Source organism: Psittacula echo (genome assembly GCF_963264785.1).
Source record: "Psittacula echo genome assembly, chromosome: 2".
NCBI lineage: Eukaryota > Metazoa > Chordata > Aves > Psittaciformes > Psittacidae > Psittacula > Psittacula echo.
This window is the reverse complement of record NC_137737.1, coordinates 25,227,268-25,329,464: the sequence shown is the minus strand read 5'-3', so window position 1 is coordinate 25,329,464 and position 102,197 is coordinate 25,227,268. Positions and strand designations below refer to the sequence as shown.

General features: G+C 41.9%; 2 protein-coding genes across 2 annotated transcripts; both read right to left on the bottom strand.

Moving 5' to 3' along the window:
• Positions 1 to 15,437: 15,437 nt before the first annotated feature.
• CMTM7 (CKLF like MARVEL transmembrane domain containing 7) lies at positions 15,438 to 36,297 on the bottom strand (the record flags this gene model as incomplete). Its single annotated transcript, XM_080609597.1, has 4 exons — positions 15,438 to 15,539; positions 16,553 to 16,651; positions 19,427 to 19,600; positions 36,136 to 36,297. 4 exons carry the CDS (start codon positions 36,295 to 36,297, stop codon positions 15,438 to 15,440), a joined length of 537 nt encoding a protein of 178 aa, XP_080465723.1.
• Positions 36,298 to 40,012: 3,715 nt separating this feature from the next.
• On the bottom strand, positions 40,013 to 84,197 carry CMTM8 (CKLF like MARVEL transmembrane domain containing 8; the record flags this gene model as incomplete). Its single annotated transcript, XM_080610348.1, has 4 exons — positions 40,013 to 40,358; positions 43,092 to 43,208; positions 48,721 to 48,894; positions 84,027 to 84,197. 4 exons carry the CDS (start codon positions 84,195 to 84,197, stop codon positions 40,275 to 40,277), a joined length of 546 nt encoding a protein of 181 aa, XP_080466474.1. The 3' UTR covers positions 40,013 to 40,274.
• Positions 84,198 to 102,197: the final 18,000 nt, after the last annotated feature.

Sequence of the window (102,197 nt, the reverse complement as noted above, 5' to 3'; positions counted from 1 at the left end):
GTGCAGCCTCACCTGAGTAAACTGGGTAGATTAGAACTGGTGATACGAAACTTGCCATAATGTCTCTGCTGTGATTTGCAGTGATCTGGGGATTGTGTCTATATCTACAATTAACATTCTAAGACGGTGGTGTTTTTCCTATTTTTTTTTTTTTGTTACTGACCAGGATTCTACTGAATTTGTTTCCACATCAAAATGTCTCCAGTCTCTAAATCTTGATCTATAATTAAAAGCTGTAAATACAGTATGAATAATACTGTGCTGCTGATATTTATTAAGCAGTGCAGCACAATGACAGGACTTTTATCTTGAGGTAATCTTTCCCATGTTTTTTCTCAGCTTGAAAAGCTGCGAATAGAGCTCTGGGTTGTGGTTGCCTTTCTGTAGACTCTTCCTCTCCTGAGTGCTTTGTTACCTCAGGAGGGGTTACCTTTATTACCTGGGTCTGTTCCTGAATTGGAGATACTGGTACTGTAAGGGATCTGTAGAGTCACCTCTCTGCCTTGGCCTCCCTATCTATGATATCTCTGCTGATACTTCAGGGAGAAATTGAAATACAAAGCAAGTTATTTTTATCTAAAGGTGCCACAAGGAGCCGGTGTCAGAAGAAGTGACTCTCAGATCTCCTGACCCCTATAATCTGACTATTAGGCCCTTTGAAACAAATACTGCCAACCTTTGCAGAATGGTTTGCTGGATTCTCCTGCTACATATATGCTGGCATCCCTCGCATGTTTTGGGTTATTAGAGTGAGGGGAGTTTGGCATGTGTTTTGTTTTCATTTTTAGCTGTTCAAGCAGGTAGTCTACACCCATTCTCTCACCAACTGGCTGATCCATGAGATTTGAGGATCAGATTCCTTCTCTGACTGAAAAGGATGCAAGTGTCTCTATTGTCTAATGAAAACAACAAACACCAGTCTTTGAGAAACTGATTAGTTGTTTTCCTTTATGGCACAGGAGCTTACAGACAGGAAGAGTCCTGCTATTCTTTACAACAATACATATTGCTCCACTCCAGATATAGCCTGTCACATAGTAGTTAAATACTACAAGGAAGTCACATATTGGTTACAGGTTTAAGGAAATTGCAATATTGTGGTTTACAAACTAGTTGGTTAACAAAGCAGTTTCTACACAGTGGTACTATTAATTTTAGGCTTTTAAGTACAAAGTGATTCTTAAGTTCTTCATGATCTGTTTCAAAATAGTTGTGAAGCAGATTTGCCAATGTGTATGCTGCTCTCTGCTTCTTCTGAGGTCATTTTTTTAACTGCATTATCAGCTTCCTAAGATAAAGTGGCAAGCGTGTGTCCCTCCTCGCTCTTCTGCCCTCCCAGCTAGGTCGGGGAGAGACTTCCTTGCTGCAGTGGCTGAGCAGACGGGTCTCCTGCAGTATTGCCATGTCCCTTTTGATGCATCTGGTGTCAGATCCAGGCTTTGAGCATCTGTCTTGTAATTGGCCTGATCCCAGAAAACGGTGTTGGAGCTGGATTAAACATGAGGAGCTCTGTGCATGTTGTACTGTGGATGGCTCTTACCTCTCCTGTGCTCTGTCAGCAAAGTGGTCTGTTTCTCAGCCTGCTTTATTTTAATTGCTTATGTTAAGGTAGCTGGTTTTGGCCCAAGTGGATTAGGGATTGCTCAGGAGAGTGGTGGGAGCTCTGGCAGAAGTGCTGTTACAAGCAGCTGTCCAATTTTCTTCTTCTGTTTGCAAAGTAAACATCTCTGTACAATCTTAACTGGTAGCAAAACCTGTGGAAAGAAGCAACTGGCCCAGTACATCTGTGTGGGGATTGACTTCTACAACACTGGGCCTGGCAGTGGTGGTGTAAGCTTGCTCAGACACATTAAGAGCTTTCTTCTTTTCCAGCTGAGCCCATACAAAAGTATTCAAAGGCTCTGCAGCCACTTTCAGGCTTTGTTTTCAGTGCCTCAAAAATCGGCGAAGAAGTTTCTCCAGGACATGTGAGGACTTGTTAAGTGGCTGGACTGTGAGTTTCTGCTCTGAAAATCTGCACAGGTATTGTGCAGATTGTGAATGTTAAATTTTGTGCGTGGCATTTAGCCCACATGAAAATCACAACGCTACCTGAGTCCTTTGAGTTCTGAACATGTGCAGGAGTTGTGCCTTAGTGCTTGCACTCCATGCCTAAAAATAGCAGGGAAGGTCTGTGGTCTGTTACAATTGAGTTCTACCTTTGTACCCGCTAACTTGAAAAAGCCGTGAGTTTCTCATGCATTTCTCAGAGCTGTGCACAAGATGTTTTTGCATAATGGCCACCATGGTGATCCTTGTTCACATTTGTACAATAAAAATACCAAGCTTTCTAAGCTGAAGGGAAAGATGTAAAATTTTTTGAGAGGTCATATCAAATTGTAATGAATCAAGATGCTGGAAGTGCCTTTAAGATGGAAATTCATCTTTGTTTTAGTCTATTGCTGTAAACTTAAGCAGTTCTCTAGATATTAAATTTTATGCTGTTCAGAACTATCACTTTTATTACCTTAGAGAATTTAAGTGACTTTTTAATGATGATGAAATCAGGATGATAATGTAGTGGGTTTATATATATATAAAATAAAAATTTTATACAGTTGTTGCCTTGAATTTCCATAAAAATAACTTCAAAATGTGTAAGTATTTTTCCATTCTAAACCTTTTTAAATGTATTGCACTTTTTGTGATCTTGAGAACTTTCTAAAATATTTTATTATGATTTTTTTTAAATAAAATATTGGTAAATAACTTATGTTCCTCATTTTTGCTGCTGTGATTTGATGTTACATGTAGTTCTTCCAGAGCCGTAGGAAATAACATCATTCTTTGTTCCTGGTTTGGAGGAAGGAGCTTGCATTGTGTTTGCCTGTTACTGGGGAAGAGGGTCCGACTTGCAAAGGTGGATATTCTCACTGGAAGTTTCCAGGAGGAAAGATCTGATAAGGTGGTATTCCCTTTTACCACAGGGTCCAACCAAACTAGTTTGCAATAGCCTTTACACCTATCATGGTCTGTAGGTGACTCTGGAAGCATTATTTGAGTGCTGCTTTCCTATTGTCTTGGTTACATGGAGCTGAAAAAAATAAAGTGGCAGACTTGTTAAAGGAAGGAGCACAAACCAGGAAAAGGTGTGAAAGGCAAATAATTTCTGCTGGCGTAGAAAAATGCAGGTGACCAGCTTACTTGGTTGAGGGGGAGCTGCTGATACTTCGTAAAATGTTTGTCTGTGTGTCAGTGGTAGGGGGAGAGGAAAAGAAAATAAACCTGCTTGCTTGCTGGCAGGGTAGCTTTTTTGTTTCATAATCCTACACATTGCTTATTACCTGGTGGTCATCTTGTAAACAGAAGGAGAGTGGCACTTCCTTCATTGTTGGCACTGAAATTGGAGTGCCATGGTATATTTTTCTTTATATCGTAACATTAAAGGTGAAATTGTCTCTTTGAAGTTACCTGAGATGAGTATTAACCACAAGGATTCCTAAGGGGAAAAGGGAATGCTCACAGCATGAGAAATTAACTCAGAAGTCCTAAGAAAGATTAGTAACAATTTACTGATTTGGAGCATGACCACACAGTTCAAGCTGTGTTACTGCTCAGGTCGTGACAACTCCTTCCTCAGGAACATAACTTGAGTTAGCATACTGTAACTGATCAGAACAGTGCAGCAGGGCAGAAGGTAGGCTGGTGGTCTGCAGCTTTCCCTTGTGAATGCACAGGCACCACGTGGTTGCTGCTATCTGTGCATCTGTTGTTCACCACAGGTCTGTTTCCTTGTTTTCAGGAGGGTTTTCTCCTTACCGGCCACCGTGCTGTCCTGCAGGAACCGAGCAATGTTAACTACTTGGCGGGGTTTGGTGCTTGACCTCTCTTTGGATTCAGAATAGCTATTCTTTGTATGCTAAAGGAAGCACAAGAAAGGCCAGCGATGGCTTTTGCATTCTGCTCCCACCGTTCACACGGTGCACTCTGAACAGAAATATGCTGAGAAGCTGCAGGAGAGAAGTTTGCCCACAAGAGGGCAAAGATGGTCCTGTGATTGAAATTACTTGGCCTAGAGGACTTCACCCTTTTCCTGCTTGCATTTTCAGTGGAGTTGAAGCCCCTTTGCCCTTTTTTGTCAATGTGGCTATAAATTAAACTGTGCATTTTAGTGATACTGTTTCCAGTCTCAGATTATTTCTGAAAATGTAATCTGAGGGGTTTTGGTAATACAGTCAGATGAATATTATCTCAAGGAGATACTTTATCTGATCAGTTTAAAAGGGTTTTATTCCTTTTGTTCTGTAACCTGTCAAGGGATGGTTTTAAGAATTCAAGTCAAGCTTCAGCTGCATGACTGCACCTGCACCTATAAAACTGCACTGCAGCTTTGGAGATATCTGTGGTCTGTGCTGTGCTGTGGTTTTCAGTGGAGGGTCTATGGATCATGTGTGGGAGAACAGAGGAATAGGGAGTACCTCAGCATTTCTTGGACTCTCAGGAACACAACTGAGAGAAGCTTATTATTAAAAATGCAGATTATGTATGCTGGAAAAAAAATTAGGGTCCACAAGCAGCACTGCTGGCAGAGATAGCTGTAAAGCATGCCACACAGGGCTTCTTGCCATTCCTGTCCTTTGCAGGCACCCCAGCAAAACTTGCTTTGACCAGCCTGTGTGTCCTGATCACTCATTCAGTTTGTTTCTCACGATCTATTATCTCATGTCTGAATATCAGAACAGCACTGAGAAAATAAACCAGACTTGGCTGTTTTGAAGTTGGCAAGTCCTGAGGTGAGAGTCAGGGCTATGCAAGGAGGCGACAGCGTAAGCACATTCTTCTGACTCCTGGGCAGCCTGGTGATGAAGACAACTATCCTGTTGGGTGTCTGTTGCTAGATGTGTGGCACAACAGCATGTAGTTTTCTGCAGTGCCAAGTCTGGGGTGTACTTCAGAACTCCCTCTTTAGTCCTTATTTGTACATACTGAAAGCATAATATTGGAAAGACAAAGCCATGACAACTTTTTGACTGCCATATGCCCTACCCTTGCATAGATAGTGGTGGAATGTTGCTCAAAATAATGCTGTCTGCACTATGGCCTCCTTTTAATAGCCTCCTTTGCACCAGCAGTCACTCTACCAAAAATACCAGTGCAGACATTATTCCAAAATCCCTGTTCATGTTGAGCTGTGGGTAAGGAAGGAACAGTTACTTAATTGTTCTGTGGTCTCTGCACACCACTTATCAAAGAGGTGGAGCTGCTGACCTGGTGTGAGCAACAAGGCACTCTCAGAAAGGATGACAGGCCCTCATCACTTGTATGTTAACTTCATTGTTAACACCATTTTCACTCGCCTATGCCTGTTTGCTCTGTTTCAAAGGGTGCAGAGCAGTGGTTATTGATACTTTGTTAAAGCTCCGCTTCCCATTCCTGTCCCTCAAATCTAAACTGAACCTCCCTGTCAGTGCAATCCATAGACAGAGCTTTAGCCAAAGCTCTTGTAGCTGCTAGGTTCTTCAACATCTGGGATAAAGTGTCTATGAAGGTCTATATTAGGAGGTACAATACAGCTCCAGAAACAACTGTCTCATTCACATAAGCCTGTTTTCTGCCTCAAAGTCCTCTTGCTCAGAATTGCTTGTTTTATGAATGAACATTTGTTGTCCTTGACTTGATGCAGGTCTTTTTTTTTTTTTCAATTGTAAATGCTTGTTTCTGGCAATTGTGCTTCTTATTTGAGGGTAACAAGGACATAATTATTCAGCTCTCATGCATCACAAACTGCTGAGCATGAGGTATTAATGGAGCGCTTTGCTGCCACCATAGCTTAATAGCTACAGCTGCAGCATTGTGTTCTTGTTTGGCTCAGGTTCATGAAAAAGAGGGATGCAGATAATTAAGTTTTATGTTGAGTGATTTACAGATGTAGAAATAACAGCAAACTGTGCTAGATGGACAAAGCACTTCGATTTAAAAGGCGTTATTATACCAGCAGAGCTGTGATTCGTACTTGTGGTGGTACAAAGCCACCAGCATTGGTACATCTCATACAACCCCCAGTAATCTCAAGAAAAGCAAGTTGTGTTACTGTAATTGTGTGTGCTGGCAGGGCTGTAATGGGGGAAGGGGAGAAAATCATACCCTGCCCTCACAGCTAGCTAGCAGATGTAATAAAAGGAAGCTCCAAAGGGATGATTTTGGCTGGCTACAGGCTCTGTAGTTATACACAACACCTAGGCTGGTTTCCTCCCAGCCACCCACCTATCCCATTACTCTGTTAAATACTGAGAGACAAGTGCTGGAATTGAGAGGTGGGTTGTTGCCCCAGCTCCACATGGGAGAGGAAAAGGGGCATCTCTTCAGCCCTACCCTGAGATATTCCAGCTGGGAGGCCAACACAGACTAGCTGATAGAGGAAGAGGCACATCTAGAGGGTGAATCAGAGCTGAAGGGTAACTCCTGCACTCTTGAGTCACTGCTGCTGTGATTCACTCCTGCTCTCCTCTTTCTCTGAACACACAAGGGAGAAAGGCTGGATATTAAGGTTAGTCCCATGCAAATAATCTCCAAGACTCACTGTGCTTTTCCCAGGGAGAATGGTATTTACTCTCTTTGGGCTGTAAAAATAGGTGCAGGATGAGTGCTGTCTCCAGTTTCCTCATCTGTCCCTGTATGCCTAAGGGTTAGGTGCCTCTCAGTCTACACTTGTGTTGGGTTTCTTTCCCAAGGTTTCTAGTATTGCTACAATTCCTCTTATGGCAAGAGGGCTGCTTGCACAAGTGCAAACATGTAAGAAAAGTGGTTCAGACATACTTAATTTAGCAATGACTCTACATTAGTAGTAGTCATTAGGCTTGGGGATATTCACCCTTTTGGGGAGAAATGCCCCACCACTCTGCTTGGCTTACCACGTCATCCACACACACCAGCTCCACTTCAAAAGTTGGCATATTCTTCCTGTCTTTCTGGTAGCCACAGAAAAATGCAGGTGTTTCCTTCACCACCACACATTACTTTTTTTCTACACATATGCACACATGCAAAGCAAAAAGCACTTAGTCTATTCCTTGCTTCTTGTGCTGTTCCGTCTTTTCCCCAGGTACTTGGTTTGCTGTGCAGCTGCCTGTCCACCTTTGCATGGTCCAGCCTGTGGGCACACCTCTCTGGTGTCATAGACAAGAGAGGCTCTGAAAGTGGTGCACATGTCTCTGTACACCAGGCAGGGCTGAAATCATTTTAGGGCCGGTCAGAGTAACCTGGGGGCTTTGTGGCAGTATGTTGGCACTGGGACATCTGTGCCTTCTGGTGTCACTTCACCCCGCTGCCTGAATTTCCTGTCACAGTGGAGAGCAGGGCTGCTGCTCTTCTACTAATGATTCAGAGGTTGCAGTTTATTCCTTTCAAATGGTTGCTGTGTGCATTGCTGTTACTCAGGTTAGGTATAAAGAAGTTCTGTCTGTGAGGATGGTGAGGTGCTGGCAAGGGTTCTCCAAAGAAGTGGTAAATGCTCCATTCCTGGCAAGTGTTCAAGGCTAGGCTGACAGAGCCCTTGTGTGACATGGTTTAGTGTGAGGTGTCCCTGCCCATGGCAGGAGGGTTGGAACTATATGATCTTAAGGTCCAACTCTTAACAATTCTATGACTGTATGATTCTAGGTCTGTAAACATCTGAAGAGTGTGAAATCTAATCTGAAGAGATGAAATCTACAACATCTGGAGCATTTGGAATTTAGGTCAGTTCAAGCCAGGATCCACAAAAATGCAGTTTAATTGAAGTAATTTTATCTGTGTCCTATCTTCTGCTTCAAGGGCTGAGGGAGCTGGCAGACATCATTGCTAGGCCACTCTCAATCATCTTTGAAAGGTTATGGCAATCAATCAGATGTGCCTGAGAACTGGAAGAAAGCAAATTGTCACCCCGGTCTTCAAAAAAAAAGGAGGACCCTGCGAACACCAGGCCAGGCAGCCTCACCTCAGTCCCTGGAAAGGTGATGGAACAGCTCATCTTGGAGACCATGTGGAAGCCAATAGGGTGATCAGGAGTAGTCAGCATGGATTCACCAAAGGGAAATCATGATTTATCAACTTGATTGCTTTTTAAAATAGGACAACTAGCTGGGGGTAGAGCAGCAGGTGTTGTCTACCTAGACTTCAGTAAGGCTTTCGATACTGTCTCCCATGACATCCTCACAGGAAAGCATTAGAAGTGTGGGCTGGATGAGTGGACAGTGAGGTAGATTGAGAGGTGGCTGCATTGCAAGTCTCATAGGGTTGTGGTCAGTGGCACAGAGTTTTGTTGGAAGCCTGTAATTAGTGGTGTCCCCCATGGGTTGATACCGGGTCCACTATTGTTTATCCTATTCATCAGTGACTTGGATGAAGGGACAGAGTGGCTCCTCAGTAAGTGTGCTGACGATATAAAACTGGGAGGAGTGGCTGATACCCCAGAGCTCTGTCCTGTCATTCAGAAGTATCTGGACAGGCTGGAGAGATGGGCAAAGAACCTTTTGAAATTCCATGAAGGGAAGTGCAGGGTCCTGCACCTGTGGAGCAATAACCCCCTGCACCAGTACAGGCTGGGGGCTGACCCGCTGGAATGCAGCTCTGCAGAGAGAGACCTGGGAGTTCTGGTGAGCAGCAAGTTGTCCATGAGCCAGAAATGTGCCCTTGTGGCCAAGGCCAATGGTATACTGGGCTGCATCAAGAAAAGCACTGCCAGCGGGACACAAGGGAGGTGATCCTCCCGCTCTACTCTGCCTTGGTGAGGCCTTACATGGAGGACTATGTCCAGTTCTGGGATCCCCAGTGCAAGAGAAACATGGAGCTCCTGCTGCAAATCCAGCAAAGGGCTACTGAAACGATTAAGAGTCTGAAGCATCTCTCCTATGAGGAAAGGCTGAAGGAGCTGGGCCTGTTCAGCCAGAGTAATGTATTCTAGGTGACATTGCTTGAACAGGGAGGTTGGACTAGATGACCCCTGAATTACTCTGTCCAACCTCAAGCATTCTGTGAAAAGCTCTGGCCTTCACAGCTGGCTCAAACATAAGACATACTCTGCTCAAACACAAAGAGCAAACCTGAGAGCCCATTACCACTTACCCAGTGACAAAACTGGTTTTGAAAATATTTCTCTTGTGCACCTTTTGGGAAAGCTGCAGTTCAGCAACATGCAAAACACAGGTGCTGGTGGAGATCATGTCGTGTTCAGGAGGCGTTATGAGAACACCAACCTGGGGAACAGCACAGTTAGCTGCTTGCTCAGGAGACATCGGGTAGCACTGCTACTCTGCACTGGCCCCTTGATTTTAGCTTCTTCATCAGCACTTTATTTTTTAGCTCTACCTTCCTTATTGCCCACCATCATCAATCCAAAAGGCAAGGTCCCTCACAGCCTCCTTGTTATGAGCCTTCCCTCTCATACTACTAACTGCTCCAGCATGTAACAAGCAGCCACAATACCATGCTTTTGGCAATTCGACACTGTCTTGTCAAAACCAAGCTTTCACAGTGCTAAGCCAGAACAACGTCGAAGATTTTGATATCTAAATTCTCCTCTCCTCTGTAAAACTGGAAGCTTGTCTTGGCAGCCACCTCACCCTTGAGGCAGGAAAGTCCTGTCGTGCTGCAACTCCTTTTATTTCTTCTTCTTCTTTTTCTTTTTTTCCTGACTTCCAAGCTTCCAACCTGTGTGATGTGCTGCTTCTGGGCATGGCCAGAAAGGTCCAATTTCACTGTCCAAGCAGCTCAGACAGAAGTTTGGCAGAGGGCAAAAAGCAGACATATTTTTTTTGCCATGTGCCCCAAAGCAGAGGGGCTAGTCCAGGCAGGAGATGAAAGCTTGTTTGACACTTAATAAACTGGCAAGTCATGAACTCAGTAAACCAGTGCAGATATGAGATAATAAGAGGATAAAGGTACTTCATCAGTTGTTTATATATATACATTTTATGTAAGCTCCTGGCTGGTGGGAACCACTGTACGTGTGTTATCCCTAGTAATAATACTTCTCATACTGCTCAGGAGAAACCAGAGTGCTGGCCCAGAGGACCAGCCAAGGCTGACAAACTCCAGGCTCAGGGATAGGCAGAACAGAAACAAACTCGAGCAGTCAGCTGTGGGCAACCAGTGACCTCCAGAAGGGACAGGTGTAGGACAGGCCAACAGCACTTACTGCTTTTCCTCTTATTCAGCTCTCTATGTGCTGGAAAAAAGGAATCATCCTTCTCCAGGAGAGGAAGATTACAAGCACCAGTGTGACTTTCTGACCTGCTTCCATGTAGCAGGTTTAAACATGAGCTGCCTGTTCTCAGCAGGACAGCCTCGCAAGAGTGCAGCCCTGTACATCTGAAAGGTAATCCAAAGGTGTGGTGCCTGCACCTGCACTCCAGTCCAAACACTGAAACAGCCTGAACAGGAGAGTGGCCTAAAAATACCCTACAGCTTTGTGGTGAGGGCTCTCCTGCCACGTGGGTGTATATCTCCACTGACAGAAAGAACAGGATGTGGGCCCTTTGCAGACCCTTTCTCTGGTACCCACTTCTTCCCATCTCACACAACCAGCAGCACCTCATGGTTGCCAGCCCTATGCCAAGTTCATTAGCAGGGCCCAAAGATACCTAACTCCAGCTTTCCTTGGCTTTCAGATGACAGTCTAAAAGCAGATCTGTACTTTTGCCCCAGCTGAAGGGATGGCCAGCACACAGCCTCTCATGCTCAGCAGCAGTGTTTTGCCTCATGCTGTCTCTAAGAACAGTGGAGCTCTGAGCAATTTGAAGTTAAATGGGGCAGAACATGTGGAAACTTGATGCTGTGTTCCACAGCACTCAGGTCAGGTTTAGTGCATTCACCTGCAGCTTTAGTAGCAGAAGAAAATCCCAGATACAAGGCATGAAATGCACACAGCAGGCCAGCAGAAGAGAGACTTTTCTATCACTCCAGGCAGGTCTGCCCTTTAAGTACCAACACTGACAGAAAAACACTGACAGAAACTGTTGATACCTGCCAGCATTTCTCATAAGCTTTCTACTAACTTTTGCACCTGCTTTCTTGTATTCTGCTCTTTTTTGTTCTAATAAGTTCCTAGTCCTCTTCCTTGGAGCATCACCCAACACCCCAGCTCCTCCCACTCTTTCATTAGAGGTTACCATTATCCAAGTGTCCTGCTATCTCCTCTATACCTGTAAGAGACTGATCTGAAATGAGACTCCACTGTCCATTGTCCCAAAGATCGGTATGAGAAGCTAAGATGGAATTCCACCAATCCATTGTCTCAAAGAATTGGTGTGAGGAATTGAAATGGGGCTTGTTTGCGTCTTAATTTCACTCTTGGGATCATGAATGAAATAGGGTACAGCACCAGGGTTTTCTCCTGTCAGACCCTGACAATACCGCACAGTGATTTGTTCCCAAAGTCTTTCAGGAGCAAAGAACCCATTCACACAATGCAAAACACAACTATTTCAGAGCAACAAAGTGTGCAAGCTGTCACCTAGCCTGCAGTGCCTTCATCCAGAACTGTCGTTCTCAAGCTTTTCAAAACTACCCTTCCTCTTTTAAAAAAGTTTAATTTCCCCTTCTCATCTTCCCAGTTTCTACCCAACAAAAACACTATTCACTCTCTAACTTACCTCAAGCCCCCAGAGTGAAAACATAAGGATTTTGTTGCTGTTGCTGTTCAGTATGAAACAGTTTGCACCACCTATTTTCTTTCTCCCAACATTTAGATTTTGATTTTCAGTAAAACTGAACCCAAAACTCTACCTGTGTTGGCTCAAAGGGCATGCTACACTCATCTTGGAGCTGAAGAGGATGGAAGACCTTTGGGTGGGATAGTCAAGAGATTAACACATCAAAACACAAAGGCAAGGCAACAGTTTTTTGGTGGCTCCTGCCTCTCATCCTACAGTTACAGGATGTATTCTGACACTCCTTAGAAAGTCACTGCTCTAGTAGAGGAAGGACAAAAATGAGCAAGAGAACAATGTGATTCTCAAAGCTGTCACACCATCCCAATTGCAAACATAGTTTATTTCTGAAAGAGCTGGAATCCCTTATTTGACAAAGCTGCAGACAGACGGAACTTTCAGAGAAAGACTGGCACTGAAGGAAACTTAACTTTTGCTGGCAGAGCTACAGTAGTGATGTGCCAAAGTCTGTGCCAGATGGAGCTGCCATTCAAAGACCCCTGGCAGAGCTGGTGATACCAGCAAAACCTATGCTTTTCTTGGTAGGCTTGTTTCACAAGGAGGCTTTGCAAGGAAGCAAGGAAGTTTTGGCAGCAGAGATGTCAGTTTTCCAGCCTGAAAGCATTCAGCATTAAGAGCATCTGGTGCGTCTATGGACCCCCAGCCCTGTCTGTCATAACAGCTAAAGCTGCAGGCATACCTTAGGCCTATCAATAGGCACAACCCCCAAAAGGGAACTTACTTACCTTGATTCAGTATAAACAAGTGCACTTGCAGCAAAACATATTCTTTGGAGGATCACAGAGCACAGTTCAAAGACTGGTTATCAGACAGCATGAAATTCCCCCTAATTTTTTTTCCCCACTTGGTGACAAGTGCCAGAGTGATGTGGGAGGCTGAAAAAGAGGTGCTAGTGTAGTGCCAGGAGAGGGGGCATGATTCCAGACTGTTCTTCAGAGCAAGTTCAGGCTCCAGCTCCAGTCCTTAGCAGGCACTTCTCCACACTGCCACAGCAGCTCTGAGGTCTCAGCTGCATTCACACTGTGTGTGGAAAAACACTGGTTTCCCAAGGATTGCTAAGAGGGGTTAAAGCTTGTAGGAAGATGCCTACTGTCTATCTGAGGTGATACCTCAGGAGGTGAAGGAGAAATAGAGCACTTTCCTCTGGGGGAATAGAGGAGGTTCTATCCTTAAATATTTACCATGTCAGTTCAAATTAAAGCCAGAGCACTGGTTTCTAAAAACTTTAGTTAAGTCAAGTTAGTCTTGGCAGGAGAACTGGTGCTCAAGCACCCCTGTTGCAAAAAAAATACATCTAGAGATGTATGTGTGTGTACCTTCTGCAGGTATTGTCACTCAAAGTACTCAAAATTAAGTCCTTGGTCATGTACATCCTTTGGACCAGTCCTGTGCTGGCAGGGGAAGGAAGCCTGAACTATCACTGACTGCTGACAGCGGATTGCTAGCTGAAAAGGACGTCTCTTCTCTTAAGCCAGAACACCTATGAGGCATGCTCAATTCAGGTCAATTAGAAGAAAAAAGTAAATAATTTCTGATCAAACACAAAATACATCATCCGAAGGGATGGGGCAGAAAAGCAGGCCAAAGTTGGACATTTTAAAGGAATAAAAAATAGTCAATATGAAATCAATAACATAATAAGTGCCTGTTATGTGGTTTTATTTGAATAATCCTCTATATTAATGTCAAAGCAGTTTATCTTGGAATGAATATATGTTTTCATCCACAAACAGCAGACTTCTGTGCTTTCAAATTGTTTCCTGCTCTGTGTTGCTGTAAATAGGGCACTTACTTATGAAAAGGAACAGCAAGAAGAACCACAGCAACTATGCACTGTGAAGAGGGGGATCTCTACCCTTCCGGGTTATCTACTCAGTTACTACTGAGTTACTTACTCAAATTTTTTGACACTTCACCAGTTGGCCAGTTTTGAGGTTTTTTGTCAAAGAGTAAAGAAAAAAATCAAAGTAAAGACATATACATATTAGGATGACAGAAAAAAAAATCAGGTGGCAACAAACAGCAATGAGGCACAAAAAGCATTTTCTGAGAGGACCATTAAATTGCACAGAATTTCCGACAAATAGGAAAAAGCAGTGTAGGGCAGAAAATGCTTTTTTCCTACAGACTGAACCTGGTAAATTGTATGAATCCTACTTTTTGCAGAAACCTGCTGCACCATCATGCAGTTGTCCTGTCAGAAGAGACCGACTTATAAGTACAACTTCTACTTCACAGCTAGACATGAAAGGCAAAACACAAAGGAGGAGGAGCCTGTGCTTCCCTTTTTCCTGCAAAGAATTTCCAGGTCACCAGAGATGGACTGCAGAAGGAGAGAAAGACAAAGGTGCCAAGAAGGCATTATCTCAGCCTTGAAGTTCCATGTAACTTCAAGGTCCAATACCAGGTTGGACCAAACTGTTCTACCTGTCCAGGCTCTGGGCAGTCTCCAAAAGCACGGATCCCAGTAGAGGCAGCGGAAGGGACAAACCATGTGTAAGAGAGAGAAAGAAGCACATTGCTCCACTCACAATGGGCTTTTCATAAACACTGTTAGACTCCAAAGAGAATAATTTATAGGAGATGCACAGATATTTTCTACAGAAGAGGTCTTTCAAATACCCATTTACAAATGAGTATTTGTGAAAACAAAAAAAAAAGATCCCACAAAACATTAAACACATATTCCTGGGTATGTATTTTTCTGTATTTTGCAGAGGGAAGTTTGTAAGAATAATCTTTGATTGTTAATAACCTGTAAAAATTCATGGGGAAAAAACCTGATTTCATCATGTCCTACTGGGGTAGGAGGGACTGTTTGCAGTGATGTATTCAAGTTGCAGTTCATAATTTCTGATGCTGGCTGATGTTAGAAAAAGTCCACAGTTCTCATAGAAAGAGGTAACAAAGACTTGAGTCAGCTTATCCAGGCACAGATCAGTTTGTAACAGTTCCTTTGTTAAACAAATCATCCTTGGAAGTTAAGAATCAGGTAGGAATTTGCAGGATTTCTCTTCTATAAACAGATGGAGGAAATCACAAGCATTTTTTCCATCCCTCTGAAAGGAGAATGAAATGACTCTCCAGATGAGTTTTAAATGCACTTATTGCAAATAGCTAGAAGTGACCACAGCCCAGCTTGTGAGACAGAAATTGTCTTTCTATGTAAAGCTCATAAAAAGTGTGTTTCTCCATTATAAACTTCTTCGAGGGGGGGGTGAAGCAGAGAGAGCAAAAAGACTTTGGTTCACAACATTCTTTTGCATAGGTATTCAGGTAGGTCTTCAAAAGCTACTGGCTGTTCAGGCTAGTAACAAAATACCTATGCTCTTTCCTCAGTAGTGGCCGCTCCTCTTTGGTATCCTGTTTCATAAGGCAGATGTCTTACAGCGATGAAGAAGTCATACAGATGCATCTTTGAAAAGGAAGACAGTGTCACTTGTGTTGCCACAAACAAATTAATCTACTTGATTAAAGAACACACAGGAAACCTTTTGGTAGGGGGTGGGAGAGGGAGAAGAGGAAGCACTGATACATTCACCACTTGCTAGAAGCAAGTTATTCTGCCCTTGTAATTAGTTAACAGCTGTCAGTAGTTGTGATAATATGTCTGTGTTGACAGAAAATATGGCATTATTACTTTGTGAGTAATTTTGAGTTACAAGCAACAGAATGTTAATAAATCCTTCCAGGTAGACACAGCCCTGTGTCAGAAAGAATAAATACTCATTTTGGGAAGCATTCTTGCAGTTACAAAGTGTGATACTTACTGGTTGACTGCGTGATGCACGAAACCTTGTAGGAAGACCATATGCTTAAAACACAAAGGATGGTAGCTAGGAACCCGAAAGTCTGGAGGAGAAAACAAACAAACCACAAATACATTAGATGACACATATTCCATGAATGTATGGACATTCCTCTGTATCCAGCTATGTACTTTATAATGTTAACAGTCTCAAAAATGTTATTTTTTTACTCCATTCTGCCAATATAATAAAAATATAAGGGTTTCTGTACTGTAATAAGCAGTTATGTCTTATCAAAACAACAACAGAGAGATGGAGGGTATTATACAAGGGGGGAGAAAAAGCTGGGCAGCAGCAGTCTCTCCTTGTAGACTTCTCACTAGGGTTCTGCAATAAAGAAAAGACATTTTCTCACAACTTTGATTACAGTTCTTTTACTGCTCCATTCAAACGAGTCTTTCCCTGCCATCTGCCAAGTAAACAAGTCAGGTGAAACAAGTCTTCTAGTCCGTTCATATCATCAGGACTAAGTTTCTGAAAGCAATTCTTTATTCTGGGGGAGCTGTATTTCAGGTCCTGCTGCTGTGAAAATGCTGCTGTGAAAATACTGCTGCCCACACTCAGAAGTCATGCCTCTCTCTCTAAAGCCAACAGAGGCAGAGAGTATCTTTCAGTAAGTCAGCCCAGAACCCCAGAGGCTTTTAGCTCAGGAGAAATGATCTTGAACAAGGCTCTGTTCAGGAGCAGGAGGGGTCAGAAGCTGAAGACTGGGGTGAAATCCTTTCAGTAACTTCAAGCTGCTGCAACAGCCATTTGTCAAAACTGAATTGTTTTAATTCTTTCCCTGAACACATTAGTTCCTGTGAGTTAAAGCAAAGGGCCTTTAGCTTCAACTCTCTGACACGGCAAATACCCACTTTAGTGCTGAGTCTGGAGTCTCACAACAACATGTTTTTGTTGGCATTGCACTACAGAGCATTCACTGAAATGAGCTAGAAGGTAGTTCATCCAAACAAGACACAAGCGAGGCAAGTTTGTAAGAAAATTATATAACAAGTAATAGATTTCTGATATCCTACTTAATATATATGGCAACCAAAAAAGTGTCAGTCTTACCGCTCCAGCCACAAGTCCAGTCAAATTGTAACTCTTGGATGCTGCTACAATTGATGCAATGAGAAGCAGAATTGTACCGATTAGATAATGAAGAAACTCCTGTAAAGACAAGCACAGCCTGCATGAGAAGGGAAGCTGATTAGGAAAGCATTTTGATATGCCTAAGAATGAAAACAAGTTGGCAGAAGTTACTCAAACCCAGAGGACAAAACATCAGTCAAAAGAAGAAAAAGGGAAAAGGAGTGAGAGAGGGAGTGGAGAGAGACACACACCTTGTGAGTGGATTTTGTACCATACTGAATTCTGTTCAAAAAAGATCAATCTTCAGGTCTACTAATGTCACTGGAATAGATCTACTTACTGGTATGGATGCAATCCTTTCAACATGGTACATTACTGAGGGTGAAGCACCAAGTACACACCTTGAGACAGCTCTGGAGGAAGGCAGAAGCCTTAAGGGCATATTTCTCTAGCTTATATGAAATGGCAATAAATAGCTAAAGTGGAAAACCAAATGCTCCTACTTCTGATAACCTTAGAAAGTAAGCAGTGGATCTACTGCTGGATTTACTAGCAGCTTACATCAACCAAGACTGGAAGCAGAAGAGAAGCCATGAGAAGCACAACTACACAGACACTCATAACCAACACCCAGGCTCCTAAGTCTGCAAGGGTGGCTGCAGTAAAACATGATGCCATGGGCTTTCCTGAGAGACCACTGAGGCACCACGTGTAAGCCCCTCTCTAGTGTGACAAGTATCAGTCCAGGAGTCAATTTTACCTTGTTACAAGCAAGGATTATAACAATCTTTGGATTTAGATTATGAATCCTCACAAAGCTTATGGCAACTAATATGGGTGTTCGCAAACTGAACACGGGTTGTTTCTTTTGCATGGTGGGGTGAGCAGGAGTGCTTCCTTTATCTGCATTGCACTACCAGCATAAGCCAAGCAAATGCCATGTATAAGGGAGAGGAGAGACTCTGTCCCTAAACAAATGAGAGAGAAAACAGTTCCAAAAGGAAATTGTCCAAGGAAATCCCAGTCTGTCATACCACAGCACAATTTCCCTCTGCTCAGGTGTTTATAAACAACTGAGGACGATCTTTGCCATAAATTAGGCTCTGAGACTGCAACTTACTTTCTTCATTTGTGACTTTGTTTCAGGTAATCAAGATCTCAACTCTTACTTTTGCTAGAATAAATTATTTTTGTAAGGAGGATTCTCCACCATGTAGCAGGCAATTTAGGCATGCCATTGCCTCCTTAGAGACACTAAATAACACACTGTATTTTAGAGGAATCTGAGGGATGGGCAAAGGTGCAAAAGAACCCTCAAAGGCAAAATTAGGGAGAGAACCAGCCCCTGGTACGACTGGGAGAGTGCCGCTCTGTAGAAATACTTCCCAGTTTTAAAAGCTGTCAGTGATGAACAACCTTTTGAACAACTGCAACTTTAACTACTGCAGATAACACTCTTGACTGTAATGTGGAGACCCGGTCAGGAAACTCGGCCAAACACTAGCTGTAACTTCCCAGAGGCTCTTACAGGTCTTCCTATCCTGTTCTAAAGATACTTATATATGTGACTGAAAGGGAGGTTGGTTGTAAAAGAAAAGCAGTGCTCAAGCATCACATTCCATAAATCTATCTGAAGCTGAGTAGCCCAAAACTGCAGTGCCTCAAACTCACTAGTGACACTGGAACATTTAGGAATGATTGAACACACAACAAGAAACAAAAGCAGCCTTTGCACAGTCCTGTTACAACGCACACATTAAATGATGCTTTCCAAAGCTGTCATTCATCGCTGATTTCAATCCCTGCATCTGTATTATCTCTAAATAAAGAAGTACTTTCTAGAGACAGATAGTGGTGGTACACATTCAAGAAAATAAGAAGGGATGCAAGTATAACCATATTCTTCAGCTAAAAAGAAAAAGAAAATTAATATTTCCCTCTGGGTAGCAGTGGATGGACAGACAAACAGTTCTCTTAGATTTGTAAACAGCTTACACAGCTTCCATTAAACACCACGCAACCACCTCCTGGATTTCAAAACCCCTCTATATCTCTCCAGTTGGCTTTCTCCATCCCTTTGGTCCTTCCTCTGTGGAACTGACATGTTATTATGCACGTAAGGGAGACATGTTCTATGGGGTTATTAAAATCTGTTATCCCACACCAGGATGCAGGACTCTTCTGTTAGCTGACCTGACTCAAAGCTACTGATTAAGTTCAGGTCTCACATTTTCTGTGCTGCTTGTTAGTTCTCTACTAAGATATGAGAGATGGATGTGCAGGAGAAATGCGGGAATGAGGTAGGAACATCCTGCAGGATAGCCCAGGAATACCCAGGCTATGGAAATCAGGCTGAGGCTCCTATTTCTTGCGATTGCTTAGGTTACCTAAAACCATATCAAAAAGAGACACACTTGACTTAAATAGCACTCACAGACTTTATTTTGGGACAGGATGTAGTACATGAATTCTAATGCTACGATTTAGTTGACTCTACCAATCTCTTAGCTACTATAAATAATCTGAGCTAGGACCCATCTGCTGAAGGCTTGATAATCAGTAGCTTCTTTTCAATTGTCTCAGAATAATACTATGCCTTTCCTGCAGTAAATCTGTATTGATATCTGTGTAAAGGAGGGTAGGATCAGATCCAAATCAGCTTAAAAAAATAACAATTGCAGCATGTGCTCAACTGAATATTAATAACAAAATCAATAAAAGGATTTGCATAAAAGACAAAGAATGATGTGGAAGACAGCCTATCATTGTGTTATAGCACAAGAAAATGGACTAAGTAATCAAACCATCAACCCATAAGAGAGGCAAGGAACCCAGACCATCTAAGTGGCTTACCGCAAGTGGCCAGCTAACGCAAGTGAGCTTCCTGTAGATTCTGAAGATATGGATAACGTAGAAGAACAAAATCATAACCAAGTCACACATGGTCACAATCTGAAAGTAGCTGTACACGCTGTAATCTGTCCATGGAGAATTATTCACACTGATAAATCCAACCACCAGTGAGATCTGAAAGACAAAATGCACATTAAAGATTTTTACAATGGTGCCTCAGAGGGCCATGAAGATGATTTTAAATGCAATAAAATGGCACTTAGAAAGAGAGGACAAATATCTAATGTAAATTGGAAGGTCCCAACAAAATGGAGAACAAAGTAAGGAGCATGGTAATAATGTTTTAAAAATTGCTGTTAAAATGAGCTATAACAACTAATAAGAGTGGGGAAAGAGCCAACTGCTAGAATGAAAGCAGCAGTTTAAGTCTGAAGAATCCAACCTGAAGAAGTCTCAGAGAAGCAGCATTGAATGCCTGCAGTCGTATCAATGGCTGAAGCATCTAAACCTCATGGACTTTCAGAAGGAAATCACTGAAAACAGTGAAAATAAAAGTGCCCATGACCACAGGCACCTTTACTACCAGTTAGCGAGATTACTCACATGCAAATTCAGAGGACTTGGATGCAACTAAATTAACAGTTTTACCCTTCCTTTTCTACAACCTACTGAGAAGGAGAATAAGCAGACTATAAAGTAGTATGAGGGCAAATAACATAAACATTTGGAGGAACTGATTAATTCATCCCAATCCCCCCCCAATACAATAGCTATAAAGTTTTGATACTTTAGCACTGTCACAAAAAAACATACAGCATTATTGTGTATCTTCTTTCTGTTTCAGGCTTGCAAAGGACAGAAGCTATTTTATTTCTCTTTTTAATCTAAAGCTACTTGTTTGTTTTACTGATCTTGCTGCTTCTCCAGCCTGGCTAGCCAGGGTGATAAAAATAAATCGACCCAGCATATACCCAAATATTTTCTTACTACAGACTCTGTCAGTGCTTTCAGCCACTGTAATTTTTAGTTCATCCAAAGCCAGCCAGAAGCAATAATGATTCACATTATAACTAATTCGGTAAGACATTAAAAAACTGTCTGAGGAAGCTGGTACTTCAAGATTACACCATCCTGTCCTGCATACTCATATTTCAAACTCCTAATCAACTACATCCATTATTGGAATAATTTCCTTAAGATTAAAAGGGAAAAAAACCCAAACCCAACACTCAAACAACATAGCCTAGATTTTCCATGTTGTAATGTTAACTAAGTTTCCCTTGCTCAGTTCTATGTGGACAGGCCAAACATACGCAACCTCAAGGTCAACCGAAAGCTCTATACACATGTAAAAATTTTGCAAGAAGAAATAAGAAGATACAAGGTACCAAAGTAGTCAGTGAAGAATCTGCTCAGCTACTAGAACAAGGTAGAAAGGTAGATCTGAACAAACATGCTTTCCGTTTCAGATGTACTTTACAATTAATTCCAAAACCAATTAGTAAAGAACATCCCTTCTTTGATTCTATATGTGCTTCAACACACAAGTAGGAAGAAATCACTGCATGGCAACAGATGGTACGTCTTTCACAGATTTCCTTTCTTGGCATAAATTTCACAACATGAGATTGATGTGCAATTTCTAAAGAGGGCTCTCTGATCAGAGGCACATAATGCTGTTTCACAGGACCATATCAACAACTTTATATAAAGCTACACCATGTTTGCCACACTATATTGCCTGCATGGCTAGCAGGTACAGTCTGAGTTTAAAACTCACCTGTACAAATGTAGGAATGCTAACAAATGTAGAAAGTAGAGCCACATAGTATTATTTGTCCTTTAAAAGTGACAAATACCAAAGTTCCTTCACCGGATATTGGTTTATCATGATATACTGGGTGATGATTGTGGGATTTTTCCCCCTAGAATTCCCAGAATGCTCCCAGAGAACTTGAAAGATTAAATGATTAATATGTAACTGTCTGGGATACAGTTCAACATATATCTTAGAAGTCAGTTTTTAGCACACACAGAGATAGGAGAGAAATGAACGGCAAATCACTAAAATGATCAAATATTATGAGTGTTCTTTATGTATCCATGCTCAGGGGAGCAGGTTAATACGTCTTGAAAATAAAAACTAGAGGCACACAAAAATCAGGGCACTGCCATTTCCATTTCAATACAGTATTTCACAGACTGTGAGAGCAGCAGACATGCATCCCATAGCCAGCAAGCCAGTCAGACCAGAAGTACAGGTCAACCGATGGTCAGTCTCATTAGAATATTTGAATGTGCTCCATAAAATATATCCAGGCTTCAGGCCTGCATTACAAAAAGGGTGAGGGGCACACTGCAGGACACTACTATCTACGTGTTTTCTCATTTCTGAAAAGCAAAACAAGCATCAATCATCTCCAGGGAGGGATTTTTGATTTAAATGAAGTATTTACTCTGTTTCACAGAAATCAGTTGGCTTAAACTAATCCCCTTCTTGACTTCCCATTGGACCAGATATTTGAAGTGAGTCATGAATTGTGGTTAAGGATGCTGAAACTATGGCACAGTGAAGCCAACGTGAGCTAAAGGCAGTCAGCAATTGCCAGGAAGTACTCAAGACCTTACCAGATGGAACAGGCATCATAACGGGAAGAGGGTAATAGCCTTCATTTCTTCTCTATTTTGAGCTGGGGGCAAGGCAACCACATCCTCTGCAACATGCCTGTGGAAAATGTTGGCTCTTGAATAGCACTGACATAAGCTCTCAAGCCTAAACTCCATTCTGTTTTGTAGTGAGCACAGCTCTATCAAAAATGAAACATAATTTACTCTTTTTTATAATCTATAAACTTGCTGAGCATGCAAGACCATCCTCCAGGTCATTAATGTGCCAGTAAATATGGAAGAGCCTTGGCCAAGCCAGCAAATTCAAAGCAGCTCCAAGGAAGGGCCAAGCAGAAGTGCATGCCCACCAGTCAAGAGATTACAGATACAACTGTCCACACTAGTGCCCTGAGGGTAACGAAGGAACCATAACACAAGAAAGGACTTGTTTTGCTCTCTGTGTGCCCACAGGCCAGCTGGCACCACTAAGCATTTTCTGACCATGTGGTAGAGAGCTGTAGTTTGTCAGACAGCAGAACAATTTTATAACTCGGGAATCAATTTGTGCAAGTGCTTTGTATTATCTTTTTTCTACTGTCCTGCTCTAATGGATGCAATAAATAACACTCTGGCTTTATTGCCAATACTTAATTCTTTTGCAGCATTTGGAGAGAGCTAAGTGATCCTCAGACACAGCTACCTGCACAAACATAAATCCAGCATGATCTCCAATATTGACAAGAACCTACTCTAAAGGAAAGCCTAATGCTCTGAGCATCACAGACACATTTCCACAGACAAACGCCAACACAACAAGGGAGTAATTGAATGTCATCGGCTCTTAAATTCTGACCCCAGTTTTGTAACCATCTTACTGTTTGAACTTCAATGAATCATGGATTTTGCTGCTTCAGCATTCCCATTTGCCAAATGACAACTAATAAAGACTTCACATGCATTGCATAAAATTTTTCACCTTCAAAACACTTCACCTTCAAAACACATATGTAAAATAAGGCAAAGATGTTGAGCACCGCTAATATACATCTAGGTCAAGGTGACTGTTTTCCTTCATAGTGTGAACTAACACAGTAGGAAAAGGTTAGTCTTTGAGGGCTGCCTTTTCATTGATTTGTTGCCATTACACTACACAAGACAAACAACGAGAGCCCTGGCTCAGTGTAAAAATGGGAATTGCTATTTATTTCCTAATAACTGTCACTTATTTATTTACAATAGGCTTTATTATCATGTGCCACAAAACCCCCACAATGCATAAGATATTGCAATAATCTTTAATGCTAAGGATACTTTACAATTCACGCTCTTGACCATTCTTGACTGTTCTGTACCACACATCATCACTCACCCATATCCAGCTGTTCTTTCACATCTCTATTAATAACTACGAAGTAAGGGTGACCGTTTCCCACTGTGCCTGTACAACACCCCATACAGTGGAGATGTACTGGGTGTAGTTGGGATAGACTTAACTGCCTTCACAGCTGCTCCCATGTCACTGTGCTTTGCATTTGTGGTTAAAACAACATTGATAACACATCAATCTTTTGGCTGCTGCTGAGCGGCGCTTGCACAGCACCGAGGCTTTCTTTCTCCTCTCTTCCTCATCTCAAAGCAAGTAGGCTTGCAAGTGGGTGAGAAGCTGGGAAGGGACACAGCCAGGACAGCAGTCTCCAACTGACCAAAGGGATATTCCAGACTATATGATGTCATGTTCACTGATAAAAGCTCAAGAAAAGGAGAAATGTTCAAAGCTATGACATTTTTCTTCCCAAGTGATCATTACACATGCTGAGATCCTGCTTTCCATGAAGTGGCAACACTTGCCTGCCACTGGGGAGAGTGAATGAATTCCTCTTTTTGTCTTACTGGCACATGCAGCTTTTGCTTTCCTCACAAAATTGTCATTATCTCAATCCATGGGTCTATTTTGCCTTCCTTCTATTTCCTCTCCATCCTTCAGGAGAAGAGAGTGAGTGAGAGGCTCGGTGTGTTTGCCTACTGACTGGGGTTTAACCCACTGTGGGTAGCTCAGTCCTTGCCTGGGACTTCCAGCTGCTGCAGTAGTAAAAGGAACAATATCACAAATCTTCATTGCACAAAGGAACTGAACATGGTATTTGCAAATCCCATGATCATATACTGAACTGACAGGCTGAAACTGCTGTCTGATTGTGTAACTATTAACTATGGATAATCATTTTCTTTTTCTGTATGGAAAAAAAGATGTGAAATGCCAGCTAAACAGCAAGGACGAAAGATAATGTCGATAAGAAGCAAAATGGCTTCGAGGTGCCCTGTTCCAGAGAAACACTGTAACTCTTACCTCAAAGCTTCACCATAATACTGTGACACACACATCAGCATGTATAATCTACCCAGGGCTGCATTATCTTTTCATTGAATTATTTTATCATGCAGTGTAAAACCACATTCTTGCTTTTCTCAGAATATTTTTTCTTTCTTGACTGCACTCCCCTCTGCTACACTCTGATAAGAAGCTGTATTGTGACTTTTTGTCTCCAGTGCCTCCTTTCTGCTCTTTATTCCCCTTTCCTCTTCTTTCCCCGCAAAATAAAAGTCAAAGTTTCCAGCTTGTGACACCAGCCAAGATAGTAAGTAGAATTTTCCACTTGCTTTTCCTAAGCAAGCCTATCAGGATAACCATGCCCTGGAGAAATGTCACTGACTGCAGCTGTACATGTCTGAATATTACACCTCAACACAGTGAAGCAACACACATACATTATTAAGTACATATTTCTGGACAGAATAGAACTTTTTTGTTTAACAGCTTCCCAAAACAGAAAGATGAGTGAAGCGCAGACCAAGGCTAATTTAAGCAACAGCATTGACTGCTGCTGTAATTGAGATTTCCTTCTTCCAGGGTGGCATTGGAAAAGTCAGCTATAACAGCCAAACCCCTTTTAGAAAAAGAAGATAAAAACCCCAGCCCATTTAAAACTTCACTAATGACAGGTTGAATCAGCTGCCTCTGAGTGCATGGCTCAGTGAAGCAGTCAGATTTTGGTTGCACAATAATCTCTCAGCCCCTGCGTCTCGGCAAACTTCCTTCTTGTCTGGCTGCTCAGCTAAAATACGGAGGCTGCCTCGTGATTTCTCTTGTGCATCACTGTCCACAGGGCATTTATTGAAGATAAAAATGGTGGGAGGGTGACAAAAGGCAAAATAATCTTATTCAGACCCTCTATGACTCAGATAAGAGGACAATTCTAAGCACAAGCAAGTGGTATTCTTTATCTACTAATAAGAAATTGTCTGTCTGCTCAGGCACAGTCCTCAGTCAGAGGTAAAAACGTATGTGGGGTAATCACAGAGCCAGCAGATGAATGACATTATTGAAGAGCCCTTGTTATAGGGTGTTAGCATGGTCATTGAAAAGGCAATTCTTTGTATTGATAAGGTACAATTAAGTCCTGCCTACCTATACAGTGTATGTGGTATTTCAGTCCCACCACTGCCATCTTAACTACCGTGCCACCTCAATCTCACAGCTGCCTGAAAGATGCACTGAAAGGCACCATACAATCCTCTGTGTCATTAACTGAAAGCAAAGATTTTACAGTCACATGGCAAAGAGTACACTATATTCTCATCAGTTAGTGAATTCATAAAAAAACCCCACTTAAATCAACTTAAATTTAAAACATTTCAACTCTAAAAGCATTATCAGTTTTTCTTATCTACATAAAAGATGCAACACTCAAAATACTGCAGCAACCTAAGTGATAATTAAGTAATATTGCACAAGTGCCATAGCCATGTCACAAACAATTCCCAAAACACATGAAAATCATTGCAAAACAATATTAATGGCATCGCTGACTATTAGCATGTCTGCAAAGGACAGGAACAGAATTCTAAATGCAGCAAATGCCCTAGCAGGGTTTTAACTCTGGCAAACACAGCTGCTTTCTGGTTTGGAGGCATGTGGCCAGCAGGTCAAGAGAGGTGATCCTCTCCCTCTACTTGACCCTGGTGAGGCCACATCTGGAATGCTTTGTCCAGTTCTGGGCTCCTCAGTACAAGGAATACAAGAAGCTACTGGAGAGGATCCACTGAAAGGCAACAAAGATGATGAGGGGTCTGGAGCATTTCCCTTATGAAGAGAGATTGCAGGAGCTGGGCCTGTTTAATCTTGAGAAGAACAGACTGAGACGGGATCTCATTAATACACATAAGTATCTCAAGGGTGGGTGCCAGAAGGATGGTGCCAGGCTCTTTTTACTGGTGCCCAGTGACAGAACAAGAAGCAATGGCCATAAACTAACACATGGGAAGTTTCACCTCAACATGAGAAGGAACTTCTTTATACTGAGGGTGGCAGAGCCCTGGAACAGGCTGCCCAGGGGAGTTGTGGTCTCCCTCTCTGGAGACATTCAACACCCACCTGAACACATTCCTGTGTAATCTCGTCTGGGTGGCCCTGCCTTGGCAGGGGGGTTGGATCAGATGATCTCCAGGGGTCCTTTCCAACCCTTGTGATTCTGTAACTCTCAAACAGAGGCCTATGTCCTTCTAGACACCTGCAATGACTGGAGGTGCACTTCTAGACAAACCCAGGAGACCCCTGTACTTTGCAAGCACATTCAGAAATTCAGAAATTGCACAATAAGCTGTAATTGTTAACTTCTCTCCTCTGCAAGGCAGATCTTCCACCATCTAGATCCTCTTGGAGAGCCATGTTAACAGTTCTTTTGGTCTGGTAAACCCAAAAGTCATGCAGAATGACAGAAGACAGTCCATAGTGTGAGTAGGTTTGTGTAAACAGAGAAAGACTGCCTCAAGCACACAACGTGCTTCTGAGGCAAGAAAAAGACCAAGAGGAGAACCATTGGCCAACAAAAGTGGGTTTGGAAGAACCTAAAAATTAAGAGGTCTTAACTGCCTTAAGGAACGGCAAAATAGTGGCTTTTGATGGCAGACAGGAATCCAAAAATGATGTACAGGAATATACATGCTCATGGAAGTACAAAGACACCTAAGGTATGTAAACATTGCTTGAGAACTTTGTTCTTCAAGAACTTCTTCTATGTTCTTCTATTGCAAAAGCAGCAATACAGCTCACCAGACCTGGGTCTGGAGAGGGAGCCCTCCTTGGGACAGGTAGATGGCCCCCTCACCAACCGTACTTCCTTTAAGTTAGCTGGGACAAAGAGCTTGTAGGAGCAAGGCACCTCTAAAACCACTACTCTGAACAGTTCTCAGATACATTGTTTGGGTTGTCAGTATTGTTTGGCTTTCAAACAGTCAGAAAAGCCCCATATTATCAGTAATATACAATATAGAAAGAGCTTAATCCCTAATTGCAAACTATAGAACAAACTATTTTGTACATAAAGTTCATGGTTGCCTAAATATGGATTTACCAACCATGCATGGCAATACCACCTACAGAGAAGGAGCCCACATTGGCTGCCCAGCCAAGCCTGGCTCAGACTGGCTGACTGCTTGAGCCCAGGGTAAACAGTGCTTATTATTAACAAACATCCACCAACTTTGCACAGCAAGCTGCAAAGTTTACCCCTTGACATGGACATCCAATACATATCTAACATATACATATCTACATATCTAACAGCATACAGGTACTTAAAACTGAAATACGAACATATAACACAAACCAGCGCCTCATGGCAATGATCATTCCAGCAACCTATCGATCTAGATGCACAAGAAATTAAACGCATATGCAATCTCATCTGCCTGAAAACTGTTACTGATATGGAATACCCATAAACCTCCCAGTGCCTATGGCTGCTAACCCTCAGCAGGCAATCTGCTCATCACTTGCCCTTACAGATGCCGCTCACAACACAACCTGTTCTCACTGTCTGAGGCATTTATTGCTTGACTGATTTAAATCTACAGTTAACACCTGCCATAGCTCTCCATGCCCCAGAGAACACCACACTAACATCTGGCAGTCGCAGACAGCAGTTGAAAAGTTCGTATCTGTCATCTCCAGCAAAGGCTTTGTTAGCCATGGCAAGGGAGCATGATCTCCTTGAATCAAAGGAGGACCTGTTTATATCACTGAAGACCATGTTGGTAGCTGCGCTGGCACATCATAATGATTATCAGGTAAAAACAGGTGTGAGTTCCCGAAAATGCTAACATCACAACAATTTTCAGAGCAACAGGCATAATCACAACCTGGCTGCTGGATCAGATTGGCCCTTAGCACACAAAAGAATGACCTTTTCTAAGTGCAAACACTTGATGCTTGGTGATGTGCCAGAGAAGTGAAGGGCGATGAATGAGGGGGGGAAATGAGAACAGATAAGATTCCCCAATGTCACCGTTGCAGCTGACAGCTTTCAGGGTCTGCCTGGAGACTGGCAGGGCTCTTAAACACACTGGAACAGCACTCCTGTGTGTACCAGGAAGCTTGACTCAAGCAATCTACAAAAGGCTCAATTAGCCAGCAGGTGACAAGCAGCAACTGGGGACTGCATTTTTCCCAAATGGATAAGGCAGCTCTTGAAGTGGTCTTTCCAGAGTGTGATTACAGACTTACAGGGAAGTATGCAAAGTTGTTCTGTAGTTCTGTAGCTGCTGGTGGTTGTCTTAGGCTAAGAGCACAATTCTCTCCCAGCAGTCAGTACTTCTTTCTTGAACTCACTAATGGCTTTTTTTTAATATAAAAAACAACAAACCACCAAAACCATTCTAAGACAATTCCCCCTTGAAGCAGCTTCTCAATCTTGTCATCATCACACTTCCATTTTCCTTATGTGAAGCTGTTATCAGGAGAGGAAGCCATAAGTGCTGCAGCTGCTGCTATTGTTGCAAGAAGAGCAGCTACATTTGCTTTGGCATTGAAAACTGCAGTCACCTAGTTTTGACCAGTCAGACACATCTTTACTCACTAATACATTTGTCACTTTAGAGCATCACAGTGCCGAGAGTTGCTTCAGTCATGATGATCCCTTAAGGATCCAAGTTTGCAAAAGAGAGGAAGCTCACAGGTGGGAGAAAGGAAATCACAGCAGTTTTAGAGTTTGATTTCTGTGTACAGCAAGTAGAAATTTCTGACTGCTGTATACTTTACACCTCACCACGAAATAGGAGGACAAGGCCACAGCGTACATGACGTGACAATGGCACAAAGGAGACAACCCAGCCACAGTACTGACTGAATACCTCACATGGACTCCCCAGGGAAGGGAATGGAGGAAACACTTACTCATAGTAAGCAAATACTAGTTTTGGGGGACAATACCCAGTAATGCAGAGCATTATGTAACTGAGCCTCATGGTCAGGTATACTTCCCTCAATGAGGTATGGCCATGGCTTTACAGGATCATGATGAGACACAGCAAATTATTCCAGCACCTACACTCCCGGAACCCAGTGAAGGTTGCTTGGCAAGATGCTCTTTAACACTTACAGGCTTTGAGCAGATGGAGACCACATTTGGCATGAATGAGTCCCCTGGTTTCTGTTTCTCTGTGGCAGGAGAGTTTCAAAGGGACACAATCTCCAAGGACAGTGAAGACATGGAATACCCTGCACTTGCCCAACTTAAAGAAAAGTCACACAGCAGTAAGAATCATGCTTTTCACCATATCTTATTGTCCATGGACACCATGTACACTTGATTAAGATTTTAAATGGCATTTGCAAATTTAACTTCCTGTAAAACAAATGTGTCAGGAAACCACTGCCAATACTTCACTCTGCTCTTTCAAGCATGTCAAACACATCTCAGGTGATGTGGTAAATTTCTAGGCTTCATTTCTATTTATTTATTTTTTTTGTTTCAGAAAATGTATTTGCTGACCCTGGTTAGTAACCTTCTCCATACAGCCGCCTCTGAACAAAGAGCACCACAATGCACTCAGGTTGCTAATGAATGAAAATATTGCAACAAATTCTAATGGATGGGTGAAATGAGCAAGGAAAGGTAGCTCCAACTCCGTGCTTTTAGGAAGCCTCTTTTAGCATACAAATAAAGCCTTCACTGACACATTCAGACCAGATTCTTTGGTGTTTAACAACGAATATAATTGTCTTTTCACAAAATGTACTGGAGTTGATTTTTTTTTTTGCATTCTAGAGCAGTTTCAATGTCAGAAAAATTACTAGTTTCTTTTTTTGCTGAAAGAGATAGAAATGAACAGATGGTACAAAACCTTCCCTTGCCCAAGAGAAAAAGGACTACATTCTCAGCTTGTGGTTTGAAGCACATGGAACCACTTCAGTCTTATGTAGTTCCTGCCCTTACATGCCAGACACTTGCTCTTGCTGACAGTGGTCTCTATGGCTGCGCTGTTCTCTAAAAACTCTTATGGAAAAAGAAAGCTGAAGGAAAGCTGAAGTAAAACTACATCAGTTCCCTGGTTTGGTTTACTGTGTAACTTTGTGAACAGCTGCATCAGTGCAGCTCAGAATGGCTGCATGGAGGCAAGACAGAAAGGGAAAATTCATTAAACTGATCAAGTTTTGCTTGTGGAGTTTTGTCTCATCAAATAAACTGTGTTAACCTACCACCAAGTGCTCCCTGGTTAACACACAAAGAACACACTGTCTGCTCCCAGCTCTTAAGCAATTACTTGGGCAGAAACTGTAAAATGGCCACCCAGAGCATGCAAAAAACACAACTGGCCAAGCCAGCCTTTCGTGTGATCTCAGCATGGAAGTAACAGGACTTCCCAAACTTGTTGGTTTTAATTACCACTCTTGGACATTCCTCACTCAAGTGCTCCTTGTTACTCTCAAGACACCTAAGGCTTAGATAATTTTTTCTCTCTTTGCTCAGCATGTCGAGTAAGGTTCTTTTACTGCAGCTTCTAGTAGAATAAAAAAAATAATTGGCAGCTACAACATACAGCTCTGACTTTGGCTTGAAAATAACTTCACTGCTAAAAAACATGTCCCATTTCTTAATGCTTTGCCAGTAGTCTATCACATAGTTGCAAACTGAAGACACCTGCATATTCTTGGGGTGGTTTTTGTCAATTATTGTTTTCTTTGCAAATATAAAATGCCTCCTGCATGCCTCAAGATAAGACTTTCTGTATAATATGTCATGACACCACTGATAGTTCTTAGGACATTATTTTTTATGTTTTCTGCTATCAGCCAGATGAAAAGTCAAGCAGAACACAAAACTTTCTGAATCTAAGCTTTGTAGGACAGCATCCAGCAACTTTCACCACACTTGCTACTTTGGCCATTATTTTCCATTGGAAGAACTATAGACAGAGTGATAGTAGGGGAAAGTTGAGAGTGAAGTCTGCACAGCACCCAGACAGGCTTACAGTTTCAGCACCTCTCCATATCACCAGAATCCCTCTCTTCTGACTGAGCAGCATTATTACTATACAGGCAAAATCATGCGCTACTGACGTGCTGCTGCAAAGTATGAGACATTTTACTTCAATCACCTCCACAGACAGAAAGGTGTTTCAGGCTCAAGACCAAGTTAGAGGATCTGAGTAGTTCTCAAATCATTCCAAGCACCATTGGCTTTTGTGAATTTTCTTTTCTTGTACCAATGGTTTTGATTAGTTATTGTTTTCTTCCACTAACACATTTTGCTTTCTTTTCATATTTTACCTTCCTCTGAATACAGCTCTCCAGCAAATTTGTCTGTTGTCATGCAACACCTCATCCAATCCAGAAATTGATTGTGGCTCCAGCAAATCTAACTACTAGCATTTTCTAGTTTTCAGTTTTAGATGTATTAATATTCTCTTGAATACTATTATTCACCTGTATGTCAGTATGCAAATAATAGAGAGAGGTTTCAGCACACTTCAAAGTTACTCAGAATTACAGACTGTCTAGTTGACCATTCACTTGTGAAATATGTAATGGCTTTTGTCAAGACATGCTTAGGAAATTACATAGATACTCAGCAGAAAAGCTTTGACTATTACCTTAGCATTTTTAACAAGTTACAATGATGTTGTTAAGTCAACTTTTATTGAGTTTATCCTTTATTACCTTGCAATTGTTTGTGTATTTTTTTTTCTTCAGCCTTTAGAAGATAATTTTGATTTTCTTCTTTTTAGTCTGGTGAATCTGCTCTTTCCTGGTTCACTCAGAGCTGAGAGAATCAGCATTGGTTTTAGATTCAACCACCCTGCATTCTGAGGCTGTACTTACTGTGCCAGAACTATTGTCTGCTCAGTAACAACAGAGTCACTGTGGGAACAATCACCTTCAGTCTGAACAGTGGTCCAAGTTAGCTTGGCCCAAACTGAAGGAGAAAGAAAGGCAAAAAAGGCAAGAAAGACCAAGAACAGTTTGAGAAGCTCAAGAGACCTACACAAGCATGTGCTGTGCTGTGCTGACTCTCCTTCTACATACGAGCTGTCAACACTTCTTCTATCTTTTCAGTCTGTATTGGTCACACTCTTGCAAATCTCTGCATTGAACCCTCTGGACAGGTGATACAATCACAGCTATTCCTACCAGCCAGCTTTCTAAGATGGTGGGATACCTCTTCAGTGCCAAAACATCGGCTGTACTGAAAGCAGGACCTAGTCCAGTACACTGTCTGTGGCATCCTCCAGACTGCAGCTGTAAAAATGCAAAAGGTATGTAAGGGCTCCACAAGGAATTCTGCTGATCAGACTTGCTTCAACCTATGAACACTGCCACTTGAGCCACCCTGGTGACAATACAAATGCAAATTCATACTGCTGTCTCTTAAGGGCACATGATACCCCAAAAGGCTACAAGGAACCCATCTACTGAGAAGTTGCCAAGGTAAGTAACATACGTTCCTAGAAAGTCTTACAATAAAACTAACCAGCAGTAGCATGGACACAGAGCAAACGTGTTTCAAAGAGATCAGCATGGTTAGGTGGCATACTGAAGATGATCACATATGTTGATTTTGCCAAGCTGGCTAAAATTATTTACTTCTCTGGTATAAGTGTATTGTGCACAGTGACACAGATCCACTCACACATTTAGTACACTGCTGCTATAGAACCAAGGTGGCCACAACAGGATCCTGGCATGTATCCCTGTGATTATGAGACCTTAGCAAAGCTGCAAATACAAAAAAATAAGGTGGGGTGGGAGGGGGAGAGGGAGAAAATAAGGTGGGGAGAAAAAAAAAAAGAAAGACAAGTCAAAAGCTACATTAATCACGATCAAGCTAAACCACATGAAGTGGGTTAGATGTTGAAGATACTTCACAACTTCCTGTTAAAACCAGTGGGTCAATTTAGACCAGAGTTTAAAAATGGAGCTCCTACTAACATTAGTAATACAGCTTTCAAACTGTCTTACTACAATGTAAAATACACAAGTCACAGAACTACGCTTTCTCCTCCATTTCATCTTCAAAATATTTACAGAGCACTCCAAAGCATTAGAAACCCATGCACTCAGTGCATAAAGTGCATGTTTGCAAGGTTAAAGAAATTCTAAAAAAAAACCCAACAAAAACCAACCAACCAGCCAAACAAAAACCCAGGAATTAGTGCAGGCTTACAGGCAAGAAACATGTTTTACTTCCAAATTTCATTCTATGCCAGACACCACAGCACCCAGGATTTGAAGAGAAAGCATTGGTAACATTTGGATATTAGCAACAATTCAGTAATCACCAGATCACAGCACCATCTCTTCATCTTGTCCAGGACTGCTGAATTTCAGTCCTTATGTTATCATCTTTCACACAGAAAAACAGCTGTATCTTCCATTTCCTTTGTGTGATTTCCATAACATATTGTTGACATCTATTAGAATTATTTCATGCACATACACATACAATGATTTTTTTTTAGCTTGCACACACTGCAAACAGCCCTTAATATTACAGTAAATGATGAAATGCTTCTTTCTTGTTCTCTCTCACATCCTTCAACTTGGTCAAAGGGATTGAGGAAGAAAGAGAAAATGGAAGCAGTAATGCTCCCTTTTCAAAACCATGGCCATTCAGAGGCCCAGTATGCAGTTTAATGTGATGTCCGTCTAACTCAAAACATTTTACTGCTGTCCCCTGCCAGCATAATGGTTATCCTTCTTAGCAAGACTGCAGTGCCACCAGCCACATTAACACTAATGCAGGAATGTTTATAGATTTACCATAAAGAGTTATTTTCAAAGAAAGATACAGCAAACACTTCTTACTAGAAGAACTGAATGCTAATACAAATGGACCCATGGATACAGTGGAAATACTGCCTGAGAAGAGATACAGGAGAGATGTGAAAATATGTATCTCTACATATTTTACTGGGTGCAGGAGTTAATCTGTAACTAAACTATACTGATTACTTCTACCCACTGCAGCACAAACGTTTAGTTTTCTTAGGAAATTATTTCAGAAAAGGACGTTATTGTGATACCATATTAAAAGAAGTTAGTTTGCCAAAAGTTCCTTAGATACCTGAGGTAATTCCTAATGATATTATTTACATGCAAGCTGGAAAGCAGAAAAACGTAGGAAGGTGAAGCTGAAAGAGTCCTAAGGAGAACTAATTTACATTATTTTAACTCCTATTAAAATTACCACAGAAAGCTGCTAGCTTAAATTCTGATTAATTTTATATTACTTTATGTAAAGTATGTGAAGCATTACACAGATTTACATACAGTACAGAAAAAATATTTATAGACACACATTCTATATGCGCACCAAAACCTGAAATTTCAGCACAATTATGCATGCTTGTGCTAGCTGTGTCAGAGGTCATAGCTGTAGTGACACCACAGTAGGCTGGAGAGCAGAGAAGACTAGATATTTCTAGCCCATGAAAAGAACTGTTCGTTCCACAGTGGTGAAAGCAAAAGGTAAATAGACTTATACCTCATCAGCAAAGCACAAGTCTACCCTTTTAGGACTATGTGTTCATTTGCATGCTTAAAAGAATGTAATTTGTCTCTTAAAAAGATACTCCAGGCTCATTTCTAAGGGCAGCTGATGGCTGTTAATAAATTGGAAGAAACTGGGTGGCTTTTAAAGAGAAACTTTATCTGATATTGCTCCACAGTAACCTATCAGAATGATTCCTAACTTCTAATGTCAATTTAGGAGTCTGGATGCTAATAAGTTACACAAGTTTAAAAAAATGACTGGACAAATAAAGGCAGATGGGAAAACCAGGTTTTGGGCAACAACTCCAGCATAAAACGTCATCAAAGTACAAGTTTTTGCAGGATGAGAACGTATGTGAGGAGGTATCACTATACATTGTCTTACATGCTCTTTCCTAGCCATTATTCACTGTCATGATTGTAATTAAACTGACAAATCATTTTGTAGACAATTTGTGCCATAAAAATGAGGAAGAGCTTATCCGTATCTTAATCCTCTTTGCATTTGGATGGAGCAAAATCTCCTGCATTGAGTCAAGTTAAGGCATCAGCTTGAGTCCTGGCAACCCTCTACTATCCATTTCTTTGGAATTTCTGCTTTTCAGCTATACGTCTCCCACACCCCTCCCTGGGTCGCTATCTGGGGGTCTCTGACAGACAGGGCATGGAGCCAGCTGAACTAGTGGTGCCCACCTCAGCCTAACACCTCAGCCATGGTGCCCACCCTTACCTGACCACTGCGGGTGCTGGCACTGGCACTTGGCCTCACTTCCTTTCAAAAGCTCACCCATGCTAGGGAATGCGGTGTTCCACTGGAGCACGATGTGCCTTCGCATCATGGTGTTACCATTAATGGCAAAAAGTTGTTAATACTCATCATCGCTACCAGCTACCATTATCAAGGTAATGCCGCCTGGTGCTTCGAACAACTGGCGTCGCTCTGGGCTCACATGGGTTTGAAAGGGCGTGTTGCTGCCTTGGGAAGACGCAAAGGCGGCTTCTGACAGACTGTAACGCTTCGTTTTGCCAGAGGAGCCTGGATTTCCTTCCTTCCCGCGAGCAGCGAGAGGCAAAAACTGCCGCGGCCGACGCAGCAACGAACAGCGACCCCAGCTTCCCCCGACGGGCATCCCCACAGCCACAGCCACAGCCACAGCCACCGCCACCGCCACAAGGAACGCCCAGCGCGGAACAGCACGACGCCCGCGCACGCCGAGGGTCCCAACGGCCCGAACGGTCCCAACGGCCGTCCCCCGTCCCGCTCGTCCCTTACCATCTGGGCCACCTTCAGTATGCCGGCGCAGGAGCGGAAATAGGCGCCGTCCATGAGCTCCGCGTCCGAGCCCGCTGAGGAGGAGGCGACGGTGGAGCCCGGCGGGGCAGAGGGCCCAGCGCTGCTCACCCCGGTTCGGATCACTCGCGCCCCGTGAGACATTGCTTCCTCCCCCTCTCCCCTCGCCGCTGCCAGGGAGACAGGACACGATGGGCCGGCGAGGGGCGGGCGGCGGGGCTGGCGGGGGCCGGGCGGAGGGCAGCACCTCCCCGCGCTCCTTGCCTGGCGCGGCCGCGGGGCAGGGGCCACGGGAGACCGCGGGGAGGAAGCCGCCTCAGCCGCAGAAGCGGGGCCCGGGGCGCAGCCTAGCGGCTGGGAGCAGGAGCTCCGCTCGCACGGGCGAGGGGCAGCCCCGGCACTCCCCACCCTGCACCTTTCCGGGTCATCCCCGTTTGCAGCTGAGTGACATGAAAACAGAGGCCGGAGAGAACGTTTGCAAGCAGGGAGAAGGAGGGCTCGCTGTACATCGTGTAGGTGAGGGAGGGGAGCTCCTCAGCGAACCAACCACTACAGTAGCTTTACTCGAACGGTGGAAGACCCCGTCGGAGTGTCAAAGTTTGTCGCCGATGTTGTCGGAGGGGAGTTGCTCCGGTGCTTCACTGTGGAGGTACAGCTCCAAACGGCCTCTGCCCACATTGCGTTTATTCTCACCAACAAAAAAAGTCTCAAACCGTCTGATTCATGATCTCGTAAAAAAAGCCAAAACATTCGCATTAAATGGGCAGCAATAGGCAAACTGTAACGATTGTCCCAATGGCTCAGCCCCAGTGTTTGAACTAAATCACACAGAGATACTAACAAAACTCAGGAAGGAAGCTATACATTTCCTCAAGTTTAAAAATAATTTGCTTTGCTTTTTTACAAGTGAGGCAATAGTGGGCCTCTGAGCTGGGCATGTGCTGCTGTTATACTTAATAGAGTAATAACCCAGCTTCTGCTGCTCTGGTCTGCAGTTAGGATGCACATTCTGTTCGTATTTAGCATTTCAAAGCTCCTTCAGCAAATTACATTGGCTTATGAGGGAAGACATAATTTCAGGTGATCTCCAACACAAATAATGGACTAGCATAAGTATTACATGAGCAAGCCAGGGTTTGCCAGCGTGGGTAATGGTATGTAATCAACGAAGCAGAACATAGTTTTGGGTTTCTATGAACCCTGCTAGTAGTTGCAATAAAAGATATTACACATCCCACCAAATCTTAGGTCATGTCATTAGATAATCAAAGCTACAACACTTGCAATCTCCAGAACACTAAAATGCTAGCTGCTGAGAAAGAGGGGTTTGGTTTGTTCTTCTTACAGTTCAAATTCAGAAGCATGCACACTTACAGGATTTTTTTGCAAGCCCTGTAGAGGAAGATTCTAGTAACTTCTGTACTTTCTATTAAGAAATACATTTTTCTTACAAACTGATTCAGCTTTTCTAGTTCTTAACTTCTGTTGAAAGTACGCGTACAACTGAGGCCCTGCTCATCTGAGTTCTGTGCAGTGAAACAGAAATACCTTTAAAGTAATACAAGTAGAGCAGCAGTCATTTGCTACCCAGAAGTCTTCTGTAAACTACTGGCACAAAGTCAGTCTAAACCATGGCTGAAGTTGAAGTTTTATTACAGTTCTCCTGCTATTTACTTCATGCTTAGTGCATCACATATGATAATAAAAGGTACTGACAACTCCTTAAAAAATGAAATGTGATGGCCGTAAGTTGACATCAAGTATCTGACTTCGATTTTTCAGAGACCATTTGTCTGAAACAAGTTATTTATAATGTCAAATCCCTTCTCTTTACAAATTGATTAGCATTTTGTTTATTCTTATAAATATCTGTATTAAGAATTTCACTAATGATTTCATCACTTACTAGTTATTCTTTTTAATAAGGTTTCTTTCAATCTTACAAACACTAAGCAATGCTTTCAGGCACAAATCTTGTTTTGTTACAAGATAAACCACAGCTAGCTTATCTTCTTTATCAATATTAGAATATACAAATGCATAAGTCATAGCTTGCAAGTCAGTATTTAAGACTAATGCACTGAAGAAACAGATAACCTTTTTGGTGCTTATGAGTTTCTTCAGGCCTGAAATAGGAGGAGCAAACTTCAGAAGTAATTTTCAGCTTGTACAGATTCCTCCAATTTTAACTAGATATTGAACAGTTGAAAAACAGCCAGTTGGTACCTGGGCAACAGATGAGAAGTGAGAGAGATGAGAAAGAGCACAGAAAGTAAGATAATTATCTTTCTAAAAGCAAAGAGCAAGGCAGGTAAGTAGGTAAGTTATGATTTGCAAAAACAAAACCAGCACATCTTGGCCAGAGGATGAGCACTGAAGACTCAGAGAGGAGGTAGATATTTTGTCAGAATAATTCCTTATCTGGTAATAATGTGGGTTTGTCCTTCATTAATGGGTTTATTCCGACACAGTTTCCATGACAGTTCTTGGTAAACTGGATGAAATATATTACTCCCTTTTAGCTCTACTCCCTTTTACTACCTTTATCCACAAATGTCATCTGGGTTGTGACTTTAGACCAGACCATCACAGTTACCACAAATCATGAAACATTTGTGCAAACATAGTCACATTCTTTGGACTTAAAATAGGTACATCAAACATAATTTAAAAAATTTTTATTACTACTAAAGCATTATTCCTGATGAGATTTTAATTCCAGCTGTATTTCTAGTCACATTTTATCAGTTGACATTTGGATCATTTTTATGCCTTTGATTTTTTTTCCAGCAATGGAAAAGAGCATACCGGATTTTAATGACACGTTTTATCTGTGTAGATAATATGCATAGTTGGTAGCCCTTCTTCTTTCTCACAGCTGAATAATTTTAGCAGCAGCAGACAGCCTGACCTTTGTTGTGCGGGCCAGATGCAATGTGCAGACAAATATAGGTTTTTAAACAATATCTTGGCTTCTCTTACACTGAAATCCTGTGACTCTGACAGATAATCAGGAACAAACCAATGTGATCGAGTACAGAATTAGCTGGCTGTTGGTAAGTCTTCTTTGCTACAGGGCACACACATAGGTAAGTGCACACCATTTAGTTACAGGGAGGAATAAAGAAGTTCTTTTAAGGAGTACGATTTCTCTGCTACCACATATAACCGTCCAACTAAGTTTTGGAAGACTGGAAAGAGTCCAAATCTTCTTAATCCAGGAATAAAAGATTTACCAACAGTTTTACATGAGGATTACATACTATAGGATTTAGAAGATCAGATTTTAATTAGGACAGATTAATGGCCTAATCTGAGGAGAAAAGAAATGAAAGACAGTCCCCTGAGAAACAAAATGTGTTACCTTTTGTAGGTGTTTCGTCATATTCTCAGTAGGTTAAACAATGAGCACCAAGGGGCTGTTGTCTAGACTTAAGCCTTGGAGCCTGCTGGATTTGAGAAACCTGTTAAGATAATGTGTTTCAGGCACAATATTCCTTCAGCAAGCTTCAGGCCTACAATAACAGGTTCCAAAAGCAATCTCATGACTGTGAGAAGCTGTTAGAATTTGCAAACTGAGGGGTTCTCATCAGAATTCTCAGTAGCATATATTTCACTACGAAAAAGAATTTTAAAAAGCCTTCTACTCCCAGGTTACAAAACATGCACAGTTGGGTCATTTATTTATTTATTTTAAAAGTTTTGGGTGTTTTTTTCTGCACAGTGTCACTTTTTATACATAATAACAAGACAGTATCCATCTTAGTTTCAATCTGTAGCATTCCATATCAAAAGTGTATCTGGAACATTTAAAAAGTTACATTTACAAAATTGGCACATTCTTCCAGTAAGATTTATTAAAGGTTTAATAACAACATCTATACAATGTCTAGCAAAATATGGTGTTAATTTTAGAAGAAGCAGTAAGAAATTTTACTATGCAGTACAGTGTTAGATGTCTGTAAAGATGGTATTGTACTATAAATAATCATTTAATCTCAAAGAATATAGTGTCAATTCTAACAAAAATGTTCAAAAAGACCTCATCCCTCTTCCAAGCTTTTGTCAAGAGTATAATCCTCAGGATATTTTATACTACAGAATTCTTTGTAACAAAATAGTTACTGCAAAGTTCGTGATTGCCAAGATATAAAGCTAAAATATGTATTTCCAGCATAGCAGGAGGTAACCACAAAGGCAAAGAACTGTAGAGAGAAGGGAAAAAAAATACATATTAGGAAAAAATATATATATTTGAGAGCACTGTCATTTCTATTAAAAAAAAAGAAAAAAAGAAAAAAAGAAATAGATATAGATTTGGAAAAAGGAGAACAACAGGCTCAGTAAAATGGCACTTTTCCACCTTCTGGTACTTGTGTGGCCATCACAGTCATACTATGTAATCAAGATTATATTATGCACAGAAATATGGGCCTAGAAGCAGTCAGAACATGGCATATTTCAATTCATATCTCCACATTATACTGCCTCAATATGGATCTTATAGATCAGACTCCCACCAATCCTAAACTTGATGCTTTTAGCATCACTTGCTGGTAAAGACTGATGGTTAGTCCATGGGACAGTATGAGCTCAAGCTAATACTCCTGCACTGCTGCTATGTTCCAGGAATTGCCTACAGCCCACCTGTACCTCAGTATGGCACACTGTGAGTCAAAATAGGTTGGTTTCCTGCGGAAAACTTGGATTCAAATGCAGGCCCAGACATGTTCTCAAACAGCAGTACCAATTAGGTTACCAATCCCACAGGTCCTCTACTGGTGACTAAAGTATTCCTCAGTGCAAGCACCAGTGACAGCAATCACTTGAGATATTACTACTTTGTCAGAAATTGGTTACAGGATAAGCCTTCTGTAGCAGGCTAGATTTATTTTATGTTTAAAGACTAAAACTACACAGTATTGGTGGCAGCATATGCGCAAAGTCACCAAAGAACAGCTGTGAACTATTTCAGTGGTACTGATAAAGCCCAGTTCAGTGCCAGTGGTTAAGTTCCTGTTAATCACTGCATGTTGTTCAAAATAGACCATGTTCAAAATGGTCTTATGATAAGCCCAGAATATTTTGTGCTGGTAACTGAACCAAATAAAGCTGACACTGCAAACAGACTTAATGCTACTGTTCTTAGAGGTGAGAAATAATAGGAAGAGAGAGAAAAGCATAAGTTACAAGAAGGAACATTTCAAGAAGGTATTAAGCAGGGAGGAAATCACAGTGAGAGTAATAAAACATGGCAACAGAGGCTCAGAGGCACGGTGAAAGAGCCATCCTTGGAAATACTCAAAACTCAAGTGGACAAAGCTGCAATAACCTGAGTTAGCCCTGCTTTAAAGGAGGGAAAGTTGGATCAGAAAACCTCCAGAGCTTTCTTCTAGCCTAAAAATATTTTATGATCCTACCAGTGTCTCTTGCTAATATACCATTATTGGCCTGGGTGGGCACTTCAGCTCTGAGAGCAGGGCACCCCTAAGCATGCATACAGGCAGCAAATCTAAGCCCTCCAACAGCAGGCTCTTGGTGAATCTTGTTTAATGTAAATTTAATCTGTGGCACCAAAACCTGTAGATGATGATGTGAAATCTTATTACAATAGAGATTTGTAGCAGTCATCTTCTCCAATAATTTTATTTTTTACGAAATAAAAGCTCCATCTAAAATCTTTAACAGAATGACTATTGAGGATAGAGGATTTGCTAAATTTTCACATATGTCTAACCATGAAACTCTTAATGGGTTCAGAAAGCAGGAATCTGCATTTAATAGTTTATTTAGACAGTGCATCAGATAAGCACTATTAGGAGGTATTAGAAGAGATTCCAAGCATCCCCTGAGACACTGAGCATCCATGCATTTTGCATAAAACCTAAATCAGCATGGAAGCTTATCTAGCAGCAAACAAGTTCCTGTCAACAGCAGTGGCTGAGTCACAGACCAATAGTTACAAACTGCCAATGGGAGAAGACCCTGAACACCTCTGAGATGGCAGGGACATAGTTCCCAAGAAAACAACACAGCAGGTGTTCTTCAAGTCTCTGTGTTCATGGCCACATATAATAAGCTTCAGAGAGAAAGGATTTGTGAATAGTCCAGAGAGGACAACTGTAGAAGCATGGACAATCAGCAAAGTAGCTGTAATTCAGAATTACTGTTTACAATCGAATCTGATCACTGTTGCCACAACATGCAAGAAGTTCTTTTACAACTCCCTTAACTTGGCTAGAGAATATGTTCCCCTACTCAACAAGTGACAAGGATTTTTGTTTTTTTTTCCACTCCCTTTGACTGACTGCTTTGGATTTCCAAATCTAAGTAGTAAGACTAATTAATGATTTACATCCACACTGGGAAGTTACATGATTTTTCAGGCATTGCTCACCCAACTCATAAGAAAGACTATCAAAGGATGAGGCAGTAACAGGAAGATCACTGTAGAAACAGCAATACTACTTTGGGACCTTCCCAAAGGCACTGTATATATGGCTTAGCCCACAAAAGCTGAGTGCATCTTATCCACATGCATGCAGAGTTAGCTGAGCCAGTTTAAAATGCTTTTGAAGTTGTCCAAGTGCACTTAAGTGACTTGGTGCTTATACAGTCTGTTTCATCTACTCTGACGTGCAGGCTGTAACCTCTGTCAGAGAGCTAGTAACAAAAGGGAGCAAGGGAGGGGAAAAGCAGTATGATCATAAAAACATTACAGCCTTTTATGATCTGTCATGTCCTGGTGGAATTTCTAGTCACAGCCAAAAACCATGAACTAAATTATAGCTACCTAGAAGTTTTGTGTGTGAGCTTCTGTATCAGTCTGCAGATTTTCCAAATCCAGAACACACACATTTCAACCCACATTTCCAGTGAGCATCTTTTGATACAACTTTACTGGATATAGAATTGATTTAAATAAAAAATGAACTCACTGAAGAAGCTGCCCAGCTGTTGTAATTGTGACTGTCCAGTTCTTTGGTAACTGAAGATGCATCTACAATGGCAGCAATGAGATACAAAACAAAGGCACTTCCGTTAAAACACAGACCCTGTTGAAAAAAACAAATGACATAATTAATAGGCACATGCATTTGATACCATTTCCTATTCCAACATTATAAAATTCTCCCCTAAAATATAATGCACACATGTAGTATACACAAGAAATGTGATTCTTAACTATTTTTACCTTCCTCCAAGTTCTTATCTGTAAGATTAAAAATTAACTGCTTATCTTGAGGATCCGTAAACATTAAGGCACCCTTCAGACAAACAGTTCTCTCCATCACATTAAATCCAAAAAAGTTTTAAAGCTGGTGTGCTTTGATTTTCCAAAAGTGAAAATAAGGACACAGTTTGGTTATCACAATCTAAGTGTTGGGCAGTAAGAATATGACCTTACATGAGAAACAGAAGTGCAATTTGTTTACATTTCTAATCTACGCAAAGATACATTGCAGGAATCAGTAACTTATGGTGTGAAGAATATTTGTAAAGCTTCCAAATCTTTCTTTTTTCCACTCTGAAGGAGATAAAGAGGGTATAATTTTTTTCCAGTCATATTCTCACACATTTCAGTACCTTTCCCTTCTGCCTGATTTAGAGGGGAGAAGGAATCAGGTAAATCCAAGAACAGTCTGAAGGGACTACATGGGTCAGCAAAACCCATCCATGGCAGATGATGCATCTTCTCTTCCAAGGAGCAGTTAATGTTGCAGGGTACCTATGTTGATTACTAAGAAAGAAGCAAAGCCGAGAATGTTGATCTCAGATAACAGTACAGACAACAAACAAAACCAGTTTGTTCTGGTTTTGCATGTCAGAGAGAACAGGAAAGGAAGGGAGAATTGAAGCCTAAGAAGATGAAAGACAGATAAGAAGGTATGAGGTTTTTTTTAAAGTATGTTATTTTAATACCTTTTCCTTTACTCACTACTTGGCCATGGCTAAAGGAAGTTCATTCTTACAAAAAAAACCCAAATCCCCTAAAACTCCACCTTGCTGTTTGTCTAACACATATGAATTTGGCCATAAAATATACTTTTAGCTAACTGGAACCATGTTTAAATGGAATACTTGTGACACACTTTGCACCTAGTTACAACTGCAGGAATTGGTAACTCAATTACATCAGGTCCTAGTGATGTACGTGATCTGCTCCCTTCAGCTTTTGGCCCCATGTATGCACTCCTATGTATATATATGTGTGTGTATATATATATACACACACACATATATATATATGGTGTATATATATATATGTAGTATATGTACATATATGAGTGTCACACATATATCATAACCTTTAACTGTTTCCTTGGCTGTCTCTAAATGTTACCATACTAATTCAGCTCCACTTATTAACTTCCATGGTGTGATGCAGTGGGTGCTAGGAATATATGCCAATTATTCACTATTGACTTCACTAGTCACCAATTCTTGTTAGAATGTTAAAAAAAGCCCGAGAAGTTCAGAAGGGGGCAGTTCCCACAGTGCCCCAAAGCATTGATCAACAGCTTGAAGTGTTTGGTATGGAAGCACCTCACATCCATCTCCAGGACATTTGGTTTTGGCAGAGTTTACTTCAGACTTTGTGGAGTGTGGCGCACTGCTGCACACTCCTGTGACACACAGGGCTCAAACCTTTCTGAAGGGAAGCTATTCCACAAACATGCTTCCGTAACTGCAAGCCCCTCCAGGGAGCAGCATGCTGACTGTCATCTTTTCACACATCAGTCTTCAGGTCACAACTGGCTATGTGAGATTCCCCATGCAAAAAGCCTTCTTACAGTTTTCAGAGCAGGCTGAAGGACATGCCTGTCACTCTGTGGCAACTTCAGGGCATTTGGAAAAGAGCCACTTACCCTCCTTCTCAGGGAAGCACTCTGATGGAGTCCAAGGCTTGGCACTTGAGATTTGATTCACACATTTATAAATGAGGGGGTTTATCTCACCTGTATCAGTTGATCTAATAAAGGTACTATCTCTATCCACAGATCTGGCCTCTTGTTTTATCTGGGCACTGCAGTAATAAACTGTCAATTTTAGGATAAGATACCAGCAATTGGCAGGTTCAGGTGAATTTCTGTAAAGCACTGATTTTCAAACTCCTAATTTGGTTGCTTAGAGTATTTGTTGTTGTGGGTTTTCAGATTTCCCATTCCAAAAAGACTCAAATACCCTGGAAAGCTACAAATTCATGGAATCATAGAATAGTTAGGGCTGGAAAGGACCTTAAGATCATCTAGTTCCAACCCCCCTGCCATGGGCAGGGACACCTCACACTAAACCATGTCATCCAAGACTCTGTCCAACCTGGCCCTGAACACTGCCAGGGATGGAGCATTCACAAACTCCCTGGGCAACCCATTCCAGTGCCTCATCACCCTCTCAGTAAAGGACTTCCTCCTTATATCAAATCTAAACTTCCTCTGTTTAAGTTTTAACCCATTACTCCTTGTCCTGTCACTACAGTCCTTAATGAAGAGTCCCTCCCCAGCATCCTTATAGGCCCCCTTCAGATACTGGAAGGCTGCTCTGAGGTCTCCACGCAGCCTTCTCTTCTCCAGGCTGAACAGCCCCAACTTTCTCAGCCTGTCTTCATACAGGAGGTGCTCCAGTCCCCTGATCATCCTCGTGGCCCTCCTCTGGACTTGTTCCAACAGTTCCATGTCCTTCTTATGTTGAGGACACCAGAACTGTACACAATACTCCAAGGGAGGTCTCACAAGAGCAGAGCAGAAGGGCAGGATGACCTCCTTCGACCTGCTGGTCACACTCCTCTTGATGCAGCCCAGGATACGGTTCTGGGCTACGGGCGCACATTGCCGGCTCATGTTAAGTTTCTCACAGACCAACACCCCCAAGTCCTTCTCTGCAGGGCTGCTCTGAATCTCTTCTCTGCCCAACCTGTAGCTGTGCCTGGGATTGCTCTGACTCAGGTGTAGGACCTTGCACTTGGCATGGTTAAACTTCATAAGGTTGGCATCAGCCCACCTCACAAGCATGTCAAGGTCCCTCTGGATGGCATCCCTTCCTTCTGGCGTATCAACCGAACCACACAGCTTGGTGTCATCGGCAAACTTGCTGAGGGCGCACTCAATCCCACTGTCCATGTCACCGACAAAGATGTTGAACAAGACCGGTCCCAACACCGATCCCTGAGGGACACCACTTGTTACTGGTTTCCAACTGGACATCGAGCCAGAGACCACAACTCTTTGCGTGCGGCCATCCAGCCAGTTCTTTATCCACCAAGTGGTCCACCCATCAAATTGATGTCTCTCCAATTTAGAGACAAGGATGTCATGTGGGACAGTGTCAAATGTTTTTGACAAGTCCAGGTAGTTGATGTCAACTGCTCTGCCCCTGTAAATTCCTGCAATATCTTGTCATATAGAAGAGGAAAAAAAGGACATAATTTTTGAGAAGTGCTGCTCTGGGAAATAACACCTTTGGGGAAGATGGAATGCAGTGCAAGCTGATTGGGCCTTTACTGCCAATATATTACTCAAACCAAATGGTTCATGCTAAATTACCATCTGCTTCTTAAGTTCAAGTTTACCAGATTTTAAAAGGTTGCATTGATTGTTTTAGCAAAGAACACGCACTATTAAGGAGAGTCAGTTTTGAAGCACATCCTTTGGGTTAATTTGCAGTAAAAGTAACTGCATCTTAAGCAATCTGGTAATGTGCTTAAGCTGCAAAAAGTGAATTTATGACAGAGAAGTCCAGATGTAATTTCGGATACTACATACAATAGGCATCGTTTGAACTAACTGTTGCCTAAGGAGTCAGAGCAATAAGCAGCAGAGACTGAAATCCAGGATATTTCAGAGAATGGGAGAACATGGACATAATCTCACTCACTCAGGTGTATATCATGCTGTCTTGACTGAAGACATTAACAACATCTCTTTGAAAAGAGACCCAGCCTTTCTCTTGGCCAGCCAGGAGTGGCAGAGGTCAAATTCAAAGGCTGTTCCCAACAGCCTTTAAATTTTACCTTAGGGGAAAACAAGCTGGAATGCAAGCCTCTTTTATTTATTTTGCATTTATTTTCTCTTCATATTACCCTTTTCTGTAAAGGGAGATTACCTTTTGGACCGACACTTACGTGAGCTTATCTACAGTATGTCTGGAACTCAGAGCAAGAAATACACTCAATATGAGGTAGAAACAAATCAAATACTCCAGCTTGTCTACTACATAGATCAGGGGCAACTTACTGATGTGCAGCTGCTGTCTGAAACAGTTAGTGTTAAACTGATGAAATAGGGGCAATGACTAAAACTGTATCCAAGTGGATACAAAGATGTTTTCTTTTTGAATGTACTTTACTTACATTTAATGCAATGGGGAAAAAACAATCAACCCACACCTTCAAATGTACCCAGACACATAACTGCTGTAATTGAAATAATCCAACATTTCTATAGCAGTGTTATAGCCTTAATGGCAATTGCTGGTCATGAAACTTGAAAACAGAGAAGCTATCTGAACATAAGCTTGGTTGTTCTTATTAGTAATTGCTATAGCTGGCTATTTATTACAGCAGCAAATGGGAAGACTAAAAGAAAAGACTATTCCATTTTGGTCATGTACAAAATACAGTCGATAACAAGCTGTTTGCAATACAACAGTCAAATATTACCAAAAATAACAGAATTCTAGTCAATAATCTTTAGCTAATAGCAAAAAAAAAAAAAAAAAAAAAAGGCAAAGAAAACAGATAACAGCATCTCACTGTATCAGGCAAATGCACAGCTAAAATTTATAGTAATTTTTGGATGAGTCCCAAACAGCCAGTTGGCTGAGATGACAATGACTTTTAGGATCTATTACCCTGAACACCAGCCTATTATGAAAATCATGTAAAAATATACCATTGAGAGGTACAGATAGCCAGGTTTGATCCATCTACAAAAACTGGATCTGAATTTTAAATGCATGGGAAATTTTTCTGTAATTACATTAGCTGTTTATCTGACTTGCATTAAGTTGAGCTCAAAGCAAAGGATTATGTAACACATCATACATTTATATATATAACACTAATTTTCAGCACCATTTTCACAGTAGACCATATATGGATTCTCAGACTGTTGCCACCTCTGAACCACCTTTGCTTTTACTGTTTTAAAAGCCAGGGTCCCACTTCCAATTCATGGTGTTGATTCAAATAGGGATTTCTGCTGTTTAAAACATATGGCCAGGTCTGTTAGCTCAGAGGCAGGAACAGACTTATTCTTCATGGGATGTAATCACTACAGGGATAAAAAAAAGCCACTGTGCATAAGTATCAGTCACACATACATCATTAAAAATCAAGTAACTGCACCAACTACTGAAAAAAACAGTGAAACATCATAGGAAAAGTGTTCTAAAAGTGTCTGGGTAGTATGAAGGTTAAACACTGCAAGTATGCAGCCACACAGTAATTAGGGAAAATTCTGTAAAAAGCACAAGTACAGTTGGTTAACTACACCCATAGAATGCATTAATATTTTAGTCTCTTCACAACGAAGCAAACCTGAAACAACAAAGAAGGGGTGTATTTACCACTGTGGTCCATGGCACCTGGGGGATCCTGGTGTAGGTCATTGTCATGTAGATGATCAGAAAGAAGACTGTGAGAACCCAGTAAAATACAGCTACAAACATCACCCAGCCGAAGGCCGGATACAGAAAGTATTCTGTTCCAGCAATCAAGGTCCACACCAGAAGCCCCAGTACCTGCAAAAGTTATGGAGAAGAAAGGAAACTGTTACAGTCTTGGACGTCGTACATTTGTTCTAGGTCAAGGAACAACACCACTGCCATTCACATAATTATTTGATGACCTGGGATGCTACACTGGGAGAATACTAATTCACAGAAAAGAAAACCATATAAAACTGAATTTGCTGTGGCAGGGTGTCGCAAAGTGAAAGGCAGAATGAGGTGTCCCAGTGTTGATTTAGCTCACCTTTAACTGCAATGGAGCCATACTTGCAATGGTTTTACAGCTAGTTCTCAAAAGGATTGCTTATTATAGCCTACTAGCTTACGTGCATAAAGTTAAATACTAGTATTTTGCAGTCAGTGAAGTCACTTTAGAAACAGAAGCCTATGAAGGACTACTGGGCTCTTCAGGTCCCATCTGCCACAGTCACAGGTAACTGGCGTAGCTGGGATCTCGTTCAAAATGGTTCATGCCTGCTCTGTGGACTGACAGGGACCACAGACACAAAACAACTCCTAGGACCTACTATAGTTCTAGGAGACTAGGACTATTTACTACTGTTATAGTAGTAAATATTATACTAGGACCTAGTATCAACAAAATATAAACAGCTACCACTACTGTAACATGCTGCTGGACCACAGCAGGTCAGGTTTGAAATGTCATTATATTTCACAGTTTAAAACACCTCCAAATGAACTGATCCTAAGTAGTAGACAAGAACTCACACTTGAGCTAAGGAAGCGCTCTGTGGAAAAAAAGCTCCCTTTCTGATTCTGAATCTGGCAATCTGTTCATATCTGAGGCAAAGAAACACATGAAGTAGGTATTTTAAACATAATCTCTCCTGTTTTTTCTAGTGTTAGGTGATCTTCAATGTATTAAGAGGCATGAGGAGCAAATAAAACAGAGGTCATACCACAGGAAGAAAAGCTCTGCATTTTGCAAGTTGTCCAGCAGGGAGAAAAATCATAATTATACAAAGAAAGGGATATTTTTATACCTTAAAAACAATAACAGTTCATCCTTCAGATTTCCATCCAAACTTAATTCAGCCCTCAATTTGTTGTCTTGTGTTCACAGTATACTCCTGTACATTATTTATGCATTCATTCACATCCACACTATGCATACATAAAAACGATGCACAATTGTCTGTTCCACTCTTTCTTTGGTCTTGTAATAGGGAAGGCACATAATGGTCTTTTTAAGGGCATTCTTTTCCATCATTTTCACCAACTCAGCAATTCCTTTTTAAAGAAAGCCCTAGAAATTGTTCTGAGTGGGATAAAATCCGCAGCATACCAGCGGAGGGCAGCATTGCCTCACAAGAACATTTCAGTGTTGCAAAATCACAGAATTGGGTCAGTTTGAAATACATGCTACTATTTCATCATCATCATGGCTTGACTTCGCGAACTAAGACTTGGGAAGGGCTTTACCCATGCTTACTACAAGAGCGCTGATGACTAAAAAGGCCAAACCGGGATAGGCAAATCCAGTTGCAAAAAACACAGTGAAAGGTCTCCTTGGGTGGTATAGGCGGGGCGTGATTCTTTCTATGTTGTCTTTTCTCCTCGAGACTAATTCTGTGTGTGTTCTCAAAGCAGACAACAGCTTTATGTACGATGTGTCTCCAAGTCTCCTGATTGGAGGCCAAGGTGGACCACTGGTGGTAGTCAATATGGCCAAGGCTGAGGTATTGTTTCAGGGAGTCCTTATATCTCTTCTTTGGGGCACTTCTCTTTGCCAGTGGCGAGTTCACCGTAAAACACAATCTTAGGAAGGCGGTGATCCTCCATCCTAGAGACGTGCCCTGCCCAGCGCAGCTGCGATTTCAGCAATATGGCCTCGATACTGGTGACCCCTGTCTGTTCAAGGACAGTAACATTTGACACATAGTCCAATGGATGTTCAGAATTGTACAGAGGCAGCTCTGATGAAAGCATTTGAGGAATCGCAGGTGATGGCAGTAGATAACCCATGATTCAGACCCATATAAAAGAGTAGACAGTACAATGGCTCTATAGACACTAATCTTTGTACTTTTCTTCAGGTGTTTATTGCACCAGACTCTTTTATGGAGTTTTCCAAAGGCTCTATATGCCTTTGCTATCTATCCCTTTGTTGATCATGGCATCCAAGGAAATAATGCTTCCCAGATAGCTGAACTGCTGACCTGACTTAAGCTCTGACTCGCCAAAGGTAATGTGGGGATGATGGTAATCTTCTTATGGTGCAGGTTGGTAGAGAACTACTGTTTTCTTTAAGCTGACTTCCAGACCAAAAAGCTTAGCCGCCTCCGCAAAGCAAGATGTTAAGCGCTGCAGAGCTGCTTCTGTGTGGGCAACAAGGGCGGCAACATCAGCAAAAAGCAGTTCACGGACAAGGTGATTTAGGGTCTTAGTGTGGGCCTTCAGTCGCCTTAGACTGAATAGGCTCCCATCGGTACGATATCGAATATAAATGCCGTTTTGTTCACTGAGGTCTACCGTAGCCCTTTGGAGCATCATGCTGAAGAAGATTGTGAATAAAGTTGGTGTGAGAACACAACCTTGTTTCACACCATTGGTTATTGGGAAGGGCTCAGAGAGTGCATCATCATATCTCACTTGGCCGCACTGACCCTCATGTAACAGAATAATCATTTTGAGGAACTTCAGGGGACAACCTAATCGTTCCAAGATCAGCCACAGGCCTTTTCTGCTCACAGTGTCAAAAGCTTTGGTGAGGTCAATGAAAGCTATATAGAGCCCCCTATTCTGTTCTCTACACTTCTCTTGCAGTTGTCTGAGAACAAATACTATGTCTGTGGTACTTCTATTAGCTCTGAAACCACATTTACTTTCAGGTAGAAGCTCTTCTGCGATAGCGGGTACTAGTCTGTTCAAGAGTACTCTTGCAAGGATTTTTCCAGCAATGGAGAGCAGAGTTATACCTTGGTAGCTTGAGCAGTCTGACTTTACACCTTTTTTCTTATACAGAGTGATGATGATTGCGTCACAAAAATATGATGGTAGTTTACCTTGTTCCCAACAGTGCACAACTAGCTCATGTAATTTAGCATGAAGTGCTTGGCCTCCATGATTCCAGATTTCAGGTGGGATTCCGTTGACGCCAGCTGCCTTGCCAGTTTTCACCTGCTGTATAGCCTTAAGAGTCTCTCCCATGGTAGGGGCTATATCCAATTCGTTTTTCACCGGATGTTGTAAAATGTGTGGATGCCTACGCCTTGGACTACACGGTTAGCACTAAAGAGTGTTTGAAAATGTTCAATTGTATGTACTATTTAATGCAAAGTTATCAGTTCAGCAATGCTCCCTATAGTTAATTTTAGTTCTGGTTCCAACAACATTTACTAATAGCAGCAATTCAGTTAATAATGCCCCAAATGGCATGAACTCCCCATGATTATATTAAAACCCAACTCAATTTTAGTCTAACAACTGAGGATGAAACAACCTTGATAGACTAATAAAATCAGCTAACAAAACACCATTTTCTTAGGATACAAAGTTGCTTTCCATTGTGCCCATCTACTTTAATCCAAGTTTAAATTCATTATCCAGAAATTATACCAATGAATAATTGTCTCACACTTGATTGATAAGTAGTAATTAAAGACAGATTTATCCTAGATCTGAGTATCGACTAAAATACCATGAACAGAAACTTTGAAGATGACACAAAGAAAACAAAGAAATTAACCATCATTAAGCACCATAACCTACTGACAACAGGGTTGGGTTTTAGAAAGCTTTTGAAAATAGAAGTAGACTTCTCATAAAAAAAGCACAAGACTGAAAAATGCTCAATACTAAATACAACACCAATAAGATTGATAAGAACACCTCAGAGATTATGTAATGGATTAATTCTGGAAACAGTAAAAACTTTCCAAGCAGCAAATTATTAAATCTTAAAAAGGGAAAATTTGAGGTTACATGAGACCACTAATCTTATATTACCACACAGTGAAGCTAGCAAGGCAGTAACTAGATGACTGGTACTCTCACTGGTCGCTGTTTTTTTCCAGTTAATATTCTAAACTGGTGTTACCACCCCTCTTTCAAGATCATTTTAATACTGAAGCGGCTGTACACCTCACACTTATTCCAAAGAATTGCTTTTGCATGTTTTTAGCTAGACTGTATCAATGGCAGAACAACTCATCTAAGCAACTGTGATGCATCAGAGATGTTACATATTTATATTCCTAACCAGTTCCTGGGTTCATATGCATCATAACTTTGATGGCTTGCATATTACAGTGCATCTGACATATTCAGTTACATCCAGATACTCTTACTGCATTATTACTGGAGCTGACAGGCTGAAATAATATTTCAGATTTCTTGATTAGACCTGAAAAGGTCAGATCAGCTCACAGTCAACAATTCACTGTGTGTAGTTAAACGATATGGCAAATCGTTTTATTGCATATATAAGCATATACAATAAATTGATTTAAAGCTCATGCATCTACAAAATAGCTAAGGAGCCAAAGGAACACAGACACCTAGGCAAGTCTCTCGTGATAAGCTTGTAGTCTTGGCATATTAAATACTGAGATAGCTTCTGCAGTGTTAAAAGCCTGTCTCATAATATTCTCACTGTCCCTTACACATTTGCTGTTCAACAAACTGGGTGACACTTGTGCATCTCCTGAGCCAAGAATGCTGCCTTTCCTGCTGATTTGATAACAAACCTCCCCACTGGGAATAACTGGACTATATTTAAATGCTATTTCCATGACCATCTAGTATACAGAGTCTGGCAACTGAGTGACAGGTATACGATACTGTAAAGCAAAGACCAGCAACTGCAATACCTGGGGAGTGCTCACAGTGATTCAGCGTGCACAGCGTATACACAGCTACCTTCACTGCTTCAGATCAGCTGAAAGACAAGGGAGAAAGCCCCACGCAGTAAGTGGGAAAGGCCTATATCTCTTTATAACCAGGTACACTACAGTGCATTAGTAATAGCTAAGTACTTAATTTATGAGCATGTCAGAATACTGGGCTTATTTAGAATTACAGGATCATACTATGATCCTGGCAAAATGAGCTTGAGTAGGGGAGGAAAAGGAGTCAAAAAGACTGAAGAAAATAATACATGTGGTAGCTGATAAGAGGGGATGCTGGGTCCTCAGACTGTAAGGGTTCCAGCAACTGAGTCTAGTTTTTCAAGTCAGATGGGAGCCAGGGATTTCACTCCGTACATACTAAAGGCCAGCAGTTTTCCCTTGTTTACTGCAGTCTATGATTTCAACTCGGACATCTATTTTGTGATCATCTGGCAGCTCCTGCTTCATCAGGTACCTCCACTACTAGAATGCATTAATATGTGAAATGTGCTAATGCATACTTCAGCAGTTGGCAGATACCATAAAAAGGAAATAACTTTGTAGCAAAGTCCAATAATATTGAGCGTGCAGGTTTAAAATTAGACGCTTAATTGCACATTCCAACCCTTAAATAAGCACCATAATTTTTCCATGGTGCTGAGAACTTCAGAAGTATCAGACTATTTAGTCATTTAAAAACCAATAAAGGCTTTGTTGCCTAGTAGATGTGACATATCTTGTCTTCTGTCACTGGTACAAGTCAGCAGGTATGAAAGCAGCTGTGAGCTTGAATATGTGCTTCCAGTTTTTCTGTTTGAAGCAGCTTAAAAACTGCAGAACTGAATTTGTACTTGCAAACTGTATTTAAAAAGCCTACGATGTAGTGACTCCTCTCCAGTGACACTGGTGTTACACATTCTGCCGCTTTCATCTTGACTGGTTAACTCAGCAGCACAATTCCTTTCAAAGGGGAAAAAGAGTCTCATTGTAGCAGAACTGACAGGGAGGAAACTCCAAGGCTCATCTAGTTTCATGAAATAAACAAATAAATGAATAAATAAAACAGACAACAACCCCCCCCAACTATTTGGCATGTTTGCCTGAAGCTTTTCCTATTCTTTATCCTAGAGACGCTTCCTAGGACCATTTCAGTTCTCTCTATGCATAAGTATTACAGGATTTATACAGTGGCTGCTGGCACAGATGGAAATTATGGTAGAAGGAGACTAGAAGAGTTGTGCATTTACAGCAACAATTGTCTCCTTTATTCAAGACACCTAAACATGGACAGAATCCAGCAAGTAGAAAGCAAAACATCTTGCATCTCCTTCCCAAGAAAGGAGATTTACAACTGGAAGAAAGACCATTCTAAATTATTGCACAGTATTATTTCACATTAAATCACAAGTTAGGAGCTACCTCAGCAGCAGCACATGCAGCCTGTGAATGTCTCAACCTCAATCCTTTTCTTCCCTTGGCTATTTTCTGCAGGCAGAAAGAAAACCAGGGAGTCAGGGAGTGCAGGAACATCTCTCATGCTTGCTCCCTAGTTTCTTATCTCACCTTCCATGGCCCTTTGGAAGACATGTTGGAGATGCTTTTCATCAGGCACTAAGGGGGTAAGCAAGGATTCCTAAGGGCAGCCAGACCAGCAGTTCAGCACTATAGCAGCTCCACTTATTTGATGTTGATTAGTCAACACCCCTTGGGTGTTTGTAAGCTTTTGGTAAGATTAGCAAACATTCTTTCAAACCTTTCATGATATGGATCACACCAAAACACAGGATCTTATACTGTGAATCAAAAAAACAAAGAAAAAAAAGAGGGAAAAAAGGACATGCTCCTTCTACTGCTTCTGTAAGACATGTCCAGGACAACCAGTAGTAAGAACAGGCAGATTTAACTGTTTTATATTTGACAGATACAGCATTATTTGCTTTTTCTTCCAGCTATGTCAAAATGGAGAGTTTGCACTGCACTTAAATAATGTCTTTACATAGAGCTTTTGTTCTCTAATACCCGACCTATGAAGTGACATACAATGATTCCACCTTTTGCCACTAGAGGGAGCACAATCACTGCTTTTTTTATTAGAAAAAGCTTTAGGAAGGGGGCAGTTGCCGCTTCAGACGCCAGCAGAAACATCAAAGAGGTGATTTGCACACAGTGCCAAACCCCTGCAAATTAAAAGGGAATGCTCAAAAGAAGCGAGATATATATAGAAATCTTTCAGAAGGGTTATACTAAGTTCGAGTGCTCGCACAAAGCAACTGTGATAGGTTCACTTCCAACCTGGGTACTACAGCAACACCAAATGTAGGTTTATCCACAAACTGCTCAAAATAAGGAACATTTATTTGTTCTACCTAAAAAATAAAATTAAAAAAATCCATACCATTTAGAAAATTGTATTTTAATGCCCATGGAGGAAAAATAAGGTGAAAGCCTACAAGTACCGGATAAATCAATCAAATATCAATCCAGACTAAAATACTTAAACCTTGTTTGTTCTGCCATCAGACAAAAGGTGCTAAACATGTTTTAAACCTTAGTTTTTAAAACTGGAAGGATTCAAACTTAAATAAAATTTCTATTAACAGTGAGTAAGGATGCAAAGGTGAGGAAATCCAAAATGACCTTTCAGCTACACTTTTTAGGTATACAAGATCCTTGCTTAAGTGTCTATGTCCTCTGCTCGAGGACCACATTAATGTTACGCTGTAATAACGTAATCATTCCACTGCCTTAGCCTACTGCTTCTCTTTTCCAGTCTCTTTTTTAACACTTTCTTAACATGAAGCCTTACAATGAGTTGACATCAGGCAGTTACTACTGTTCCCCTCCTCATTACTGACAACGCGGTACACCGCTTTTCCTCCCTAAACATTTGGTATCAGAAGCAGTTGGAAGCATTTACTTTGCTAAGAGCTCCTAGGTGGAGGAAAGATTTGTGATTCATCTGGGCTGTCTTCTGCTGAGTCAGTTTCACATAAGAGAACTTGTGATCTACACAGAAACACAGAATGGTTTGGATTGGAAGGAACTTTAAAGCTCATCTAATTCCAACCCCCTGCCATGGGCAGGAACACCTTCCACTAGATCAGGTTGCTCCAAGTCCCATCCAACCTGATCTTGAATACTGGCAGGGATAAGGCAGCCACAGCTTCTCTGAACAGTTTCAATATCTCACCACCCTCACAGTAAAGAATTTCTTTCTGACATCTAATCTAAATCTCCCCTCTGTCAGTTTAAAGCCATTTCTCCCTGTCCTGCCACTACAGGCCCCTGTAAAAAGTCCATCTCCAGATTTCTTGCAGGCTCTGTTTAGGTATTGGAAGCTGCTCTAAGGTCTCCCCTGAGCCTTCTTTTCTCCAGGCTGAACAAGCCCAGCTCTCTCAGCCTGTCTCCATAGCAGAAGTGCTCCAGCTTTCATAGCCCTCATCTTCATGGCCGTCCTCTGGACTTGAGGGAAAAAACAAATTCCTTTGATTTAGAATCATGGAATCATAGAATAGTTCAGGTTGGAAAGGACCTCAAGATCATCTAGTTCCATCTCCCCCTGCCATGGGCAGGGACACTAAACTATGCCACCCAAGGCCTCATCCAACCTGGCTTTGAACACCGCCAAGGATGGAGCACTCACAACCTCCCTGGGCAACCCATTCCAGTGCCTCACCACACTCTCAGTAAAGAATTTCTTCCTTATATCCAATCTAAACTTCCCCTGTTTAAGTTTGAACCCGTTACCCCTTGTCCTGTCACTACAGTCCCTAGTGAAGAGTCCCGCCCCAGCATCCTTATAGGCCCCCTTCAGATACTGGAAGGCTGCTATGAGGTCTCCACGCAGCCTTCTCTTCTCCAGGATGAACAACCCCAGCTTTCTCAGCCTATCTTCATATGGGAAGTGCTCCAGTCCCCTGATCATCCTCATGGCCCTCCTCTGGACTTGTTCCAACAGTTCTATGTCCTTCTTATGTTGAGGACACCAGAACTGTACACAATACTCCAAGTGAGGTCTCACAAGAGCAGAGTAGAGGGGCAGGATCACCTCCTTCGACCTGCTGGTCACGCTCTTCTTGATGCAGCCCAGGATACGGTTGGCTTTCTGGGCTGCGAGCACAAACTGCCAGCTCATGCTCATTTTCTCATCGACCAACACCCCCAAGTCCTTCTCCACAGGGCTGCTCTGAATCTCTTCTCTGCTCAACCTGTAGCTGTGCCTGGGATTGCTCCCACCCAGGTGTAGGACCTTGCACTTGGCATGGTTAAACTTCATAAGGTTGGCATCAGCCCACCTCACAAGCGTGTCAAGGTCCCTCTGGATGGCATCCCTTCCCTCTGGCGTATCAACCGAACCACACAGCTTGGTGTCATTGGCAAACTTGCTGAGGGCGCGCTCAATCCCACTGTCCATGTCACCGACAAAGATGTAGAACAAGACCGGTCCCAGCACCGATCCCTGAGGGACACCACTCATTACCGGTCTCCAGCCAGACATTGAGCCATTGACCACAACTCTTTGCATGCAGCCATCCAGCCAGTTCTTTACCCACCGAGTGGTCCACCCATCAAATTGATGTCTCTCCAATTTAGAGACAAGGATGTTGTGTGGGACAGTGTTGAATGCTTTGCACAAGTCCAGGTAGATGACATCAACTGCTCTGCCCCTGACCATCAGTTCTGTAGCCCCATCATAGAAAGCCACCAAATTGGTCAGGCAGGATTTCACCTTAGTGAAGCCATGCTGGCTGTCACCAACCACCTCCTTGTTTTTCATGTGCCTTAGCATGTCTTCCAGGAGAATCTGCTCCAAGATTTTGCCAGGCACAGAGGTGAGACTGACTGGTCTGTAATTCCCCGGGTCATTCATTTTCCCCTTCTTGAAAATGGGGGTTATATTTCCCTTCTTCCAGTCATTGGGAACTTCACCTGACTGCCATGACTTTTCAAATATGATGGCCAGTGGCTTAGCAACTTCATTCGCCAGCTCCTTCAGGACTCGCAGATGGATTTCGTCAGGTCCCATGGACTTGTGTATGTTTAGGTTTTTAAGATGGTCTTGAACCAGATCCTCTCCTACAGTGGGCCTAGGGTCTTCATTCTCACAGTCCCTGCATCTGCCCTCCAGGACTTGGGTGGTGCGGTCAGAGCCTTTGCCAGTGAAGACCGAGGCAAAGAAGTCATTAAGAACCTCAGCCTTCTCCAAATCCAGGGCAGCCAGTTCTTCCAATACTTTCCAGAGGGGGCCTACGTTGTCCCTAGTCTGTCTTTTATTCGCTACGTACCTATAGAATCCCTTCCTGTTATCCTTAACATCCCTAGCCAAGTTCAATTCTAACTGGGCCTCAGCTTTCCTAACCTGGCCCCTAGCTTCCCAGACAGCATCCCTGTATTCTTCCCAGGCCGCCTGTCCCTGCTTCCACCTTCTATAAGCCTCTTTTTTCCTTTGAATTTTCCTCAGCAGCTCCTTATCCATCCAAGGAGGTCTCCTGGCCCTCCTGCTGCACTTCCTTCTAGTTGGGATGCAACACTCCTGAGCTTGGAGCAGGTGTAGCATTTCTGTATGTTTTGGCAATTTGTACACCAAATAAAAGGAAAGGCTGGTGTTTTTGCTGAGACTTTTCAGGGCTTTGCCTTTCTATCAAAATTAAATAATCCACAGGGCTCACAGAAACATGTCAGTGGTCATGATAAACATACCAATGCAGTATTACATCACTTACACAGTACAAATCTTGGTGTCAAGCAGAGCAGCAGCTACAGATCTCAAGTCTCTCCTACCTTTGAAAACACTTCTATTTGTAATAAAACTGTGCAAAATCCACTCTTCTACATTCATAGTATTTCTAAAAATTGTCTGAATACCTTTTGAATTATTTTCAACAACCAGTTCCGGTGTTGAAACTTCCCACAAGTCTTCAAAGTTTATCATGTTCTTACTTCCGTGGAAGCACCAGCAAGTATCCCTCACTACAGACCAAATGTGAGGGCTTGGAATACTGGCAATACAAACCATCACTTGAGAGGTCTCACCCAGAGAGTTGTTTTTTAGAACAGATTTCCTAAGAAAGAAAACTACTGGGAACAGCGTATGTCAAAAATATGCTCCAGAAATACATCTTCACTATAGACTGAACTCACTCCAAGAGTCTAGTCCAAACCCTATTACAAGCCACACAGAAAAACCACCTGACCCAGGCTCGAAATGAGTCAAGGTCCAACTGGCAGACCATTCAACAGGGACCACGCCTGTTCTCAAGTGAGAATTCACACCAAGCCCTTCAACAGCTGACAGACCTCTGGTGCCTTTCCCACAGCTCCACAGAGCAGATAAGTCCTCCCACATCTACCCTGGCTTCCCAAGAAAGACTCTTCTCAAGAAAGAGTCCAAGAGCACCTTCGCCTAAAAAAAAACGGGCATTGAACCAGTCCTGCTGTTCAGACAGTGACGCTCATTATCCAGGTCAGCCATGCAGTGAGGATGTACTGGCCTCAGCACACACAAATAAGGGTGTCAGTGTGCACTTACGAAAGGATTCACACTGAGAGGCAGAGCCAGCTTTCAAGAGTGCCCAAGAAACTATAATGTCTCATTGGGAAGAGCAGACGGAGGTGGTTAAGCGATGGGCATGCAAGTGGGAAACTTTCTGGTCAGAATGGGTACTGCAACACTGCAGTGCTGCCTAGGCATAAAGCAAATAGTCCTTGAGCAAAATGCAGTAGCGCACCCCAATTTCATGTTATAATGAGTCTACCACCTACTAAAATGAATAAATCACAAATGTACTCCTCCAGCCTCCACTGACCAAGCTGCAGCTCATGCATGAGGAGCCTTCTGTGATACGGTGCGCTGGCTCACTTCAACTGACAGCTAAGAAAAGTAATTCGGGGTGGGAGAGAGTAAGGAAACTGTACTGTCCATCCCAGCAGCATATTACAATGCTCAAAGGTTGCTTCACCTGAGAAAAATGCATGGAATGTGTGAGACCAGAGCTAACCCCAGTAAAACAGATCAAAAGATAAATTAAATAAAAACCCAACAGATGTTTTCTGGAAAACACAGGCTGTACCATCTCCCATTAAAATTGTGAAATCACTACAAAAGAATTTCTTTCTTACAGTTTCTCAGGCAGTATTGTCCAAAAAAAATAACCAGAGGTAGGGTGGTGGATAATCAGGAGGTAAATAAATAAAACCAGGTTTGGGTTGTGAATTTTGTTCCATGTAATCAAAAATGTCACAATTGAAGATTAGAAACTGTTAGGAAAGGAGTAAAATACTAAAAACCTCCACCAAACAGAACATATCACAAAGCTTTATAAATCAGTGGTGTACCCACACACTGAGTATGTTACGTTCATTCCTCTCTCCCATTTCTAAAATTATTTGGTTGGATTATGCAAGGCTCAGAGAATGGCTCCTGCAAGAAAAGAATGTTAAAAGTTGGAGAAAAGTCCAATTTTCTATTGAAAACTTAAGGAGGTCATGACAGAAGTTTGCAGAATGGTGGGTGGTATGGAGAAGGGAACAAAAGACTGGATTAGGATTTACAAGCAGCACCCAGCTAAATTTTCAGGCAGAAAATAGAAAAAAAAACCCAGAAGTGAGTGGTATTAAAAAAAAATTCAAAAGAATAAAAACCACAATACATAACCAAATTCTAGAATCCATTGCCACAGGAAACATCATACACATTCCTGGAAGACAGGCTGGCCTTGTCTGCATATATTATGTATATACACATAGCCAAGATGTAACCTTCAGCTCTGGAAATTCCTAACCATGCAGTTTGCTAGGAGCTAGAAAACTACAGCAGAGAAGAATAGTGCTGTATGTGGTTGCTGTTACACTCCTTCCTAAGTTTGAAGCATTAGTCATTATCAGAGACTGAATATTGGACTAAATAGACCACTGACAAGACCCATTACAACCACCATTACTAACTTCTGATTTTAATCTGCCTTACTTTCCTGCAAGAGACTCTGGCAACCAAGTACTGGAAGCTGCAAAAGTGTTAATAGAATAGGATGAGATGACTACATGCCACATCAATACACCATTTGTTTCTAAAGTAGGATTACAAGGAATAAACTCAAACAATGGTGAAGAAACTGGTTTGAATTATATAATCATAAAATCTATCTTCTTGGCAGAGCAGTGGTTGATCATTAAGAGGTCATTAAAATGTGTACAAAGCATAAAGATTGGTCCTTGTCCCAGGGCACTTTCCACATTAAATACTTTAAAGGTTTGAGGGCTGGATGCAGGAGCACACTACTGTTTACTGATGCCTGTAACTTCTAACTTAAGGCTTGCATTTTGCCTGAGGATCTGAACACGCAGAGACATTTATATAGGTTATTGTGTACTATGCATATACTAACTTGTGTACCCTTGCTAACATAGCGCTACCCATCATTTTATCTACACAGACATCAACTCATCTTTGCCCACAATGCTTTATTATATGATGAAAGTATCTTTATGCAGAATACAGTGTGATGGGCATGTCCCAGGTCAGTCAGGAGAAAGACGGGCCACCACCAGCCTCATAGGTGCTGTACTCACTGGGAATGCACTAGGGTTACTACTATCAACAGCTCCATCATGGTCACTGTTTAATGTAAAAATAAAGAAGGATGGTGCAAAATGCCACTGAAGACAAACAGCCTGACCTAAAAAGCACTCACTCACCTCTTCAGAAGGGCAGTTGGAAGGCAATGACCTCCACAGTGCTTACCTCTATAAACATGACCTCTGCAAGGAGACCACTTGGCCTCTTATCTAACAATCATGAAGGATGTGAAGATTTGCTGCTGCTCCCTTTTCCTTCTATTTCAGGAAGGTCTGGCTGAGGTAAGGATTACTTCCACTACCTAACATTTCCCAAGAAAAAACACCTTGCTATTGTGCAGCAATGCTGTTGATTTCAAATTCACCGTCTCCACAGTTTCCTGACAGTTGGGAGAAGTGATATTGCTACAGCAAACATCATGATATCACAGAGCTGGGAATTACTGCTTTGCTCCTCAGCAGCAGAGAACGAAAATGTAAAGCAATAGCATTTTAGACCCAAACCCAAAATAATCTGCCTGAAAAGGCAGATTATTGAGCTACTTTCTGAGGACGTTTTCACTTAATACTGTTTTCAAGTATAAATTCTAAAGTAGGCAATTACAAAGAAATTAAGTCACACAGAGACACACATCGAACTGGATAGCTATGTCTTTGTTTCCTAGTTGCTTTTGCGCAGCCTCTAGGGGTGTTTTTTGGGGGAAAAAACCTGAAGATTCACTACAAACACTTTCAGATTTAAAACTAGCTAGTTATAAATCATTTAGGTAGGTGAAACTACATGGTTAAATATTTTTGCATTTAACATTCAAATATTAATGCATTTTGGAGCTTTGAGTAGAAGTTATCGCTGATTTCTTTAAGAAGTCACATTCACAAATTGGTCCTCTGAACAGTCCTGTCCCTGTACAGGCAGTAGAGAAGCAAAAATACATCTTATATGACCCACATGAGACAGAGGGTAATTCATTGAGTTGATTTGTGATGAGTCTTATCATCAAATTAATACAATGCCATATGATTTAGATTGATTTAAATGTAAAGTATCTTCATACTACAAAATTATGTGTAGATTTGAGAGCTCATATTAGTAGGGAACATCAACTACTTGGTGGGAAGACTTAAAAGGAAAACCATACTGGCAGGCTTTTTGAATTCTTATTTTGAGACTTGAAGCTGAGATCTGGAGAAAGGAAGTTTCCTCACATTTAACAAGAATTTCAATTGATGAATTTCATACCTCTTCTCAAGGCAGAAAGAGTTTCAAGAGTGCAGTTTAACTGTGGGATATGATCTGGATCCTTCCACTCCAATAAGGAACTGCTGGGTATGCTCAAGTGGAAGAGGAGAGTTTATAGGTCATGGAAGGAGGGGCTGGCCACTCGGGAGGAATATAAGGCTGCTGCTAGAGGATGTAGGAAGGCAGCTAGGATGGCTAAGGCCTCCTTAGAATTAAATCTGGCAAGAGGGGTCAAGGACAACAGAAAGAGCTTTTTCAAATACATAGCTGATAAAACTAACACCAGAGGCAAGGTTGGCCCACTGGTGAATGGGATGGGTGCCCTGGTGACAGAAGATACAGAGATGGCAGAGTTATTGAATGCCTTCTTTGTCTCTGTCTACTCTGCCGGAGGCAGTCCTGAAGAGCCCTGTACTCCTGAGACCTCAGATGAAGTCAGGTCAATGGAACAGTTTGCCTTAGTCGATGAGGAATGGGTTAGGGACCAGTTGAGCAATCTGGACATCCATAAATCCATGGGTCCAGATGGGATGCACCCGCGGGTGCTGAGGGAACTGGCAGAAGTCATTGCTAGACCACTCTCCATCATCTTTACCAAGTCTTGGGAAATGGGAGAGGTGCCTGAGGACTGGAGGAAAGCAAATGTCATTCCAGTCTTCAAAAAGGGCAAGAAGGAGGACCCGGGTAACTATAGACCGGTCAGCCTCACCTCCATCCCTGGGAAAGTGATGGAACACCTTATCCTTGATGCCATCTTAAGGCATGTCAAGGATAAGAGGGTTATGAGGGGCAGTCAACATGGCTTTACCAAGGGGAAGTCATGCTTGACCAACCTCATAGCCTTTTATGAGGAAATAACATTGTGGATGGATGATGGCAGAGCGGTGGACGTGGTCTACCTTGACTTCAGCAAAGCATTTGACACAGTCTCCCACAGCATCCTCATAGCTAAATTGAGGAAGTGTGGCCTGGATGATCAGGTAGTGAGATGGACTGCGAACTGGCTGAAGGACAGAAGCCAGAGAGTTGTAGTCTATGGGGCGGAGTCTAGTTGGAGGCCTGTATCTAGTGGAGTGCCTCAAGGGTCAGTACTGGGACCAGTATTATTTAATATATTCATCAATGATTTAGATGAGGGAATTGAGTGTACTGTCAGCAAGTTTGCTGATGACACTAAGCTGGGAGGAGTGGCTGACACGCCAGAAGGGTGTGCTGCCATCCAGCGAGACCTGGACAGGCTGGAGAGTTGGGCAGGGAGAAACTTGATGAAATATAACAAGGGAAAGTGTAGAGTCCTGCATCTGGGCAGGAACAACCCCAGGTTCCAATATAGGTTGGGGAACGACCTGTTAGAGAGTAGTGTAGGGGAGAGGGACCTGGGGGTCCTAGTGGATGGCAGGATGACCATGAGCCAACACTGTGCCCTTGTGGCCAAGAAGGCCAATGGCATCCTGGGGTGTATTAGAAGGGGGATGGTCAGTAGGTCGAGAGAGGTCCTCCTTCCCCTCTACTCTGCCCTGGTGAGACCGCATCTGGAATATTGTGTCCAGTTCTGGGCCCCTCAGTTCAAGAAGGACAGGGAACTGCTGGAGAGAGTCCAGCGCAGGGCGACAAAGATGATTAAGGGAGTGGAGCATCTCCCTTATGAGGAAAGGCTGAGGGAGCTGGGTCTCTATAGTTTGGAGAAGAGGAGACTGCAGGGGGACCTTATTAGTGTATATAAATATATAAAGAGGGAGTGTCATGAGGATGGAGCCAGGCTCTTCTCAATGGCAAACAATGATAGGACAAGGGGTAATGGGTATAAACTGGAACACAAGAGGTTCCACTTAAACTTGAGAAGAAACTTCTTCTCAGTGAGGGTGACAGAACACTGGAACAGGCTGCCCAGGGAGGTTGTGGAGTCTCCTTCTCTGGAGACATTCAAAATCCGCCTGGACACATTCCTATGTAACCTTATCTAGGTGTTCCTGCTCTGGCAGGGGGATTGGACTAGATGATCTTTTGAGGTCCCTTCCAATCTCTAACATACTGTGATACTGTGATACTGTGATACTCTAAGTGTTTTTGGGAGGCATTCCTTGGCTGGAGGAGATGGCAAGCTTAACATACTACCATGTGGCTGGTTCACAAACACACAGTTTTTCTAAGAACTGCTGCAGGCTTTCAAGCTCAGTAATAGAGGTGTATTTCTGGAGGTGAAGATACAGTATAGCACTTGTGCTCTGAATACAATCTCTTTTTACTTTTACTTATTGAAGCTGTAAAAGCTCAGAAGTAGATTTTGAGTTCAAAAGATACAGGGTCATATGTGTGTGTCTATATGTGTCTTCCCCAATGTGGCTATTTATTATTATTTTTATTACTACAACTACCACTCTTTCTTAATGGAACACGATGGTAGGAAGGGTATGCTCAATAAACCCATATTAAGTGAAGTGTTCTTCTACCCTGATCTTGCCTCTTCTATCTACCTATAAAACTTTCCTTTGTAAGAAGTTTTATAACACTCTATCTTACTTTATCCTATCTTTCCTGAAGGGATGCAGCTCCTGAAGGTAGAAAAATACCAGTCTCTCAATAAATGGCAATGATTTGTGTAAGTTACTTTTAACATTTGGTGCATGTGTCCATATCCACCCACAAAGTCATTCTGCCATTATTTGTACATTAATAAAGTGAACTATTTGTAAAAGAGAATTCCTAACAATAGCTACTTCTCAATTATGACTGATTATTTATGTACTCCACTTTGTTTAAATGGTGTCTACGTTCTTCAAGAGAACAATGCTGTATACAGCTGCTTTATTAATGTCACTGCCTCTGTTGCTATTTTTACATCTCCATCTTCCTGTTAGGCCATGTAAATAGAGATGCCTATAATTAGCGGACACACAGCATTGTTTCACAAATCTTAGCAGTTACATTAAAATAGAAAGCTAATTACTTCTTTGGGAATAAACTGTATTTTGCCCTATACTTAAGATACACAATCGTAAAGCCAGACACAATGCAATGGAGAAATCAGAGTACCTGCTAAAAAAATTATTGCTGCATTCGACAGTTATTTAAACATGAGGAAAATGTTAACTGTTTATTCAAAAAAAATATTTTTTTTAGAAAGAAAGTATCTTTTCATTTCCAGTTGAACACCACAGAAACTGGTGTTACTCAATACTGATTTTTTTCCTTCTCTCTGTGGGACAAAATCCTCTGGTCACCAGAAGTTGAAACAGTTCCCCTTGCCTGACAAACAGAAGACATGAGAAAAAAAGTGTGCATCCAGATCTGTTGCTGTCTGCCTATTTAGAAGCTTACTGTACCACTTGATTATATCTATATTGAGTTCCAAATACAAAAGTCCAACCCAAAGAACAATTATTGATATTTTTAGATAAGATTAAGACTTTTGCAAAGGCTGATCCACAAGTTATAGAAGTACTTAGCTGAAAAAATCTTTTTTCCTTCTGTGGTAAAATTGTTTTATTTCCTGAATACATTTTGCATTAACAACATAGAAGAACAGCATGCCTATAAATATATAACATTTGCATATGCTTTTTTGTGTTCACAGACTTCACAATCAGGAAGGAACATTTTTGCCTTGTGAGCAATGGTATAAAGACTTCATCCTACAACATGCTTTTTGGAAAGAGGTGACATCTTGGCATAGCCATTGCAATGATAAGATTCCTCTTGTCTCTAAATAAGCTGCCATAATGCCTACTCCTCCCATTGTTGAAAAACCTCAGCCTCGCTTCTCATCTGGATTTGTCTTGAAGTCAGTTTCCAGGCATGTTATTTTCTTAAATCTCCATCTATCACTGATACATCAAAGATAACTGTACTAGGAGCTGTATTTAAAATTGTTGACAACTCAAATAAGCATAACATTGCTTTTGCCAACAAGCTATGCTTCACACCCCACACCTCCCTGCTTTTTTTCTTGTCCTCCTTCACCTCTTTTTTTCTTTTCATGGTAGTAGCAAAAAGAGTTTACTTTGAAGAAATCAGGAACAGGGCTAATCCAGAATTGAGTTTTCAACAGAGACCTATTCAAGAGTTGTTACCGCTGTCCAACAGTTACTGTTTGCAGAGAAGTTTAGGGTACAAAAGCAACTTTAAGATGAATAATTATACAGAAGTGAAAATATTAATGCCAGAAGAAAAAAAAAATTAATTGGACAAACACGTAAAAAGACACTGTAATGCTTTTAGAGAAGCCCTTGTTACCCTGCTCCACAACTTGATTTTTAAGGTTCTGAAGAAAAACAAAATGGCCACAAGCCTGAATACTTCCCACAGCCTGTCTGCTCTCCATAATAAATAATCCAGTGGTGCACGCAGCAGAAGAGAACAAAGTAAAAAGCTCTGTCAGATACCTGACACTTTAAATTCAAGGTACCAAAGTCATAAATTAAGTATATATGCCTGTGTGTGAGGCAGGGTATTACGTTCTCCAACTGCTTCAATGGGCCTTGTGTAAACAAAACACAGAACAACAGGCTGCAAGGGAAAAAAAAAGTCTCCATTCAAGAAGAAAAAAAATTCAGGGTCTGAAGATTTTGGTTTATTCAGATTTAAATAAGAGAGCAGAAATGATTTAATGTCCCTCAAACATCTGCTCTGCTTTTCTGCTAGAGGTTGTTGCTTTGCAAGGACGACTGCATACAAAGCTGCTCCTGAATTATCACACTCTGTCCAGTGTACCGAGGTAAACAATCACTGGTTTGAGGTATCACATACACTAACCTGTGAACTGCAGTGAACAGCGAGGCGTGGAGACCTTTGCAGCTGTCTGCATTTAAGAGCTACCAGACTGAAACCAGAACTTCTGTATTTGCCTCCCGTAATACATAAGCACAGAAAAGTCAAAAAACAAGCAGGAACAAGTCCTGCTTATTTGCTTCTCTCACTGTCCCCACAATACAGCTAACAGATTTTGAGTTTTCAAACATTCTAACTTCCATTTCTTTCTCTAAATCTGTTTTTCCAACAGATGTCAGAACTGCTGCAAACTACAAGGATTGCTATAGATTAGTGGATCTCCCATGCCTGAAAGTGTTTAAAGCAATTACATCTCATAGTAGAAAGGTATTCCCCGTGCATTCTCCTTCTAGCTACTCTGCAGGCATAGCACTTTGCTCTGAGAGACGAACATGTTGTTAGACTGAAAACTGGTACAACCCCCAAACATACCTAGCAAAGCGCACCTGCAGTCCTAACACAGCTTAGAATTTTGCCTTAAAATTGAGGCAAATTTCCTCAGCATAAGATCAAAATATTGGTGTAAAGTATAAGCACTGCTTGCTTCCCATTCCATCCAACCTCCCCCATCCCCTGCATTACAGAAGCTGAGAAAGCAGATCAGGACACCGGCTCTGTCACAGAGCATGACCTCATGCACAGGCACAGACTGACTTGTGAGAATAACAGACAAGGCCATGAACCACTGGCAGATGAGTAAGGCAGATAAGTACAGGGCAGTCACTTTGTCAGCCTTCAGCACCAAGATTTGCAACTGCTTATCAGTCAACTGCCTCTGCAGAGCCCAGGTCACAGTGCATCATGGTTTAAGGTGAAGGGAATTATGACTGGGTCAGCAGCTGGTTCAGTGGAGGTGGTCACATCCTGACCTGGCAAGCAGCTGGCAGTCCCAATAGCCAAAAAATGCAGCAACTCACTTTGTCAAAAGCTATCTGCATCTGACCTGCGATTTATTAGCAGTAAGTGTTGCAGCCGAAGTTATAAGGAGGAGAGCTCTAGGTAAGGTAATAAAAGGCAAGGTGCTGAGTGGGTACAGGCTGAGGGTGCTCTCTGGGCCAGCAGCAGGCTCCCTTCCCACCCAAGTGGTACTTCTGTAAAAACCCAAACCTTTTCCTGTAGTTCTGTTTATATTCTACCATCCCAATATATACAATCAACTAAATTGTATTTACTTATCTAACTGCCACACCTTTTCCCCTTTCTCCTTCCTCAGATTTGTATCACAGTTTTCTTCTGCCCAGTATTTTCTTCCCTAGAATAACAATAATGCAGATACAATAATGAGGTGTTACCAGCCTTTGTTCGAATACTCTTTGTTGAGTACTTCAGCTATTTACCTCCCACTCAGAAGTTCCTGTTTTCCCACTGAGAGGGGCAGGGAAAGGCCTGAACCTGTACAGTGATATGGCAGCTTTTTGTTTAAAAGGTCTGTGTGCAGTCAGAGATAGACAGTACATTTACACCCCACCCCACCCCCCAAGCACAATATTACTAGCTTCGAAGCAAAGAGGGAAAATTTTTAGAGAATTAAAAAGAGATTTGACAGCAAAAGTAGGATTTTTGCAGGTACTCTTCTTTTCAAGCTACCAACTGTGGCAGTATCTAAATGCTCAATCCACACACATTGAAATCTCAGCCCACTATCATGAAGTGCACACAAACCCAGAGGCATGTAATGTAATCTCCTACTGTCAACAATATTACAGGTCTTAGCAAATAGAACCAAGAAAGCAGAGAAGAGTTAGGCCACTGAAAGGCATCCCCAACTGGGAGCTTTGCTAGTTCACACAAAGGGAAAAGGAAAAACACAGCATGCATAGGGATTTGCCTTTGATACAGAAGTTGTATGTCATGTGATAAGGCAGAAAACCTATGAGGGACACACACTGGACTGAAGAAACACGTTTATATTGAAATTTGTGATGTTAAGCTGTTTTGACACCTAGGATTTAACAGTATCATGAGGTAATGGTGATGTGCATGTAACAAAATGACCAAAGATTCATCACAAAGTAAGATATCTCCATGTACTATGAGATACATGACTACAGGGAGCTTTAAAGGAATATGGAAATCAGACATTTGGGTTATAAAAGGGCATGTCTGAGGAATGGATTTGCTCAGCTTCCCCTTTTATCATCTATCAGCTACTCTGTTCAAACCAAAGAAACTGTGCATATTAAACAGTTAAATAAACTGGTAACAGACAGGGCTTTGAGCGGGGAATTTTGGTAACAAGTGGGTTAATTGTGCCTTTCATTTTACCCAGAGTCAGTGTTTGCACAGTAGGCCAACTCAAAACAGATAAAAAGTGTTAATTAGGCTCCTCCTGATCTCAACCTAATTTGACAGCAAGTACTCTGCACAGGGGTATTGGGACTTGGGGGTATTGGTCAATGAGAAAATGAACATGAGCCGGCAGCGTGTGCTCACAGCCCAGAAAACCAACCGTACCCTGGGCTGCATCAAAAAGAGCGTGACCAGCAGGTCGAAGGAGGTGATCCTGCCCCTCTACTCTGCTCTTGTGAGACCTCACTTGGAGTATTGTGTGCAGTTCTGGTGTCCTCAACATAAAAAGGACATGGAACTGTTGGAACAAGGGCCACGAGGATGATCAGGGGACTGGAGCACCTCCCGTATGAAGACAGGCTGAGAAAATTGGGGCTGTTCAGTCTGGAGAAGAGAAGGCTGCGTGGAGACCTCATAGCAGCCTTCCAGTATCTGAAGGGGGCCTATAAGGATGCTGGGGAGGGACTCTTCATCAGGGACTGTAGTGACAGGACAAGGGGTAACGGGTTCAAACTTAAACAGGGGAAGTTTAGATTGGATATAAGGAAGAACTTCTTTACTGTGAGTGTGGTGAGGCACTGGAATGTGTTGCCCAGGGAGGTTGTGAGTGCTCTATCCTTGGCGGTGTTCAAAGCCAGGTTGCATGAGGCCTTGGGTGGCATAGTTTAGTGTCAGCTGTCCCTGCCCATGGCAGGGGGATTGGAACTAGATGATCTTAAGGTCCTTTCCAACCCTAACTATTCTATGATTCTAAGATTTCTTATTAAACTAATCCATGGAGCTGGCAAAAGAAACAAGTGGGGAAAGTTTCTGGGCATACACTTTTCTTCAGCGCTGAAAGGAAGGAACAACGGAACTGCCCCTTTACCAAATGCTAACAAGTGGATAGGAAATGACTATCGGAAAGGAGCTGATGATCTTTAAGAGCCCACCAAACAATGGAAGCACGGATTAGCCATACAGCCTTCCGGGTAGGTAAGCTTTCATGTTCAGGTTCATGTTCATTGCATGTGCAGGTACATTGGGATGACTTAAATCAATGGGAAATTTGCAACAGGTTTTAACAGCATCACAAACTTATTCATTATAACATTATAGCATTCATTATAACCTCTTCAAAACAACATTGTTTTTGTACATTAGATCTTAATCTGATTTCGTTCCCATCAACTCATCTGTTCTCTATTTGCATCTCTTCTCAGGGTCATCTTGTTTGTGTACACTGCCTAATCTTACAGAAACAGAAATGACCACAAGTCAAAATAAAGTGTTCTTCTAAAATGCGCTTCTTTACCATGTTTTCTAACTGAGAACTAAACTGAAAAGGCATTTTGAAATAAAGCTCAGGTTTGTAAGTGAAAAATACTTCAGCATAGTTTGGGGAGGGTTGCTTTGGGTGTTTTTTTTTTTTTTAATTTTTTTTTTTTCTGAGGCTAGCATTACACTGTCCAGCTTAATAAGAAAATTAAAAAATAGATCTAACCAAGCTTCGAGAATTCCATCTTTTTTATTGGTGTGTACTCAGTTTAATTTTAACTTGGGCTGGTAAAACACTTTCTAAGAGACCCCATCTCACCTTTAATACATTATCTTGATTTACTTACTTCAGGCAAACATTTGCTAGGTAGTTCTCAGTTACTGCATAAAGAGAATGTCAAGTTCTTTATACAAGTGTCTGGTCATGTCTCATGATTGCCAATGTCTAGAAAGAAATACCAAGCTTGAACAAAATGTTTGGAAACCTTACTTTCCTACCCTTTGTGCTGAGAAAATAAAAAGGGAAAATTCTTTGGATATACGGAATTGAACAATGAAGATGTAATCAGTAACATAAGAAGTTGTTTATCATTATTCCACTCTTGATAAGTCTCATCATTCAATTATAGTTCTATAGGCCTGAGTCATATGTTTGAGACTGGTTTTGTACATCCTCAGATGAAAGTCACAATTCAAACACAAAACACCACAGAGAAGTCATCTCTTCAAGTAGATTATTACTTTCCTCTTACACACTGCCTTGTAAAGTTAAGTCCCATCAATGTAAGAATCTATTCAAGAGAGTAAAATAAGAATTGTGGTTTTCCAAAACTAAACATAGTAGTTTCCCAATGACAATTGTTTTTCTGTTCAGTACTAATTCCATTTTACTTTAATTTGATTATCCAGACTCATTCCTATGCATTAAGGGAAGAAAAAAGTACATTAATAATGTATTTATTTGTACTGTGCTACATGTTAGTAACAGCACAGGGAAGGAGAAATATTTTAATCTTGCAGGTCAACTGGCAATCCACAGTAGTAAATAACTGCTGTAACTGTATTGCACAGTCCAATGAGTTTGGCTTATGTACACAGCAAGGTTTTCAAATATCAATAATAAACCCAACAGAGATCCTGCTTTTCCATGCATCCCAAACTTCTTATACTGAAGAACTTTTCAGCCTTTTTCTAAAATCTTTCATTGAGGTTATCACAAGATTGTGGTAGGTCTGACAAAACCCAAGTCTGTCCAGTCTGCTCTATGCCTATGGCTCAACCAAAAGCATTTGTTTATTTAAAGAAAAGCACATTCCACAATGCAAGAACCAAACACAGTATTCCCCAATAACCTCCTAAATCACTGTATCAGTATTTCTAATACTGTTCTAAAATACTACAGTATTTTTCATAGTTTTGTCCACCTAAAGCTTTATGAAACCATTAAAGATGAATGCCTCACACTGAGCAGAGCCTGTTTTTTCAGTTGCCTCACACCTCCTCTCCTAAGAGCCCATTATGCCAAATTCTTATAGTAGGAGCTGCATCTTTCTACGTTGACTATCTATGTCAAATCTGAAGAAGAGCAGACTGGATAAAGATCATGCAAAGCAGGCCTCTGCAAGTTGCCCTGAGCAAGAAGGCTTGAAGGAATGAAGGGATAAATCCCCGCCCCCCTCCCCCCCCCCGAATGACAAAAAACCCCATCCAACAAAACAAATCCACAACTTGGAAGATTTGGACAAAGAGGCAGAAGAGTGGACAAGAGAGAAACAGGCATAAATACATGTTGATATCCTTTCAGTTAAGTATGCAACACCACCAGAAATAAGTACTTCACGCATCTTAATTCTTCATTAGTTATGAATACATTATAATCTGTAATTATATGACCACAGACTTTTCCATTCTCCACAACACCTGCATGCAGCAACAGAAGGGAGAGCCTTCTTCAGAACTAATGCCTTCCACTGTTTCGCTTTCTCTTTGTTTACTTGTGTGGCATGCAGACTTGCTCCCTGCCAGCAACTCAGAGCTTTATATCTGCTTGGGCTCTTTAAAAGTACTTTGTTACCTGAATTAGCTTGCAGGTCATTAGTAGACTATTAAACGCTTTTCTGAGATAAACAAGTATGGTATCCCAATTTTACAGCCAGTGCACTAAAATTAAGGTCAAGAGTACTTCTTGCCAGATTTCACTAGAAAACTTTTCTCCTTCCATAGCACGCAATATGGCACTGCATTTTGCCTCTTCAGAACTTAGCTCCTACTGACTACAGCCACAACTGCTATTTCTTTTGCATCTCAGATCCAAAATTAGGGGTCCAGAAAACAAGGACAAAAGCAAGCACACTGAAGCTTACTTGCCTTTATCTAGCATCCCATGGTGCAAGCGTAAGATGAAAGCCAAATTTTCCAAGGAAGCAATTAGCCAGGAGACCATCCTTTCTTTTTGAATAATCCCTTTCCTTACTCACAACATGCTTTCCTCCCTGTATGCTGTATGTACAGTATCCTGGTTACTCCCAGAGAAACTCTCCTGTGCAATGACTATGACAGAAGTTTCTTCACAAAAATAGCATGACCAAGCAAGTTTTGACTGGCTTCCAGTGTCTGCACACAATCCAGTATGAAACTGCCAGGGTAAGCATCAATTTTGGTATTTTAATGGGCAAGGCCTTCAACTATACTATTTTTTTAATGGTCTCATCAGTCCCTGTTACACACACAAACTCTCTGAAACATGATGTTACTGGTAGCAGGGTACCACATGGTTTAGAAATTAAACTAAACCCAAATCATAGAACCATAGAATAGTTAGGGTTGGAAAGGACCTCAAGATCATCTAGTTCCAAACCCCCTGCCACAGGCAGGGACACCTCACACTAAACCATGTCACCCAAGGCTCTGTCCAACCTGGCCTTGAACACCGCCAGGGATGAAGCATTCACAACTTCCTTGGGCAACCCATTCCAGTGCCTCACCACCCTCACAGTAAAGAACTTCCTCCTCATATGTAATCTAAACTTCCCCTGTTTAAGTTTTAACCCATTACCTCTTGTCCTATCACTGCAGTCCTTAATGAAGAGTCCCTCTGGGACATCCTTGTAGGCTCACTTCAGATACTGGAAGGCTGCTCTGAGGTCTCCACGCAGCCTTCTCTTCTCCAGGCTGAACAGCCCCAACTTTCTCAGCCTATCTTCATACGGGAGGTGCTCCAGTCCCCTGATCATCCTCATGGCCCTCCTCTGGACTTGTTTCAACAGTTCCATGTCCTTTTTATGTTGAGGACACCAGAACTGCACACAATACTCCAAGTGAGGTCTCACAAGAGCAGAGTAGAGGGGCAGGATCACCTCCTTCGACCTGCTGGTCACGCTCTTTTTGATGCAGCCCAGGATACGGTTGGCTTTCTGGGCTGCGAGCGCACACTGAAGACGGCTCATGTTAAGTTTCTCATTGACCAACACCTCCAGGTCCTTCTCCGCAGGGCTGCTCTGAATCTCTTCTCTGCCCAACCTGTAGCTGTGCCTAGGATTGCTCTGACCGAGGTGTAGGACGTTGCACTTGGAAATCAATGCAGATGCCATTATTTTGGGGTGGTTTTCTTCCCTTCTAGGGATTGAATAAAAGCACCACCCTCCCCAGCATGTATTACAGTTATGCTCTGAGCCTGTAGAGGGCAATTGTTCATTTGTTTATGCTTTCCAACCTACAGGAGTAGTAGCAGGCATCTAACCACTGATTCACCCTCCCCTCCCCTGATCCTTGTCAGTCTACCCTACAGAGGCTGTCTCCACTTGGAGATAACGGAGCCTGATATTATCAGTTGAAGTATCATTTTAAAGACAGACACATTGCAGAGGTTTTCCTTACATTAGAGGCTTCTTTTTTTTTTTCCCCTGCCCTCAATGCTTAATTCCTGCCTGCAGCACTCTCTGGATCTGCATTTTAAAGTTTCTCCTACAGTTTCTCAAAACCACCTTCAGCTGTTACCTACTGCAGGAGCTGCAGACTTGGTAATAGCACTACTGTTGAATAAAGAGGACAGATGCTAAAATACATATTAAAGAGACTTTCATGTAATCACTATACACACATGCAGAGGGAAGGGAAGGAAGGCGGTTACTGTCTGTATAACTTCCAGGCTAAATAAATGGATTCTGTGCAAAACAGTGGCACCTTCAATATATTTAAAACCAGACCTGGGCATAGCAGTCACATTTAAAGCTCATAATATGAACAAGTCTGTTTGAAGCAGAGGTTCTTGACCCTTGTCGTTGTGCACATCAGGCCATCAACTAAACACAAGCAACAATTACCAGAGTAATCTCAAAGAGGCTGCTTTCCCCACATGGCCTCTTTCCAGTCCTACCTAGGATTTTTCAATATATTTAGTCTTTGTAACTAGATTATGATGCATCCAAAGACTGACAACATCTTGCTGATTATTACCATGCATACTCAGTTCTACAAAATCTGATTTTAGAGCATCTCATATCAGATCAGAAACATTGTGGCTGCCCAGAACAAACTGCTGGGACAGCATCACTGTAATAATGCAAATTTGTTGAAATTGGTTTAGTTTTGCTTTGAAGATTTTTGTCTCAGCAAATTTGTGTTTGCATCAACATCATCTGCACACCCATACTTTGCAAAAAGGAACAGTGTAAACACCCAATATTGTGCTCTATTGGCAGAAATGCAGTCCTGACCAGGACTGATCCAAGTCTGCATAGCAAAGTTCTAGCAAAGCCTGGATCCACTATTAATGAACACTGAACCAAGACCCAGCCTTTTACAGTTCACTAACATAAGCTTAACACCAAACCTTTCTTGGACCAGACCCAGCTGCCACTAAAAGTGGTGACTTGATTCTTTCCTTACTCAGTGCCTTCTTTACTCAAGTTTTAACAGTCTTACACCTGAGCTGCTCCTTTCAGAGGCAGGTGAATTGGTGCCAGCAGCTTCCACAGGAACTGGCTCTGGCCACATGAACAGAAGTTCTTTGCCAAAAGTCTGATGGATGCTAAACTCTGTTTACAGCTATTTATTTGACCCTAAAAAAGAGGGCTTGGTCCTCTCTGCAAGACACACTTTCTGCTGCTCTTCTGGAATTGGAACAAGTGCAGAAACACCACACTGTTACAATATGTACTTTATCCAAAAGGAAAACAAAGTTAAATATATACATATAAGAGCAGTATCATTAGAAACACAATATATGACACTGTAATTCCCAGGAGAGAACAGAAAAGAACAGCAGGCTGAATGAGAAGACACTCATCAAACAACAGCAACACACCATAATTCCCTCTACACTTCCCACTCAGAAAGGTTCAGAATCCCCAAGAGAATTTTTTTCTCTGTGGTTTTAAGAATTCAGTTTTTAAGAATCATCCTTGGGCCACTGCTGCTCCAAGCCTGTCTGTTGCTGTTATGCAGTCAGTGCAGAACATAGCACAGAGCAGACACATCCACAAGTTCCCCAGGTACACTGGACTGCTCCCAGAACCCTAGGGCAGGAAATGAAAGACATCTGCTCTTGCTGTGGAAGCAGCACTTTGTTAATGCTTAAGACCAGGAGTCAGAAGCCTGCTGGCCATTTGTGACTGTGCAAGAGTACTGTGTGAATCACACTCAATTAACCTTCTTGTTTGCATTCTTTCCCTGCTTGCATTCTTACTACTTGGCCAGCAAATATATCTCTTCATCATACATGGCATGGAAAATGTTTTTTAGATAGGCATAGACTACTTTAAGATCCTCTAATTTGAAGTCTTAACATTGTGTAATAATTCAGTCCAAGAAGGCAGGAATCCCTATGCAGAAAGAGGAAAATAGAATATAACACAAGGGTAGGAAAAAAACCCCAACAAACCAGCAAACCAACAATTACAAAGAAAAGAGTCAGAGACAAGTCCAGGATTTATATCCTTTCTAGGACAAAACATAACATCAATTATTTCCATCACTTACTGTATTTGACAATATCACTGTCTTCACAAGCAACTCAGTTCCCATAATGCAACTACCCAGGGATATAGGACTTCTGGGGAAACAAAATAAAAAGTCTTCCATATGATTTTTATTGGACCAGCTGGCATAGCTAGAAAAGGCAGTTTTCAGGGATGCAATCCCAGTCTTCTTCCAACTATATTATCTACCTTTGTCCTTAGAACCTGATAGTTTTAGCTTCAGCACTCATTCTCATGAGTCACACACCCAGGCACAGCATCATGCAAAGCTCCTAGGAAGCTGTGCCTATTCCACTAGAAATAATGGGAAGATTGCATGTTTCACCAACATACAGACTCAGGCGGCTTTAGCCACGCCCCTCCCCCCCCCCCCCGAATCTTTAAAATTAGCTTTGTAAGTACAAAATTCTTGTATGTACAAAAGAAAGAAAGAAAGAAATTGTTTTCTAGTGTTTGGGAGGGCTGAAGAAAAACGAACCCTATTCACTATCTATCCAAGAACAAAGCTGATGTTTAAGTATCTCTTTAAAGCATTCTTCTCGTGAAGAGATAATGACATTTCATACATATTCTACCTTAACCTTGAGTTATTGATAATATTTTGCATATTTGACCTTTTGTAAAATACCTGCATTCAGTCCAAGAGGCATTTTCACCCTCTTGCCATATCAGTCCTAATACTGTTTCTATCTGTGCTTGGAGCTCATTCCAGACAGCACTTTCCAAAGCTTCTGTCTTCTTGTGTCCTCCAAACAGTTCTCTCTTCCCAAGGAAACATCCTGATCTTGTCCAGGAAACCAAAAACCTTTAAGGAAACAGAACTTTAAACAACTATATGAGAACTTTAAACAACTTCCTAGAGGAAGACAGAAATCATGTAGATGTATTTCCTGCACTAAGGACAGCTAAACTAAGGGTTAGCATCGGAACAACACAGCACCTAAAAAAGGGAGAACTGAAACCTGACTTCAGTGAGAGTTTTGTCTATCAGGAGCAAAGGAGAGAGCTTAGACTTTATATTGCATGAGGGGTTTATTCATGCACAGGAAAATGAAGTTAGCGGATGAAGTGACTGACTAGAAGAGGATACTTTATTTTCATTCAGCAATACAAAGTGTATTATTTTAAGACCATGCATATGTACATCTCCTCTAGGTAAAGCACTTATTCAGCATGTCAGAAAGTGCCTCAAGTTTTCTCAGCTTCATGCAAGCAGGGATGCTATGACTGGAGTAAAAATTGCATTAAAGAAAAAACAAAGCAAAAAAAAAAAAAATCTACTATTCCTGATAGAAGAGAAAGTCTTGCTGCTACTCAGGTGAGGAAAAGGGCTTTATGAAACTCCTTCTGTGCACCTCAGGGCTATTCCAAGAACTGGGGGTGCAGGAGGAGCATGGAATCTATATACAAAACTCTGAACTGCAGTCAGAGAGGGCACAAGACCGGAAGAGAAAGCTAAATACAAGAAGAGCTTTAAAAACAAAGTAAAACTTTTGTCTTTCAGCTTTTCCATAGTACATGGTCCCACTCTATTCTGTTTTTCTTAACATTTATTACTTTTATTGATAACTTAATTCAAAATTTGAATATTTGTAGATTATTTTGGTGCATCTCAGAGGAAAAAAAAAGGGGGAAGCCTAATGAATAAACATTTGGACATACCCAGCTGTTCTGGATTTGGTAACCTCAATATCTTAAATTTGACATACCTTTCAATATCTATTTAATATTCAGAGGCTCACCACATTACTAGAAGAATAAATAAATCAACAAGATTTCTTTTCTGAATTAATCCTTCAGAAATCTTATATTTGAATAATAATGAAACAGTGATCAAAATTATTTTCCTCATCCAGAAATGTAAATTTGAACCATAATTTTATGTGGTGCTAATAATGTAAAGACTTCAGGCTTCTATTTCAAGTACATATCTTATTCTAAGCATTTCACTCAAAAATAAAGAAATGCAACTGTAATTACCATTTACTATAATTTACAAGATCTCACTTGCAGCAGTAGCATAACAACCTTCCAAACCTTTCCAAGCTATGGAGTATTTGCTTTGTTAAGGACACAAGCCTTAAAATTACGAGGGTAAGTTTTAAGAGACCGCATCTAGCAATACACCAGTGTGAAGCAACAATCTGAAGTAATTGGTGTCATCATGGTAGAAAGTAAATATTTTTATAACTACAACCATAGCAACCACAAAACTCTCTACCTCTCCAAAGTGATCCACAATGTTTGACTTCAGAAGCTGATTTAGAGGTCTGAGGAAGTATCACTACCCATCATTTATCTTGGCCATAAAATACCCAGGAAGACAAATATATAGCCTTTCTGGGCCATCATTGTACAGAAAAGAAACACTCAAAAGAAGTCTCTGGAAATGGCTGTACTCTCTTCTTTTCAAACTACAAATCCTTCTGGGGGCTGGGTGTTACACTATAGAAATTAGTATCAACTATCTTCTATAGGATGTATTTTTACTGAAGTGTCAACCCAGGTGATGGACATCCAAATTGAAGACTTTATGTAACACTGCTTATGTCTTATATACTAGTTTTCACCAATAGATTGCAGTGTGCCTTACAAAGATTTGTATCCACATTCCATGAAGAGATAAGGCATTCAGAGAAGTTAGATGCAGATAAATTCATTGTCAGTAGTCACCGGCCAGCTAAGGCCAGTGAATCCAATTCTCCAAAACCAGAATTTCCTGCCCTGTTCAGCAAGCATCATTACTTCAGTAAGAAGTATTTTTGATAAGCCAGTTCCCAAATGACTCTTCTCAGAAACCCAGTAGCATTTTCTATTTTCCTCTTTGCACTGAAATAAACTAACCCCAGTTCTTCTCCAGTGAGTGGCAGGAAACCTTGTACGCTCTCTAGTCACAGAGGCAGATGTAGAAGGCAAAGGAAATCTGTCAGCACCAGGTAATTTAGCCCACACTTCAGGCTGCGTTCCTGGTTCATTCATACCAGATGTGTGCAATGCAACACCGAATGCATTACAAAATTAAACTGAACCATGTTTGGGTACATGACTCTATTACTGCTCAATATGCACAGTCAATCTCATCCTAGATTTATGCTGGCTTAAAGCAGCTATATAAAGAAGAGATAATACTTGATCCATCATAAAACCTGTCTTTATAAAGGTAACTCATTTTGCACAAAACTGGAAACAGCAGACTGAGTTAATGGTGGACTAGTGTTTTGCAGCACTGCAAAGAATCTCTTAGTAGAAGCAGTTAAGCTGAATTTACTGTGTCATTAAACCACAGCACACGTGGAAATCCATGTGGCAGTTAATTCATCTTCACAGCACCCAAACTAGGGAAGTATGAGCAAAACCTGATCTAGATCCTTCATTTAAGAGGCTGTAAGATTTAATAATGCGCTTTTCCATTCTCTTTGGTTGAAGAATAACACAGATTTGCCCTTTGCCTATACAGAGGAGAGAGCTCCAGTTTCAGAGCCAGGGGTGACAGACTGTGCTCTTCTTGCTCATGCATGTCATTGACTGACAGCAGCAATAACCAAATATTTATGCAGCCCCACAGTGCAAACTCTCAGGACATGTAGCACTGTTGTTTAACACCCCTAGCTTAGCTTTAACATAGTATCCTAATGAAGATGGAGGGGGGAGGGGTGCCTGGCAGATGAGTAGCTACAGTAATAACAGATATTACTAAACCCAGCTCTCTTCCCTGTCTATCTTGTGAGTGTCTCCAGAGCAGGGGCAGAAGAAGCAAACTTACGCTCTTACCACAAAATGATCTGTCGGGCTCCAAACTCATGAGGTTGAAATTCAGACACACACATGAGTCTGCCCTATTTGCAGGTTTGCAGATCCTTAGCAGAAAGATCATGCTCTGAGCTGGGGGATCAGTACTGAGGGTCAGAAATAACTCAAAGAGCCAATTTGTGCAGACAGGCTTCAACTTTTATATATACAGGATTATCAGAACAGTCAGGAACTGACTGATTTAGAGTACAAAAATCTGTTACAGCTGAATAGGCACAGCCAATTTTGAAACAGATCCTGTGTAAAGCTAGTAATGCTCTCTCCCTTAAAGCCCATTTTCTCCCAGAATAAAAAGAACATACACAACTGGTGGAAGAGGCTTGACCAAAACCCAGTACCAAACATCTATATGCACACACACATACATAGAAACATATGGATTTTAATAACAGGTTTTATTTCAGTTAATTCCACATCAAGATATTCACTAATACATTTTTCTTTCCCTTTAATTTCACAGAACAACAGCTGTTCTACCTGCTTTAAAAAAATAAGTGAAGAACCAGAAGTATTTCCTCAAAGGCAGTATCTAGCAATACTCTGCTTCTGTAGGGCCTGCCTTTCTGCTTTCAGCTTAGAATTAAACCATCCTCCATTCTCTCAAATACATCATCAAAACCCAGTATAAGTTTATCTACATTAGAGACTTCCGTTAGCTCTTTGGAGTTGGCCAGAAACTACACATCTTCACATTGTTGATCAATAAAAATACGTATGTGGAAGCCTGTAATGAAGGCAAAACTCTACACCAGCCTGCGAAGTTAGGTAGTGCTGAAGTTCTTTCTGAAGCTGGTAAACATGTTCTCAAGTGCTTACGAAACTTAAACCAAAGCTGGCTCTAAATGTCGATATTAACGAACTCAACATCAGTGGACTCAAACCTTTCAAAAATGGTAGCTGAAGAATAGTTCTATAATTATTCCAGGAGTCAGGAATGGCTGATAGAAGTCCCCCTAAACCCCATCATCACTCAGTTTAGAAAGGTAAACTATACATATATCACCACCTGTCAACACAAAACCAAAAGCACACTTCCAACAAAGAGTAAGCAAGAGCATGTCTATGCCCTATGATCATGTAGCTCAATGTAGTTGCAGCTGATGGAATATTAGCAGGTTGGCTGAATATACCACATTCCAGCAGGGCCTGGGAAAAGCCCTGAGCACCTCTAGTTCATAAATGAAGACTTTTTTACTCACATATCTACCACAACCCTTACAGTGCCTGAACTGAAACCAGCCTACAATCACCTACCTGCTAAATATCGCCAGAATTCCCGACCATGCTGGCCTACAAGGTACCCTGTAGCAGGCTCTGACTTCACACTCTCACCACTACTGTCCTGCACAGTGGCTGGCATCTCAATGTACATCCTCTCTCTCATGGCACTGTTCCTGCCTTAGGTCCTACACTGTACTTCTGCCTGAAGCTTCACATGGTTATTTTAACTTTGAAATCAGCAAAACCAACAGTCATTCCGCTGCTCTGGTGAAGCACAATGTTTTCAAGCCTTGAAAATGAATCTGGTCAGATAAGTTAATCCTTCCAACATCATCAAAGCAAAATCACACTGGAAACTCAAAAAATTCGTAGGGGCAACCAGCCCTTTAAGTTCCTTAACTACGAATCGTGTAGATAAACAGACTTGAAAGAAACATTGGCTTTCAGTGGAGATGCTGAGTATCTACTGCTTAACACGACAAGAGTAGGCAGGCTTTAAGTAGAAGTAAGACCCTTCTACAACTACGGTTGTGTTGTTAGTACGAACAGTACTAAAACAAGGGACTAAACCCCATACTTCCTGGCCCTCTGTACATTCATTTGCACATTATAAAGCACCTCCAAAAGTAACACCATCAAAAGGTGTTAGTTCATATCCCGCTCTGCACAGGTATATCTAATCACCAAGGGCATAAGGAAATGTTTTTTACTGACCCACAAAATGAAGATAAGTTATCTAATTAACTTTTAAGTAATGGTTATCTATGCGCTATAAAGTACAAAGTGTATAAAACCAATGCAGTCAAAGAAAAGCCTCCAAAAAACAGTTCCCGGTCTGCCAAAACTTATTTTTCCACTACGAGAGGTGATGATAACGCAAGCACTGCGGGAGACTAAAAAGACAATACGTGCCCTGTGTTACTTTTGCATGTGTCAATAGTTTTGGGGCAGGAGCGCTGTGTGTATCCTTCCCTACCTATAAAGCCGCCCTTGTTTCCTCACCATCCCTTCCCTTCGGACCCACAGAAGCCGCATCAGGTGATGAATCGAGGGCAAACATCCCAACCTCCAACCCACAGCGGGGACCCCAAAACCTGCCCCTCTGCGCACCCCCCGCCCCGACTCCTCCGCGGCAGCCGGCCGCCCGGGGCCACTCACGATCTCGGTCACCATAAACAGCCCGGGAAGCGTCCGCAGGAACTCCCTGTCGTAGGCAAGGGTGCTGGAGCTGGCCGACAGGTTGGCGGTGAAGGAGCTGCTGGTGGTGGTGACCGTGTGGGACCGAGGGCGCGGCGGCTGCTCCTGAGGCTGCGACACCGGCGGCTCCATGGTCGGCGCCGCGGGACTGCTCCCGGCCAGCGCCGAGCCTGGCTGCGGGGCGGAGGCAAAGCCGACTGCCTCCTCACGGTCGGCGGGAAAGGGCCCGCCGCCGCCCCGCTTTGTGTAGCCCCAGCGCCGCGAGCAGCCCCTCGCCTCAGCCCGGCGGGGACTGTGCTCGGCGCCCGACCCCAGGCAGAGGGGCGGGCCTGGCGGGGGGTCACCCGCCCGGGAGCCAGCCCAGCCAGTCCGGAGCTGCCCCTCGGCGGGAGCGGGGCGGACAGCTTATGGGCTGGGGACGGGCCGCCGAGGCCGGTGTGGGGGATCTTGGCCCTGGGTTGCCTAGCGCCAGGGAAGGGCCATCTGAGGGAGCTACCGTCCCCTCACCTCCCGGCTTTTATACACACGGAGGCCTTGGGACCGGTGCGGCTGAGGGGACAGGCTGAGCCAGACCTCCTCCGGAAAAACACGCAAGGGAAACCGTGCCATAGCCTCATGGGTGAGCATGGTTTGGAGTCCAGGCGCAGCTGCCTGCCATCATTGCCCATCTAGACTGTCGCCCACGCTGTGGGTTGTTGTCCCCACTGGCTGCCATTGCTCCTCAGTGGCAAGGTGTTGGAAGAGGAACCACCATAAAGGCAGCAGGAAGGGAGCAAGAGGCTTAGGAGGTGCCACAGCCCCCTAAGAGCTGGAAATGAGGATTTAGCTGGCATTTGCCAAACAATCAGGGGTCTCTGTGATGAAAAAGACTTTTTATAAAGCCATGAACGTCACTGGAAATGGAAAGTATGAGGTCATTATTGGCCTACCACTTGACAGCTTCAAGCAGTTCCCTCACCTATATTTTCTAGTACTTTTCCAGTCTAAAGTGTCACGTTTAAAAAAAAAAAAAAAATTATAATTTCCAGGTCTTTTAAAAGCTGCTAAAGTGATCTTCCATTCCACAGAAAGTATGGTGCTTCGACAACAAGTGATAGGTTTTTTTCAGCATGTAGGAATTCTCATTGGCAAGGTATTTGCATGTGTCAGCTCAGTGAAAATGAAGTGTTTTCCATATGCCTGGTGGCTATTGTCCTCAGATTGTTTACTGCTGCTCTCCCGCTGGCTAACAAAGGATGAATTTTGCAGTATTGCCTTTCAGCCAGACATTGAAACAGCTGGGAAGGGAGGAGGAGGATAGAGTGTGAATTACCAAAAGGAACTGGTTCTTGTGCATGACTGTGCTTCTGCTCACAGTGTGAGTCACAGCACAGGCTCCATAGTCTTCTTGGAATGTGTGGCTTGTCTCAGGCTCTGTGGAGTCTCATTGTACTCATAGGCACTGGTGACGTTTTATAGAAGATGGTATAAGAAATATGACAGAGTTTTTCAAACATGAACTGCAATTCAGGTCATCAGAACAAGATGCCAGCCGCTCTGCATGATGTGATACACAGATCATACAATTTCTTTATGAGAAAAAAAAAAAGACCATTAGCAAACCACACACTCAAACCATTTAACACAACATCTCAATCATGAATGAGGAATTTTACACTTCCTAGCAAAACCTTCATTTTTTGTGGAGTTAGCAGCATTTCTGTACTGGTGGTGTTCCTGTTTTATCCCTTTCTCTTAAATAAGAACTGAGATTTTAAAGGAACAGAACACAGCTGTGCACCAGTCTGTTTAGAGACCTGCTTCAACTGGCTTTAAATGAAAAGTGCTTTATCTGATTGTTCAGCTCTGCCAAGCTTCCTTCCAATGCCAGAGAGCCCCTGGTGCTGTTTGTGAGGATCCGTTATAACAGCATGGAGTTTCTTCTCTGAAAGACTTGTCCCCCGTTTCCCACTTATAAGATCAGCAAGTAAAAATGAGTAAATCTGGGGTTAAAATTCATGCCAGTAGCAAAACTAACACCAATTTCAAAACATCTTGAGTCATTCACATCACTTTCCTTTGGAGAGCTGATTTATTTTACACTAGATGTGTATTCTCACTGTGTTTCCACTACCTTATTCAGTGGCCTCAGTTTCAATGCATAATGCTAAAACTCTTTAACATTATGTAGTATTTATTTAGTTTTTAGTATTTATTTTGCTCCCTGAACTTCTGAGGTCAGTGTTGTTTCTCTTTCAACCATCATCAAAGCAATAAACTTCATTGCTTTTGATCTGCACATCTATCGTTTGAGAATCCCAGGTCCTGCGGGGAAAAAGTAAAACAAAAACACAGATAGGGAAACATTTGTTTTCTGTTTCAGCTATATTAGACCTATTAACATAGCGTAAGTTGTCAATGTCTGTTACAGATATTTAGTATCGTGACTAATTCAACAAGAACTGGATGGCTACATTCTGGGCAGCTTCTCTGAACACTGGGTCACTTTGACTTCCTTAGTTAGCACATTTTTCTCTGGCAAAGATATTCAAAGAATGAGTTTTCACTAAAAACAAGGGGCAAACACTCCAGAAGCTTTTCAATGTCACTGGTATTCCTGAAAGCAAATTTGCTTTTTTAACTTGACAACATAACACTTTATATTCTTAATGCTAACTGTGAGGATCTAATTTTCTGGTTTTGCACCCTTGCACTGAAGGCTGGAACTGGAAAGCCTGCAGGGACCATTTGAGCTTAGCCAGATTTTTTTACATGTAGATAGCATCAGAAACAAAATAATTGAATGCTGCTACTTGAACAGTCAACCTTTTATTACAGAACTACCAAGAGAGAAGAAGGTGGCCCATTTTCTGTATTTCAAATTAACCTTTCAAGGGAAGGATTGGGGAGGTTTTTAAATACCAGTCAAGATTGTAAACTTTGTCAACTGCTATAATGAAGTAAACTGTGATTGGAAAAAAAGTGTGTAATTTGATGAAACTTTTAAATGTAAACATTCTAGTAAAAGCAAAATAGCTGATACAAATATTATCAGGTTTCAAAGTAAAAAACCTCTTGATATCTAATGAACAGATTCTTCCATTTAAGCCAGGTTGGTTCTCAAATCCTAAATTATCAACATTTTTGAGATTTCTGCTCAAGCTCCCTAGAAGTGCCTTCTTAGCGGCAACGTGGCCAATTGAAAGTGCTAATTAAAGTAGACTCACAGGCCCAAGGAGTGGACCTGACTGGAATTTCCCAATCTGGTTTTCTGCTTTTGAAATACAGCTTCCCTTTCCCCCCTCCCAAATCCCAGAATTTTCAAATGTCAAAGCTATTCCGACTTTGGTGGGTTTTTTAGGTAAGTAAGCAAGTAAACGTATAAAAGGAAAGCTCATTGAGATTTTTCACTTGTCAGCAGCAGCCATCAACCAACAACAAAAACATGCTGTTTTTAAACCACCCAGGAGTGACTTAAGAAAGCTCAGGGAACTTACTCTGAAGAGGGCAAGAAAGGAATTATACTGGGTTCCAAACTACAACAAACAAAGTACAACTGTACTTTGGAACCTAGGTCACACGTAAGGTTGGATTCATGTCAGATGTCAGATATCCAGGACAAATATTCTCACCCTTGACATCCCACTGTGCTTATCTGAGAATGAGATATTTTTACTTTTAAACCAAGAAATGTTTGGAATATTTCCTAGCAGCTTTTTGGAATCAGCAAAACATAGGCTTTGAATTACAGGCATATTTAAGTAAATAATTCATACCATATATTACTCTTTGGTGGCTTATGACCATATGGTCAAAGCTGATTTATGCTAAACCAAACCAGAAATACTTGATTTGTACTTTGGTAGTGACACGTGCTATATATAGGCATGCCTAATGATCAGTCAAGGAAAATGACTTTTTGTCTGAACTGGTATTTTGCAGAGTAAAGATGGTTTTCATGATTGAAATACTTGGATGTATGTATTGTAGATGTGTTCCTGCAACAGAGAGAACAGATGAGATACCCATGTTTTCAAAATGGCTATTCTGCAAATCTGTAGAGGATCTGTGTTTGTACGTGGGTTACTGAACATAGGCCTTGTTTGGTTTTGCAGCTTGGGCACCCCAAAATTAACAAATGTAAAATCAATACCAATTGAAACTGCAGTCCAAGTAATGACAGTGCACGGGATTTTATCATCAGATACATGAGTTACTACCCTACTGCTGGAAAATTTATCTGTTTATGTTCTGCACTCCTCTCAAATATTTCTCTTTACATGAAGGTTACTTGAATTATATGGACAAAGACCTGGCTGTAGACACACAGACATTGTACCTGCCAGAAAGTTGTCTTAGAAAATATATACTGCCATATAGACAATTAACTCCATGTGTGAACAGTAATATACTGACTTTAAGTTTTTATTTTTCTAGTTTTGAAACCCATTATTATGACACTAAGTAAACTATTTGGTGTTGGAGACTGTGCTAAGAAAAGAAACCAGAAAGTACATAAGCTATGTATTTTCTGTGCATTAGACTTTCACCAGCCATTTTGGCTCTTCTGAGGGTCTAAAAATCCCTCCCAGCCCTAAAACACAGCCTTGTGTTAGACACTGTGCTGAGGAAATACTGTTTACTTCCTCCCTAGCCAGTCTGCACTTAGAACACTGTATGCTGCTGTACACGTTGCTTAACTTCAGGGCAGAGAGCACATCTACTCAAGAGTTTGTAATGGGAAGTATGAAGCCTATGTACCAATCTCAGAATGGGGGTTGTGGTTTTCATACTTAGGGGTCAGGGGCCTCCAGTCTGTAAGCACCTGCAAGAGAATGCCCATATGGTATGTCACAGGCTGCTTTCAGCTGCCTTTCCCTGCAGTGAGCCTGCAAGCACAGCTCTGAGTGCAGCTGGTGGCCTGCCCTTCTCCCACCTTCAAGTTACAAGCCACCTGAATGCTCAGGAGTGTCCAGTGTCATGTGAGGAAGGCGCTTACTCTGCCTCTGAGCACATCAAGATGGGCTGTCCCTGCAGAACACACTCATAAATACTTTCATTGGGGTCACCAGTCCTCTATAGGCCTTCAAATATTAATACGATGCAAACACACCCTAGTGATTGCAGTAGTTGAGAATATAACAATTTCCACTGAAGACATGTATATTTGCTACTCCTTAAGGATAGTGCTTGCCTAAGTGTTTATGTAAATCACAGCAGATAATGTTTATACAGCCCTGTGCAAAACAGCTGGAAGCAAAGACGATCTTCAGCAACTGTCAATGCCATATCTGGTTTTAGATAATTAATGAAAGAATGAACAATTCCACATGGTTTCATCACAGCATCATCCATGTTTAGGGAGAGAGTTTACAGGCACCTCCTAACTTCTATAATCAGCTAGCTTGCAGGCTGTATTAACAGGCAGCTGTCTTGCTGTGCTGTGCCTGATAGAACACCCTGAAACATGCCTGTGTCCTGAAGTGTACCTTATATTATGCTAAATTATTAGATGACTTGAGCATGCTGTGTGTATATACACAGAGAGAATTCGTCCTGTAGCTGGCAGGCAAAAACCTAAGCAGATACCATGCTGAAAGCTGGAGTTGGACAAATTCAGACTGAGAAGAAAGCATCTTAGTTGTTTGGGGTTTTTTTAACTTCTCTTTTTAATACAGCATAATTAGCTATTTGAATAATTTACTAAGCAAAGCAGTAGACTCTCCAGCATTTTAAATCTATGATTCAAAGCTATGGATTTATTTAAAATACACTCTTTACCAAACTTACAGCGACAAATTTTGTGGTCTGTATTATACAGCACATGACAAGAGATGACCCAAGTGCTTTGAAAACCCACATAAATTAATTCCAATTAATTCCATAAAGCTACAACCTTGTTCACAGTCTTGTCACCCAGCTGCACAACAGGCATATGGTACCAGTGCCCAGCACATCACCTCCTTGTCCTGAAGCAGAATAAAGGATCTGAAGAATCTCAGTGGCTGGGCTGCGCCTGGCTGACAGTTGGGTAATGGAAGTGCTGTATGGGAAGAATCACTTTCATGCAAGTGTGCTGCAAGGTTTAAGGGTGGAAAATCCTCATCCAGAGAAAGAAAAAAGGTTGGTGGACTGATGTGCTCTGTCTTAGGCGGCTGAGGTGCAGGAAAGGAAAACCTGGAGCCTGTCAGGGCACTGATCTAAGTCTGGAGGAGACAACAGTGGAAGGAGAAGGTGAAGAAATGCAGGCAGGTGTTTTACTGCTCTTCGCACTGGTTTGCACAGCCATTCTGTTAGTATGGATAAAAACATTTGACAGCTATCCATTAACAGAAGGAGAGCAAAATGTTAACAGAAAACACATTATACCACGTAATGGTCTGAAACCTCCAAGTGGCTGAGCAGTATGGTATCAGTATGTTCAAATCAGCAGTTTATCTTTGCAAGTGCCAGAAGACTTCTGTGAACACAAAGAACAAAATGACCCTGGTGTTTGTATTCACAGAACAGTCTTAGCCCTGAAACAAAACAAAAACTCAGAAACAGATCTCCCTAGCACACAACATAGTCAAGTTCAACTCAAAGTAGGACACACAGGGGTGCAGGCACCTATGGTTTAGAATATACAGAACACTGCTCATGAATATGAATAATTATTGGATGCTTTCATAGCATTAGTGTTGCAGATGTGCACAAAGCCAGCCTGCGAAGTTGCTGATACCTGTTAAGTCTTGTGTCAGTGCATGAAAAAGTAGCTGCAGTGATGCAAGCCGCTTAGTGCCTTGTTCAGTTCTAGGTTCCTGGAAACAACTATTGCAAGAGAAATACAAGCCTGGAGAAAGAGGAGGTAAATAGGAGAGAAAATGACTTTTCTGTAATGGCTGCAGGTATTTATGGGAAACAGAGTGTGCTGTCTGTTGGCAGTCTAGCAAAATCTTCTGGCATCTTTAAATGACTCAGAAAGCCAAATTTTGTTAAAATGTCTCAATTCACATAGTTTGCTTTGAAAATTCCAGGCTTTGGGCTGTGTGGGATCAGTGCATGCTATTAGACTATAGAGCAGTCAGGGGGTGGATGATGGGCTGCCTTTGGAAGGACTGAGATTTCTCAGAACAAAGGCTTATCCCATTTATGACATGTCTTGAGACAGCTTATCCTGTCAAGTCATGTATCACCCTACTAACTAGCTACTCATCATGGATAATGCTTCTTTGCTAGATCAATGAGGGGAAAAAAGAATTTCAGAAGAAAGGAAGGTTTTCATTTGGGGATTTTAGGAGATTGGGAGAGGAGCTGATAGGAGTCAGGCTATCTAAGCTCTTTGAACCATGAGAAAAACATACCAAGAAGTATTTTAGTAAATGCTCGTAGTGCAGCTAAAATACATCCGTTCTGCTCATTACCTTGGTATTTAAATAATGTGAATTGGCACAGCCCTGTGGCTAACAGTATTAGCTTTGAAGTGTAGAGGATGCTCTAAGACGAATGTGGCTCTAATTACTAATACTCAGATGAATTATGTCCATCATGTATTCGTCATAGAATGACAAAATGGTTTGGCTTGGAAGGACCTTAAATACCTTGTAGTTCCAACCCCCTCTGCCACAGGCAGGGATACCTTCCACTAGACCAGGTTACTCAAAGCCCCATCCAACCTGTGAATGTCTTGCTTAATGTTAACTGTGAGACAATGCTGACATGAAATTTGTTAGAACATAAATGTCCCCATAAGCCCCACAGTTAGAAAGCTTAATTTCCTACAAACTTTGAGGTCAGCTCACCTTAAAGATCAAGAAAGTTCAAGCTCCATTGGAAATGCTCACTGCAGTGGGGGTACTTGTAAGGCCAATACACTCCATTTAGCTTTTTTCTAAGAGGGTGTCCTCAGCACATTTTCTTTGCATTTACAAGAATTTGACATTTTTTGGTACTCTTTCTGTCCTGGGTTCAGCAGTAGCAGTCATTTTTCTCCTTTTTCATAGCTGTTGCAGTGCTGTGCTTTTGACTTTCAGCCTGGGAACAGCGCTGATAACATTGATGTTTTTAGTTGCTACTCAGTAATGTTTACTCTGACCAAGGACATTGTGAGTCTCATGCTCTGCCAGGGAGGAGGGGAATCCGGGAGGAAGCAGAGACAGGACACCTGATCCAAACTAACCAGAGGTATTCCATACCACAGCACGTCATGCCCAGTATATAAACTGGGGGCAGTTACCTGGAAGAGTTAGGTCACTGCTCTGGTCGGGCTGGGTATCGGTCGGCGGGTGACTTCATCATATTCAGCTGGAATTAACCAATAGGTTAAAAGACTATGAAGGAAGATGAGGACAGGTAGTGTGCTCGCTTAACCTTTGCCTCCTCAGCACATCAGAATGAGTTTATATGTCTAAATCTACATAAACCCTGCTTTGAAAAATAAACCATTGTTTAACAGTATTTCATTAATATGACTGAAAAAAACTTTTAGCAAGCATCAGCTGTAAGATGAGTGATGGGAGAGAGGCATAGTCTCTCCATTATCACTACACAGAGAAGCTGCCTTTTACCCTGCATATGTGATAGTGAAACCGCTGACATAAGTCATGCCAAAAAAAGCCACCAGTACATTATAATCAGTCAACAATCCTGCCTAAAGCAGATGCAGTAAGCTGTGTTTGTACAGAAATTAAAAGATTTGCCAACCCAAATCACCACCAACCCCAAACACTCTGAATCCATATTGAAATGCAGATGAAGATCAACTAGTTCTTGAGATCTGCTTACTGGATTTCAATATATTTTTTCTAATAATTCAATGCTTTTGAAAGGAAAATAATCTTTCCAAAACTCTAACTACACAAAGACTTGTGACTAGGTGAGCCCACGAAAACTGCACTAAGTAGAGATAAATCCTATTTTAACACTAATACTTCAGAACTGAAAGCAGACTTGAAAATGAACCATTTCCCTGTTCTTCTGTCTTTCTGTTGTCTTCGTGTGTGCATGCATTTCCTTTTCTAAAATGTGAATTTAATGCACTGAGGCAGGTAGACAGCAAGCAGTCATGGGGAATGAAGTCACTGATTCCTCATGATGTTTTCAGCACAGTCAGCAATCAGAGGAACATTCTTGTAACGGCCCAGCTGAAGTGCTCTCATCCTGACTCAAGCATGCTGCCTTGAATAGTTTAGGTTCCCTGCTTATTTACCCTATAACTTGTACAACAATAAACCACATTGTCATTTTAGTGATGCATTCAAAAGGGACTAATGCAAGGCCTGGTGACCTGGTGCAGAATTTCCAGTAATTATAACATAAGGAGTTTTAAATCAGTCTGGTCCAACTCAATAATTAACACAAAGTTAACCTGGAGCTGTGCTGCTCAAATTTTCCCATATCACACCACCCCACTCTGTTTCCTGAAATCCCTCGGTCTATCCAGTCTGGGACTAATTACTCTTACAGCATTAGAAGAACAGAGATGTTGAAACCTCCCAATACCTGCTTACTACTCCTTGGATGCTCCCCTGACTCAGCCCGCATGCTGACATAGAATCATTGAATCAGCCAGGCTGGAAAAGACCTTTAACATGATGGGTTTTATCTAAATGTGATCAGTTCACAGAAGTGCTTCTTGTGGTCCCATCACCACAATATCTGGTAATTCACAAATCCTGTAACCCAGTCCCTCACACTTAAGATTGATCACAGTAGCAAGAAGAAAAATAGTGATGCTGGCTTTGCTCTAGTGGGGGAGCTTCTATACAACACACAAGTTCTCAAGCGGAACCAGCATTACCCATTTTAGATGGATAAAAATGCATCAGTAGTGTCCCTGGAGTGTCCTTGCTCTATAATTTAACTTCAGCATGTGCCATAGCTGCTGGTAGCATTATGGTTATTTGGTTGTTAAGATCACATAAAATAATTAATAGCCAGGGTGATGGGTACCTTGCTGTTACAAGGGCTCCCACTTCTAGCTCTGCATCTGCAATTGCAAGAAGGAAGGAAGAAAATTTCCTGAGGCTTTCAGGAAGAACGCTTTGAGGAGCTTTGCTTTGAGGACGTATCGCTGACTACTTACACCTAATCCTTCTTGCTTCAGCTTTGAGAAAAATCACAGACTGATGAAGAGGTAGCCAATACTTCTGATTATGTCTCAGTTGTTAAATGCAGCATGTTGCCACTATTTTTCTTGCTAGCCTTTCTCATGACTACCAGTGCATTTTTCTGAACTCTCACGATCCTACTGTAAGGTGAGAGAAGTGCCTATTTCCTCTGTATAAGCTGTCTAGAGTGCATGAACAGAATATTTTTCTCATTTCAAGAGCTTTCCATCTCATGCTTGGAGAGTGATATATGAAAAGGAGAGGAAACTTCAATAGCAATTGCTTTATCTTGGTGCATTTTGGTGATACCAAGTGTGCTTGTGAGCTCTCTCTTCCACTTGAGCAACTGCTAAGTTCTCTGAGGAGACGTTTCCCAGGTTGAGTTTCTAGGAGAACATTACTGCACTTAAGCTGTTAGTGTGAAGCAGTGCCTGGTACAGAATGACAGGCCAAAAGGGGCTCTCAACAGCTTTGTCTTCACTCCCAGTGTGTCTCACTGCTTGTTCTTACACTACCAGCTCTTGCATTGGTTAAAACTGACTTGGTCTCAACTCCCTATTTCTCAACAAGTGCAATAATTCAAATTGTTCCCTCTTTTCTGCGTGCATGGTATATACAACTTAAAATTTATTAGGTACACTAAACATAGGTGTAGTGTATGGCTATACTCCATGTTTATACTCACAGGTTATAAACTACAGCTCTAGAGTCAGAATACATTAAAATCAAATTAAGCAGCTTTTGTTACAAAGTTTAAGCATGCTGACTGCATGAAGAAGATCACAGCTAGCTCCCAAGATTATGGTCTGATTACACAGTCTGGAGACTTAACACTCCCCAAGCAACTGCACCAGCGAATACCACTACAATAAAAATTGAGCTTCTCCTGGTTTAATGCTGCTGAATATGTGAATAGAGATGTAAATGGCAGAAGGAGTAAATCCAACAGTATGAAAGTTTGGAAGACGTTATTCCACGTCTCTACTGGGCAGCAAACATAAGACAAGGCTAAATACACACGGCAGTATGCTGATGGCTTTTGTGCTCTGCTGGCTAAAGCTCTGGGAGTAAGGAAAGGTTATATATCTATATATTATATAGATATATACTTCTATATAGATACCTATATATATCTATACTTATATAGATATAGATATATACTTCTTATAGTAGCCTACAGCCTGAAAAAAATGCAGATGAAGAAAACAAGAGGGTTTGCCCCTGGAAAACCAAGCAAGGGAAGACTGGCATGACCAAGTGCTACTGCAATTACCACCTAACTTGGAGCTTGGAAAAAAAGATGCTGAGGAGGTCTACATGAAAAAAACCCAACCCAAAACACAAAAACAAACCATAAAAACAAAGCATCTCTGTCACATTCAAGTGCAATGCACTTTCTACACAGTAAGTGGAAATTAGAAAAATCTCTAAACTGGGTTTAAATACAGCACTAAAAACACTTTCACGAAACCTGTGCTTTAATCCAAAGCACAAACATAGCCAAGGCTGGCTCTGCTCAGCTATCACAATACAGAACAGCTTGCTTTCAGCTCGCTTTACTAGAATGCTTTCAAGTGAGCGTTTAGAGCCTTCAAAGTCACGTATATACATGTTGGCTTATCTCTTGATGTAACAACATAGAAAGTAGGTACCACAAAAAAGATAATAGGATATTAAGAAAAAAAAAAAAAAAAGGCTTACAGTTACTGAGAAGCTGTGGTGCAAGTACTTGTGTTTGAAGTTTGCATTTTAAATAGTAGCTAATGCTTCATAAATGTCTCTATACTGCTATTTATGTAGCTTGGGAACCCAGCCAGTGCTTGCTTGCGATTTGGCTTGTCTTTCAGTTCTCCTCAGCCTTCAAAAAGCAAGAAAGCAAACTAAAAATCCCCATGGCTGTACTTTCTGAGCCCACCACATGCCTGCGCTCAGTAATCATCCAGCTGAAAGATACTAAATACTCAAACCACAAACTATTCAGAAGGAATCTGTCTCACTGAGAGCTGAAGTGTGTTTCTATGACAAGGATGTGATCTGGTAATTTGCAATTTTTAAAATGGGGTTTTATAATGAACCCTGAGTTGGAGAAAGAAAGGGCAAATGAGTTCAATTTATGTCATTATTATATTCACCTAACCATGGAATATGCACTATTTCTTACAAATGTGGCATTTTAGAGCTGCAATGACTGGTAGCATAGATGTGATACTGTTCCCTTAAAACAGCAGCAATGTTTTCAGTTAACCCAGGCTCACTTACTGCCACCCCAGACACCACAGGATGGTCTGGAAGAGATCTATGCACCAGCTTCACAGACAGCCAGCTTTAAATGAACGGATGGACCCTGCTAGCGCAAAGGCAGCTGAACATAGGTCCTCTTGGTGGCCTCACTAAGAGTCTGTGCAAAATTCCCAGCCCCTTATAAGGCTTACTTGTGCACGCAGATGTTCAGTAAAAGGTAAAGAGAGACTTACTTGTATGGGCGAGCATATGTGTGTGTATGCACGTACACTCACCTTTTAATATGAAGAACCCTTCTTAAGGTTCATTACAAAATAACACATACAGATGCAGCTACATACAGACAAGAGGAAAGCTGGAATAGATATGAAGAAAAGCTATGGGGTGAAAGACACTGAATGACTCGCACCCAGCTGAGGAGATGAAAGATGAAGTGTAGTGACAACGAGCAGCACTAACTTCACAGAAGTGCACTGTGGATTATACTGAGGACACTTTGGCAGTTCCCCCCCAACTCTCCCCTTAAACAATCAAGACTGCTAATAGGTCAGAGCTGTGCTTTATTTATTATTCACTGATTCCTTCAGCATGAGTTACAAGAAGAATACACATTTAAAAGCAGTAATTCATGGTGTTCCTAGTAACTTAGCGAAATAACATACAGTTCCCGATACTCTCTACAAATACCTTTCACAACATCTCTCTAAAACAGATATTGCAGGCAATAGGTAAATTCAATTTGGAATGGGGAACTCTGACAGGGATACTGTTCTGCTGGGCATCACCCTGGTGTTCTCTTAAAATCCAGTTGTGCAACTGCTTTCAGTAAGAGCAGGACTAGACTGATAGATCAAGAGTATTTGGAAGTCCCTACCCAAAGCATATTGGCAGGAATCTGAAATCAAGTTAGAACAGACTGACAAGAGAACTAGGTTTCATTTGACCTGAATACCAAACACCTCTCCTTTGCATATGCTGGGATTGAAGGCAGATACTCTTCTCACCCATTATTCAAAACAGAAGTGTTACCTTTAGTGCTCAGGTTTCTATCAGCTCATAGCAAATCATAGGAGGAAACTCTGTGGCCAGGAGAAAGGCAGGAGAAATGTTTTGCACTTTCTAATAATATTAAGTGTGATGTGTTCTGGGACAACACTATTTCAGCATTAACTAGCCCCTGTGATATCTGTGTACTTCATTCATATGACTCCAGCCTTACAATGAAGTTCAGGGTGGGAGCATCATGAAGAAGCATCAGCACAGGCCATTGGAATAACTTCTTGTCTGTCATGTTTGCTGTATCTCAGGGTCAGCCTGGGTGTTATTTACAGTCAGATGATCAAAGACACCCAGCTTGTAAGCACTGATTCAGTAAGAAAGGATCACCCCTTCAGAAGATAACGCCCATGTGAAAGAAACTCACCATCCTAATTCTCTTGTGATGGTTTTTGCTTTCCTGCTGACTCAGGCTTACTAGAATGGTATGATGGTATGTTTTAGATACCTACATATTTATTTTACTAGTTGATTTCATACACCCTTAAAATAAAAAAAAATTTGAGCTGAAAGGTACAAGGAGAAAGTACCTGATGGCTGAAACTCTGGCTTAAAATTAGGAATAAAATGCATCCAGTCACAGGTTTGCTGTGCAACTGCCTTTACCTGTGCCAGTATCCCTATGTGTAAATGGAGGAATTAAGACATTGCCCTCATTTTATGAAATGCTTTGAGGTAGACAGTGCATTATTCTGTTCACCAAAACACCCCACACTTCTGTTACAGTATGGTGCCCCATGACGATGTAGTGGATCCTCCTTTCCCTAGTAAAACACTTGATGCCTCCCACCCCTTTTGCTGTTGTAAACACTGACACAGTGTGCTCCCATCATCTTCCAGGCTCTACCAACTTCAAGATGCAACAGAAATAAACATTTCTGGATGCACACTACAGGAATCTGAGTGATGCTGGAAGATCTCACAGACCATACTCTCCCAGAGCTGTGGTAGTGGTGTTGTTTAAGACAGACAAAAAGACAAGGCAGGGCCTTGAGCAAAGGTAGCAAGTTGTTGGGTGTTTTATAGCAAGCTCTTTTCTTCACTTCCAGTGGATCTACAACACATGCATATGGTGCTGAACTAAAACCATCTTCAAATACAAGGAACACAGTGAAAGCCAGGGGCAGTGGTACAGGAACCTAAGGAAATTCTGAAAAGGAATTGCGGAGCGCGCAGAATTGGTCACTTACCCACCAGTGCCCTCCAGTGGCTCACACAGCAGCTCAAAGTACTGAAGCCAAGAACCTACCTACCATTGTTTCACTAATGGACAGAAATGAAAATGCTAACATCTAGATGTCAAATACCTCTTTTTAAAATCCAAGTTCTTGCATGGCAATCTCATATCTGCTATCATTATATACCATATCCATAAAATCCTACATTCTATCAAGTGAATAAAATGCCCATGAGCCATGTAAAATGAGAGAGAGACCAAAATGGTTCCAAAGACAAAAATCTTTATTCATACTAACTGCCCTGGGTTCAGCAGTAGCAGTCAGCTTTTCTCCTTCTTAGTAGCTGTTGCAGCACTGTGTTTTTGACTTTCGGCTTGGGAACAAAGCTGATAACACCGATGTTTAGACTGACCAAGGACTTTGTGAGTCTCATGCTCTGCCAGGGAGGAGGGGAAGCTGGGAGGAAGCAGGGACAGGACACCTGACCCAAACTAGCCAAAGAGGTATTCCATACCACAGCACGTCATGCCCGGGATGTAACTGGGAGCTACCCGGAAGGGCACGTCCTCTTTTCGGTCGGGCTCTCTTTTCCGGCGGTCGGTATCGTATTCTCTTCCCTTGTTATTTCTCTTATCATTATTATTATTGGTGGCAGCAGTAGTGATTTGTGTTATACCTTAGTTACTGGACTGTTTTTATCTCAACCCGTGGGAGTTACATTCTTTCGATTCTCCTCCCCATCCCTCTGGGGGGGTGGGGAGGGAAGTAGACTGCGTGGTTCTAATTTACAGCCGGGGCTTAAACCATGACAGTTTTGGCGCCCAGCATGGGGCTCGAAGGGTTGAGATAACGACAGATCTGACCGGAGTGTGTCTAATCGTATTTGTGATAAGCATTCAGTGTTTTGGATTAATAGTCACTCGTCACAATGCTGATTTATTGGCTCTCAAAGTTGTTGTTTTTGATCTCACAGTCTCAATATGCCGTAGCTTACTTAGAGCCGGTATTTGCTGTGTTAGTGTTTTTCAAGTGTGGGGCTTGAGCGAAGGTTATTGTCTCATTGTATTTTATGGTAATGACTTGTAATACAATAGAAAAATTGATCATGAAACTGATCTGGCTTATGTTCCCAGTGTGGTCACCACCTTTATACTTTGGGAGGTATATAATACAAATGCTTAGCAACTATACATCTTTTTTCGCCTTCCTGGGTGGTCAACCTATGAAGGAGACATTCTTTTACCCTCCCAGTGCCCCTCCCAAACCGTTTACAGCATCGTTTAGAGAGTTTTGAAGTTTTTGAATGGCCTTTTAATATTGTTGAGACCTGTTTGCTGATTGTGATGGGGGTCACCATGTTGGCACGCATACAGAGTGTGTTTTGTCCACAACCATTACGCCTGATCTCAAGAGTTAAGCAGAGTTGGGTTTGGGTCTTGTCTGGGGTTAGACGACAATATAGGGGGACCGAGAGATCTTCCCCGAGGCTGGACAGCCATGAGTGGCAGGGTGTGTGGGACAGTATGGGCAAGTATCTAGGTCAGTGGGCCCCTCCAGTGTTTTGGAATTTCACCACCGAACAAGTGCAAAATCCAGAAGAATTAGTAAAACACTTAAATGAGGTGTGTTGTCATCCTGGTCATACCAGAGAGGGACAAATCATGTCAACGTGCTGGGGCTTGGCCTATGCTTACAGGGCCTTGTTCAACACTATCCAGCACCTTCAAAAGGGAAAAAATGTCCCTGGATCTGAGGGCAAAGCAACAGACAGCGCAGCTACTCCAGCTCCGAGCACAACAGGTACACCACCCCCAGCAACAAGTACAGCCACTACTCAAACTTCGACTGCAACAGACAGCGAAGCTACCCCAGCTCCAACCACAGCAGCTACACCACCCCCAGCGACAAATACAGTCGCTACTCAAAGCACATTGATAATCACTGCAGCTAAACCAGAGGACCAATTCGTACCAATATCGGTTGCCCCTGTACGCAAGAGAAAAAGCAAAAAAGAGGCAAGAAGGGTGAAGCAAGATGAAGAAACAATGTATTCACCACCCGGGCCACCATCTGATCAGGAGTCATCATCACATGACGAAGAAGAAGAAGAGGTGACTTCTCAACCTCGGACCTCAACCGAGCTACGGAATATGCGAAAAGATTTTACCCGTCAACCAGGGGAGCACATCATCACCTGGTTGCTACGATGCTGGGACAATGGGGCCGACGGTCACGAACTAGGAGGTACGGAAGCCAAGCAGCTGGGATCACTTGCTAGAGAAGGGGGAATTGACAAAGCAATTGCAAGAGAGAAAAAGTCCCTCAGTCTTTGGAGGCGGCTCTTGGCAGCTGTGAAAGAAAGGTTTCCATACAAGGACGATGTTACGAGTCGTTTGGCCAAGTGGACTACTTTAGAGAAAGGCATCCAGTCTCTGAGGGAATCAGCCATCGTAGAGATGATCTATCACATCAAACCGAATAACGGAGATATACCCATAGACCCAGATGAAGTCGAATGTACATGACCCATGTGGCGAAAACTTACACGGAATGCACCGTCATCATATGCCCATTCATTGGCAACGGTAACCTGGGGTGACATAGTAACACCAACAGTGGATGAAATGATTCATAAACTCCGAGAGTTCGAAGAAAATCTCACCCCTTCCATCATCTCAGCTGTGGAAAAACTGTCCCAGGATGTCAAACAATTGAGGGACGATCTATCTGATTTATCCAGCTACTCACGTGTACCAACACACGTCTCAGTTGTTAACAAAAGACGTCCTATTGCTCGAGACAGAAGATATAGAAGGCAAACACCACGGGCCACCCTATGGTTTTACCTGCGGGATCATGGAGAAGACATGACGAAGTGGGATGGAAAACCTACTTCAGCTTTCGAGGAACAGGTGCATGAATTGAAAATAGGAACAAGGGTCAAGACTAATCATCCCATGAGAGCTGCGGCTTCAGTCTCTGGTGAGCAGGTTCCCAGATGGAGCGGAAGAGCTGATTTTACTCCAGCTCCTGTGATAACGAAGAATAATCCCTTTCAACACGACTTAGGTGTCCAACGTTGTGATGACTGTTAGAGGGACCCTGCCTCCAGCCAGGTGGAGGTAGGGGACAATCGGATTTACTGGACTGTGTGGGTCAGATGGCCTGGCACATCAGTCCCACAGAAGTATAAAGCTCTCGTAGATACCGGTGCACAGTGTACCCTGATGCCGTCAAGCTGTCAAGGGGTGGAACCCATCTATATTTCTGGAGTGACAGGAGGATCCCAAGAGTTGACTGTACTGGAGGCTGAGATCAGCCTGACTGGGAGGAAATGGCAAAAGCACCCCATTGTGACTGGTCCAGAGGCTCCATGCATCCTCGGCATAGATTACCTCAGGAGAGGGTACTTCAAAGACCCAAAAGGGTACCGATGGGCTTTTGGTATTGCTGCTTTGGAGACTGAGGAAAATGACCAGCTGTCCACCTTGCCTGGTCTCTCAGAGGATCCCTCTGTTGTGGGGTTGCTGAAGGTCGAAGAACAACAAGTGCCAATCGCAACCACAACAGTGCACCGGCGGCAGTATCGC